The following is a 141692-nucleotide window of genomic DNA, read 5'->3' on the forward strand; positions in this document are numbered from 1 at the left end:
CCTGTGCCCCCCGCCCCCACACATAACATATCCCCTGTGCCCCCCCTAACTCACTATCCTGTGCCCCCCCGCACACCTGAACACTATCCCCCCTGTGCCCGCCCACACTAAACTATCCCTGTTGCTCCCTCCCACACTAACACTTATCGCCTGTGCCCTCCCCCACACACTAAACTATCTCCGTGTGCCCGCCCCTAACACTATCCTTGTGCCCCCCCACACTAACACTTATCCCTGGTGCCTCCCGCTCCACATCTAACACTATCCCTGTGCCCCCCCAACACAACGGACTAACACTTATCCCTGTGCCCCCCCACAACACTACACGTAATCTCCTGTGCCTCCCCCCGACACACACACCAACACTATCCCTGTGCCCCACACACACTAACACTATCCCTGTGCCCCCCCCCCACACACTAACACTATCCCTGTGCCCCTCCCACACACTAACACTATCCCTGTGCCCCCTCCCACTACACATAACAACTATCCCTGTGCCCCCCTCCACACACTAACACTATCCCTGTGCCCCCCACACACTAACACTATCCCTGTGCCCCCCCCACACACCAACACTATCCCTGTGCCCACACACTAAACTATCCTGTGCCCCCCCCCCACACACTAACACTATCCCTGTGCCCCACACACTACAACTTATCCTGTGCCCCCCCACACACTAACACTATCCCTGTGCCCCACCCACACACTAACACTACTCCTGTGCCCCCACACACTAACACTATCCCTGTGCCCCCCCCCACACACTAACACTATCCCTGTGCCCCCCGCACACACTAACACTATCCCTGTGCCCCCCACACACTAACACTATCGCTGTGCCCCCCCCACACACTAACACTATCCCTGTGCCCCCCCTCACACACTAACACTATCCCTGTGCCCCCCCACACACAGATATACACTAACACTATCCCTGTGCCCCCCCCACACTAACACTATCCCTGTGCCCCCCCCACACACTTAACACTATCCCTGTGCCTCCCCCCCACACACTAACAGCTATCCCTGTGCCCCCCCACACACTAACACTATCCCTGTGCCCCCCCACACACTAACACTATCCCTGTGCCCCCCCCACACTAACACTATCCCTGTGCCCCCTCCCACACACTAACACTATCCCTGTGCCCCCCCACACACACTAACACTATCCCTGTGCCCCCACATCCACACTAACACTATCCTGTCCCCACCCCCACACACTAACACTATCCCTGTGCCGCCACCCCACACACTAACACTATCCTGTGCCCCCCACACACTAACACTATCCCTGTGCCCCCCCCACACACTAACACTATCCTGTGCCCCCACACACTAACACTATCCCTGTGCCCCCCAACACACTAACACTATCCCTGTGCCCCACACACACTAACACTATCCCTGTGCCCCACACACACTAACACTATCCCTGTGCCCCCCCCACACACTAACACTATCCCTGTGCCCCCCACACACTAACACTATCCCTGTGCCCCACACACAGGCTGTTGGGTTGCTACGCAGAGTAACACAGTAACACAATGAGTGGGTATGGCTTAGAATGCAAATGATTGGCCGAGCCAGAGGGCCCTTACCATGTGACCTTATCCCGTGTAACTTCCCCTTTATCTGCTTTCCTCTCAGTATGAAGCGAGCGGCTTCCCTCAACTATCTCAACAAGTCCAGCGACGAGACCTTCCAGGTAACTGGAACCTGCAGCCCTGGGGCAACTGTAGCCTGGGGGGTCGTACAGGGGGGCATTTGTATTCCTGCATTGCAGCACAGAGGGACGTAGCCTGAGGGGTTAGTGGGAGTGGGTACACCTGAGTGGGCACACCTGGATCAGCCTGAGGGGTTAGTGGGAGTGGGTACACCTGAGTGGGCACACCTGGATCAGCCTGAGGGGTTAGTGGGAGTGGGTACACCTGAGTGGGAACACCTGGATCAGCCTGAGGGGTTAGTGGGAGTGGGTACACCTGAGTGGGAACACCTGGATCAGCCTGAGGGGTTAGTGGGAGTGGGTAACACCTGAGTGGGAACACCTGGATCAGCCTGAGGGGTTAGTGGGAGTGGGTACACCTGAGTGGGAACACCTGGATCAGCCTGAGGGGTTAGTGGGAGTGGGTACACCTGAGTGGGACACCTGGATCAGCCTGAGGGGTTAGTGGGAGTGGGTACACCTGGATCAGCCTGAGGGGTTAGTGGGAGTGGGTACACCTGAGTGGGCACACCTGGATCAGCCTGAGGGGTTAGTGGGAGTGGGTACACCTGAGTGGGCACACCTGGATCAGCCTGAGGGGTTAGTGGGAGTGGGTACACCTGAGTGGGAACACCTGGATCAGCCTGAGGGGTTAGTGGGAGTGGGTACACCTGAGTGGGCACACCTGGATCAGCCTGAGGGGTTAGTGGGAGTGGGTACACCTGAGTGGGCACACCTGGATCAGCCTGAGGGGTTAGTGGGAGTGGGTACACCTGAGTGGGCACACCTGGATCAGCCTGAGGGGTTAGTGGGAGTGGGTACACCTGAGTGGGCACACCTGGATCAGCCTGAGGGGTTAGTGGGAGTGGGTACACCTGAGTGGGCACACCTGGATCAGCCTGAGGGGTTACTCGCTATTTAATATCAGGTTCTGTTGCACTGGATCCAGTTTTACTGACACAGAATAACCAAATGACCCACTAGTGATGGTTCTGGTGGATCCCCTGTATCCGCCTCGGTGCTACTGGTTCTTTCCTTTTGTCCCTTCCCAGTGGATCCCGTTGATCATTTCCTTTGTTCTAGTGGATCTAGTTCTCCTTGTGCCCCATTGGCCAGTCGTTGGCGGTACCAGTAGCCCAACTCATGAGCCTTTTGCTTCTGCTCTTCAGGTTTCTCAGAACCTCCTGTCGGAGACCCGTGGGCTGAGCGCCAGCAACATAGACTTGTCGTCCCACAGCTAAACAGAACCTTCCGACCCAAACGGCCCCCGACCCAAACACTAACAGAGCCTCCGAGTTCTGCACTAAAGGAAACGCCTTCTCCTGCATTCTCTTCGCTTGAACCCCCACAGCCCAGAACTACCAGCACCGAGACCCCCCACCCGGGGCCCACTCAGAAGCTTTCATGGACACTAATGGGGGTGCACTCAGCCCAAGCACCAGTAGGAGAGCACTACTACCCCTTGCACCCTCAGCCATGGGGTTATTGTGTAACGGTACCGACCCATGTCCTGCCGGTGCCAGACCTACCCTATACCAGTCTCTCTACCGACCCACTGGCTCTAACCCACCCACCTATACTGGTACCAACCCATCTAATGGCTCCAACAGGAGAGCCCCATAACCCCACCCCCACATATACTGGTACCAACCCATCTAATGGCTCCAACAGGAGAGCCCCATAACCCCCACATATACTGGTACCACCCATCTAATGGCTCCACAGGAGAGCCCCATAACCCCACCCCCACATATACTGGTACCAACCCATCTAATGGTTCCAACAGGAGAGCCCCATAACCCCACCCCCACATATACTGGTACCAACCCATCTAATGGCTCCAACAGGAGAGCCCCATAACCCCACCCCCACATATACTGGTACCAACCCATCTAATGGCTGCCAACAGGAGAGCCCCATAACCCCACCCCCACATATACTGGTACCTAACCCATCTAAATGGCTCCAACAGGAGAGCCCCATAACCCCACCCCCACATATACTGGTACCAACCCATCTAATGGCTCCAACAGGAGAGCCCCATAACCCCACCCCCACATATACTGGTACCAACCCATCTAATGGCTCCAACAGGAGAGCCCCATAACCCCACCCCCACATATACTGGTACCAACCCATCTAATGGCTCCAACAGGAGAGCCCCATAACCCCACCCCCACATATACTGGTACCAACCCATCTAATGGCTCCAACAGGAGAGCCCCATAACCCCACCCCCACATATACTGGTACCACCCATCTAATGGCTCCAACAGGAGAGCCCCATAACCCCACCCCCACATATACTGGTACCAACCCATCTAATGGCTCCAACAGGAGAGCCCATAACCCCACCCCCACATATACTGGTACCAACCCATCTAATGGCTCCAACAGGAGAGCCCCATAACCCCACCCCCACATATACTGGTACCAACCCATCTAATGGCTCCAACAAGAGAGCCCCATAACCCCCACATATAATGGTACCAACCCATGTGATGCTCCAGTTGGAGACCCCCATAACCCCCACATATAATGGTACCAACCCATGTGATGCTCCAGTTGGAGACCCCCATAACCCCCAGCTGCCACATATAATGGTACCAGCCCATGTGATGCTCCAGTTGGAGACCCCCATAACCCCCAGCCGCCACATATAATGGTACCAGCCCATGTGATGCTCCAGTTGGAGACCCCCATAACCCCCAGCCGCCACATATAATGGTACCAGCCCATGTGATGCTCCAGTTGGAGACCCCCATACCCCAGCCGCCACATATAATGGTACCCAGCCCATGTGATGCTGCAGTTGGAGACCCCCATAAACCCCCAGCCGCCACATATAATGGTACCAGCCCATGTGATGCTCCAGTTGGAGACCCCCATAACCCCCAGCCGCCACATATAATGGTACCAGCCCAAGTGATGCTGCAGTTGGAGACCCCCATAACCCCCAGCCGCCACATATAATGGTACCAGCCCATGTGATGCTCCAGTTGGAGACCCCCATAACCCCCAGCCGCCACATGATTGCAGTACCTGCCCCATGGGAGGGTACCCCGGCACTACTGGGGGAGCACTACAGGCACCTTATTGTTTTCGGATAGTGAAAGACGCATGTGCAAGGACTTCAGCTCTTCCCCTGCACCCCAATATTTATAGGTTAATAGTAGGGTTGTTGTACCTCAATAGCACCCCCGTATTTATAGGGTGTCACAGACTCTTATGGAAAGTAGGGCCACACTGGGGCACCCCTATAGCTGACAGTACGATGATATTTAGGGGGGTCCAATGGGCATCGCTTTAATGACTGAGAAGGGTATTTTGGGGACCCCCCCAGATGCTGGTTTCCTGCCTGTTGAGATTTGTGCCTCACCCCCGACTCTTGTACCTTTTAGGAACCAATAGACACTCCGTTTGCTTCCTCTGCCCTCTTGTGCCCAGCCCCTTTCTGTGACCCCCCCCAACCCCATTCTCAGCAATCAGCATGGGGTCCCCTATCCCCCCCCCCAGCAGTGCATGATAGTAGGGTCTGACCTGTAGGACCTTTAGATTCAGTAGAAGCCGAATGCTATGCACCCCCCCCTGCCCCCCCAGGACGTGGCTTCTCTCCAACCTGCACTGCAATAATGCCCCATGTTACCGCTGTCCTGCCCCCCCAAGCCTTACACATGTGGGGCCACTCCGCCTTCTAGTAATGCCCCCTCCCGCTTTTCTCATGTCTTATTGCTGTACCCTGTTCTAATGTGGCAAATCTAGGGGGCATTTTTATACCTATCTTTGCTCTTTGTCTGTGCCCCCCCATGACATAATTCTGATTTTATCGTCTATAAGAAGCTCAGGAAAATAAAGATTCTCACAAATGTGGCGCATTGGGTTCCGTGACTGGAGCTGTGGGTTCCGCAGTCTTCTAGACAAACAAGAGCCATTACCCCATTGGCACCACTGAGTGATTGGCACGAGCCATTACCCCATTGGCACGAGCCATTACCCCATTGGCACAAGCCATTACCCCATTGGCACTACTGAGTGATTGGCACGAGCCATTACCCCATTGGCACTACTGAGTGATTGGCACGAGCCATTACCCCATTGGCACTACTGAGTGATTGGCACGAGCCATTACCCCATTGGCACTACTGAGTGATTGGCACGAGCCATTACCCCATTGGCACAAGCCATTACCCCATTGGCACTACTGAGTGATTGGCACGAGCCATTACCCCATTGGCACCACTGAGTGATTGGCACAAGCCGTTACCCCATTGGCACCACTGAGTGATTGGCACAAGCCGTTACCCCATTGGCACCACTGAGTGATTGGCACGAGCCGTTACCCCATTGGCACCACTGAGTGATTGGCACAAGCCGTTACCCCATTGGCACCACTGAGTGATTGGCACGAGCCATTACCCCATTGGCACCACTGAGTGATTGGCACCACTGAGTGATTGGCACGAGCCGTTACCCCATTGGCACCACTGAGTGATTGGCATGAGCCGTTACCCCATTGGCACCACTGAGTGATTGGCACGAGCCGTTACCCCATTGGCACCACTGAGTGATTGGCACAAGCCATTACCCCATTGGCACCACTGAGTGATTGGCACGAGCCGTTACCCCATTGGCACCACTGAGTGATTGGCATGAGCCGTTACCCCATTGGCACCACTGAGTGATTGGCACGAGCCGTTACCCCATTGGCACCACTGAGTGATTGGCACGAGCCATTACCCATTGGCACCACTGAGTGATTGGCACGAGCCGTTACCCCATTGGCACCACTGAGTGATTGGCACGAGCCGTTACCCCATTGGCACCACTGAGTGATTGGCACGAGCCGTTACCCCATTGGCACCACTGAGTGATTGGCACGAGCCGTTACCCCATTGGCACCACTGAGTGATTGGCACGAGCCGTTACCCCATTGGCACCACTGAGTGATTGTCAAATTTCCCACATGCCCCACGAATTTCAGATGAGAGAGAGTTCACCGGTTGCCTCCAGAAGTTGAGTGTGGGCCACACTGGAGTCCAGGCACCTCATCATGGTGATGGAGAACATGAGGCCTTAGTGTTGTCCTGGCTACGGCGCTGGGCTGTAATGTTCCACCACCAGGAGGCACACTACTGGTTCCATTACCCTGGGCAGGGCCAGCTCTGTCACTGGGGTATTTGTTGGTAGGGGGGGGCAGGACCATACCATATGGAAGGAATCGGGACAATTACACCTCAGGCTGTGGGCATCCTGCGCTCTACTGAACCTTGAGCTTAAGGGGCGTGATGTAGAGTTAGTGGAGGAACTTGTATTATCATGTCCCGAGGGGAAACCAGAACATTGTAGCTGTTGTGAGAGGCCTTCTCCCATTGGTCTGGGGCACACTAGGATGGAAGGCCAACCATAACTGCTAAAGGGGCTAAATGTTTGCCTCTAGTAGGTTCCCATAGATCCTTGACCAAAGTGTTTTTGGAGATGGGCAAGTGTTTCCTCAAGGTCTAGGGGGCGAGAGTGTGGAACTGGGCAGCAGGTCTGAGTATTAGAAGTGTCTGAAGAGATGCAGAGACATCTCAGACTGTCTCTCCCGTAGCTCCTGGTACTTGGGCAATTGTGCACCTCAGGCCTTCAGGCTCTCGTTGGTCTGAGGGAATAAAATCCAGTGGCCACCCCGGTGCTCCAGGGAGGACTAATTCCTCCCACATTTATACCTTTATTTTCTGGCCTCCCAGTCTCCTACACTGGTATCTGTCCCAACCCAGTGAGTCCCAACCCAGTCCCCCAGACTATATGAGTATGAGGCAGTGGAATCGGACAGTTTTTGGTAAATATCGGCAAAGGTGGAGGTGATTATGTGGGGGTTTCATCCTGCCCCCCAGTGTCTGTAGCTGTAGGGGCCCTGGTGTTTGATTACAGAGGCCAACAATTTGCTGTTCTTGCCCCCCTGATAGAATATGTGACCTACATAGTAGGGCTTTTCTCATTATGGCGGTGGATTTGTGATGCCGGCCTCGCCGCTAGCAGTGCTTCATGGGTAATTGGAGTTGGCTTGGCAAAGTGTTGCTCTTGGGACTTCAAGAGGTGTTTCTTAGCCAAATGGACCAATTCCTGTGCTGTTTTTGTGGCCCTGGCAATGAGAGACTCTCACCCCCTCATGGGGGTAACCCTGCTGTAGGTGAGCCGGGACGGAGGTTCCCAATACTCCTCATATGTGTTTGTATTCATCCTCTGCTGCCAAGTTCTACCATGGAGTAGTGGGAGCCATCTTAGAGTCAGTTGTGGGGGGAGTGGTCTGATAGGCTTGGCGGGATATCTGAGGTTGCCCGGGCCAGATCTGTCTGAGAAGTGTTTCCACCTCCATTTGTCTTCAGACTGGGAAGCCCTCGCCCAGTGAGTGGTACGGCGGCCGGGGTAGGGGGCAGTTTTCACTTTCCAGGTCCATAACTTGGTGAAATCCCCCAGTAAGTAGGTCGGGGTAGGAGGCAGGTTGCCCAGCTGCTTGGTTAGAAGGTCCATGAAGTGCCTTGTTGGCTGTGAGACAGGCCAGTGTGATGAGCCGGCCTTACTGGTCAGTGCTCCATTGTGTCAGTTTGAGCGGGGGGGGGTTTCGTAATGATGATAGAGACCCTTCTTAAGGGAAAAATGAAGGGTGCAGGGACAGCCCACCCCACCCCACCCATGGTTTCCCTAGGGAGAAAACCTCTTGCCCCACCACGTGGGCCTCCTGTAGGAGAACCATGGAAGCCATGCCTTTCAGATGAGAAGAAAGGAGGTATATATGTATATATAGTGCCCCCCACATATTGCTTCCCACTAGGGCCTGGGGGGGGGGGCTCTATAAGGGGGAACTAAGGCACTAAATGTTAGAGGGGCAACTGTCCCAGTTAATACATTGTAGAGATGCCCCTATACTGGCAAAGGCTTCTCACAGGGGTAAACACAGAAGGGAAATGGAACCTCTTTATAATGTTGCTCAGTAAGTGCACAGGCCCATTATATAAATAGTAAGAAAATGAAGCAGGAAGGGGCGGGGCCCTTAGTATTACAGGGGGCGGGGCCCTTAGTATTACAGGGGGCGGGGCCCTTAGTATTACAGGGGGCGGGGCAATTCTGAACTGTTATTTCCCTCTCTCTGTGCAACTGAGGCAGCAGCCAATGAGGGTTCTGTACTTAATGGGCCCAGTTCTAGTGATATCACTACTGATACCCGGGTCACTCAGGGGGGAACGGACTGGAACCTGGAAACAAAGGTCCGGGACCGGATGGGATTCATCCCAGGGTATTAAACTAGCTCAGCGCTGTGATTGCCAAGCCTCTTCCCTTCATTTCCCAGGATTCATTGGGGCCTGGCATGGTGCCGAGAGACTGGCGGATTGCTAATGTGGTGCCGTTATTTAAACAGGGATCCCGCTCTCAGCCTGAAAACTATAGGCCTGTTAGTCTGACTTCAGGGGTAGGAAAGCTTCTGGAAGGGGTAATAAGGGATAGGGTACTTGTATACATTGCAGTTCACAATACTATTAGTTTGTGCCACATGGGTTTATGGGTAACAGATCTTGCCAGACTAATTTAGTCGCCTTTTATGGGGAGGTGAGTAGGAACCTTGATGCTGGAATGGCAGTTGATGTCATCTACTTGGACTTTGCTAAAGCGTTTGATACAGTACCTCACAGAGGGTTAATGATCAAATTGAGGAATATTGGCCTAGAACATAATATTTGTAATTGGATAGAGAACTGGCTGAAGGATAGATGGGGGCGTTGCCCCTTTATTGAATAACCAAAGCCCCGCCCACACATTTTATTCAGATGAAGGAACAAGTAGCACATACTGAGCTGGGGGTGAGGGCCGGGGGGGGAGGGCCGGGGGGTGAGGGCCGGGGGTTAGAGCTGGGGGTGGGGCAGTTGGGGTTCAGATGACAGGGATGTACAGTTACAGTTATTGCCCCGACTTCTCTGCCCTGAACACAAAGTGCTGAATATCTCGTGCCAGGAGCTCGGGTTCCTCCAGTGCCGCAAAGTGCCCCCCGTGGGGCATATACGTGTAGGTAACGATGTTCCAGAACTTCTCCTTAGCCCACGAGCGGGGGGCGTGCATCAGCTCACAGGGGAAGGTGGCAATGCCTGTGGGAACGCGCACCCCCATCCTGTAATGGGAGGAGTCCAGTTAGTCCCAATACTGGTACCGATACCCCCCCCGCCTAGTGTGTTACTGTAAATCCAATATTCCCCCCCCCCAGTCCCACTATAAACAGAACCACAGAACCTTCCTTCTCTCTATGAGTGGGAGGGGCCGTATGGTATTTCTACATATGAGTGGGAGGGGCCGTATGGTATTTCTACATATGAGTGGGAGGGGCCGTATGGTATTTCTACATATGAGTGGGAGGTGCCATAGTATTTCTTTTTTCTGGAATCTCAGTATGTCTATCCAGACGGTTAGGAGCTGCCATGTTGCGTGACTGGATGCTAAGCCATTGCCTGTAGGCCCCGTTACCCATAGCAATTAAAGGCATCATTAAGCAGGTACTCGGACTGTTGCCCTTAGGGCCCTTACGTGTTGGCCGGAGAGCGGACAAACTCGCGGGTGAAGTTCTCCTTGTAGAACCTCATGGAGGAGGTGATGGAGCCGGAGAGCCAGTAGATCATGATGTTGGTGAGAAGATCATCCAGGGAGTATTTCCTGCAGCACAAACAGCCAATCTCAGTCCTGCGGCACCGACTGACCAGCAGGGGGCAGATTCATTTCTCTAACCATCCAATAACCTTTGGCTTTAGGGTGAGGCTATAGGCTCCGCCTACTATTATGGCCAGAAACACACCCACTGATCTCCTACCCTACCAGAAGTAATCCCATCACTAGGGCGGGGCTACAGGCTCCTCCCCTGTTTGTGCAGGTACAGTTATACATTCCCTGATCCCCCAGGGTGCTTTAGGGCGGGGCTACATTACAGACTACAGATATTGCAGAGCTGGGACTGAAATCTGACCTTTCAAGGCCACCGTCCTCAAGTTTACGGAACTCCGGGTCGGTCCAGGTGGAGAACTTCTCTAGGATGTAGGCGGCCAGGCCGGCCGGGGAGTCATTGAGGGCGGAGCCTAGAAGGGAGCAGAGAATATGGGCCCAAGTGTGAGCAGCTGGGAGAAAGGCTTGGGGCTAATGTTGGGGTAACATGTAGCCATTGAGGCCCCACTCATTTCTACTGCCCCATTAATTCTACTGACCCCCAGGGACCAGACTCTGGGAGGGGCCACAGGCAGGAGAGACGCGATTGGCTGATTCCCTGGGGCTCATTTCCTACCTACAGAGTCCGGCTTGGTGGCCCCACTCATTTCTACTGCCCCATTAGTTCTACTGACCCCCAGGGACCAGACTCTGGGAGGGGCCACAGGCAAGAGAGACACAATTGGCCCATTTCCTACCTACAGAGTCCGGCTTGGTGGCCCCACTCATTTCTACTGCCCCATTAGTTCTACTGACCCCCAGGGACCAGACTCTGGGAGGGGCCACAGGCAGGAGAGATACGATTGGCTGATCCCCTGGGGCCCATTTCCTACCTACAGAGTCCGGCTTGGTGGCCCCACTCATTTCTACTGCCCCATTAGTTCTACTGACCCCCAGGGACCAGACTCTGGGAGGGGCCACAGGCAGGAGAGACACAATTGGCCCATTTCCTACCTACAGAGTCCGGCTTGGTGGCCCCACTCATTTCTACTGCCCCATTAGTTCTACTGACCCCCAGGGACCAGACTCTGGGAGGGGCCACAGGCAGGACAGATACGATTGGCTGATCCCCTGGGGCCCATTTCCTACCTACAGAGTCCGGCTTGGTGGCCCCACTCATTTCTACTGCCCCATTAGTTCTACTGACCCCCAGGGACCAGACTCTGGGAGGGGCCACAGACAGGAGAGACACAATTGGCCCATTTCCTACCTACAGAGTCCGGCTTGGTGGCCCCACTCATTTCTACTGCCCCATTAGTTCTACTGACCCCCAGGGACCAGACTCTGGGAGGGGCCACAGGCAGGACAGATACGATTGGCTGATCCCCTGGGGCCCATTTCCTACCTACAGAGTCCGGCTTGGTGGCCCCACTCATTTCTACTGCCCCATTAGTTCTACTGACCCCCAGGGACCAGACTCTGGGAGGGGCCACAGACAGGAGAGACACCATTGGCCCATTTCCTACCTACAGAGTCCGGCTTGGTGGCCTGAATGTGCAAGTAGCCGGATTCCCTGAGCAGCGCGTAGATGTTCTTCTCAAAGTAGGGGTACAAGCGATTGGCGTCCTCCCGCGTCAGTCCCACCAACCAGGGAACGTAGCGCCCCAGGAGCAGAGACACGCCCCGGCCAATGCCCCGCTTGGGTATAAAGACTATATTCAAATGGAGACCGGACACACATCTGCAAAAGGGATATTTAGATTGAAAGCTCTCAGGCCCATCCGGCAAAGAACAACCCCATGATGACCCGCCCCCCTGGGGTAAATATTGGCTCCCATATCTCCCAGCATAAGAACATGCTGGATCCTAGTTAGTGACACCCCCTCCTAAACCCCATACAAGTTACTTACAGGGCATTTCCCCCAACGTTATAACACACTATTACCCCTTACACTCCCACCATTGTTACACAAATACCCCGGCGGCTACACGGAGTCACTGGCTGTCACTTACTCTGGTTTCATCTGCGCCAGTAACGTAGTGATGAGACTGCCCCAGTCGCCGCCCTGCAGGTAGAACTCCCGGAATCCCAGTCTCAACATCAGTTTATAGAAAATCCGAGCTGCCGCCGGGCAATCGAACCCTAAATACCATGAGAGGAAATGAGGTTCTACTTAGGGCAATGCACTGCCCTACTGCCTCCATCTTGCCCTACTGTGTCCATCTACTGCCTCCATCTACTGCCTCCATCTTGCCCTACTGCCTCCATCTTGCCCTACTGCCTCCATCTTGCCCTACTGTCTCCATCTTGTCCTACTGTCTCCATCTTGCCCTACTGTCTCCATCTTGCCCTACTGTCCCCATCTTGCCCTACTGTCTCCATCTTGCCCTACTGTCTCCATCTTGCCCTACTGTCCCCATCTTGTCCTACTGCCTCCATCTTGTCCTACTGTCTCCATCTTGCCCTACTGCCTCCATCTTGCCCTACTGCCTCCATCTTGTCCTACTGTCCCCATCTTACCCTACTGTCCCCATCTTGCCCTACTGTCTCCATCTTGTCCTACTGTCTCCATCTTGCCCTACTGTCTCCATCTTGCCCTACTGTCCCCATCTTGTCCTACTGTCTCCATCTTGCCCTACTGTCTCCATCTTGCCCTACTGTCTCCATCTTGCCCTACTGTCCCCATCTTGTCCTACTGTCTCCATCTTGCCCTACTGTCTCCATCTTGCCCTACTGTCTCCATCTTGCCCTACTGTCTCCATCTTGCCCTACTGTCTCCATCTTGCCCTACTGTCTCCATCTTGTCCTACTGTCTCCATCTTGTCCTACTGTCCCCATCTTGCCCTACTGTCCCCATCCTGCCCTACTGTCTCCATCTTGTCCTTTTGTCCCCATCTTGCCCTGCTGTCTCCATCTTGCCCTACTGTCCCCATCTTGTCCTACTGTCTCCATCTTGCCCTACTGTCTCCATCTTGTCCTACTGTCTCCATCTTGCCCTACTGCCTCCATCTTGTCCTACTGTCCCCATCTTGTCCTACTGTCCCCATCTTGTCCTACTGTCCCCATCCTGCCCTACTGTCTCCATCTTGCCCTACTGTCTCCATCTTGTCCTTTTGTACCCATCTTGCCCTGCTGTCTCCATCTTGCCCTACTGCCTCCATCTTGCCCTACCGTCCCCATCTTGTCCTACTGTCTCCATCTTGCCCTACTGTCCCCATCTACTGTCTCCATCTTGTCCTACTGTCTCCATCTTGCCCTACTGTCTCCATCTTGTCCTACTGTCTCCATCTTGCCCTACTGTCTCCATCTTGTCTTACTGTCTCCATCTTGCCCTACTGTCTCCATCTTGCCCTACTGTTTCCATCTTGCCCTACTGTCTCCATCTTGTCTTACTGTCTCCATCTTGCCCTACTGTCTCCATCTTGCCCTACTGTCTCCATCTTGCCCTACTGTCTCCATCTTGTCTTACTGTCTCCATCTTGCCCTACTGTCTCCATCTTGCCCTACTGTCTCCATCCTGCCCTACCGTTTCCATATTGCCCTACCGTCTCCATCTTGTCTTACTGTCTCCATCTTGCCCTACTGTCTCCATCTTGTCTTACTGTCTCCATCTTGCCCTACTGTCTCCATCTTGCCCTACTGTCTCCATCTTGCCCTACTGTCCCCATCTTGCCCTACTGTCCCCATCTTGCCCTACTGTCTCCATCTTGTCTTACTGTCTCCATCTTGCCCTACTGTTTCCATCTTGTCCTACTGTCTCCATCTTGTCCCACTGTCTCCATCTTGCCCTACTGTCTCCATCTACTGTCTCCATCTTGTCCTGCTGTCTCCATCTTGCCCTACTGTCTCCATTTTGCCCTACTGTCTCCATCCTGCCCTACCGTTTCCATATTGCCCTACCGTCTCCATCTTGTCTTACTGTCTCCATCTTGCCCTACCGTCTCCATCTTGTCCTACTGTCTCCATCTTGCCCTACTGTCTCCATCTTGTCCTACTGTCTCCATCTTGCCCTACTGTCTCCATCTTGCCTTACTGTCTCCATCTTGCCCTACTGTCTCAATCTTGCCCTACTGTCTCCATCTTGCCCTACTGTCTCCATCTTGTCCTACTGTCTCCAACTTGCCCTACTGTCTCCATCTTGTCCTACTGTCTCCATCTTGTCCTACTGTCTACATCTAGCCCTACTGTCTCCATCTTGTCCTACTGTCTCCATCTTGCCCTACTGTCTCCATCTTGTCCTACTGTCTCCATCTTGCCCTACTGTCTCCATCTTGTCCTACTGTCCCCATCTAGCCCTACTGTCTACATCTAGCCCTACCCAATTTGTAGTAGTCCAAGTAGTCACTATTTGGACACCCTTAAGGCAACCCTGACCGTTAGCAGCTCTTTGGTCCACCACTACCTCACCCTTCTTATGTGGTGCCTCAGAGAAGCCGTATCCGGGGATGGAAGGACAGATGATCTCGAAGACAAGGTTTGGGTTCAAGCCATGTTTAGCAGGTTCTGTCAGAAGGGGAATGATACGATAAAACTCGTAGAAGGATCCGGGCCAACCATGAACCATGAGAAGAGGCCGAGCTTTCTGTCCTGGCGCAAGGTGTGCTGGTTTCACATGTACAAAGTGCACGTCCAGCCCTAGAGATAAAAGCCAGTGGCATCATAGGGTTAAATACCTGCTATATTGCCCTGTCAGTGACATTATATAAATAACTTGCACCCATTGATAAATACGCTTCTAAAAATCCCATGGGAGTAAATAAAACACGAGTTTTAATGTACTAAGCGCTAAACTCACATTTTGAGTCTCCATGACGTAAGTGGCACTTTTATGTTCTAGGTATCCCTACTTGTATTCTAGCTACCCTAGCTAATGTTCTAGGTATCCCTACTCAGTTGGGCCATTTAGCCACCATTTCACGTTCCTACAAAGAGCTCTATGGAGATCTCGCTGGGCTGGGGCTACATCCATCTCATGGACCTCCTGTTGGGCAGCCCGGTCCCTGCTCTAGTACTGAGCACAGCAGAACTTGCCTTCAATAGTTGTTTTGTAATGAGGGTATTTATTGATGCGCTCCACCTGCTTGCGCCAGTCAAATGAATTCCTCCAGTAGGAGACAACGTGTTTGAGGTGGGTGGAGTTAAACCCATAGTGAAACTGGGAATCCTCTAGTGGTGGAAAGAAGCGAGTGCTGTCCAAGCGCCGGTACAGATCCTGAGACGATAGAAGACCAAAAAGTCACACAATACAGAGCTCCGCCATTTCTGTGCCGGATTTCTGCCCCCGAGTACCTCACATCCTCCAGTACTTCCGCCCTCTTTCCCATAGAGTTTTAGTAGGAAAACTACGGCTTCCAATCTATTTGAATGCCTAGGGAACCAGGAAATACCCATAAAACACTTGGGCCAATGAGAATACTTCCCTCCAATAAGGCAGAGGTCACACGGAACTTCCTGCTGGGTCAGTACAACTATTTCCCGGCCCCACATTCCCCCCCCGGCAGCGTCTTATACTGAAAATACAACTGACTTAGAAATCCATGAATGTGCCGATACCAAACACGCAGCTTTGTGGAGATTTCCGACTTCTAACGATCAGAAGCTCCAAGCAGCGCACCCATTATACAAGCGCCACCACCGATACCAGCACCCATTATACAAGCGCCACCACCGATACCAGCACCCATTATACAAGCGCCACCAGCTATACCAGCACCCATTATACAAGCGCCACCAGCGATACCAGCACCCATTATACAAGCGCCACCAGCTATACCAGCACCCATTATACAAGCGCCACCAGCGATATCAGCACCCATTATACAAGCGCCACCAGCGATATCAGCACCCATTATACAAGCGCCACCACCGATACCAGCACCCATTATACAAGCGCCACCAGCTATACCAGCACCCATTATACAAGCGCCACCAGCGATACCAGCACCCATTATACAAGCGCCACCGTATACCAGCACCCATTATACAAGCGCCACCAGCTATACCAGCACCCATTATACAAGCGCACCGATACCACCAGCACCCATTATACAAGCGCCACCACCGATACCAGCACCCATTATACAAGCGCCACCAGCTATACCAGCACCCATTATACAAGCGCCACCAGTGATACCAGCACCCATTATACAAGCACCACCAGTGATACCAGCACCCATTATACAAGCGCCACCACAGATACCAGCACCCATTATACAAGCGCCACCACAGATACCAGCACCCATTATACAAGCGCCACCACAGATACCAGCACCCATTATACAAGCGCCACCACAGATACCAGCACCCATTATACAAGCGCCACCACAGATACCAGCACCCATTATACAAGCGCCACCACAGATACCAGCACCCATTATACAAGCGCCACCACAGATATCAGCACCCATTATACAAGCGCCACCACAGATACCAGCACCCATTATACAAGCGCCACCACAGATACCAGCACCCATTATGCATTGCGCCACCACAGATATCAGCACCCATTAGATTCCAAGGCCAAACATTCCTCTGGGTACCTTAGGGAACCATATATTGTTGGAAAGGAAACATCCTGGGGAATCCAAAATGGCTACCTAGGGATTTCTACTCCAAACAGCAATTCTTTTCTACATTTATTAGTTTTTATAAAAACAAATTCTGAAAATTTTGAAAACTCATCCTAAATATAAATGCCAGGGGCCAACTGAACTGATGCCCATTGGCTTACCCCAGTTTATGGCAGGCAGGGGCCCCAAATGTGCTTTATTTTGTCATTTCATCTACTGCAAAATCAACACATTTACTGCATTTGATAGAGGGTAAAGCCACAAAAGTCCTATATTCTTGGAAGGAACAAATTCTCCCGAATCCAAAATGGATAAATATGTCTTTTACACTCAGATTTACTCCATTTTTAATGATTTAAATGGAAAAAATGTAGTTAAAACTAATGTATTTAGTCTGGCACAATCCCAAGGCCTCCTATAAACAATGATCCCCATATAAACCGGCTACTTACCTTATATACTAGATACTATATCTACCCTACGTACATATTCACTTACCCCACCTCATACACTCAGGCCATTCTCCAAACTTCAAGACGTATCCCTCATAGGGAAAGGTTTTACTATCACCAAACCCTAAGTTATATTAGACCACAAGGCTGACGCCCCCCCCCACCTACAGCCTCCAACTTACCCCTATTATAGGTGCCCTATCCTTCCTACACAAGGCACTAATTCATTAACCCCAATCAAGGAACTGACATTCATGCAGACTTGGGAAAGCAACCTGGCTACATGTCTCCAAGGACTCGGTGTCATGTTCTACCAAAGTACTGATCCAGGAGACCTCTCAATGGGTTCTACACCAATGGTATTTGGTCCCTACTAATATATCCAGCCGGTGCCCCTCTGCTCCTCCACTTTCTTAGAACATGCAACCAACATGGCGGTGACCCCCACACCCCCTGAGCCCCAGCTCCCCCCAGAGCCCCCACACCCCCTGTGCCCCAGCTCCCCCCAGAGCCCGACACCCCCTGTGCCCCCACACCCCCTGTGCCCCAGCTCCCCAGAGCCCGACACCCCCTGTGCCCCTCTCCCCCCAGAGCCCCCACACCCCCTGTGCCCCCCTCCTCCCAGAGCCCCCATACCCCCTGTGCCGCTTTCCCCCCAGAGCCCCCATACCCCCTGTGCCCCAGAGCCCCCACACCCCCTGTGCTGCTCTCCCCCCCAGAGCCCCCACACCCCCTGTGCCGCTCTCCCCCCCAGAGCCCCCACACCCCCTGTGCACCTGTCCCCCCAGAGCCCCCACACCCCCTGTGCTGCTCTCCCCCCCAGAGCCCCCACACCCCCTGTGCACCTGTCCCACCAGAGCCCCCACACCCCCTGTGCCCCAGAGCCCCCACACCCCCTGTGCCCCTCTCCCCCTGGGGCCCCCACACCCCCTGTGCCCCTCTCCCCCTGGGGCCCCCACACATCCCCTGTGCCCCAGAGCCCCCACACCCCATGTGTCCCCTCTCCCCCTGGGGCCCCCACACCCCCAGCTCAAGGAATTGGGGAATATACCCCATGGCTCGGGCCATTCTGGGTTATAGAATAAGTGACATATTGTCGGTGCTGCCATACTGCCCCCTCATACTCCCAGATATGGGGGACACAAGCTCAGCTCATGTTTGGGGAGCAGACAGGGGGTCACTTACCTGAATCTCAGAGTCAGAAACCTCGAAAGTGAAGTCTCTCACACTGGGGTCCTCTCTGTCCTGCGGGGCCCCTGGGGCCCACCATCCATCTCCCATTTCAAGGGTTTTGTTCCTGGACCTGAGCAGCACCCAGCAGGCCAATGCTCCTCCCAGTCCCAGAGCCGCCGGCACCAGGGCGCTCCTTGGCCAATCAGCTTGCAGGGCTGGCCTGAGGGGAACGGAGGGTTAATAAAAGCGACACTTTGGGTTTCCATAGAAACAAAATATTGATCATCGCTTTAATAATTGTAGGGACCCATAGGGTTAAGCTCCCTATGGCTTCATATCCCTACCTCTTCTCTATTGTTATTGGGTACTGAGTTACAGTTCTAACACTATCCCTAATAGGTTTAGTGCCGGCTGACCCCTCCCCCTGCAGGCTGATATAGTGCCTAGTAAGGAGGAGTGGCCTAATAGGTTTAGTGCCAGCTGACCCCTCCCCCTGAAGGCTGATATAGTGCTTAGTAAGGAGGAGTGGCCTAATAGGTTTAGTGCCGGCTGACCCCTCCCCCTGCAGACTGATATAGTGCCTAGTAAGGAGGAGTGGCCTAATAGGTTTAGTGCCGGCTGACCCCTCCCCCTGCAGGCCAATATAGTGCCTAGTAAGGAGGAGTGGCCTAATAGGTTTAGTGAGGGCTGACCCCTCCCCCTGCAGGCTGATATAGTGCCTAGTAAGGAGGAGTGGCCTAATAGGTTTAGTGAGGGCTGACCCCTCCCCCTGCAGGCTGATATAGTGCCTAGTAAGGAGGAGTGGCCTAATAGGTTTAGTGCCGGCTGACCCCTCCCCCTGCAGGCTGATATAGTGCCTAGTAAGGAGGAGTGGCCTAATAGGTTTAGTGCCGGCTGACCCCTCCCCCTGCAGGCTGATATAGTGCCTAGTAAGGAGGAGTGGCCTAATAGGTTTAGTGCCGGCTGACCCCTCCCCCTGCAGGCTGATATAGTGCCTAGTAAGGAGGAGTGGCCTAATAGGTTTAGTGAGGGCTGACCCCTCCCCCTGCAGGCTGATATAGGGCCTAGTAAGGAGGAGTGGCCTAATAGGTTTAGTGCCGGCTGACCCCTCCCCCTGCAGGCTGATATAGTGCCTAGTAAGGAGGAGTGGCCTAATAGGTTTAGTGCCGGCTGACCCCTCCCCCTGCAGGCTGATATAGTGCCTAGTAAGGAGGAGTGGCCTAATAGGTTTAGTGCCGGCTGACCCCTCCCCCTGCAGGCTGATATAGTGCCTAGTAAGGAGGAGTGGCCTAATAGGTTTAGTGAGGGCTGACCCCTCCCCCTGCAGACTGATATAGTGCCTAGTAAGGAGGAGTGGCCTAATAGGTTTAGTGCCGGCTGACCCCTCCCCCTGCAGGCTGATATAGTGCCTAGTAAGGAGGAGTGGCCTAATAGGTTTAGTGCCGGCTGACCCCTCCCCCTGCAGGCTGATATAGTGCCTAGTAAGGAGGAGTGGCCTAATAGGTTTAGTGCCGGCTGACCCCTCCCCCTGCAGGCTGATATAGTGCCTAGTAAGGAGGAGTGGCCTAATAGGTTTAGTGCCGGCTGGCCCCTCCCCCTGCAGACTGATATAGTGCCTAGTAAGGAGGAGTGGCCTAATAGGTTTAGTGCCGGCTGACCCCTCCCCCTGCAGGCTGATATAGTGCCTAGTAAGGAGGAGTGGCCTAATAGGTTTAGTGCCGGATGACCCCTCCCCCTGCAGGCTGATATAGTGCCTAGTAAGGAGGAGTGGCCTAATAGGTTTAGTGCCGGCTGACCCCTCCCCCTGCAGGCTGATATAGTGCCTAGTAAGGAGGAGTGGCCTAATAGGTTTAGTGCCGGCTGACCCCTCCCCCTGCAGACTGATATAGTGCCTAGTAAGGAGGAGTGGCCTAATAGGTTTAGTGAGGGCTGACCCCTCCCCCTGCAGGCTGATATAGTGCCTAGTAAGGAGGAGTGGCCTAATAGGTTTAGTGCCGGCTGTCCCCTCCCCCTGCAGACTGATATAGTGCCTAGTAAGGGGGAGTGGCCTAATAGGTTTAGTGCCGGCTGACCCCTCCCCCTGTAGACTGATATAGTGCCTAGTAAGGGGGAGTGGCCTAATAGGTTTAGTGCCGGCTGACCCCTCCCCCTGCAGGCTGATATAGTGCCTAGTAAGGAGGAGTGGCCTTATAGGTTTAGTGCCGGCTGACCCCTCCCCCTGTAGACTGATATAGTGCCTAGTAAGGAGGAGTGGCCTAATAGGTTTAGTGCCGGCTGACCCCTCCCCCTGCAGACTGATATAGTGCCTAGTAAGGAGGAGTGGCCTAATAGGTTTAGTGCCGGCTGACCCCTCCCCCTGCAGACTGATATAGTGCCTAGTAAGGGGGAGTGGCTTACCTTTTGGCTGCAGGCTGTGTGCCAAGCAGAGCTCCCTCTGAGCCTGGGGGCAGACTGTAGGCCCCAGAAGCCATTGTGCCCTATGGGACACTATACCCTAGTGAGAGTCGGGGACAGGGCCCCGTGAATGAGGAGTAAGTCAGCGCAGTAAGAGTAAGTAAGGGCAGCCATTAGCCCTACCCAAGGAGTGATTAGTACCGGGAGTATTTCTCCTATCCGGCAATGTTGCCCCACTGAGGGCCACAGAGTAGACGTAGGGCAGGTAAGTATAACCCCTGATCCACTCACCTGTAGGACCCACTAGAGGTTACCGACCCGACGGAGTCCCTGCTACCCAGACTACCTCCCCAGGGCACTGGTTGGTCGATGAGTTTCCTGGCCCAGAGGTGGGAGAAACTGGTGCCCCCCTTCCCTTCTCCCATTTATATCCCACCCTGTGCCTGTGAGTATAATACCCCGATACCATCGGGGACAATAAACAAGTTACTATTTCAGCAGCAACAACCTTTCTGGCCTCCATTTATATCTGTTGCACCACACAAACCTCAGCAAGTTGTAGTTCATCTACACCCTCAGCTCCTATCTACCTGCGCTACGGGGTTTGCCTAATCTCAGCCAAATAGTGTTATATAATAATAATAATGTAATAATCTCTCTCCTGCCCCCTGGTGCCCAAGGGAGGAAACACACACAGAGCTACAGAGTAGCAGCGACTAAACCCACAGACTGGGACTTCCCTCTGCTCCTGTAGCAGCGACAAGTAGCGCCGTGTGTCTGCGCCCTATGGGACCCCTTATACAGAACTGACACAGTTACTCAAAGTGTACCCCCACATTCCTGTATCTATGGGGCCCCTTATACAGAACTGACACAGTTACAGACTGTACCCCCACATTCCTGTATCTATGGGGCCCCTTATACAGAACTGACACAGTTACAGACTGTACCCCCACATTCCTGTATCTAAGGGGCCCCTTATACAGAACTGACACAGTTACTCAAAGTGTACCCCCACATTCCTGTATCTATGGGGCCCCTTATACAGAACTGACACAGTTACAGACTGTACCCCCACATTCCTGTATCTATGGGGCCCCTTATACAGAACTGACACAGTTACAGACTGTACCCCCACATTCCTGTATCTAAGGGGCCCCTTATACAGAACTGACACAGTTACTCAAAGTGTACCCCCACATTCCTGTATCTATGGGGCCCCTTATACAGAACTGACACAGTTACAGACTGTACCCCCACATTCCTGTATCTATGGGGCCCCTTATACAGAACTGACACAGTTACAGACTGTACCCCCACATTCCTGTATCTATGGGGCCCCTTATACAGAACTGACACAGTTACAGACTGTACCCCCACATTCCTGTATCTATGGGGCCCCTTATACAGAACTGACACAGTTACAGACTGTACCCCCACATTCCTGTATCTATGGGACCCCTTATACAGAACTGACACAGTTACAGACTGTACCCCACATTCCTGTATCTATGGGACCCCTTATACAGAACTGACACAGTTACAGACTGTACCCCCACATTCCTGTATCTATGGGGCCCCTTATACAGAACTGACACAGTTACAGACTGTACCCCCACATTCCTGTATCTAAGGGGCCCCTTATACAGAACTGACACAGTTACAGACTGTACCCCCACATTCCTGTATCTAAGGGGCCCCTTATACAGAACTGACACAGTTACAGACTGTACCCCCACATTCCTGTATCTAAGGGGCCCCTTATACAGAACTGACACAGTTACACAGACTGTACCCCCACATTCCTGTATCTATGGGGCCCCTTATACAGAACTGACACAGTTACAGACTGTACCCCCACATTCCTGTATCTATGGGGCCCCTTATACAGAACTGACACAGTTACAGACTGTACCCCCACATTCCTGTATCTATGGGGCCCCTTATACAGAACTGACACAGTTACAGACTGTACCCCACATTCCTGTATCTATGGGGCCCCTTATACAGAACTGACACAGTTACAGACTGTACCCCCACATTCCTGTATCTATGGGGCCCCTTATACAGAACTGACACAGTTACAGACTGTACCCCCACATTCCTGTATCTATGGGGCCCCTTATACAGAACTGACACAGTTACAGACTGTACCCCCACATTCCTGTATCTATGGGGCCCCTTATACAGAACTGACACAGTTACAGACTGTACCCCCACATTCCTGTATCTATGGGGCCCCTTATACAGAACTGACACAGTTACTCAAAGTGTACCCCCACATTCCTGTATCTATGGGGCCCCTTATACAGAACTGACACAGTTACAGACTGTACCCCCACATTCCTGTATCTATGGGGCCCCTTATACAGAACTGACACAGTTACACAGACTGTACCCCCACATTCCTGTATCTAAGGGGCCCCTTATACAGAACTGACACAGTTACACAGACTGTACCCCCACATTCCTGTATCTATGGGGCCCCTTATACAGAACTGACACAGTTACTCAAAGTGTACCCCCACATTCCTGTATCTATGGGGCCCCTTATACAGAACTGACACAGTTACACAGACTGTACCCCCACATTCCTGTATCTATGGGGCCCCTTATACAGAACTGACACAGTTACACAGACTGTACCCCCACATTCCTGTATCTATGGGGCCCCTTATACAGAACTGACACAGTTACACAGACTGTACCCCCACATTCCTGTATCTATGGGGCCCCTTATACAGAACTGACACAGTTACAGACTGTACCCCCACATTCCTGTATCTATGGGACCCCTTATACAGAACTGACACAGTTACAGACTGTACCCCCACATTCCTGTATCTATGGGGCCCCTTATACAGAACTGACACAGTTACAGACTGTACCCCCACATTCCTGTATCTATGGGGCCCCTGATACAGAACTGACACAGTTACAGACTGTACCCCCATATTCCTGTATCTATGGGGCCCCTTATACAGAACTGACACAGTTACTCAAAGTGTACCCCCACATTCCTGTATCTATGGGGCCCCTTATACAGAACTGACTCAGTTACAGACTGTACCCCCATATTCCTGTATCTATGGGGCCCCTTATACAGTACTGACACAGTTACAGACTGTACCCCCACATTCCTGTATCTATGGGGCCCCTTATACAGAACTGACACAGTTACAGACTGTACCCCCACATTCCTGTATCTATGGGGCCCCTTATACAGAACTGACACAGTTACAGACTGTACCCCCACATTCCTGTATCTATGGGGCCCCTTATACAGAACTGACACAGTTACAGACTGTACCCCCACATTCCTGTATCTATGGGGCCCCTTATACAGAACTGACACAGTTACAGACTGTACCCCCACATTCCTGTATCTAAGGGGCCCCTTATACAGAACTGACACAGTTACAGACTGTACCCCCACATTCCTGTATCTAAGGGGCCCCTTATACAGAACTGACACAGTTACAGACTGTACCCCCACATTCCTGTATCTAAGGGGCCCCTTATACAGAACTGACACAGTTACACAGACTGTACCCCCACATTCCTGTATCTATGGGGCCCCTTATACAGAACTGACACAGTTACAGACTGTACCCCACATTCCTGTATCTATGGGGCCCCTTATACAGAACTGACACAGTTACAGACTGTACCCCCACATTCCTGTATCTATGGGGCCCCTTATACAGAACTGACACAGTTACAGACTGTACCCCCACATTCCTGTATCTATGGGGCCCCCTTATACAGAACTGACACAGTTACTCAAAGTGTACCCCCCACATTCCTGTATCTATGGGGCCCCTTATACAGAACTGACACAGTTACACAGACTGTACCCCCACATTCCTGTATCTATGGGGCCCCTTATACAGAACTGACACAGTTACAGACTGTTACCCCACATTCCTGTATCTATGGGGCCCCTTATACAGAACTGACACAGTTACAGACTGTACCCCCACATTCCTGTATCTATGGGCCCCTTATACAGAACTGACACAGTTACAGACTGTACCCCCACATTCCTGTATCTATGGGGCCCCTTATACAGAACTGACACAGTTACAGACTGTACCCCCACATTCCTGTATCTATGGGGCCCCTTATACAGAACTGACACAGTTACAGACTGTACCCCCACATTCCTGTATCTATGGGGCCCCTTATACAGAACTGACACAGTTACTCAAAGTGTACCCCCACATTCCTGTATCTATGGGCCCCTTATACAGAACTGACACAGTTACAGACTGTACCCCCACATTCCTGTATCTATGGGGCCCTTATACAGAACTGACACAGTTACAAGACTGTACCACCCACATTCCTGTATCTATGGGGCCCCCTTATACAGAACTGACACAGTTACACAGACTGTACCCCCACATTCCTGTATCTAAGGGGCCCCTTATACAGAACTGACACAGGTTACACCAGACTGTACCCCCACATTCCTGTATCTATGGGGCCCCTTATAACAGAACTGACACAGTTACTCAAAGTGTACCCCCACATTCCTGTATCTATGGGGCCCCTGATACAGAACTGACACAGTTACACAGACTGTACCCCCACATTCCTGTATCTATGGGGCCCCTTATACAGAACTGACACAGTTACAGACTGTACCCCCACATTCCTGTATCTATGGGGCCCCTTATACAGAACTGACACAGTTACACAGACTGTACCCCACATTCCTGTATCTATGGGCCCCTCTATACAGAACTGACACAGTACACAGACTGTACCCCCACATTCCTGTATCTATGGGGCCCCTTATACAGAACTGACACAGTTACAGACTGTACCCCCACATTCCTGTATCTATGGGACCCCTTATACAGAACTGACACAGTTACAGACTGTACCCCCACATTCCTGTATCTATGGGGCCCTTATACAGAACTGACACAGTTTACAGACTGTACCCCCACATTCCTGTATCTATGGGCCCCTGATACAGAACTGACACAGTTACAGACTGTACCCCCATATTCTGTATCTATGGGGCCCCTTATACAGAACTGACACAGTTACTCAAAGTGTACCCCCACATTCCTGTATCTATGGGGCCCTTATACAGAACTGACACAGTTACAGACTGTACCCCCATATTCCTGTATCTATGGGCCCCTTATACAGAACTGACACAGTTACAGACTGTACCCCCACATTCCTGTATCTATGGGGCCCCTTACGAACTGACACAGTTCAGACTGTACCCCACATTCTGTATCTATGGGGCCCCTTATACAGAACTGACAGTTACAGACTGTACTCCCACATTCCTGTATCTATGGGGCCCCTTATACAGAACTGACACAGTTACAGACTGTACCCCCACATTCCTGTATCTATGGGCCCCTTATACAGAACTGACACAGTTACAGACTGTACCCCACATTCCTGTATCTATGGGGCCCCTTATAAAGAACTGACACAGTTACAGACTGTACCCCCACATTCCTGTATCTATGGGACCCCTTATACAAGAACTGACACGTTACAGACTGTACCCCCACATTCCTGTATCTATGGGGCCCCTTATACAGAATCTGACACCAGTTACAGAGACGTGTACCACCCACATTCCTGTAATCTATGGGGCCCCTTATACAGAACTGACACAGTTACAGACTGTACCCCACATCCGTGTATCTATGGGGCCCCTTATACAGAACTGACACCAGTAACAGACTGTACCCCCACAATTCCTGGTATCATATGGGGCCCCTACCTACAGAACTGGACAACAGTTACAAGACTGACCCCCACATTCCTGTATCTATGGGACCCCTTATACAGAACTGGACACCTAGTTACAGACTGTTACCCCCCACATTCCTGTATCTTGGGGCCCCGTTATACAGAACTGACACAGTACAGACTGTACCCCCACATCCTGGTATCTATGGGCCCCTTATACAGAACTGACACAGTTTACAGACTGCTACCCCCACTCCTCACTGTACCTATGGGCCCCTTATACAGAACTGGACCACAGTTACTCAAAGTGTACCCCCACATTCCTGTATCTATGGGGCCCCTTATACAGAACTGGACACAGTTACAGACTGTACCCCCACATTCCTGTATCTATGGGGCCCCTTATACAGAACTGGACACAGTTACACAGACTGTACCCCCACATTCCTGTATCTAAGGGGCCCCTTATACAGAACTGACACAGTTACTCAAAGTGTACCCCCACATTCCTGTATTTATGGGGCCCCTGATACAGAACTGACACAGTTACACAGACTGTACCCCCACATTCCTGTATCTATGGGGCCCCTGATACAGAACTGACACAGTTACAGACTGTACCCCCACATTCCTGTATCTATGGGGCCCCTTATACAGAACTGACACAGTTACACAGACTGTACCCCCACATTCCTGTATCTATGGGGCCCCTTATACAGAACTGACACAGTTACACAGACTGTACCCCACATTCCTGTATCTATGGGGCCCCTTATACAGAACTGACACAGTTACAGACTGTACCCCACATTCCTGTATCTATGGGACCCCTTATACAGAACTGACACAGTTACAGACTGTACCCCCACATTCCTGTATCTATGGGGCCCCTTATACAGAACTGACACAGTTACAGACTGTACCCCCACATTCCTGTATCTATGGGCCCCTTATACAGAACTGACACAGTTACAGACTGTACCCCCACATTCCTGTATCTATGGGGCCCCTTATACAGAACTGACACAGTACAGACTGTAACCCCCACATTCCTGTATCTATGGGGCCCCTTATACAGAACTGACACGTTACTCAAAGTGTACCCCACATTCCTGTACTATGGGGCCCCTTATACAGAACTGACACAGTTACAGACTGTAACCCCACATTCCTGTATCTATGGGGCCCCTTATACAGAACTGACACAGTTACACAGACTGTACCCCACATTCCTGTATCTATGGGGCCCCTATACAGAACTGACACAGTTACTCAGAACTGTACCCCCACATTCCTGTATCTATGGGGCCCCTTATACAGAACTGACACAGTTACTCAAAGTGTACCCCCACATTCCCTGTATCTATGGGGCCCCTGATAACAGAACTGACACAGTTACACAGACTGTACCCCCACATTCTGTATCTATGGGGCCCCTTATACAGAACTGACACAGTTTACAGACTGTACCCCCACATTCCTGTATCTATGGGGCCCCTTATACAGAACTGACACAGTTACCAGACTGTACCCCCACATTCCTGTATCTATGGGGCCCCTTATACAGGAACTGACACAGTTACACAGACTGTACCCCCACATTCCTGTATCTATGGGGCCCCTTATACAGAACTGACACAGTTACAGACTGTACCCCCACATTCCTGTATCTTATGGGACCCCTTATACAGAACTGACACAGTTACAGACTGTACCCCCACATTCCTGTATCTATGGGGCCCTTATACAGAACTGACACAGTTACAGACTGTACCCCCACATTCCTGTATCTATGGGGCCCCTGAATACAGAACTGACACAGTTAACAGACTGTACCCCATATTCCTGTATCTATGGGGCCCCTTATACAGAACTGACACAGTTACTCAGAGTTGTACCCCCACATTCCTGTATCTATGGGGCCCCTTATACAGAACTGACACAGTTACAGACTGTACCCCACATTCCTGTATCTATGGGCCCCTTATACAGAACTGACACAGTTACAGACTGTACCCCCACATTCCTGTATCTATGGGCCCCTTATACAGAACTGACACAGTTACAGGGGACTGTACCCCCACATTCCTGTATCTATGGGACCCCTTATACAGAACTGACACAGTTACAGACTGTACCCCCACATTCCTGTATCTATGGGGCCCCCTTATACAGAACTGACACAGTTACTAGATGTACCCCCACATTCCTGTATCTATGGGACCCCTTATACAGAACTGACACAGTTACAGACTGTACCCCCACATTCCTGTATCTATGGGGCCCCTTATACAGAACTGACACAGTTACAGACGTACCCCCACATTCCTGTATCTATGGGGCCCCTTATACAGAACTGACACAGTTACCAAGTGTACCCCACATTCCTGTATCTATGGGGCCCTTATACAGAACTGACACAGTTACACAGACTGTACCCCCACATTCCTGTATCTATGGGCCCTTATACAGAAACTGACACAGTTACAGACTGTACCCCCACATTCCTGTATCTATGGGGCCCCTTATACAGAACTGACACAGTTACAGACTGTACCCCCACATTCCTGTATCTATGGGGCCCTTATACAGAACTGACACAGTTACAGACTGTACCCCCACATTCCTGTATCTATGGGGCCCCTTATACAGAACTGACACAGTTACAGACTGTACCCCCACATTCCTGTATCTATGGGGCCCCTTATACAGAACTGACACAGTTACAGACTGTACCCCCACATTCCTGTATCTATGGGGCCCCTTATACAGAACTGACACAGTTACAGACTGTACCCCCACATTCCTGTATCTATGGGGCCCCTTATACAGAAACTGACACAGTTATCAGACTGTACCCCCACATTCCTTGTATCTATGGGGCCCCTTATACAGAACTGACACAGTTACAGACTGTACCCCCACATTCCTGTATCTATGGGGCCCCTTATACAGAACTGACACAGTTACACAGACTGTACCCCAGATCCTGTATCTATGGGGCCCCTTATACAGAACTGACACAGTTACAAAGTGTACCCCCACATTCCTGTATCTATGGGGCCCCTGATACAGAACTGACACAGTTACAGACTGTACCCCCACATTCCTGTAATCTATGGGGCCCCTTATACAGAACTGACACAGTTACACAGACTGTACCCCACATTCCTGTATCTATGGGCCCCTTATACAGAACTGACACAGTTACAGACTGTACCCCCACATTCCTGTATCTATGGGCCCCTTATACAGAACTGACACAGTTACAGACTGTACCCCCACATTCCTGTATCTATGGGCCCCTATATACAGAACTGACACAGTTACAGACTGTACCCCCACATTCCTGTATCTATGGGCCCTTTATACAGAACTGACACAGTTACAGACTGTACCCCCCACCACTTCCTGTATCTGATGGGGCCCCTATACAGAACTGACACAGTTACCAAAGGTACCCCCACATTCCTGTATCTATGGGACCCCTTATACAGAACTGACACAGTTACACAGACTGTACCCCCACATTCCTGTATCTATGGGGCCCCTTATACAGAACTGACACAGTTACAGACTGTACCCCCACATTCCTGTATCTATGGGACCCCTTATACAGAACTGACACAGTTACAGACTGTACCCCCACATTCCTGTATCTATGGGGCCCCTTATACAGAACTGACACAGTTACACAGACTGTACCCCCACATTCCTGTATCTATGGGGCCCCTTATACAGAACTGACACAGTTACAGACTGTACCCCCACATTCCTGTATCTATGGGGCCCCTTATACAGAACTGACACAGTTACACAGACTGTACCCCCACATTCCTGTATCTATGGGGCCCCTTATACAGAACTTGACACAGTTACTCAAAGTGTACCCCCACATTCCTGTATCTATGGACCCCTTATACAGAACTGACACAGTTACAGGACTGTACCCCCATATTCCTGTATCTATGGGACCCCTTATACAGAACTGACACAGTTACAGACTGTACCCCCACATTCCTGTATCTATGGGGCCCCTTATACAGAACTGACACAGTTGACACAGACTGTACCCCCCACATTCCTGTATCTATGGGGCCCCTTATACAGAACTGACACAGTTACAGACTGTACCCCCACATTCCTGTATCTATGGGGCCCCTTATACAGAACTGACCACAGGTTACAGACTGTACCCCCACATTCCTGTATCTATGGGGCCCCTTATACAGAACTGACCACAGTTACAGACTGTACCCCCACATTCCTGTATCTATGGGGCCCCTTATACAGAACTGACACAGTTTACAGACTGTACCCCCACATTCCTGTATCTATTGGGGCCCCTTATACAGAACTGACACAGTTACACAGACTGTACCCCCACATTCCTGTATCTATGGGGCCACCTTATACAGAACTGACACAGTTACAGACTGTACCCCCACATTCCTGTATCTATGGGACCCCTTATACAGAACTGACACAGTTACAGACTGTACCCCCACATTCCTGTATCTATGGGGCCCCTTATACAGAACTGACACAGTTACACAGACCTGTACCCCCACATTCCTGTATCTATGGGGCCCTTATACAGAACTGACACAGTTACAGACTGTACCCCCACATTCCTGTATCTATGGGGCCCCTTATACAGAACTGACACAGTTACACAGACTGTACCCCCACATTCCTGTATCTATGGGGCCCCTTATTACAGAACTGACACAGTTACAGACTGTACCCCCACATTCCTGTATCTATGGGGCCCCTAATACAGAACTGACACAGTTACTCAAAGTGTACCCCCACATTCCTGTATCTATGGGACCCCTTATACAGAACTGACACAGTTTACAGACTGTACCCCCACATTCCTGTATCTATGGGACCCCTTATACAGAACTGACACAGTTACAGACTGTACCCCCACATTCCTGTATCTATGGGGCCCCTTATACAGAACTGACACAGTTACAGACTGTACCCCCACATTCCTGTATCTATGGGGCCCCTTATCAGAACTGACACAGTTACACAGACTGTACCCCCACATTCCTGTATCTATGGGGCCCCTTATACAGAACTGACACAGTTACAGACTGTACCCCCACATTCCTGTATCTATGGGACCCCTTATACAGAACTGACACAGTTACAGACTGTACCCCCACATTCCTGTATCTATGGCCCCTTATACAGAACTGACACAGTTACACAGACTGTACCCCCACATTCCTGTATCTATGGGGCCCCTATTACAGAACTGACACAGTACAGACTGTACCCCCACATTCCTGTATCTATGGGCCCCTTATACAGAACTGACACAGTTACAGACTGTACCCCACATTCCTGTATCTATGGACCCCTTATACAGAACTGACACAGTTACAGGACTGTACCCCACATTCCTGTAATCTATGGGGCCCCTTATACAGAACTGACACAGTTACAGACTGTACCCCCACATTCCTGTATCTATGGGGCCCCTTATACAGAACTGACACAGTTACACCAGACTGTACCCCCACATTCCTGTATCTATGGGCCCCTTATACAGAACTGACACAGTTACAGACTGTACCCCCACATTCCTGTTATCTATGGGACCCCTTATACAGAACTGACACAGTTACAGACTGTACCCCCACATTCCTGTATCTATGGGCCCCTTATACAGAACTGACACAGTTACACAGGACTGTACCCCCACATTCCTGTATCGTATGGGGCCCCTTATACAGAACTGACACAGTTACAGACTGTACCCCCACATTCCTGTATCTATGGGGCCCCTTATACAGAACTGACACAGTTACAGACTGTACCCCCACATTCCTGTATCTATGGGGCCCCCCAACATTATTGTACCCCAGTTTCACCTGATGTTCCCCACATATTGGCTCCACATGTCGCTGCTCCGGTTCCTTCCCGACTCCCTGAACTTCAACCTGTCAACTGGGGGAGGCGTGTCCTTCTGGCTCCGCCCCGCCCCCTTTCTCTCCTCCCTAGCAGTGGGAGTGGACTGTCAGCGTAGCCCCGGCTTTCCCCGTCTCTCTCCCTGGGGCGTGTCTGCGTAGCTCCTCCCCCTGTCATTGTGATTCGTGCCCTTTCCCTGGGAATCTTCCTGTTTGTGCAGCGAGTGAAACACAAGAATCAGCTACAACTGGGAGATTCTACCCCCCTGCCCCTCCTGCCCCTCCTGCCCCTCCTGCCCCCCCTTCCCTTCCTGCCCCTCCTGCCCCTCCTACCCCCCCTGCCCCTCCTGCCCCCCCTGCCCATCCTGCCCCTCCTGCCCCTCCTGCCCCCCTGCCCCTCCTGCCCCTCCTGCCCCTCCTGCCCCCCTGCCCTTCCTGCCCCTCCTGCCCCCCCTGCCCCTCCTGCCCCTCCTGCCCCCCTGCCTTCCTGCCCCCCTGCCCCTCCTGCCCCCCCTGCCCCTCCTGCCCTTCCTGCCCTTCCTGCCCCTCCTGCCCCCCTGCCCTTCCTGCCCCTCCTGCCCCTCCTGCCCTCCTGCCCCCCCTGCCCTTCCTGCCCCCCCTGCCCCTCCTGCCCCCCCTGCCCCTCCTGCCCCCCTGCCCCTCCTGCCCCTCCTGCCCCCCCTGCCCTTCCTGCCCTTCCTGCCCCTCCTGCCCCCCCTGCCCTTCCTGCCCCTCCTGCCCCTCCTGCCCTTCCTGCCCCTCCTGCCCCCCCTGCCCTTCCTGCCACTCCTGCCCCTCCTGCCCCCCCTGCCCTTCCTGCCCCCCCTGCCCCTCCTGCCCCCCCTGCCCCTCCTGCCCCCCCTGCCCCCCCTGCCCCTCCTGCCCCTCCTGCCCCCCCTGCCCTTCCTGCCCTTCCTGCCCCTCCTGCCCCCCCTGCCCTTCCTGCCCCTCCTGCCCCTCCTGCCCCCCCTGCCCTTCCTGCCCCCCCTGCCCCCCTCCTGCCCCCCTGCCCCCTCCTGCCCCCCCTGCCCCTCCTGCCCCCCCTGCCCCTCCTGCCCCTCCTGCCCCCCCTGCCCTTCCTGCCCTTCCTGCCCCTCCTGCCCCCCCTGCCCTTCCTGCCCCTCCTGCCCCTCCTGCCCCCCCTGCCCTTCCTGCCCCTCCTGCCCCCCCTGCCCTTCCTGCCCCTCCTGCCCCTCCTGCCCCCCCTGCCCTTCCTGCCCTTCCTGCCCCTCCTGCCCCCCCTGCCCCTCCTGCCCCCCCTGCCCTTCCTGCCCCTCCTGCCCCTCCTGCCCCCCCTGCCCTTCCTGCCCCCCCTGCCCCTCCTGCCCCCCCTGCCCTTCCTGCCCCCCCTGCCCCTCCTGCCCCTCCTGCCCCTCCTGCCCCCCCTGCCCTTCCTGCCCCTCCTGCCCCCCCTGCCCCTCCTGCCCTTCCTGCCCCTCCTGCCTTTCCTGCCCCTCCTGCCCCTCCTGCCCTTCCTGCCCTTCCTGCCCCCCCTGCCCTTCCTGCCCCCCCTGCCCTCCTGCCCCTCCTGCCCCTCCTGCCCCCCCTGCCCTTCCTGCCCCTCCTGCCCCCCCTGCCCCTCCTGCCCTTCCTGCCCCTCCTGCCTTTCCTGCCCCTCCTGCCCCTCCTGCCCTTCCTGCCCTTCCTGCCCCCCCTGCCCTTCCTGCCCCTCCTGCCCTTCCTGCCCCTCCTGCCCCTCCTGCCCCTGGGGCAAAAACTGGCTAAACCATGTAGGATAGAAATACTGCCCCCACTTGGAGATATGGGTCTGTACCAGCCAATGATTAGGTGCCCCCGGCTATGGGTCAGTACCAGCCAATGATTAGATGCCCCGGCTATGGGTCAGTACCAGCCAATGATTAGATGCCCCGGCTATGGGTCTGTACCAGCCAATGATTAGGTGCCCTGGCTATGGGTCAGTACCAGCCAATGATTAGATGCCCCGGCTATGGGTCTGTACCAGCCAATGATTAGGTGCCCGGCTATGGGTCAGTACCAGCCAATGATTAGGTGCCCCGGCTATGGGTCTGTACCAGCCAATGATTAGGTGCCCGGCTATGGGTCGGTACCAGCCAATGATTAGATGCCCCGGCTATGGGTCTGTACCAGCCAATGATTAGGTGCCCCTGGGGCAGGTTTTGCCCTCAGTAAGGATTGGGGCACTTTCCAGTCACTGTTGCTAAGCGCCTGAGAGGGAGGATTAGGGTGCCAGGCTCCCTGCCAGCTACGTAGTGTGGCCCCTGAATTCTGATGGTGCCCCCGTGTAAACCAATAAATACATATAAACCCACGGGTGGCACTGGGGCAAACACCGGCCAATGCGACTGCCCCATTTATACTCATAGGATTTATGGGCTTAGATTTCCCCATTCATAAAATGTTTAGTTATGGGAGGCAAATGCTTTGTACACAGAGACGGCAGCTTTGTCCTGCCCTGCCCCCCTGCCCCCCCTGCCCCTTCCCTGCCCTTCCCTGCCCCCCCCTGCCCCCCCCTCCCCTGCCCTCTCCTGCCCTTCCCTGCCCCCCCCTCCCCTGCCGTCTCCTGCCCTCCCCTGCCCTTCCCTGCCCCCCCCTCCCCCTGCCCCCCCCCTCCCCTGCCTCTCCTGCCCTCTCCTGCCCTTCCCTGCCCCCCCCTCCCCTGCCCTCCCCTGCCCTCTCCTGCCCTTCCCTGCCCCCCCCTCCCCTGCCCTGCCCTTCCCTGCCCTCACAGCCGCAAAATAACCATAGCACTCTAGACTCACTCACTGGGACTGCAGGGACCTCATCTGCTAAAGTAAATTGACCTCTTCTACTGTCTCTACTCCCCCTACTGTCTCTACTCCCCCCTTGCCCTACTGTCTCTACTCCCCCTACTGTCTCTACTCCCCCCTTGCCCTACTGTCTCTACTCCCCCTACTGTCTCTACTCCCCTACTGTCTCTACTCCCCCTTGCCCTACTGTCTCTACTCCCCTACTGTCTCTACTCCCCCTACTGTCTCTACTCCCCCCTTGCCCTACTGTCTCTACTCCCCCTACTGTCTCTACTCCCCTACTGTCTCTACTCCCCCCTTGCCCTACTGTCTCTACTCCCCTACTGTCTCTACTCCCCTACTGTCTCTACTCCCCCTACTGTCTCTACTGTCTCTACTCCCCCTACTGTCTCTACTCCCCCCTTGCCCTACTGTCTCTACTCCCCTACTGTCTCTACTCCCCCTACTGTCTCTACTCCCCCTACTGTCTCTACTCCCCCTTGCCCTACTGTCTCTACTCCCCCCTTGCCCTACTGTCTCTACTCCCCCTACTGTCTCTACTCCCCCTACTGTCTCTACTCCCCCTACTGTCTCTACTCCCCCCTTGCCCTACTGTCTCTACTCCCCCTACTGTCTCTACTCCCCCTACTGTCTCTACTCCCCTACTGTCTCTACTCCCCCCTTGCCCTACTGTCTCTACTCCCCCTACTGTCTCTACTCCCCCTACTGTCTCTACTCCCCCCTTGCCCTACTGTCTCTACTCCCCCTACTGTCTCTACTCCCCCTACTGTCTCTACTCCCCCTACTGTCTCTACTCCCCCCTTGCCCTACTGTCTCTATTCCCCCTACTGTCTCTACTCCCCCTACTGTCTCTACTCCCCCCTTGCCCTACTGTCTCTACTCCCCCTACTGTCTCTACTCCCCCTACTGTCTCTACTCCCCCCTTGCCCTACTGTCTCTACTCCCCCTACTGTCTCTACTCCCCCCTTGCCCTACTGTCTCTACTCCCCCTACTGTCTCTACTCCCCCTACTGTCTCTACTCCCCCTACTGTCTCTACTCCCCTACTGTCTCTACTCCCCCTTGCCCTACTGTCTCTACTCCCCCTACTGTCTCTACTCCCCCTACTGTCTCTACTCCCCCTACTGTCTCTACTCCCCCTTGCCCTACTGTCTCTACTCCCCCTACTGTCTCTACTCCCCTACTGTCTCTACTTCCCCTACTGTCTCTACTCCCCCCCTTGCCCTACTGTCTCTCTCCCTACTTCCTCCCCTACTGTCTCTACTCCCCCCTTGCCCTACTGTCTCTACTCCCCCTACTGTCTCTACTCCCCCTACTGTCTCTACTCCCCCCTTGCCCTACTGTCTCTACTCCCCCTACTTATATGTTTAGAGAGAAAAAACCCCGCACTACAACCCACTTATAGGGTGCCCCCTACTGTCTCTACTCCCCCTACTGTCTCTACTCCCCCTACTGTCTCTACTCCCCCCTTTGCCCTACTGTCTCTACTCCCCCTACTGTCTCTACTCCCCCCTTGCCCTACTGTCTCTACTCCCCCTACTGTCTCTACTCCCCCCTTGCCCTACTGTCTCTACTCCCCCTACTGTCTCTACTCCCCCCTTGCCCTACTGTCTCTACTCCCCCTACTGTCTCTACTCCCCCTACTGTCTCTACTCCCCCTACTGTCTCTACTCCCCCTACTGTCTCTACTCCCCCTACTGTCTCTACTCCCCCCTTGCCCTACTGTCTCTACTCCCCCTACTGTCTCTACTCCCCCTACTGTCTCTACTCCCCCTACTGTCTCTACTCCCCCCTTGCCCTACTGTCTCTACTCCCCTACTGTCTCTACTCCCCCTACTGTCTCTACTCCCCCCTTGCCCTACTGTCTCTACTCCCCCTACTGTCTCTACTCCCCCTTTGCCCTACTGTCTCTACTCCCCCTACTGTCTCTACTCCCCCTTTGCCCTACTGTCTCTACTCCCCCCTTAGCCCTACTGTCTCTACTCCCCCCTTGCCCTACTGTCTCTACTCCCCCTACTGTCTCTACTCCCCCTACTGTCTCTACGCCCCCCTTGCCCTACTGTCTCTACTCCCCCCTTGCCCTACTGTCTCTACTCCCCCTACTGTCTCTACTCCCCCTACTGTCTCTACGCCCCCCTTGCCCTACTGTCTCTACTCCCCCCTTGCCCTACTGTCTCTCTCCCCTACGTCTCTACTCCCCTACTGTCTTCTACTCCCCCTACTGTCTCTCTCCCTACTTCTCTCCCCCTACTGTCTCTACGCCCCCCTTGCCCTACTGTCTCTACTCCCCCTTGCCCTACTGTCTCTACTCCCCTACTGTCTCTACTCCCCCTACTGTCTCTACGCCCCCCTTGCCCTACTGTCTCTACTCCCCCCTTGCCCTACTGTCTCTACTCCCCCTACTGTCTCTACTCCCCCCTTGCCCTACTGTCTCTACTCCCCCTACTGTCTCTACTCCCCCTACTGTCTCTACTCCCCCTACTGTCTCTACTCCCCCCTTGCCCTACTGTCTCTACTCCCCCCTTGCCCTACTGTCTCTATGTTCTGGGCACATACATGAATCTACTGCATGTTCAGTACTTGCCCCATTCTCTGCTGTACGACCCCCCTCACCCTCTGTTACTCATAGTCGTGGGGACCCCCCGGCCGGGTACTCGGGGAGCAGCCACATCCTCTGGGCATTACTGGGAGAGTCGGTACCGGGGTTCCAGGTGACAGTGGGGGAGCCAAGGATGACAGGTGAGTATTTACATTTCGGGGGGTGTGAGACGGGGGGGGGGGTTAAAGGAACTGAACTTGTAGGGATTTAAAGCCACAGGGGCCATTTAACCCTTTGGGTCCCTACAAGACAATAGAATTTAGAAGGAGACTGTCCCCTTTAATGAAGGTGCCATTTCCCACCTTGTCTCTAGGGGGCGATGTTATATGGTTGTGTCTCTGCATGTTTTGTGCCGGTTTGGGCTGAGATCCAATAACTTTCTCTCTGATTGGCCACAGAGATCCCGGGGGAGCGGCTGGAGGAATTTCTTGTATCTGATGACCTTTTCCTGGAATATTTCAACACCTTTGTGGCCCTTCCTGTGAGTGACCCCAGTGTGCCCATTGGTTGATTGGATTTACCCCCCATTCATGGCAGGGTTAGAGGGTCCTGATTCTGAATCCTCATTCCCTCCCCCTGGGATACAGCCCCTCCCCCTGAGATACAGTGCCTCCCCCTGGGATACAGCCCCTCCCCCTGAGATACAGTGCCTCCCCCTGGGATACAGCCCCTCCCACTGGGATACAGCTCCTCCCCCTGGGATACAGCCCCTCCCCCTGGGATACAGCTCCTCCCCCTGGGATACAGCCCCTTCCCCTGGGATACAGCCCCTTCCCCTGGGATACAGCCCTTCCCCCTGGGATACAGCCCCTCCCCCTGGGATACAGCTCCTCCCCCTGGGATACAGCCCCTCCCCCTGGGATACAGCTCCTCCCCCTGGGATACAGCCCCTCCCCCTGGGATACAGCCCCTTTCCCTGGGATACAGCTCCTCCCCCTGGGATACAGCCCCTCCCCCTGGGATACAGCTCCTCCCCCTGGGATACAGCCCCTCCCCCTGGGATACAGCCCCTTTCCCTGGGATACAGCCCCTTCCCCTGGGATACAGCCCTTCCCCCTGGGATACAGCCCCTCCCACTGGGATACAGCCCCTTCCCCTGGGATACAGCCCCTTCCCCTGGGATACAGCCCCTCCCCCTGGGATACAGCCCCTTTCCCTGGGATACAGCCCCTTCCCCTGGGATACAGCCCTTCCCCCTGGGATACAGCACCTCCCACTGGGATACAGCTCCTCCCCCTGGGATACAGGCCCTCCCCCTGAGATACAGCCCCTTCCCCTGGGATACATCCCTTCCCCCTGGGATACAGCCCCTCCCCTGGGATACATCCCTTCCCCCTGGGATACAGCCCCTCCCCCTGAGATACAACCCCTTCCCCTGGGATACAGCCCCTCCCCCTGGGATACATCCCTTCCCCCTGGGATACAGCCCCTCCCCCTGGGATACAGCCCTTCCCCCTGGGATACATCCCTTCCCCCTGGGATACATCCCTTCCCCCTGGGATACAGCCCCTCCCCCTGGGATACAGCCCCTCCCACTGGGATACAGCCCCTCCCACTGGGATACAGCCCCTCCCCCTGGGATACATCCCTTCCCCCTGGGATACAGCCCCTCCCCCTGGGATACAGCCCCTCCCCCTGGGATACATCCCTTCCCCCTGGGATACAGCCCCTCCCCCTGAGATACAGCCCCTTCCCCTGGGATACAGCCCTTCCCCCTGGGATACAGCCCCTCCCCCTGGGATACATCCCTTCCCCCTGGGATACAGCCCCTCCCCCTGAGATACAGCCCCTTCCCCTGGGATACAGCCCTTCCCCCTGGGATACAGCCCCTCCCCCTGGGATACATCCCTTCCCCCTGGGATACAGCCCCTCCCACTGGGATACAGCCCCTTCCCCTGGGATACAGCCCCTTCCCCTGGGATACAGCCCCTCCCCCTGGGATACAGCCCCTTTCCCTGGGATACAGCCCCTTCCCCTGGGATACAGCCCTTCCCCCTGGGATACAGCACCTCCCACTGGGATACAGCTCCTCCCCCTGGGATACAGGCCCTCCCCCTGAGATACAGCCCCTTCCCCTGGGATACAGCCCCTCCCCCTGGGATACATCCCTTCCCCCTGGGATACAGCCCCTCCCCCTGGGATACATCCCTTCCCCCTGGGATACAGCCCCTCCCCCTGAGATACAACCCCTTCCCCTGGATACAGCCCCTCCCCCTGGGATACATCCCTTCCCCCTGGGATACAGCCCCTCCCCCTGGGATACAGCCCTTCCCCCTGGGATACATCCCTTCCCCCTGGGATACATCCCTTCCCCCTGGGATACAGCCCCTCCCCCTGGGATACAGCCCCTCCCACTGGGATACAGCCCCTCCCACTGGGATACAGCCCCTCCCCCTGGGATACATCCCTTCCCCCTGGGATACAGCCCCTCCCCCTGGGATACAGCCCCTCCCCCTGGGATACATCCCTTCCCCCTGGGATACAGCCCCTCCCCCTGAGATACAGCCCCTTCCCCTGGGATACAGCCCTTCCCCCTGGGATACAGCCCCTCCCCCTGGGATACATCCCTTCCCCCTGGGATACAGCCCTTCCCCCTGGGATACAGCCCCTCCCCCTGGGATACATCCCTTCCCCCTGGGATACAGCCCCTCCCCCTGGGATACATCCCTTCCCCCTGGGATACAGCCCTTCCCCCTGGGATACAGCCCCTCCCCCTGGGATACATCCCTTCCCCCTGGGATACAGCCCCTCCCCCTGGGATACATCCCTTCCCCCTGGGATACATCCCTTCCCCCTGGGATACATCCCTTCCCCCTGGGATACAGCCCCTCCCCCTGGGATACATCCCTTCCCCCTGGGATACAGCCCCTCCCCCTGGGATACATCCCTTCCCCCTGGGATACAGCCCCTCCCCCTGGGATACATCCCTTCCTCCTGGGATACAGCCCCTCCCCCTGGGATACAGCCCTTCCCCCTGGGATACAGCCCCTCCCCCTGGGATACAGCCCCTCCCCCTGGGATACAGCCCTTCCTCCTGGGATACAGCCCCTTCCCCTGGGAAACAGCCCCTTCCCTCTGGGATACAGCCCCTCCCCCTGAGATACAGCCCCTCCCACTGGGATACAGCTCCTCCCCCTGGGATACAGCCCTTCCCCCTGGGATACAGCCCCTCCCCCTGAGATACAGCCCCTTCCCCTGGGATACAGCCCCTCCCCCTGGGATACATCCCTTCCCCCTGGGATACAGCCCCTCCCCCTGGGATACATCCCTTCCCCCTGGGATACAGCCCCTCCCCCTGGGATACATCCCTTCCTCCTGGGATACAGCCCCTCCCCCTGGGATACAGCCCTTCCCCCTGGGATACAGCCCCTCCCCCTGGGATACAGCCCCTCCCCCTGGGATACAGCCCTTCCTCCTGGGATACAGCCCCTTCCCCTGGGAAACAGCCCCTTCCCTCTGGGATACAGCCCCTCCCCCTGAGATACAGCCCCTCCCACTGGGATACAGCTCCTCCCCCTGGGATACAGCCCTTCCCCCTGGGATACAGCCCTTCCCCCTGGGATACAGCCCCTTCCCCTGGGATACAGCCCTTCCCCCTGGGATACAGCCCCTCCCCCTGGGATACAGCCCCTCCCCCTGAGATACATCCCTTCCCCCTGGGATACAGCCCCTCCCCCTGGGATACAGCCCTTCCCCCTGGGATACATCCCTTCCCCCTGGGATACAGCCCTATTCCCTGAGACACATGGGTTTAATTGGCTGACATTGCCCCCTGTCCAGATTTGGCCAGTGTTGGCCACCTGTAGCCACAGTACTAGCTAGGAGCCATTGCGGTGCCAGGCCTGGGATACTGTATGGCAGGAAGGGCCTGGTATCTAGGGGTGATTATCTGTAGGCAAATAATGACAGAGAACTAGGGAACAGTCTGGCTCTGGGGATGGGAACGGGCAATTGCGACTCATGACTTTTGTTTGTCAGTTAAGGAACTAGTGAATTGTATCAAACTGATAGATCTCTGTGTATAGAGATTAAATGGATCAACACAGGGACACTGAGATAAAACACATGGCAACTGGTCACAAATAGCAGCCGGGCCCTTACACACCCTCCTGCGGGGCCACACCGGCCGGTAATTCTGCAGCTCTAATTCCTATTCACACAGAGGCAACAGAATAAAACTGGAACAGTAATGGGAGGGGATCTAGGAATAATAGTAGATAACAGATTGGGTATAACTCACTGATACAGGGGTACAAGTATAATTCTGTGTATAAATCAGTAATGGGAGGGGATCTAGGGATAATAGTAGATTACAGATTGGGTATAACTCACTGATACAGGGGTACAAGTATAATTCTGTGTATAAATCAGTAATGGGAGGGATCTAGGAATAATAGTAGATAACAGATTGGGTATAACTCACTGATACAGGGGTACAGGTATAATTCTGTGTATAAATCAGTAATGGGAGGGGATCTAGGAATAATAGATTACAGATTGGGTATAACCCACTGATACAGGGGTACAAGTATAATTCTGTGTATAAATCAGTAATGGGAGGGATCTAGGAATAATAGTAGATAACAGATTGGGTATAACTCACTGATACAGGGGTACAGGTATAATTCTGTGTATAAATCAGTAATGGGAAGGGATCTAGGAATAATAGTAGATAACAGATTGGGTATAACACACTGATACAGGGGTACAAGTATAATTCTGTGTATAAATCAGTAATGGGAGGGATCTAGGAATAATAGTAGATAACAGATTGGGTATAACTCACTGATACAGGGGTACAGGTATAATTCTGTGTATAAATCAGCAATGGGAGGGGATCTAGGAATAGTAGTAGATAACAGATTGGGTATAACACACTGATACAGGGGTACAAGTATAATTCTGTGTATAAATCAGTAATGGGAATGGATCTAGGAATAACAGTAGATAACAGATTGGGTATAACCCACTGATACAGGAGTACAGAACAACAGTAACAGTAGATAACAGAGCTGCTAGAGTTGGCTATATCCTACAGATTCCCTGACAGACATTGCCTGGTTCCTCGGGCCCCTGTGAGAGACCCCATAGCTGGAGGGTAGTACAGCAATACTGCACACATTACAGTGTCACAGCTTAGTCACCCTACAAGGCATAGATACCCTACAAGGCATAGATACCCTACAAGGCATAGATACCCTACAAGGCATAGATACCCTACAAGGCTTAGTTACCCTACAAGGCATAGATACCCTACAAGGCATAGATACCCTACAAGGCTTAGTCACCCTACAAGGCATAGATACCCTACAAGGCTTAGTTACCCTACAAGGCATAGATACCCTACAAGGCTTAGTTACCCTAAAAGCCTGACCATGATTATTGCAATAGAGAGGGTGAGTGAGAGATCACATTACATTCTGAGACTGTAACCAGGGCTGTGAGAGCAATGGAAACCCCGGGAGGTGTAACAGTAGAATGCTGGGGGGTGGGGGTTGGTTTCTGCAATACATTTAGTCTTTGAACTGAAAATTGGGGTTTTCTTATATTTAATAATATTAATATTAATAATGATGGGGTTACCAACTGGCCGGTTCTGCTTTACTCACTGATGTCCTAGAGCGCTTACTTGCCACCTGTTTGGTCCTTGTGCCCCCGCCTTCTGCCCAATGACCTATGTTCTGATCTGTGTTCTATTCCTTTCGGATGATTCCCATCAAATTAATCTATCCTTTTCCTACATGTTCTTGGTAAAGTTGTTTTGTTTCTTTCCCAGATGTTCCTGGTAATTTTTTTTTATATATTTCCAAGATGTTCTAAGTGCGGTTGCTTTTTCCTTTTCCCAAATATTCCCAGTGAGATTGTTCTCTGACATTCCAGATATTCTGAATAAGATTTTGTGTTTCAGATGTTCCCAAATGATGTTATCCGATTAGTTTCCCAGATATTCCCAGTGAAATTTTACAATGAGTTCCCAAGATATTCCCAGTGACATTATCCAGACATTTTTCCAGATGCTCCCCAAGATATTATACTATGACTTTGCCAGATGTTTCCATCAAGATTATCCAATGACTTTCCCAGATGTCCCCAGTGAGATATCCCATTGGTTTTAATAGATGATCCAAGCAAGATTATCTTATTACTTTCCCAGATATTCCCAGTAAGATTATCCAATAACTTTCCCAGATGTTCCCAGTAAGATTATCCAATAACTTTCCCAGATGTTCCCAGTAAGATTATCCTATGACTTTCCCAGATGTTCCCAGTAAGATTATCCTATGACTTTCCCAGATGTTCCCAGTAAGATTATCCAATAACTTTCCCAGATGTTCCCAGTAAGATTATCCTATGACTTTCCCAGATGTTCCCAGTAAGATTATCCAATAACTTTCCCAGATGTTCCCAGTAAGATTATCCAATGACTTTCCCAGATGTTCCCAGTAAGATTATCCTATGACTTTCCCAGATGTTCCCAGTAAGATTATCCTATGACTTTCCCAGATGTTCCCAGTAAGATTATCCAATGACTTTCCCAGATGTTCCCAGCAAGATTATCCAATGACTTTCCCAGATGTTCCCAATTAAATTATCCAATGACTTTCCCAGATGTTCCCAATTAAATTATCCTATGACTTTCCCAGATTTTCCCAGTAAGATTTTCCTATGACTTTCCCAGTAAGATTTTCCTATGACTTTCCCAGATGTTCCCAGTAAGATTATCCAATGACTTTCCCAGATATCCCCAGTAAGATATCCTATGACTTTCCCAGATGTTCCAAGTAAGATTATCCTTTGACTTTCCCAGATGTTCCCAGTAAGATTATTCTATGACTTTCCCAGATGTTCCCAGTAAGATTATCCAATGACTTTCCCAGATGTTCCCAATAAGATTATCTAATGACTTTCCCAGATGTTCCCATTAAGATTATCCAATGACTTTCCCAGATGTTCCCAGTAAGATTATCCAATAACTTTACCAGATGTTCCCAGTAAGATTATCCAATGACTTTCCCAGATGTTCCCAGTAAGATTATCCAATGACTTCCCCAGATGTTCCCAGTAAGATTATCCAATGACTTTCCCAGATGTTCCCAGTAAGATTATTCAATGACTTTCCCTGATGTTCCCAGTAAGATTATCCAATTACTTTCCCAGATGTTCCCAGTAAGATTATCCAATAACTTTCCCAGATGTTCCCAGTAAGATTATCCTATGACTTTCCCAGATGTTCCCAGTAAGATTATCCTATGACTTTCCCAGATATTCCCAGTAAGATTATCCTATGACTTTCCCAGATGTTACCAGTAAGATTATCCAATGACTTTCCCAGATGTTCCCAGTAAGATTATCCTATGACTTTCCCAGATGTTCCCAGTAAGATTATCCAATGACTTTCCCAGATGTTCCCAGTAAGATTATCCTATGACTTTCCCTGTCAGGGGCAACCACAGGTGGGTGGCTGGCAGGTAGGAGCCTATGTGCAGATAACCCAGAACTCCCTTAATTGGCCAGACAGCCAAGTGAGATGAATGAAAAGGTTTAATGAAAACAAAACAGAATGGAAATAAAAGTAATGTACAAGCCTGTGATAATACAGAGTCCGGTAACAGGTGAATCCAAAGGCAGGCAGGGGTCAGTCCGGGCAGGGGTCAGTCCGGGCAGGGGTCAGTCCAGGCAGTGTTCTAGCAAGTCCAATAATCAGGCACGGGTCGGTTCATGCAGAGTTCTATCAGATCCGTTAGTTAGGCAGGGGTCAGTCCGGGCAGGGGTCAGTCCGGGCAGGGGTCAGTCCGGGCAGGGGTCAGTCCGGGCAGAGTTCAAGCAAATCCAGAAAGTCGGGCAGAAGTCAATATCACAAAACCAAACAGGAACCAGGCAGGGAACATAGGAATCAGGTATCAGAAGTGGCAAGACCAGGCTCAGCGGGAACGATGATCGAGCACTGGGTGTAGCCCGGAGAGGGTTTATATAGTCTGGTGATTACCAAAGCAACCACACATGTGATGACCAATATAGACAGAGAAACTGGTGGAAAGGCAGAGGGGACATTAGAGCAACCGATCCCATGTAGCTCAAAGAGCCCCCTGTGGCTCAGTAAGCATGTGCACCCGGAGTTCCGCACAAAGTCCAGGGTTCGTATCCCTATAGTTCCTGATGTTCCCAGTAAGTTTATCCTATGATTTTCCCAGATGTTCCCAGTAAGATTATCCAATGATTTTCCCAGATGTTCCCAGTAAGTTTATCCTATGATTTTCCCAGATGTTCCCAGTAAGTTTATCCAATGACTTTCCCAGATGTTCCCAGTAAGTTTATCCTATGATTTTCCCAGATGTTCCCAGTAAGATTATCCAATTACTTTCCCAGATGTTCCCAGTAAGATTATCCTATGACTTTCCTAGATGTTCCCAGTAAGAATATCCTAGGACTTTCCCAGATGTTCCCAGTAAGATTATCCTATGACTTTACTAGATGTTCCCTGTAAGTTTATCCAATGACTTTCTCAGATGTTCCCAGTAAGATTATCCTATGACTTTCCCAGATATTCACTGTAAGATTATCCTATGACTTTACTAGATGTTCCCTGTAAGTTTATCCAATGATTTTCCCAGATGTTCCCAGTAAGTTTATCCTATGACTTTCCCAGATGTTCCCAGTAAGATTATCCTATGACTTTCCCAGATGTTCCCAGTAAGATTATCCAATGACTTTCCCAGATGTTCCCAGTAAGTTTATCCTATGATTTTCCCAGATGTTCCCAGTAAGATTATCCTATGACTTTCCCAGATGTTCCCAGTAAGTTTATCCTATGACTTTCCCAGATGTTCCCAGTAAGTTTATCCTATGACTTTCCCAGATGTTCCCAGTAAGTTTATCCTATGACTTTCCCAGATGTTCCCAGTAAGATTATCCAATGACTTTCCCAGATGTTCCCAGTAAGTTTATCCTATGATTTTCCCAGATGTTCCCAGTAAGATTATCCTATGACTTTCCCAGATGTTCCCAGTAAGTTTATCCTATGACTTTCCCAGATGTTCCCAGTAAGATTATCCAATGACTTTCCCAGATGTTCCCAGTAAGTTTATCCTATGATTTTCCCAGATGTTCCCAGTAAGATTATCCTATGACTTTCCCAGATGTTCCCAGTAAGATTATCTAATGACTTTCCCAGATGTTCCCAGTAAGATTATCCTATGACTTTCCTAGATGTTCCCAGTAAGATTATCTAATGACTTTCCCAGATGTTCCCAGTAAGATTATCCTATGACTTTCCTAGATGTTCCCAGTAAGATTATCTAATGACTTTCCCAGATGTTCCCAGTAAGATTATCCTATGACTTTCCCAGATATTCACTGTAAGATTATCCTATGACTTTCCCAGATGTTCCCAGTAAGTTTATCCTATGACTTTCCCAGATGTTCCCAGTAAGATTATCCTATGACTTTTCTAGATGTTCCCAGTAAGATTATCTAATGACTTTCCCAGATGTTCCCAGTAAGATTATCCTATGACTTTCCCAGATATTCACTGTAAGATTATCCTATGACTTTCCCAGATGTTCCCAGTAAGTTTATCCTATGACTTTCCCAGATGTTCCCAGTAAGATTATCTAATGACTTTCCCAGATGTTCCCAGTAAGTTTATCCTATGATTTTCCCAGATGTTCCCAGTAAGATTATCCTATGACTTTCCCAGATGTTCCCAGTAAGTTTATCCTATGACTTTCCCAGATGTTCCCAGTAAGATTATCCAATGACTTTCCCAGATGTTCCCAGTAAGTTTATCCTATGATTTTCCCAGATGTTCCCAGTAAGATTATCCTATGACTTTCCCAGATGTTCCCAGTAAGTTTATCCTATGACTTTCCCAGATGTTCCCAGTAAGATTATCCAATGACTTTCCCAGATGTTCCCAGTAAGTTTATCCTATGACTTTCCCAGATGTTCCCAGTAAGATTATCCTATGACTTTCCCAGATGTTCCCAGTAAGATTATCCAATGACTTTCCCAGATGTTCCCAGTAAGATTATCCTATGACTTTCCCAGATGTTTCTTTTTGTCTCAGGATTTCCCAGTAAGATTGTTCCATGATGTTCCCAAGCATTTGCAGTTATATTATCCTATGTTTTTCCCAGGCTTTCCCAGTAAGGGTCTATTATGACCGTCTGACTGGGAATGTTCAGGAGTTGGATGGATTCCTGCCTAGGAGACCTCCAAGTTATGGAGCCAATGAGCAGCAAAGGGAGGGGTGTCTGTCGTGGCTACGGGAGGAGAGGTTGCCGCTATTCAGGAAGTGAGTTGCATTATTTCCTGTGCATCATTAATCATATTCCCCTTCTTTGCATGCTGAGTCTCCTTAACAAATGGGGCCCCTTTTCCCCTGCCCCAACTGGATACTCACCTGGTACTGAGAAATGTACAGGATTAATGGGGCATGAAATGGATCTCATGAATTTACCCCTCTTACCCCTAAATCAGAGCTATGCACCCACTTTGCCCCTGGGTCATGTAGAGTTGGCAAATCAGCGCTATGATTGGTTGTTGGTTAGTGTCATAAAAACCCCAACCCAGTAGAAGCATCTGATTGGCTATAAACTAAAAGGAAACAGCACATAGTCCAGATTAGCCCCTTCCACAAGGCTGATAGGAGCAACAGAACTATATGCCTGGGGTAATATTACACATCTTGAGCCCCTGCTTGGGCATCTCTGCCCAGAACTAAGGGTATTTAACTTACTGAAACCAATGTGCCAACCAGTGATCTATATCCCTCTCTCTCTGTCTCTCTCTCTCTCTCTGTCTCCCTCTCTCTCTTTCTCTCACTCTCTCTCCTCGCAGGTCCCCCCTTTACCTGGAATTCAAATTTGCCCGATCCCTGCTCCGGCCCCTGGAAGATCCTCACCCTCTTGGCCGCTTTGGCATCTGTGGGTACAGCCGGCAGTCTAATGGCACAGCCTTGTCCTCTCTTCCCAACAATCCACCCACTGCTGGGCATCAATTAAGTCATCCCAGTCCAACCACTGATGGGAACCAAGCTGTTACCCCAATTGCCCCAGCCAGGCTGATACCCAGGACTTTGAGTGGCTCACAAAGTGCCCCGGCAGGCTCAGGTAACCCAGAATCACTTCTTATGGGCTCACACACTGGCACAATCACTTAGGGGCTAAAGGGCAATAGACTGGCATGGAGGGGGCAGAATGAAATTGAATATTTCCCCCTGTGATTATGTTGCTTTAATCTGGATTTTGTACTCATGAGAAGGATTTTGTCATTATGAAATAAATTCTGTGATTATGAGACCCACGAAGAACGTTTCCACCTAATAATGTCATTTTTTTTGTCTATTAAAGGAGAAGGAAAGGCAGATTCACCACATTAGTGCCACCTAGAACCCTATATTTATTCTGCAGAAAGCTTTTCCTGCCTGAGTAACAGCACTAGAAGCTCCCTCTGTTTGTTTAAGATAGATGCTGCCATTTTAGCTCAGTAGCTTCCTGCTGCAGCTCTGGCTGCTGGTAGCTCAGGTTCTGATGGAAGGGGGTGAGAGGAGAGATGGGAGGGGGGAGATGGAAGGGGGAGAGATGGGAGGGGGAGAGAGGAGAGATGGGAGGGGGAGAGATGGAAGGGGGAGAGAGGAGAGATGGGAGGGGGAGAGAGGAGAGATGGGAGGGGGAGAGATGGGAGGGGGAGAGATGGAAGGGGGAGAGATGGGAGGGGGGGAGAGGAGAGATGGGAGGGGGAGAGAGGAGAGATGGGAGGGGGAGAGAGGAGAGATGGGAGGGGGAGAGATGGGAGCGGGGGAGAGGAGAGATGGGAGGGGGGGAGAGGAGAGATGGGAGGGGGAGAGAGGAGAGATGGGAGGGAGAGAGAGGAGAGATGGGATGGGAGAGGAAGAGAGCTGTGCAGTCTCGTGCCCTGAAGGATATTTCGGAGAGCAGGAAGTCTGACACAGAAGAACATGTGACACAAAAGAAGACAAGAAATCCTGTGTTTCTTTTGATAGAGGAGTGCAGCTGTGAGTGCTTATGACTGTATTCACACAGACTTTTCTGATAAAGCTACTGAGTTTGTACCTTTCCTTCTCCTTTAATGACATTTATTGTGTAAATGACAAATCCATTGAGTGCACAAGTAGCACAGCGTGGCATAAGGTCTGTAGATGTTGCACCCAGAGGGGAAATACTGGGGGGGGGGGGGGGGGGGCGGTTGAAAATGATTTTTGTGCTGCAGAATATATTTGTGATAATAATGTTTATTATATATAAAAAGTAAATGATTTCAGGGGCAAATGTGCAGCTTGTGCCCCACGTGCCTTGATGGTAACCTTGTGGTGTGATTCTGTGCAGGGTATATATTGGGGGGTTACCCCGTACCCCTGCTGGGGCAGTATGGAGATGTGGTTCTGAACCTCTACAAACACGGTGCCTGTGAGGGCCACAAGCAGACACAAAGCAGGTACCTGCAGGGTAAGTTGTGTTAGTGCTCAGGCCCGGGGCCACCCTGCCCCCTCACACTGTTAAGGTTTAATGTACCCTAGCAACCAGGCAATTGTGTGAATGAGAGACTGGAAGCTGAATAGAGATGGAGATGAATAAAGAATAAAATTGGGTCAGTGACCCCCCATTGAAAAGATGGAAAAGGCAGAAGAGGAAGAAAATTATTCAAAAACTGTAAAAAAAATAAAGACTAATTGAAATGGTCCATTCTATAACTTACTGCCCCTTTAATATAATCAGCATACAGCTGTCTCTGCTGTCTCTACTGTCTCTGCTGTCCCTGCTGTACCTACTGTCTCTACTGTCCTATTCCCATGCTGGGTGCTATTCTCACATATGCCACTAGGTGGTGCAGTGATGTATATTCAGCAGCTGATTTCTTGAATAATTATGGTCCATAGGGAGCTGAGACCTACCCCAGCCTTTAGGTAAGCTGCTGTTGGGGGTGTTAGACCTATTACCCGTCACTGTATTTGGGGTGTCAGACGTATTACCCATCACTGTATTTGGGGTGTCAGACCTATTACCTGTCACTGTATTTGGGGTGTCAGACCTATTACCTGTCACTGTATTTGGGGTGTCAGACCTTTTACCTGTCACTGTATTTGGGGTGTCAGACCTATTACCTGTCACTGTATTTGGGGTGTCAGACCTATTACCTGTCACTGTATTTGGGGTGTCAGACCTATTACCTGTCACTGTATTTGGGGTGTCAGACCCATTACCTGTCACTGTATTTGGGGTGTCAGACCTATTACCTGTCACTGTATTTGGGGTGTCAGACCTATTACCTGTCACTGTATTTGGGGTGTCAGACCTATTACCTTTCACTGTATTTGGGGTGTCAGACCCATTACCTGTCACTGTATTTGGGGTGTCAGACCTATTACCTGTCACTGTATTTGGGGTGTCAGACCCATTACCTGTCACTGTATTTGGGGTGTCAGGCCTATTACCTGTCACTGTATTTATATTAGGGTGTGGGGTATTACTCAGTGACGGTGCCCCTTTATGATAAACAAGGACTTTCCTCTCTCTGCTTTCCTGCCCCAAAGGTTCATCCAGAACAAGTACCAAGTCAGACAAAACTTTACCCCACCCCCCCTCTAAGGTTCTGGTCACTTTAATGCAGCGCAGGTGATGGTCCCTAGCCACGTGCCCGGCCCTGTGAGTGAATGTGGCCAGTGATGTATGGCCTTGGGCTCCGTGCCAACCCAGTGTGGCCCTTACAAATTACTGACTAGTTTTTCTGTGCCCTTAGAATGCAGAGTTGATGCAGGGGCCCCAGCGCCCCACTGTACAGACGATTCAGAGATGGGAAGGTAGGTGTGGCCTGTGTTACTGTGTAACATCGTGATCCAGCCCCTCCTCCCACTCCCAGTAGCAATGTGACTTTGTATGTAAATGTCCCCTTAATCTGGGGCAAATAATCAAATACTTCATTCAGCTTCACCCCCCCATTCCTCCCATCCCCCCACTCTTCCCACTCCACCTCATTCCTCTCACCCCCCCTCCCCCCCACTCTTCCCACCCCCCATCTCTCTCACCCCTCCTCCCCCCCACTCTTCCCACCCCCCATTCCTCTCACCCCCCCTCCCCCCCACTCTTCTCATCCCCCCATTCCTCCCACCCCCCCTCTTCCCATTCCCCCCATTCCTCTCACCCCCCCACTCTTCCCATTCCTCTCACCCCCTCCACTCTTCCCATTCCTCTCACCTCCCACTCCCCCTCCCCCCCTCTCTTCCCATCCCCCCCACTCTTCCCATTACCCCTGGTATGGACTGCAGGGGAAAGTATTCCTATCTAAGGGTTGGACAGTTACCCAGTTTGGGGGTATTTTGCAGGTCCGAGGGGCAATATCAGTGTGAGTGGGACATTATGGATGAGCCGTACAGCCCCAATGAGAGCGAGGAAACGTTTCTGCAGCAGCACAACCTCTCCAGCAACTCCCTGCAGCACCTTAAAGAGCAAGCTCTTGGGACAGTGAGTCTGGGGGCCCCGGCACCTGTATAGTAGGGGGGCCTCAAACACTATTACTGTATAAGGGTAAAGCTCTGGGGGCAGTGAGTCCGGGGGCCCCGGCACCTGTATAGTAGGGGGGCCTCAAACACTATTACTGTATAAGGGTAAAGCTCTGGGGGCAGTGAGTCCGGGGGCCCAGGCACCTGTATAGTAGGGGGGCCTCAAACACTATTACTGTATAAGGGTAAAGCTCTGGGGGCAGTGAGTCCGGGGGCCCCGGCACCTGTATAGTAGGGGGGCCCCAAACACTATTACTGTATAAGGGTAAAGCTCTGGGGCATTGAGTCCCATTCACCAGATTCCTGCCCCACTTTGTGCCCCAGAGGGAAGGAATGGGAAGATTCATGGAATTTCTGGCGGATACTCTGGGAATCCACCTCTTGCGCTTCTGGTTGGACTGTGAGGAGTTCAGGGAATGTTCAGCAGAGACTGAAGCCTCTTCCAACCCCGAGAGAGCCTGGCTCCTGTGTGCCCACCTGTACAGGTAAGGGGTATATGTGCCAGGCACCCATACATAGCATTCTGTGGGCATAAGGTGGGTCTAGAGGGCCCACTGAGGCAGGAACAGCCCATATGGCACCATACAAAGCCTATTCAATCCTTTCCCCCCAGTGGGACAGTCCTACCTCCTATTCCCATGCTGGGTGCTATTCTCACATCTGCCACTGGGTGGCGCATTGATGTATATTCAGCAGCTTGTTTCCTGGATAACTATGGTCCATAGGGAGCTAAGACCTACCCCAGCCTTTAGGAAAGCTGCTGTTGGGGGTTTCAGACCTATTACCTGTCACTGTATTTGGGGTGTCAGACCTATTACCCGTCACTGTATTTGGGGTGACAGACCAATTACCTGTTACTGTATTTGGGGTGTCAGACCTATTACCTGTCACTGTATTTGGGGTGTCAGACGTATTACCCGTCACTGTATTTGGGGTGTCAGACCTATTACCTGTCACTGTATTTGGGGTGTCAGACCTATTACCTGTCACTGTATTTGGGGTGTCAGACCTATTACCCGTCACTGTATTTGGGGTGACAGACCAATTACCTGTTACTGTATTTGGGGTGTCAGACCTATTACCTGTCACTGTATTTGGGGTGTCAGACCTATTACCTTTCACTGTATTTGGGGTGCCAGACAGATTACCCGTCACTGTATTTGGGGTGTCAGACCTATTATCCATCACTGTATTTGGGGTGTCAGACCTATTACCTGTCACTGTATTTGGGGTGTCAGACGTATTACCCGTCACTGTATTTGGGGTGTCAGACGTATTACCCCTCACTGTATTTGGGGTGTCAGGCCTATTACCTGTCACTGTATTTGGGGTGTCAGGCCTATTATCCATCACTGTATTTGGGGTGTCAGACATATTACCCGTCACTGTATTTGGGGTGTCAGACCTATTATCTGTCACTGTATTTCGGGTGACAGACCAAGTACCTGTTACTGTATTTGGGGTGTCATACCTATTACCTGTCACTATATTTGGGGTGTCAGACCTATTACCTCTCACTGTATTTGGGGTGTCAAACGTATTACCCGTCACTGTATTTGGGGTGTCAGACCTATTACCTGTCACTATATTTGGAGTGACAGACCAATTACCTGTTACTGTATTTGGGGTGTCAGACCTATTACCTGTCACTGTATTTGGGGTGTCAGACCTATTATCTGTCACTGTATTTCGGGTGACAGACCAAGTACCTGTTACTGTATTTGGGGTGTCATACCTATTACCTGCCACTATATTTGGGGTGTCAGACCTATTACCTCTCACTGTATTTGGGGTGTCAGACGTATTACCCATCACTGTATTTGGGGTGTCAGGACCTATTACCCGTTACTGTATTTGGGGTGTTAAACCTATTACCCGTCACTGTATTTGGGGTGACAGACAAATTACCTGTTACTGTATTTGGGGTGTCAGACCTATTACCTGTCACTGTATTTGGGGTGTCAGACCTATTACCTCTCACTGTATTTGGGGTGTCAGACGTATTACCCATCACTGTATTTGGGGTGTCAGGACCTATTACCTGTCACTGTATTTGGGGTGTCAGACCTATTACCTCTCACTGTATTTGGGGTGTCAGACATATTACCCGTCACTGTATTTGGGGTGTCAGACCTATTACCTGTCACTGTATTTGGGGTGTCAGACCTATTACCTGTCACTGTATTTGGGGTGTCAGACCTATTACCTCTCACTGTATTTGGGGTGTCAGACATATTACCCGTCACTGTATTTGGGGTGTCAGACCTATTACCCGTCACTGTATTTGGGGTGTTAGACCTATTACCCGTCACTGTTTTTGGGGTGTCAAACTTATTACCTGTCACTGTATTTGGGGTGTCAGACCTATTACCTGTCACTGTATTTGGGGTGTCAGACCTATTACCTGTCACTGTATTTGGGGTGTCAGACCTATTACCCGTCACTGTATTTGGGGTGTCAGACCTATTACCCGTCACTGTATTTGGGGTGTCAGACCTATTACCTGTCACTGTATTTGGGTTGTCAGACCTATTACCTGTCACTTTATTTGGGGTGTCAGACCTATTACCCGTCACTGTATTTGGGGTGTCAGACCTATTACCTGTCACTGTATTTGGGTTGTCAGACCTATTACCTGTCACTTTATTTGGGGTGTCAGACCTATTACCCGTCACTGTATTTGGGTTGTCAGACCTATTACCTGTCACTGTATTTGGGGTGTCAGACCTATTACCTGTCACTGTATTTGGGATGTCAGACCTATTACCTGTCACTGTATTTGGGGTGTCAGACCTATTACCCATAACTGTATTTGGGGTGTCAGACCTATTACCTGTCACTGTATTTGGGGTGTCAAACCTATTACCTGTCACTGTATTTGGGGTGTCAAACCTATTACCTGTCACTGTATTTGGGGTGTCAGACCTATTACCTGTCACTGTATTTGGGGTGTCAGACCTATTACCTGTCACTGTATTTGGGGTGTCAGACCTATTACCTGTCACTGTATTTGGGGTGTCAGACCTATTACCTGTCACTGTATTTGGGGTGTCAGACCTATTACCTGTCACTGTATTTGGGGTGTCAGACCTATTACCTGTCACTGTATTTGGGGTGTCAGACCTATTACCTGTCACTGTATTTGGGGTGTCAGACCTATTACCTGTCACTGTATTTGGGGTGTCAGACCTATTACCTGTCACTGTATTTGGGGTGTCAGACCTATTACCAGTCACTGTATTTGGGGTGTCAGACCTATTACCTGTCACTGTATTTGGGGTGTCAGACCTATTACCTGTCACTGTATTTGGGGTACCAGTACCTTCTGCCTCTTACTGGGTAGTGTATTTAGGGTGTGGGGTATTACCCCTTAATTCTGTGACTCTCTCTCTGCTTTCCTGCCCCAAAGGTTCATCCAGAACAAGTACCAGCCCTACCTGAGTGCTGAGAGCCAGGTAACGTGACTATTTAATCAGCAGGAAGTGATGTCACCAGCAGGAGGTGAGGCAAGAGGAAGTGATGTCATTATTCACACCTTCCGTACCCATGCAGAAGAAACAGCCCATAATAATGTTATTCTCCAATCCCTCCCCCTTTCCAACCAACCAATCACATTGGCTCTAAGTCTCCAGTTTATTGGTCCATTGCTACATAAATCTACAGAACAATCCATCACCAGAATCTGGGGCAGTAAGTTACTGTATTGCCCTTATTGCTCTCCCTGCCTCCTCCCTATTGGTGCTTGTGCTTCCCCCTCCCCCTTGTGATTAACCAATCCTGTTGAACACACCAGGGGGCATTAGTAATCTGTTAACCCTTTGTTATAGGAGCAGATCCGGCTGTCTCAGCAGAACTGGGGCCCAACATTCCCAGCGCTCAGGAGAGCCCAGTATGATGCACTGAGGCGCCTGCGCTCCTATTGGCTCCCACGGTTCCTGATCCACCAGCAGATGGGCCTGCACAGAGGGTACTGGGCTCCTTACTAGCCAATCTGCTGCCATAACACAGGAGGGGGGCAAAGGGGCAAATTCAATGAGTGGGTGATTAAGGGGGTGATGCATGAGTCCTGGGGGGGGGACTGGGGTAACTGTGTGGGGCTGCAGGGAGTGCTGGAAGGGGGACTGGGGTAACTGTGTGGGGCTGCAGGGAGAGCTGGAAGGGGGACTGGGGTAACTGTGTGGGGCTGCAGGGAGTGCTGGAGGGGGGACTGGGGTAACTGTGTGGGGCTGCAGGGGGTGCTGGAGGGGTGACTGGGGTAACTGTGTGGGGCTGCAGGGAGTGCTGGAGGGGGGACTGGGGTAACTGTGTGGGGCTGCAGGGAGTGCTGGAAGGGGGACTGGGGTAACTGTGTGGGGCTGCAGGGAGAGCTGGAAGGGGGACTGGGGTAACTGTGTGGGGCTGCAGGGGGTGCTGGAGGGGTGACTGGGGTAACTGTGTGGGGCTGCAGGGAGTGCTGGAGGGGTGACTGGGGTAACTGTGTGGGGCTGCAGGGAGAGCTGGAAGGGGGACTGGGGTAACTGTGTGGGGCTGCAGGGAGTGCTGGAGGGGTGACTGGGGTAACTGTGTGGGGCTGCAGGGAGTGCTGGAGGGGTGACTGGGGTAACTGTGTGGGGCTGCAGGGAGTGCTGGGGGGTGACTGGGGTAACTGTGTGGGGCTGCAGGGAGTGCTGGAGGGGTGACTGGGGTAACTGTGTGGGGCTGCAGGGAGTGCTGGAGGGGTGACTGGGGTAACTGTGTGGGGCTGCAGGGAGTGCTGGAGGGGTGACTGGGGTAACTGTGTGGGGCTGCAGGGAGTGCTGGAGGGGTGACTGGGGTAACTGTGTGGGGCTGCAGGGAGTGCTGGAGGGAGGACTGGGGTAACTGTGTGGGGCTGCAGGGAGTGCTGGAGGGGTGACTGGGGTAACTGTGTGGGGCTGCAGGGAGTGCTGGAGGGGTGACTGGGGTAACTGTGTGGGGCTGCAGGGGGTGCTGGAGGGGTGACTGGGGTAACTGTGTGGGGCTGCAGGGAGTGCTGGGGGGTGACTGGGGTAACTGTGTGGGGCTGCAGGGAGTGCTGGGGGGTGACTGGGGTAACTGTGTGGGGCTGCAGGGAGTGCTGGAGGGGTGACTGGGGTAACTGTGTGGGGCTGCAGGGGGTGCTGGAGGGGTGACTGGGGTAACTGTGTAAGGGGGTGACTGGGGCCCCTGTAACAAAGTGTCTGTTTAATTCCCAGATTGGATGATATTTCCCCCCCCCCAGAGACAGGGGAAGCAGAAATCCCACTGGGGCCCCCCAAGCGCCGCCCCGGAACAAGAGGAACGGATGGCGGAAATGTAAGTTCCCTCCCCTGAGGGGCTGCGAGGGTTAATTTCCCTTACTGGGGAAGATTGACTTGTGGGCCCAGTGGTACAATGGGGGGAATAATCCATGATTAACCCTATCCCTCCCCCCTCCTAGAATACAAGCGCCTGGGCGGGTCTCCCTAGTGGCTCCTCCCACACTCCTCTTGCCCAGAGGATGATACAGGCCCTGCTGGGGGACCGCCAGGCTGGGGGCCCATTCCTGCACTTCCTGAACAGGTGAGTGGCCCTGATTGGGTGGGAAAGTTGGGGTCTGGGCCCCTTTCTCTCCTGCCAACCCCTGGATGCCAGCCAGGGCCCAGTCGCTATAGCAACAAGCATGGTCTGAATTCCTGCCCAAGGAAGGGAGAGACCCCTAAACCCACTGACTCTCTCTGTCTGTGCCAGGTGGGCATAGAATTCCTGCCCAAGGAAGGGAGAGACCCCTAAACCCACTGACTCTCTCTGTCTGTGCCAGGTGGGCATAGAATTCCTGCCCAAGGAAGGGAGAGACCCCTAAACCCACTGACTCTCTCTGTCTGTGCCAGGTGGGCATAGAATTCCTGCCCAAGGAAGGGAGAGACCCCTAAACCCACTGACTCTCTCTGTCTGTGCCAGGTGGGCATAGAATTCCTGCCCAAGGAAGGGAGAGACCCCTAAACCCACTGACTCTCTCTGTCTGTGCCAGGTGGGCATAGAATTCCTGCCCAAGGAAGGGAGAGACCCCTAAACCCACTGACTCTCTCTGTCTGTGCCAGGTGGGGCATAGAATTCCTGCCCAAGGAAGGGAGAGACCCCTAAACCCACTGAATCTCTCTGTCTGTGCCAGGTGGGCATAGAATTCCTGCCCAAGGAAGGGAGAGACCCCTAAACCCACTGACTCTCTCTGTCTGTGCCAGGTGGGCATAGAATTCCTGCCCAAGGAAGGGAGAGACCCCTAAACCCACTGACTCTCTCTGTCTGTGCCAGGTGGGCATAGAATTCCTGCCCAAGGAAGGGAGAGACCCCTAAACCCACTGACTCTCTCTGTCTGTGCCAGGTGGGCATAGAATTCCTGCCCAAGGAAGGGACAGACCCCTAAACCCACTGACTCTCTCTGTCTGTGCCAGGTGGGCATAGAATTCCTGCCCAAGGAAGGGAGAGACCCCTAAACCCACTGACTCTCTCTGTCTGTGCCAGGTGGGCATAGAATTCCTGCCCAAGGAAGGGACAGACCCCTAAACCCACTGACTCTCTCTGTCTGTGCCAGGTGGGCATAGAATTCCTGCCCAAGGAAGGGAGAGACCCCCCACTTACTCTCCCTGTCTGTGCCAGGTTCAGTTCCCCAGAGGGCACCCAGACATTCCTACTGTGCCAGGCGTTGGCTGAACAGGGCATCTGGGAGGCAGAAGATGAGAACTCACCCTGGTACATCCAAATGCCCAAGTACAGGAAGCCCAAACAGCGAGAAGGTAAGTGCCCAACAGAACTTGGGTTCTACAAGCCCAGTAAGTTCCCAGAATTCCACTGTCCCCATGGCACTTGTCGGGCACCAACACTCGCTGTGTGCCAGGCTCGGAATGGTTTGGGGATGGTTGGAGCCCCCATGGGGGGGTCTCACTTTACGGCTGTGCTGTGATTATTCCCCATTCAGATTCCTCCCCAATGGGCTCTCTCCCAATAGGCTCACAGGAAGCTCATGTGCTGAACTAAAACCCTCTGAGAGAATCTTCTCCAGACCACTAACTGTGGGAAAGCCTCGGCATAGAAAGCCGGATTTACCCATTTTGGATTCGCCTGAATGTGACCTTTCCAGACATAAATGGTTCCCGGGGCCAAAAATATTTATATAAAATGCAGTCATTGAGGAACCTGCACACAGTGTCGGACTGGTGTATTGGGGGATCATGGGAAAAACTGAACCAAGGGCCCACCCCCTGCAATACTTCTCCACCCCCACTGTCCCTGATACTGTGCAGCCATTGGTTCCCCTACATTATGTACAACCCCCCTGCCTGAGCCTGTCCCTGATACTGTGCAGCCATTGGTTCCCCTACATTAGGTACAAACCCCCCCTGCCTGAGCCTGTCCCTGATACTGTGCAGCCATTGGTTCCCCTACATTATGTACAACCCCCCTGCCTGAGCCTGTCCCTGATACTGTGCAGCCATTGGTTCCCCTACATTAGGTACAAACCCCCCCTGCCTGAGCCTGTCCCTGATACTGTGCAGCCATTGGTTCCCCTACATTAGGTACAAACCCCCCCCTGCCTGAGCCTGTCCCTGATACTGTGCAGCCATTGGTTCCCCTACATTAGGTACAGACCCAGCCCTGCCTGAGCCTGTCCCTGATACTGTGCAGCCATTGGTTCCCCTACATTAGGTACAACCCCCCCCCCTGCCTGAGCCTGTCCCTGATACTGTGCAGCCATTGGTTCCCCTACATTAGGTACAACCCCGCCCCTGCCTGAGCCTGTCCCTGATACTGTGCAGCCATTGGTTCCCCTACATTAGGTACAACCCCCCCCGGCCTGAGCCTGTCCCTGATACTGTGCAGCCATTGGTTCCCCTACATTAGGTACAAACCCCCCCTGCCTGAGCCTGTCCCTGATACTGTGCAGCCATTGGTTCCCTTACATTAGGTACAAACCCCCCCTGCCTGAGCCTGTCCCTGATACTGTGCAGCCATTGGTTCCCCTACATTAGATACAACCCCGCCCCCCTGCCTGAGCCTGTCCCTGATACTGTGCAGCCATTGGTTCCCCTACATTAGGTACAACCCCGCCCCCCTGCCTGAGCCTGTCCCTGATACTGTGATTTAACCCTAGGAACACTGGAATATGTCTCTGAGTTTTGGGAGCACCCCTCAGGTGACATGCAGCCATTGGCCTGGGGGTCTGTAGGTCGGATGGCACTGGGGGATCTGTGTGAGGCATCGCTGTGTTTCCTGGAGTACGACATCGCTCAGTTCTTAGAGTAAGTAAGAAAGATCCGTCTAAGTGTAAGCAGCAGTCCTGCCCTGCTTTATGGCTGAGATTCTAGCTATCTGTATAACAGAGCATTCTGTCACAGTGGCACAGATCCTATCCCCCCATTGTAAGCAGCAGCCCTGCCCTGCTTTATGGCTGAGATTCTAGCTATCTGTATAACAGAGCATTCTGTCACAGTGGCACAGATCCTATCTGATCCCCCCCATTGTAAGCAGCAGTCCTGCCCTGCTTTATGGCTGAGATTCTAGCTATCTGTATAACAGAGCATTCTGTCACAGTGGCACAGATCCTATCTGATCCCCCCATTGTAAGCAGCAGTCCTGCCCTGCTTTATGGCTGAGATTCTAGCTATCTGTATAACAGAGCATTCTGTCACAGTGGCACAGATCCTATCTGATCCCCCCATTGTAAGCAGCAGTCCTGCCCTGCTTTATGGCTGAGATTCTAGCTATCTGTATAACAGAGCATTCTGTCACAGTGGCACAGATCCTATCTGATCCCCCCCCCATTGTAAGCAGCAGTCCTGCCCTGCTTTATGGCTGAGATTCTAGCTATCTGTATAACAGAGCATTCTGTCACAGTGGCACAGATCCTATCTGATCCCCCCCCCATTGTAAGCAGCAGTCCTGCCCTGCTTTATGCTGAGATTCTAGCTATCTGTATAACAGAGCATTCTGTCACAGTGGCACAGATCCTATCTGATCCCCCCATTGTAAGCAGCAGTCCTGCCCTGCTTTATGGCTGAGATTCTAGCTATCTGTATAACAGAGCATTCTGTCACAGTGGCACAGATCCTATCTGATCCCCCCCCATTGTAAGCAGCAGTCCTGCCCTGCTTTATGGCTGAGATTCTAGCTATCTGTATGTAGGGTTCTCTAGAAATTGGGTCCCCTAGGTTGGTTGCCCCCAGGATAGACCCCAGGGAGGGTAACACTTTAGTAGTGGGACACCTTGGGTGGTTGGCACTATAAGGGTTAACAGGGAGTTAGTTTCCCTGCAGTTCAATAGTTAGGCCACAGGGTGCACACAGTATATAAGGCTGTACAGCCATGTGTCTGCAGGTCTTTCAGCCTGGGACCCCTCTTGGATAAGAGGTATACCACAGGTTAGCATTAGACAGTTAGAGAGTTGTTATAGACCACTCTAGGAGTGGGAGACAGGTTATCTAGTTGGGCAGTGTGGCCCCGACAGGAGGTGTAATGGATTAAGATCCACCAGCACTCATAGCTGGAGTCAGGGTATAAAGTGCTAAGTGTAGGAGATTAGCCTAATCCAGGGGTATCTAAGTGGAAGTACCGGGGTGAGGTCTGCTGAGGGGGTGTCCGCTTGGCGTGTAGTACCGGGAAGTGCCCTAGAGAGGGGCTTCTGGCGAGAAGTACCGGAGGGAACCCCTAAAGGGAATCATCTGGCGTGTAGTACTGCTAATATCTCTCGTGGAGAGAGGGTCTCTTAAGGAAGAGGGAGTATACCCTGACTGTCTCATTGCTCCTGTGTGTAACCTGTCTGTCTGATACATCTGTACAATAAATAAGTTCCACTGGTTAAACATCCATCCAGTGTCCTGTCTCTGCATATCTGGAGGATCCACCTGCCTGGTAAGCAACTACCCCAGGGAGGGGGCAAGGTGCCAGGGGTGCTGGGAGTCCTCACACTGCAGTACAGTATCAAGGTCCCAGGAGGGGAGTTATAGTTCATTCTATCCCTATCCTGGGTGGAGGCACGCCAAAGTACAAAGGAATAGCTGTTCCCCATAATAAGCGGGGCTCAGGATCTCTGAAAGCGCCAAGTATAGTGACATATCAGCAGGTAGTGCCACATCTAATCATAAAGTGGGCTACATGTATAACAGAGCATTCTGTCACAGTGGCACAGATCCTATCTGATCCCCCCATTGTAAGCAGCAGTCCTGCCCTGCTTTATGGCTGAGATTCTAGCTATCTGTATAACAGAGCATTCTGTCACAGTGGCACAGATCCTATCTGATCCCCCCCCCATTGTAAGCAGCAGTCCTGCCCTGCTTTATGGCTGAGATTCTAGCTATCTGTATAACAGAGCATTCTGTCACAGTGGCACAGATCCTATCTGATCCCCCCCATTGTAAGCAGCAGTCCTGCCCTGCTTTATGGCTGAGATTCTAGCTATCTGTATAACAGAGCATTCTGTCACAGTGGCACAGATCCTATCTGATCCCCCATTGTAAGCAGCAGTCCTGCCCTGCTTTATGGCTGAGATTCTAGCTATCTGTATAACAGAGCATTCTGTCACAGTGGCACAGATCCTATCTGATCCCCCCCCCCATTGTAAGCAGCAGTCCTGCCCTGCTTTATGGCTGAGATTCTAGCTATCTGTATAACAGAGCATTCTGTCACAGTGGCACAGATCCTATCCCCCCATTGTAAGCAGCAGTCCTGCCCTGCTTTATGGCTGAGATTCTAGCTATCTGTATAACAGAGCATTCTGTCACAGTGGCACAGATCCTATCTGATCCCCCCATTGTAAGCAGCAGTCCTGCCCTGCTTTATGGCTGAGATTCTAGCTATCTGTATAACAGAGCATTCTGTCACAGTGGCACAGATCCTATCTGATCCCCCCATTGTAAGCAGCAGTCCTACCCTGCTTTATGGCTGAGATTCTAGCTATCTGTATAACAGAGCATTCTGTCACAGTGGCACAGATCCTATCCCCCCCATTGTAAGCAGCAGTCCTGCCCTGCTTTATGGCTGAGATTCTAGCTATCTGTATAACAGAGCATTCTGTCACAGTGGCACAGATCCTATCTGATCCCCCCATTGTAAGCAGCAGTCCTGCCCTGCTTTATGGCTGAGATTCTAGCTATCTGTATAACAGAGCATTCTGTCACAGTGGCACAGATCCTATCTGATCCCCCCCATTGTAAGCAGCAGTCCTGCCCTGCTTTATGGCTGAGATTCTAGCTATCTGTATAACAGAGCATTCTGTCACAGTGGCACAGATCCTATCTGATCCCCCCATTGTAAGCAGCAGTCCTGCCCTGCTTTATGGCTGAGATTCTAGCTATCTGTATAACAGAGCATTCTGTCACAGTGGCACAGATCCTATCTGATCCCCCCCCCCCATTGTAAGCAGCAGTCCTGCCCTGCTTTATGGCTGAGATTCTAGCTATCTGTATAACAGAGCATTCTGTCACAGTGGCACAGATCCTATCTGATCCCCCCATTGTAAGCAGCAGTCCTGCCCTGCTTTATGGCTGAGATTCTAGCTATCTGTATAACAGAGCATTCTGTCACAGTGGCACAGATCCTATCCCCCCATTGTAAGCAGCAGTCCTGCCCTGCTTTATGGCTGAGATTCTAGCTATCTGTATAACAGAGCATTCTGTCACAGTGGCACAGATCCTATCTGATCCCCCCATTGTAAGCAGCAGTCCTGCCCTGCTTTATGGCTGAGATTCTAGCTATCTGTATAACAGAGCATTCTGTCACAGTGGCACAGATCCTATCTGATCCCCCCATTGTAAGCAGCAGTCCTACCCTGCTTTATGGCTGAGATTCTAGCTATCTGTATAACAGAGCATTCTGTCACAGTGGCACAGATCCTATCCCCCCCCATTGTAAGCAGCAGTCCTGCCCTGCTTTATGGCTGAGATTCTAGCTATCTGTATAACAGAGCATTCTGTCACAGTGGCACAGATCCTATCTGATCCCCCCATTGTAAGCAGCAGTCCTGCCCTGCTTTATGGCTGAGATTCTAGCTATCTGTATAACAGAGCATTCTGTCACAGTGGCACAGATCCTATCTGATCCCCCCCATTGTAAGCAGCAGTCCTGCCCTGCTTTATGGCTGAGATTCTAGCTATCTGTATAACAGAGCATTCTGTCACAGTGGCACAGATCCTATCTGATCCCCCCATTGTAAGCAGCAGTCCTGCCCTGCTTTATGGCTGAGATTCTAGCTATCTGTATAACAGCATTCTGTCACAGTGGCACAGATCCTATCTGATCCCCCCCATTGTAAGCAGCAGTCCTGCCCTGCTTTATGGCTGAGATTCTAGCTATCTGTATAACAGAGCATTCTGTCACAGTGGCACAGATCCCCCCCCCCCCATTAGGGCCCCTGATGCTCCTGGGTGGGGCCCCTGTTTGGCGCTGGCTCTGAGTGCAGTGAATAAGGAAAGTCCGGAGGGAACAAGTAGTGTAATTAGTCTCTGCTCCTGTCACTTGTGCTAATGAGCTGATCTCGTTACCGAGGAGCCTGTGGGTAACGACGCTGATGTAACACAGAGAGGCCAGGGGACATCTGAGCCGTCAGCGGAGAAGGAGGCAGTTACCCAACCCCGGCTCTCAGTTGTGCCCTGTAACCAACCTGCTCTCGTCAGTATGGGGTCGGCACGAGCAATGGCACACAGGGGCACAGGGGCAGCTACTGGGCACAGAGATGGCACAGAGCCCCTGGCACTTTCTAGGCTCAGAGTCTCAAGCATAAGGATTGGCACATACACGGGCGCCGGGTACAGAATAATCCTTAATGAGCGGAGGAAATTACTACCCCAGGGGTAAGAACCAAATGCCCATTCATGTCCATCTCTGGAAATAGGAACAGGGAATTGTACTGGTGCATTCTGGGAATACGGCCCTGGGGATAATGGAATGAAACTGCCCCCCCCCCCAATTGTGGGGATTAGAGAATATTCCTGCACAGTGGGGTAACTATAGGGGGAGCAGACCCCACAGAAGCAGGTGGGGGGGACTCGGGGTACAGGGGGCCAGACTGTGCCCCCCCCCCCCGGATTCAGGTGAATAGCAAATCTGCTCACACTGTGGATTCTGGATTCTCTGCCTTGTGGGTAATGGCAGTCTAGAGCTGCTGCAGGGATCGGCCCCAGTATTGGGGCAGTCAGTACAGAACCCAATGGCACTTTTATTTAGGGTGCTCAGTGCTGCACAGCTTTCCCTCTGTGACCCTGCTGTCTCCCCATGTGCATCTGTCTAATGAGACCCCACGTCATCTCTGTGACCCTGCTGTCTCCCCATGTGCATCTGTCTAATGAGACCCCACGTCATCTCTGTGACCCTGCTGTCTCCCCATGTGCATCTGTCTAATGAGACCCCACGTCATCTCTGTGACCCCGCTGTCTCCCCATGTGCATCTGTCTAATGAGACCCCACGTCATCTCTGTGACCCTGCTGTCTCCCCATGTGCATCTGTCTAATGAGACCCCACGTCATCTCTGTGACCCTGCTGTCTCCCCATGTGCATCTGTCTAATGAGACCCCACGTCATCTCTGTGACCCTGCTGTCTCCCCATGTGCATCTGTCTAATGAGACCCCACGTCATCTCTGTGACCCTGCTGTCTCCCCATGTGCATCTGTCTAATGAGACCCCACGTCATCTCTGTGACCCTGCTGTCTCCCCATGTGCATCTGTCTAATGAGACCCCACGTCATCTCTGTGACCCTGCTGTCTCCCCATGTGCATCTGTCTAATGAGACCCCACGTCATCTCTGTGACCCTGCTGTCTCCCCATGTGCATCTGTCTAATGAGACCCCACGTCATCTCTGTGACCCTGCTGTCTCCCCATGTGCATCTGTCTAATGAGACCCCACGTCATCTCTGTGACCCTGCTGTCTCCCCATGTGCATCTGTCTAATGAGACCCCACGTCATCTCTGTGACCCTGCTGTCTCCCCATGTGCATCTGTCTAATGAGACCCCACGTCATCTCTGTGACCCTGCTGTCTCCCCATGTGCATCTGTCTAATGAGACCCCACGTCATCTCTGTGACCCTGCTGTCTCCCCATGTGCATCTGTCTAATGAGACCCCACGTCATCTCTGTGACCCTGCTGTCTCCCCATGTGCATCTGTCTAATGAGACCCCACGTCATTTCTGTTCCAGGCACTGTGTTCCTCCCCCAAACCAGGAGTCTGAGCCAAAGAAGAGCCCCGAGCTGAGCCCCCGGGGCAATAGGCACAAGAGGTAAGTTTATACTAAACATGGGATAAGGGGGGAGGCTTCTGTTGCCCCACAGCCCTAGAGAGTTCCAGTCAGTCTGTAATATCTGCCCGGGGGTAGGGAACGTGTGGCTAAAGTATTGATGGGAGGGATAATCCATTTTGCCCTTGAAGAGGGCAGTAAGGCAGTTGGCAGTGTGAGTGCCTAGGCCATTCCTTGTACCTGATCCAGAATAATATTGTGCAGCTCTTTGGGGGGAAGCAAATTATAGAGGTGCCTGGGGCAAAACACACTTTGTAGGACTGGCTCTTCAGCTGTTGTTACTCCAGGACAACAACTCACAGGCCACAGTTGGACAACTCGTATAAAGTTTTGCTTTGGCCTTTTTGTTGGCCATCTTGCCCTACTGTCCCCTTCTCGCCCTACTGTCTCCTTCTCGCCCTACTGTCTCCTTCTCGCCCTACTGTCTCCTTCTCGCCCTACTGTCCTCATCTTGCCCTACTGTCCCCATCTCGCCCTACTGTCCCCTTCTCGCCCTACTGTCCCCTTCTCGCCCTACTGTCCCCTTCTCGCCCTACTGTCCCCTTCTCGCCCTACTGTCCCCTTCTCGCCCTACTGTCTCCTTCTCGCCCTACTGTCTCCTTCTCGCCCTACTGTCCTCATCTCGCCCTACTGTCCCCATCTCGCCCTACTGTCCCCTTCTCGCCCTACTGTCCCCTTCTCGCCCTACTGTCCCCTTCTCGCCCTACTGTCCCCATCTCGCCCTACTGTCCCCATCTCGCCCTACTGTCTCCATCTCGCCCTACTGTCCCCATCTCGCCCTACTGTCCCCATCTCGCCCTACTGTCTCCATCTTGCCTTAATGTCTCTATATTGCCCCACTGTCTCCCTCTTGCCCTACTGTCTCCCTCTCGCCCTACTGTCTCCCTCTCGCCCTACTGTCTCCCTCTCGCCCTACTGTCTCCCTCTCGCCCTACTGTCTCCCTCTCGCCCTACTGTCTCCATCTTGCCCTACTTTCTCCCTCTCGCCCTACTGTCCCCATCTTGCCCTACTGTCTCCATCTTGCCCTACTGTCTTCATCTTGCCCTACTGTCCCCATCTTGCCTTAATGTCTCTATATTGCCCTACTGTCTCCACCTCACACCCACCTTCTGTTTGGCCTCCTAACATAATCCCACCCCCAGCAGTGCAGGCAGCAGCTTTGTGAACCATCAGCCATCAAAGCTTCTAAACTAACTCAGTTTAACCTTCTGCTCTTATTGGGTCTTTTCTTTTTGGTTCCAGGACTAAAAAAGGCAAAGCTCCCAGAACTGTTCACTTCAGAGAAGGAAGGTTCAAGCATCAAAGGAAAATAGACTTCACAGAACAAGGTCAAGGTGAGACAGTTTGGGGAGACCCCAAAGATGAAGCCCCAGACCCTCTGGAGATGTTGGAGAACAGAGTTGTATACAAGCTGTATAGGAAAGTTGTAGAAGACACCGAGGAGCCAGGAACGCTGAAGGCCCTTGAGACCCTGCAGGCTCTGAAAGGAACCACCGGAGGAAGGAAGATGGTGAGGCTGGTGGAGCAAGTACTGGAGTTGGAAAGCAGTCAAAGGCCCCTCTTGAAAGGTCTTAGGAAGCGACTGGTCTCAGATCTCCTGAAGGGCAGGGTAAGTAGCCTCAGTCACGAGGGCATTATAGACTTTCTCCATTCATGCCTCTCAGAATCTTTTGGACAGTTTTGGGAAGAGATGATTGGAAGACTGAAGGAGTGTGGAGTAGATCCTTCTGGAAATGAGAACTGGGCACGACTGGAGCCTATTCTACAGGTCATTGCCAACAAAATGATCTTGTCACGTCTGCACAGTACCAAGAACCTCCCACAACATTCTGCTCAGGCTCCGCCAACTAGTGAGGACAAGACGACCTTTAGACACGCCCTTTATCTGGCAGCACAGGGATGGCCCACCCCCGAGGTGCTTCATTTCCTCAGTTACCTCCAGACCCACTCAGCCCAGGAGGGACTCCCTCTTCTTGAGAATAATCTATTATGTTACCTGGAGGTGCAGAAGTACAAAAATGCCCATCATGCCACGCCAGACCAAGGCCTGCTGAGGACAAAGGTCAGGGTAATCAGGGAGAGATTCTTGCTACCCCACCCCAACCCCCTGCTGGAGGTAGGTACATAGCAGATATGTGATTATATGCTATTCTGGTTCACTCCGTGTCCTCCAAGGGTGGCAGTGGGTCCAGCTGCCCATCTCAACATCCCTTCCTCAGGCCTTCACAGATAGCTCTCAGATTTGTTAGGGTTAACCCTTCCCACCAACATGGCTGCCGAACCTCCTGCACCAATCAGTTTGACTTTACATGCATTATTCTCTATTATTCAGGTATAGCGACAACTAAAGGCATATTTATGTGTAAGCCAGTATCACTGGTGATGTTGCCCATAGCAACCAATCAGCAATGTGATTTCAACAATCACCTACAAGTTAGAAAACAAAAGCAAAACATCGCCAGTAATGTTGGCTTACACACTATAATAAACCTGCCCCCTAGTGTGCATATACAGTGGCTTGCAAAAGTATTCAGCCCCCTTGAACTTTCCCACATTTTGTCACATTACAGCCACAAACATGAATCAATTTTATTGGAATTCCACGGGAAAGCCCAATACAAAGTGGGGTACACGGGAAAGCCCAATACAAAGTGGGGTACACGGGAAAGACCAATACAAAGTGGGGTACACGTGAAAGCCCAATACAAAGTGGGGTACACGGGAAAGACCAATACAAAGTGGGGTACACGTGAGAGACCAATACAAAGTGGGGTACACGGGAAAGACCAATACAAAGTGGGGTACACGGGAAAGCCCAATACAAAGTGGGGTACACGGGAGAGACCAATACAAAGTGGGGTACACGTGAGAAGTAGAAGGAAAATCATACATGATTCCAAACATTTGTTACAAATAAATAAGTGCAAAGTGGGGTGTGCGTAATTATTCAGCCCCCTTGGGTCTGAGTGCAGTCAGTTGCCCATAGACATTGCCTGATGAGTGCTAATGACTAAATAGAGTGCCCCTGTGTGTAATCTAATGTCAGTACAAATACAGCTGCTCTGTGACGGCCTCAGAGGTTGCTAAGGGAATATTGGGAGCAACAACACCATGAAGCCCAAAGAACACACCAGACAGGTCAGGGATAAAGTTATTGAGAAATATAAAGCAGGCTTAGGCTACAAACAGATTCCCAAAGCCTTGAACCTCCCACGGAGCCCTGTTCCACCGATCATTCAGAAATGGCAGGAGTATGGCACAACTGTAACCCTACCCAGGCACGGCCCCCCCCTAAACTCACAGGCCCAACAAGCGCTGATCAGAAATGCAGCCAAGGGGCCCATGGTGACTCTGGGGGGGCTGCAGGGATCTACAGCTCAGGGGGGGGAATCTGTCCATAGGCAACTATTAGTCGGGCACTGCACAAAGTTGGCCTTTATGGGAGAGGGGCAAGAAGAAAGCCATTGTTAACAGAAAACCATAAGAAGTCCCGTTTGCAGTTTGCCACAAGCCATGTGGGGGGGGGGGGGGGGGGCAGCAAACATGTGGGAGAAGGGGCTCTGGTCAGATGAGACCAAAATGGAACTTTTTGGCCAAAATGCAAAACTCTATGTGTGGCGGAAACTAACCCTGCCCATCACTCTGACCCCACCATCCCCACTGTCACATATGGGGGGGCAGCATCATGCTCTGGGGGGGCTTCAGCAGGGAAAGGGAAGCTGCTCAGAGTTGATGGGAAGATGGATGGAGCCAAATACAGGGCAATCTTGGAAGAAAACCTCTTGGAGTCTGCAAAAGGCTTGAGACTGGGGCGGAGGTTCCCCTTCCAGCAGGGCAACGACCCTAAACATAAAGCCAGGGCAACAATGGGTTAAACCCAAACATATCCATGTGTTAGACTGGCCCAATCACAGCCCAGATCTAAATCCAATGGAGAATCTGTGGCAAGATCTGAAAACTGCTGTTCCCAAAGGCTGACCATCTAATCTGACTGAGCTGGAGCTGTTTTGCAAAGAAGAATGGGCAAGGATTTCAGTCTGTAGATGGGCAAAGCGGGTAGAGACATACCCTAAAGCCTGGCAGCTGGAATTGCAGCAAAAGGGGGTTCTACAGAGTATTGGGGGCTGAATAATTACGCACACCCCACTTTGCACTTATTTATTTGTAAAAAATGTTTGGAATCATGTATGATTTTCCTTCCACTTCTCCCGTGTACCCCACTTTGTATTGGGCTTTCCCGTGTACCCCACTTTGTATTGGTCTTTCCCGTGGAATTCCAATAAAATTGATTCATGTTTGTGGCTGTAATGTGACAAAATGTGGGAAAGTTCAAGGGGGCCCAATACATTTGCAAGCCACTGTATAGTACAACACGGGCCTGGGGGTGCCAACCCAGGGTACCTTGCAACAGGGGGAACACTCACTACTTGAGGGCTGAGGTAACATTCTTCTTTTTAACTTGTCCCACCTCAAACACATCCCATCTCCCCTTCAGTATTGTCCCACCCAGAACATGTTCCCCTCCCCTTTGGTATTGTCCCACCCAGAACATGTTCCCCTCCCCTTTGGTATTGTCCCACCTAGAACATGTTCTCCTTCCCTTGAGTATTGTCCCACCTAGAACATGTTCTCCTCCCCTTTGGTATTGTCCCACCCAGAACATGTTCCCCTCCCCTTTGGTATTGTCCCACCTAGAACATGTTCTCCTTCCCTTTAGTATTGTCCCACCTAGAACATGTTCCCCTCCCCTTTGGTATTGTCCCACCTAGACCATGTTCCCCTCCGCTTTGGTATTGTCCCACCTAGAACATGTTCTCCTTCCCTTTAGTATTGTCCCACCTAGAACATGTTCCCCTCCTCTTTGGTATTGTCCCACCTCAAGCACCTCCACAAGTTGTTCTTACTCTGTGTGTGGCCATTAATTGCCCTTTATTAACCAAACCTGGGGCCCTTACACAGTGAGAGCCGATGTAAAACCCTGAAAATGTTTCCCGTTGCCCACCAGCTGGACCCACACCTGCTCCAGGCCTACCTGCAGGAATCTGAGGCTGCTCTACGCTTGGACCTACCTTCTCTCTCCATATTTGATGGCCTCCAGGATTCCTTGTGTGGCCCCCTCCTGCCATTCTGGGCCGGATTCCGCAAGGTGTGGCTTCTCCGCTCCTCAGGCAGCGCCAACAGGAAGCCCGGTAAGCCTATCAGCACAGGGAACTCCCACACCATAGCAGCAAATCAGCAGTTAGGTTAACTGGCCTATTGAGGGTCTAATAAATGAGAATGAGCATCTGATTGGTTGCTACTGGCATTTTATTACTCTCACTCTTCCCCCCCTTCCTGTGCGGAGACCTCCATTGAAGCCACGTTGCTGAGTCACGTGAGCGCCATTTGGCAATACTGTGACCTTGTCCCCCTCACGTGTGGCCCTTTCCCTCCCCCAGAGCTTAGGGCCCAGCAGATCCTGCGGAAGCGCCTGGCACAGTTCCAGTCTGGAGAATCCCCCCCAGGAACGTTCCATCTGCCTCCGGTTCCGCACTCATCCTCTATGGTCTCCTTCTCCTTCAGCATCAGCCGAGGGGTCACCGTAAAGGTAAAATGACCTCACAACTAACCCCTGATGACATCATAAGTGTATGAATTCAAGATGGCACCTTTGTTGGCAAACCACCCAAGATAAATGGGCAGGGTCTTGCCTTCTGCTCAAAGGGATCAAATATTTGCCCCCCACCCTTAATAACCTTTTATATACCCTTTAATAGTGCAGTGTTAGGGGCACAAAATCACAGGGGGCAAACACGTTGCTATGGAAACAGTGGGGCAACTGAAATTCTTGTCTTGTCCATAGGAGAACCAGGATCTGCAATCAGTACCTGCAAGTCCAGCCGCGGGTAGAGCGTCGCTAGATGCCCCAGTACCCCCTCTCTCCCCATCATCCCCAGGGGCATCGCAGCCTCAAACCCCCCTACAGAGCAAATCCTTACTAAACTCCCAATTACCCCCTCTATCCAGATCATCCCCAGGGGCTGTTACCGCTGGACAAGCTTTGTCCCCCCAGTGCTGAGCCTGGGAATGGAAGAGCCAATAAACAGTTGCATCAAATCCCTGTGTAGTCGGGGGCCACGGGGGCCGATTCTTTCTTCTCATCAACTGGCAATTTTGAACATCAAGTGTTTAGATTATGAATCCCCAGTGTAGTTTTGCCCTTTGGGGGGGGCAATTTCCAAGGATTTTAGCAGAAAGTTCTCACTGGATAGGCCACCTAGTGGCGAGAAATATATAAACATATACATCAAGTTATTATCCGAGTTATAAATGTCTAAATAAATATTATTATAAAAACAATGTTATCAGTGCTTTGTGGGAAAGTCACGCTCCAGCCCAAGTGGGGGGGGGGGGGGCAGGGGCACAACACAGATGGCTGAAGGAGTAGGGGGTGCAGTGAATCCAATGTGGAACTTGGGGTTCCTTCCCAATATTCACCTCCAGCCTGAACCAATGTGCAGACCCTAATGTGATTGGATGGTAGAGCTGTGAGAAAGGGAGGTGCCCCATTTGTACCCACAGACGGGGAAGGGCAAATAAGGGACTGGGGTAACAGGGCAGGGTCAGTGTCTGTCTAATACTGTATAACACACAGAGCTGGGCATTATACCGGGGGTTGTTCCACCACTGCCAAATGCACCAACTGTTGCCGCCCCCCTTTCCTTCCCCCACACGGGTACAATCCCGGGCACAGCCTTCCCGCCCCCCTTTCCTCCCCCCCCCCCACACGGGTACAATCCCGGGCACAGCCTTCCCGCCCCCCTTTCCTCCCCCCCCCCCCCCCCCCCCCACACGGGTACAATCCCGGGCACAGCCCCCCTTTCCTTCCCCCACACGGGTACAATCCCGGGCACAGCCTTCCCGCCCCCCTTTCCTTCCCCCTCACGGGTACAATCCCGGGCACAGCCTTCCTGCCCCCCTTTCCTTCCCCCACACGGGTACAATCCCGGGCACAGCCTTCCTGCCCCCCTTTCCTTCCCCCACACGGGTACAATCCCGGGCACAGCCTTCCCGCCCCCCTTTCCTTCCCCCACACGGGTACAATCCCGGGCACAGCCTTCCCGCCCCCCTTTCCTTCCTTCCTCCCCCCCCCCCCACACGGGTACAATCCCGGGCACAGCCTTCCCGCCCCCCTTTCCTTCCCCCACACGGGTACAATCCCGGGCACAGCCTTCCCGCCCCCCTTTCCTTCCTTCCTCCCCCCCCCCACACGGGTACAATCCCGGGGCACAGCCTTCCTGCCCCCCTTTCCTTCCCCCACACGGGTACAATCCCGGGCACAGCCTTCCCGCCCCCCTTTCCTTCCTTCCCCCCCCCACACGGGTACAATCCCGGGCACAGCCTTCCCGCCCCCTTTTCCTTCCCCCACACGGGTACAATCCCGGGCACAGCCTTCCCGCCCCCCTTTCCTTCCCCCACACGGGTACAATCCCGGGCACAGCCTTCCCGCCCCCCTTTCCTTTCCCCCCCCCCCCCCCCCCCCACCCCCCACACGGGTACAATCCCGGGCACAGCCTTCCCGCCCCCTTTCCTTCCCCACACGGGTACAATCCCGGGCACAGCCTTCCCGCCCCCCCCTTTCCTTCCTTCCTTCCCCCCCCCCCCCACACGGGTACAATCCCGGGCACAGCCTTCCCGCCCCCTTTCCTGGGTACTTTCCTGCACCAGTTTCTCAGTAAAAGAAGCGTCAGCTCTTGGGGTCTGTGCCAGGATAGTGCTGATCAGTCTGCTGTTGGGTGACCTGCAGCATTGTGAGTAGTTCCTGGCCTGAGCATCATGGGAAACAGGAAGTCTGTCAGGCATAGGCCAGTAGCTCAGGCAGCAGTGTCACTCAGGTTAGGCCCCGCCCACGAGGAGCGCCATCTCTCCGATCGTTTGGCAAATCCTCACAGCCTCCCCAGCGGCCTCAGCGGCTCATTTTCTGGGCAAAGTTCTGGGCAGTTTGTAGAACTCTCTCCAGACTATCAGTGGTCCCGGTACCCTTGGCCACAACGTCCGAGCCCCCTGCGTTACCTCCCATTGCAGAACATACAGCAGTGGCCCATTCAGCTGCAGAGAGTTCTGACCCGGATCCCTGGGGGAGACACCAAGAGACTGACTGTCAGTTCAAACTACGGAGAAATTCTGTTACAGAATCCCAACCCCACCGGGTCCGTGTGTGTTGTGCCCTCCCCTAAGCAAGAAAATCACATGACAGGAAGGAAGCAAACAGGCCCAGGAGTAACAGGAAGTGCCCTCCCCTGAGCAAGTGAATCACCTGACAGGAAGGGGGCAAACAGGCTAAGGGGTAGGAGGTGCCTCCCCAGGGCAAGTAGAAACAAGTGCCCATAATGATCTGGAAGTGAAATCATTTGCACCAACAAATTCTATGAAACGACCCAAGTGACAAACCTATGGGAATGTGGCAATAAGCCAAACTGGCGGCTGGCAGCGCCCGCGGGAACATTACCTTTGGTACTTGGCAGGCACAGAAAACTTTCCCAGAATCCTGTTTGCTGAGAAGCATGACGGCCGCCCCTGGGGCCCCATCGCTCACCTGGTTCACCACCTTCACCAGCATCTGAGGGAAACACACATGGCGGCTGTTACACTGGGGGCAGGATCAACTAAGCTGTGCTAAGGGGACATTTAGCCGCCAACTCCCTGCAACTCCCCCGTCTGCCTGCAACCTCCCCCCGTCTGCCTGCAACCTCCCCCCGTCTGCCTGCAACCTCCCCCCCGTCTGCCTGCCAACTCCCTGCCGCTCCCCCGTCTGCCTGCCGCCCCCCCGTCTGCCTGCCGCTCCCCCCCGTCTGCCTGCAACCTCACCCCCGTCTGCCTGCAACCTCCCCCCCGTCTGCCTGCCAACTCCTTGCCGCTCCCCCCGTCTGCCTGCCGCCCCCCCGTCTGCCTGCCGCTCCCCCCGTCTGCCTGCCGCTCCCCCCCCCCCGTCTGCCTGCCGCTCCCCCCCCCGTCTGCCTGCCGCTCCCCCCCCCGTCTGCCTGCCGCTCCCCCCCGTCTGCCTGCCGCTCCCCCCCCGTCTGCTTGCCGCTCCCCCCCCCGTCTGCCTGCCGCTCCCCCCCGTCTGCCTGCCGCTCCCCCCCCCCCTCTGCCTGCCACTCCCCCGTCTGTCTGCCACTCCCGCCACTCCCCGTCTGCTTGCCGCTCCCCCCCCGTCTGCCTGCCACTCCCGCCACTCCCCCGTCTGCCTGCCGCTCCCCCCCCCCCGTCTGCCTGCCGCTCCCCCCCCTGTCTGCCTGCCGCCCCCCCCCCGTCTGCCTGCCACTCCCGCCACTCCCCCGTCTGCCTGCCGCCCCCCCCGTCTGCCTGCCGCTCCCCCCCGTCTGCCTGCGCTCCCCCCCCCCGTCTGCCTGCCGCTCCCCCCCCCCGCTCCCCCCCCGTCTGCCTGCCGCTCCCCCCCGTCTGCCTGCCACTCCCGCCACTCCCCCGTCTGCCTGCCACTCCCCCCCCGTCTGCCTGCCGCTCCCCCCCCCGTCTGCCTGCCGCTCCCCCCCCCCGTCTGCCTTGCCGCTCCCCCCCCCCGTCTGCCTGCCACTCCCCGTCTGCCTGCCACTCCCGCCACTCCCCCGTCTGCCTGCCGCTCCCCCCCCCGTCTGCCTGCCGCTCCCCCCCCCGTCTGCCTGCCGCTCCCCCCCCCCCGTCTGCCTGCCGCTCCCCCCCCCCGTCTGCCTGCCGCTCCCCCCCCCCCGTCTGCCTGCCACTCCCCCCCCGTCTGCCTGCCACTCCCGCCACTCCCCGTCTGCCTGCCGCTCCCCCCCCCGTCTGCCTGCCACTCCGCCACTCCCCCGTCTGCCTGCCTGCCACTCCCCCGTCTGCCTGCCACTCCCGCCACTCCCCCGTCTGCCTGCCGCTCCCCCCCCCCCCGTCTGCCTGCCGCTCCCCCCCCCCGTCTGCCTGCCGCTCCCCCCCCGTCTGCCTGCCGCTCCCCCCCCCCCGTCTGCCTGCCACTCCTCCCCCCGTCTGCCTGCCGCTCCCCCCCCGTCTGCCTGCCGCTCCCCCCCCGTCTGCCTGCCGCTCCCCCCCCGTCTGCCTGCCGCTCCCCCCCCCGTCTGCCGGCCGCTCCCCCCCCGTCTGCCTGCCGCTCCCCCCCCGTCTGCCTGCCGCTCCCCCCCCCGTCTGCCTGCCACTCCCCCGCTCAGTCCTACGGTCACTACCAGCACCGCACTTTCACCGGCTTCCCTGCCACTTCCCTATCATACCCTGCAGGGGGCAAACAATATGGCGCCCATAGGTATCAATACAAACGCACAGGGGTACTTACTGATAGAGACTCCGCCGAGACCTCCTCTATAATGAGAGAGCACTGAGAGTGCTTCTTCAGGAGCCCCTGGGCCCTCACTGCAGCCTGGAGAGACAGGTGGGTTACTTCCATGTATAATTGCCCCTTTGCCTTCTTCCTACCCCTATTACAGGGCATCGGGGCAGGTTGGGTAACCACCCCCCTGGGGGCAATGTGGGCACCGCTGTTAGAGACTGCTGTGACCAATCAGTCGCCCCCTGGAGAAGCAAACAAAGCCCCTCCCTCTCACCTGCTGAAGCTCCAGTTTGCGGATGTTGGTGTTAGCGGCTCTCTGAAGCGCCTTCAGCCTGGCCTGCAATTCCTTCCTCTGCCACTGGGGCATGGTGGCGCTGTCCACACTCTGACAATAGAGTTTAATTGTAATTAAAAATCTGAGCTGTCAATCATATATTGCCTGCCCCACCTCTATGTCTTTGGCATAGAGGCGGGGCAGGCATTATATGATTGACAGCTCATATTTTAAAATCCATTTATAACAGGTAGGGGGGATTTAATTAAAAAAAGAATTTGGCTTTCATGTTTAATTTCTAAAGGACTTGTATTATACAGCTCCTTATGTGTGGGTGGGGGGGGGGGGCAGTTCCCCTTTAAAGAAATCTCACTCGGTGCACAGAGCTGCTTGTATGTTCCTAGGGAGGGGCCAGCGCAGAGGGGAGGAGCCAGCATGGAGGGTGCAGCAGGGAGGAGCCAGCACAGAGAGGAGGAGCAAGCATGGAAGGTGCAGCAGGGAGGGACCAGCACAGAGGGGAGGGGTCAGTGGAGAGGAGCCAGCACAGAAGGGAGGGGTCAGCACAGAGGGTGCAGCAGGGAGGGGCCAGCACAGAGGGGAGGGGTCTGCAATACCCTATACAGATGTGGATTGAGTTGAAGGGTCACTTACATCTGTGAGGATTCCCACCTCCTTGGAGAGACGGAAACCTTCATTGAGAGACAGAGGTTTGGGCTTCATGCGCTCAGTAACGGACTCTACGGCCCCCGCCAGCTCTTGCCCCGCCTCCCGCGCCTGCAAGTGGTGCAGAACCATTAGTGGCGCCCATCTCATAGAATATGGGTACAGAGGAGGCCACCGGAATTAAAGGGGAGGGCGAGTTCCTGCTACACCAACCTGTTTGGCTTCCTCCCCGGTGACGGCAATGAGCCGAGTGATGCCCTTGGCCAGTGGCCGCTCGCTGACAATCACCACATCCTGAATGGCCCCAGTGGTAAGCAGGTGCCTGCGTGTATAGGAAAGGGTTAAAGGGGCAGTCACTTACAGCCCAGTTAGAATGCGAGATGAATGGAGATTACGAGGGAGAGAATCACTATGGCAGCACCGGCGCCGAGATCACTATTGGCCACTTACGTTCCGCAGCAAAGCTCCACCGAGGTCTGTAGCGCAGCCTGAGAGCCCGGCCTCATCGCCTCCTGTATGGGGAGGGCCACGGACACCACGCGCACAGGGTTGGGGTACGGCTGGGGGGGGGGGACAGAGCAGGTAAGTACAGGCCAATGGGGCTCACCCAGCCCCCCGCACCCACACAGGGGGGAAACACCCACCTCATCCACCGTCCTGAGCCCCCGGACACATTTGGCCTCAGCGAGAGGGACAAGGGCCGTGTGTATCTCCCCATCCTGTGAGATCACATCCTGCAGCGTCTGCTCCACTTCCTGCAGCTGCTCCATGCGCACCGGGGCCTGTATAGAGAAAGTAAAGGGCGAGTACAGGGCCGAGTACAGGGCGAGTAAAGAGCGAGTACAGGGCCGAGTACAGGGCGAGTACAGGGCGAGTACAGGGCGAGTACAGGGCGAGTACAGGGCGAGTACAGGGCGAGTACAGGGCGAGTACAGGGCCGAGTACAGGGCGAGTACAGGGCCGAGTACAGGGCCGAGTACAGGGCGAGTAAAGAGCGAGTACAGGGCCGAGTACAGGGCCGAGTACAGGGCGAGTACAGGGCCGAGTACAGGGCGAGTACAGGGCGAGTACAGGGCGAGTAGCAGGGCGAGTACAGGGCGAGTACAGGGGCGAGTAACAGAGCGAGTATAGAGAGAGTAAAGGGCAAGGTACAGGGCGAGTACAGGGCGAGTACAGGGCGAGTAAGGGCGAGTACAGGGCGAGGTACAGGGCGAGTACATGGGGAGGGCGAGTACAGGGCGAGTACAGGGCGAGGATAGGGCGAGTACAGGGCGAGTACAGGGCGAGTACAGGGCGAGTACAGGGCGAGTACAGGGCGAGTACAGGGCGAGTACAGGGCGAGTACAGGGCGAGTACAGGGCGAGTACAGGGCGAGTACAGGGCGAGTACAGGGCGAGTACAGGGCGAGTACAGGGCGAGTACAGGGCGAGTAAAGAGCACAGCACGTGGAACTGGGGTCCAAATAATAAAAACAGTTGGGCCCCCGGGGGATATAAAGCCCACAGTCTAACTGCAGATGGGGATGGAACTGGTTAATGGATCTTATTAACAGACAAGACCAATGAGTCCCACTGGCAGACATGACTAATGGATCCCATTAACAGACAAGACCAATGGGTGCCACTGGCAGACATGACTAATGGATCCCATTAACAGACAAGACCAATGGGTCCCACTGGCAGACATGACTAATGGATCCCATTAACAGACAAGACCAATGGATCTCTCTGCCAGGCATGACTAATGGATCCCATTAACAGACAAGACCAATGAGTCCCACTGGCAGACATGACTAATGGATCCCATTAAAAGACAAGACCAATGGGTGCCACTGGCAGACATGACTAATGGATCCCATTAACAGACAAGACCAATGGGTCCCACTGGCAGACATGACTAATGGATCCCATTAACAGACAAGACCAATGAGTCCCACTGGCAGACATGACTAATGGATCCCATTAACAGACAAGACCAATGGGTGCCACTGGCAGACATGACTAATGGATCCCATTAACAGACAAGACCAATGGGTGCCACTGGCAGACATGACTAATGGATCCCATTAACAGACAAGACCAATGGGTCCCACTGGCAGACATGACTAATGGATCCTATTAACAGACAAGACCAATGGGAGCCACTGGCAGACATGACTAATGGATCCCATTAACAGACAAGACCAATGGGTGCCACTGGCAGACATGACTAATGGATCCCATTAACAGACATTGCCACTGCAGACATGACTAATGGATCCCATTAACAGACAAGACCAATGGGTCCCACTGGCAGACATGACTAATGGATCCCATTAACAGACAAGACCAATGGGAGCCACTGGCAGACATGACTAATGGATCCCATTAACAGACAAGACCAATGGGTCCCACTGGCAGACATGACTAATGGATCCCATTAACAGACAAGACCAATGGGTGCCACTGGCAGACATGACTAATGGATCCCATTAAAAGACAAGACCAATGAGTCCCACTGGCAGACATGACTAATGGATCCCATTAAAAGACAAGACCAATGGGTGCCACTGGCAGACATGACTAATGGATCCCATTAACAGACAAGACCAATGGGTCCCACTGGCAGACATGACTAATGGATCCCATTAACAGACAAGACCAATGGATCTCTCTGCCAGACATGACTAATGGATCCCATTAACAGACAAGACCAATGGGAGCCACTGGCAGACATGACTAATGGATCCCATTAAAAGACAAGACCAATGGGAGCCACTGGCAGACATGACTAATGGATCCCATTAACAGACAAGACCAATGGATCTCTCTGCCAGACATGACCAATGGATCCCATAACCAATGAGAGTAATATAAATGTACTGACGGTGACGCTGGCATCAAAGCGCAGCCGCTCCGCCGTTACGTGGGACCCGCGTTGCTCCGTATTCTCCCCAAGGACTCGGCGCAGAGCGAAGTTTAACAAGTGGGTGGCGCTGTGTTTCTGCATGCAGGCCAGCCGGTGCGCCTGAAAGGGAAGGGTTAATTAGTGCATATAGCCCCTCCCATACTGATTATATAAGCCCCCCCCACAAACCTCATCCAGGTACAGGGCGACCCGGTCCCCCACGCGCAGAACCTCCGCCGTCGTCACCTCGTGGATCACATACCCCCCGGCCACTTGTACCGACTCCACTGGGAACAGCGCCTCCTGCAGGGGAAACAGCAGAACCAGCACTACTGGGGGTGCCACTAGCAATAACACCCCCCACCCCCCCAGGGCTCAGCGAGGCACCATTGTATCCTGCGCACACCTACCTGCTGCTCCTCCCGCACAAAGTACCCCTGGTCACAGCTCTGCCCCCCCTGCTCCGCATAGAAACAGGTCCGGTCCAGTACGACCCCGCAGCGCTGACCCGCGGCAATCTCACAATGCAGAGAGTGGTCCTTGTACAACGTGAGGACTGTGGCCCTACAGGGCCCAAACACTATGGGGCAATGGGACAGGACAATAAACACCCAATCCTGTGGCACTTACTGTAAGTACTGACCCATTCCCAGCATCTCCCAACCCAAACACTATGGGGCAATGGGACAGGACAATAACCAATCCTGTGGCACTTACTGTAAGTACTGACCCATTCCCGGCATCTCCCAACCCAAACACTATGGGGCAATGGGACAGGACAATAACCAATCCTGTGGCACTTACTGTAAGTACTGACCCATTCCCGGCATCTCCCAACACAAACACTATGGGGGCAATGGGACAGGACAATAACCAATCCTGTGGCACTTACTGTAAGTACTGACCCATTCCCCGCATCTCCCAACCCAAACACTACGGGGCAATGGGACAGGACAATAACCAATCCTGTGGCACTTACTGTAAGTACTGACCCATTCCCGGCATCTCCCAACCCAAACACTATGGGGCAATGGGACAGGACATAACACCCAATCCTGTGGCACTTACTGTAAGTACTGACCCATTCCCAGCATCTCCCAACCCAAACACTATGGGGCAATGGGACAGGACAATAACCAATCCTGTGGCACTTACTGTAAGTACTGACCCATTCCCGGCATCTCCCAACCCAAACACTATGGGCAAATGGGACAGGACAATAACCAATCCTGTGGCACTTACTGTAAGTACTGACCCATTCCCGGCATCTCCCAACCCAAACACTATGGGGCAATGGGACAGGACAATAACCAATCCTGTGGCACTTACTGTAAGTACTGACCCATTCCCGCATCTCCCAACCCAAACACTATGGGGCAATGGGACAGGACAATAACCAATCCTGTGGCACTTACTGTAAGTACTGACCCATTCCCAGCATCTCCCAACCCAAACACTATGGGGCAATGGGACAGGACAATAACCAATCCTGTGGCACTTACTGTAAGTACTGACCCATTCCCAGCATCTCCCAACCCAAACACTATGGGGCAATGGGACAGGACAATAACCAATCCTGTGGCACTTACTGTAAGTACTGACCCATTCCCAGCATCTCCCAACCCAAACACTATGGGGCAATGGGACAGGACAATAACCAATCCTGTGGCACTTACTGTAAGTACTGACCCATTCCCGCATCTCCCAACCCAAACACTATGGGGCAATGGGACAGGACAATAAACACCCAATCCTGTGGCACTTACTGTAAGTACTGACCCATTCCCAGCATCTCCCAACCCAAACACTATGGGGCAATGGGACAGGACAATAACAAATCTGTGGCACTTACTGTAAGTACTGACCCATTCCCAGCATCTCCCAACCCAAACACTACGGGGCAATGGGACAGGACAATAACCATCCTGTGGCACTTACTGTAAGTACTGACCCATTCCCGGCATCTCCCAACCCAAACACTATGGGGCAATGGGACAGGACAATAACCAATCCTGTGGCACTTACTGTAAGTACTGACCCATTCCCGGCATCTCCCAACCCAAACACTATGGGGCAATGGGACAGGACAATAACCAATCCTGTGGCACTTACTGTAAGTACTGACCCATTCCCAGCATCTCCCAACCCAAACACTATGGGGCAATGGGACAGGACAATAACCAATCCTGTGGCACTTACTGTAAGTACTGACCCATTCCCAGCATCTCCCAACCCAAACACTATGGGGCAATGGGACAGGACAATAAACACCCAATCCTGTGGCACTTACTGTAAGTACTGACCCATTCCCGGCATCTCCCAACCCAAACACTATGGGGCAATGGGACAGGACAATAAACACCCAATCCTGTGGCACTTACTGTAAGTACTGACCCATTCCCAGCATCTCCCAACCCAAACACTATGGGGCAATGGGACAGGACAATAACCAATCCTGTGGCACTTACTGTAAGTACTGACCCATTCCCGGCATCTCCCAACCCAAACACTATGGGGCAATGGGACAGGACAATAACCAATCCTGTGGCACTTACTGTAAGTACTGACCCATTCCCGGCATCTCCCACCCAAACACTATGGGGCAATGGGAACAGGAACAATAACCAATCCTGTGGCACTTACTGTAAGTACTGACCCATTCCCGGCATCTCCCAACCCAAACACTATGGGGCAATGGGACAGGACAATAACCAATCCTGTGGCACTTACTGTAAGTACTGACCCATTCCCGGCATCTCCCAACCCAAACACTATGGGGCAATGGGACAGGACAATAAACACCCAATCCTGTGGCACTTACTGTAAGTACTGACCCATTCCCGGCATCTCCCAACCCAAACACTATGGGGCAATGGGACAGGACAATAACCAATCCTGTGGCACTTACTGTAAGTACTGACCCATTCCCGGCATCTCCCAACCCAAACACTATGGGGCAATGGGACAGGACAATAACCAATCCTGTGGCACTTACTGTAAGTACTGACCCATTCCCGGCATCTCCCAACCCAAACACTATGGGGCAATGGGACAGGACAATAACCCAATCCTGTGGCACTTAACTGTAAGTACTTGACCCATTCCCAGCATCTCCCAACCCAAACACTATGGGGCAATGGGACAGGACAATAAACACCCAATCCTGTGGCACTTACTGTAAGTACTGACCCATTCCCGGCATCTCCCAACCCAAACACTATGGGGCAATGGGACAGGACAATAAACCAATCCTGTGGCACTTACTGTAAGTACTTGACCCATTCCCAGCATCTCCCAACCCAAACACTATGGGGGCAATGGGACAGGACAATAACCAATCCTGTGGCACTTACTGTAAGTACTGACCCATTCCCAGCATCTCCCAACCCAAACACTATGGGGCAATGGGACAGGACAATAAACAACCAATCCTGTGGCACTTACTGTAAGTACTGACCCATTCCCAGCATCTCCCAACCCAAACACTATGGGGCAATGGGACAGGACAATAACCAATCCTGTGGCACTTACTGTAAGTACTGACCCATTCCCAGCATCTCCCAACCCAAACACTATGGGGCAATGGGACAGGACAATAAACAACCATCCTGTGGCACTTACTGTAAGTACTGACCCATTCCCGGCATCTCCCAACCCAAACACTATGGGGCAATGGGACAGGACAATAACCAATCCTGTAGCACTTACTGTAAGTACTGACCCATTCCCAGCATCTCCCAACCCAAACACTATGGGGCAATGGGACAGGACAATAAACACCCAATCCTGTGGCACTTACTGTAAGTACTGACCCATTCCCAGCATCTCCCAACCCAAACACTATGGGGCAATGGGACAGGACAATAAACAACCAATCCAAGGGCCCCTGACCCATCCCTATATTATCTATACACTGCCCCTTGCACATACTCTGTGGCCCCGAGGGGCCCGACTCTGATTTACTCACCGTATTTCCCATCAGCCCCCAGAGTGTAGTCGTATTTGGGGGAGTCGTTGGTGCAGGGGACCCCCCGACGCTGCAGCTCTGCCAGGGAATGAACATCAAGCTCCAGCCCTGTTTGTGCTTCATCCGCCTGCTGGTTCTTCATCTTCCTCTGATTGGGCAAGAAATTCCATTAGTGTAACCCTGCGCCCCCCCCGGCCTACTATCCCTCGGCCAATCAGCACCTGTCTAAGGAACCTACATTACACCACTAGGTGCACTTGGCTAATAATCCCAGAGAAAACTTACTTGCAATATGGCACTGCTGCAAAATCTCCTGACAGCAATGAGACAATCCCCCTCCCTCACTGTAATTCCCCCTATTACTTTTATAGATATTGGATTTGAAAGTGCCCATTTATGCCCCCGGGGGGGGGTGTCGGGACGTGTAGCCGCCCTTTGGGACCCAATGTGGGGGGTGTGTCCTGTGGCTCCTCCCCTGTGCGTAAGGATGATGCTTATGGTAGGGGGCGGGGCTGAGGGGCCCACTTCCCCCGCCCCCGTTGCTGTGTGCGCAGTGCAGTGAGATCTGTATTTTGGGCTGAATTTCAATACACGGACCCCATGAGGGTTAGGGGCCCCCCATTCCCCCAGTTACCTCGGCTTCTTCTGCCGCCAAATGGTCCAGTGCAGCCTTATCCAATGAGATCCCTCTCTCCTCCAGCATAAGCCCAATGAGATCGAGGGGAAAGCCCAGATTCCTGTGCAGAGACCAAGCCACGCCCACTAGGGGAAAAAGCACCGCCCATTACCTTTCAATCCCACAATTCCTTTACGCCCCAAAAACCAGACATTGTGCCCTGAAGCTGCCGGGCACTTCGTGAATTAGGGTCGGCCTGTCAATCAAATGCCTTTAGGGAGGGGCAAAGCAAAGGCAGCAACCTATAGGAATGAGCAGAGAGGAGGGCAGTAGGAGGGCCATGAATGTGCCAGGAGACAATGGGTTAACTGGAGGTTGGGCTGTAGGTCACAAGTGCAGTCTGCATCAGAACCGATCCATTATCAGCCCTGAAGTATCAGCTTCTATAGCAGATGTGACCTCACTTCCTACTTGATTTGCCCCACCTCCTAAGCTTAGCTCCTCCCCAGCAGCCCACTGAGCATGGGCAGTGCCACTGACACACACAAGATGGACTTAACAAGATCCAAGATGGGGGCAACAATGAAGGTAATTTTTTTGTTAGAGGGGGGCGGCACCTCTGGGCTGGTACCATCAGTACATTTCTAGCCCAGAGTATTTTTAAGGCTTTACTTCTCCTTTAATAAAATTCTAGTAGTAATAACTTCTATGTTTAATTCCTAGGCTACCGCCATTACTCTCTGACTCCCAGCAGCCCTCTGTTTGCCCCTCATGGGGGGAGAATTTCCCTCTCTCTCCCATGATTCCCAGCTGAGCCCACTTGCCCCACCCTACTTGGGAGTCTCATTGAGACGGACACTCGCCTGGGAAGGTCTGAGGCTCCTCCTCTTGCTGAAGCGTTCGCTCTATGATGCGGCGCCCCCGCTGGAGGGAGGCCAGAAATGCCTCTTCATTCTCATTAAGGATGTTCATTATCTGCAAGAGAGAAAGGAAGGGGTTACTGTGAGGGTCCTGCACCTTAGGGGTGGGACATGCCCCCCAATACCCCCCCCCATACCTGGGATTTCTCTCGCTCCAGCTCCGGGAACGCCTCCCCCTGCCAGGGAAACACAGAGTTACTGGGAACCCAGGGAAAGATACAGTGTAACCACAATGGGCCGACCTGCCCCTCCCAGACACACCCTTACCAGAACATCAACCACCGAGGGCACCAGCGAGGAGAGGAAGTGGGGAGGGGCCCGCAGAATCTCCGAGGAGAACCGAACCGCTCTGCGCAGGATCCGGCGCAACACGAGTCTGCGGAACCAGAACAAACAGTCACTTTCTCTGCCCCCCGAGTGTCTCGCTACAGACTTAGGGTTCCTTGTGGGGGTCTGGCAGGATATAACGATGGGGCTTCCCCTATAGCCCCGCCCACAGGCAGCCCCCCAGTCATGTGACTCACTCTGTGCCAGACATGCCCGGGTACACGCCATCGGCAATGCACACACACAGGGTCCGGATGTGATCGGCCACGACGCGATACGCCATATCCGTGTGTCCCGCGTCTTCCTTTCCCAGCAGCCCCCGGTATCGGGGGGCCCCAGACCCCTGGGAAACAAACCAAAACACAATGTTGGTACAAAGGAGAATCGGTATCCGTCATGCCCCCCCGTATGCCAATTCCAGCTCTGTCAGGGTGGCACAAAGGTGGCTAAGCGGCCAATACCATGCCACCGTGAGATTACCCATGGGGGCGGGACCTGGAACCTGCATACTACATACACATAAACATGGCCGCCAACCTTCATAATGGCCTCCAGGATGGGAGAGAACAGGTCGGTGTCGTAGTTGGAGCGTTTCCCCTGCAGGACGCTAACGAGGCGCTCCAGTCCCATTCCCGTGTCCACGTGCCGCTGGGGGAGGAGCCTCAGACTCCCGTCTGTCTCCCTGGGCAGGACACACAATACACAGGTAATGAACCCCGAGTGTACATGGCACCCAAATGCCCCCCTATGTGCCCCAGACTCCCGTCTGTCTCCCTGGGCAGGACACACAATACACAGGTAATGAACCCCGAGTGTACATGGCACCCAAATGCCCCCCTATGTGCCCCAGACTCCCGTCTGTCTCCCTGGGCAGGGCACACAATACACAGGTAATGAACCCCGAGTGTACATGGCACCCAAATGCCCCCTATGTGCCCCAGACTCCCGTCTGTCTCCCTGGGCAGGACACACAATACACAGGTAATGAACCCCGAGTGTACATGGCACCCAAATGCCCCCCTATGTGCCCCAGACTCCCGTCTGTCTCCCTGGGCAGGGCACACAATACACAGGTAATGAACCCCGAGTGTACATGGCACCCAAATGCCCCCCTATGTGCCCCAGACTCCCGTCTGTCTCCCTGGGCAGGACACACAATACACAGGTAATGAACCCCGAGTGTACATGGCACCCAAATGCCCCCCTATGTGCCCCAGACTCCCGTATCTGACCCATCACACATAGCGACTGTACTTGCCCTTTATTCACAGCCCCCGGTGTAACCATTTTCCAGCTCACAGCCGGCAGATGATGTAGGGGGGTCCCTTCCTTTATTTGCCCCCCCCCCCCCCCCCCCGCTGCACCCACCTGTTATACTGCATGAATACCAAGTTCCAGATTTCGACCACATCGGGGCAGTCCCGGTTGACCAATGAGGCTGCGTCCCGCCCTCCCAGGTGGTCATAGTGAATCTCGGTGCAGGGGCCACAGGGGCCGGTCTCCCCCATCTCCCAGAAGTTCTCTCTCAGGCCGAATGGCAGGATACGAGCTGGGGGGACGCTGGGGACAGAGAGGTTCAGATCAAACCCCCTCTATGGCCGAGCAGACTAATGTTTATTACCCCTCTGCCCCCGTACTTACCCCAAACTCAACCAGATCTCCTGGGTCTCTCGGTCTGGGCTCAAACCCAGTGCGGGGTCTCCCCCAAAATACGTGACGTAGAGTCGATGTGCGGGAATCCCGTAACCCCGAGTCAGGAGCTCCCAGGCCATGGAACAAGCTTCTTCCTGCTCAGAACCGTGACGGGTCAGAACCTTCCTACAAGCTGCTTCTAATGATAAGTGCAATCCCATGATCCCCTGGGGGCCCAGCCCACTGCCCTCAGAACCCCTCATTATTTAGAGCTAAGGGGGGGGGAACCAACTGTTGGGCTTAGGGCCTGAAACACACAAGTCTAAGGCTGACCCAGTGGATCCCACTATGAAGCACCTACAGCCGGTACCTTAAAGTAATCCCCGAAGGACCAGTTCCCGAGCATCTCGAAGAAGGTGTGATGGTAAACGTCTCGGCCCACGTCCTCCAGGTCGTTGTGCTTCCCCCCCGCGCGCACACACTTCTGGCTGTTGGCCACCCTGCGGTACTGGGCCATGTCGCTGCGGGGGTCCACTGTGCCCAGGAACATTGGCTTGAACTGGAGGGGAGATCCGGATTAATGACTCTCAGCCCCCCAAAACCTATTTATGTCATTCACTTGCCCTATAAAGGGTAAATACATACTGACCCCCTACCTGCTGTCACTGCCTAGAGCTGCGCAGTCTGTTATTCTCAAAACCCCCACACCCTTCCCAGCTAAGTGCCCCCCCATTTAGTGTATATCTCACATTTATATTACCCCTACCCAAGTGCATAACCTTGATTTTATCAACATTGATCCTCATTGGCAAGTTTGCTGCCCACTAGTCCCGCCCCTTCCTGCTTCATTCCCTGCTCTCATCAACCAACTGACCCCCCTCTGATACTAAGGGTCCCGCCCCTTCCTGCTTCATTCCCTGCTCTCATCAACCAACTGACCCCCCCCATCTGATACTAAGGGCCCGCCCCTTCCTGCTTCATTCCCTGCTCTCATCTACCAACTGACCCCCCCATCTGATACTAAGGGCCCGCCCCTTCCTGCTTCATTCCCTGCTCTCATCAACCAACTGACCCCCCCCATCTGATACAAAGGGTCCCGCCCCTTCCTGCTTCATTCCCTGCTCTCATCTACCAACTGACCCCCCCATCTGATACTAAGGGCCCGCCCCTTCCTGCTTCATTCCCTGCTCTCATCAACCAACTGACCCCCCCATCTGATACTAAGGGTCCCGCCCCTTCCTGCTTCATTCCCTGCTGTCATTAACCAACTGACCCCCCCATCTGATACTAAGGGCCCGCCCCTTCATTCCCTGCTCTCATCAACCAACTGACCCCCCCATCTGATACTAAGGGCCCCGCCCCTTCATTCCCTGCTCTCATTAACCAACTGACCCCCCCATCTGATACTAAGGGCCCGCCCCTTCCTGCTTCATTCCCTGCTGTCATCAACCAACTGACCCCCCCCCATCTGATACTAAGGGTCCCTCCCCTTCCTGCTTCATTCCCTGCTGTCATCAACCAACTGACCCCCCCCCCATCTGATACTAAGGGCCCGCCCCTTCCTGCTTCATTCCCTGCTGTCATCAACCAACTGACCCCCCCCATCTGATACTAAGGGCCCACCCCTTCCTGCTTCATTCCCTGCTCTCATCAACCAACTGACCCCCCTCTGATACTAAGGGCCCGCCCCTTCCTGCTTCATTCCCTGCTCTCATCAACCAACTGACCCCCCCATCTGATACTAAGGGTCCCGCCCCTTCCTGCTTCATTCCCTGCTGTCATCAACCAACTGACCCCCCCATCTGATACTAAGGGCCCGCCCCTTCCTGCTTCAATTCCAATTGGATACACCAATTATAGTTTTCTTTAGTCCTACTGAAATGTCTACCCAATGGCACGGCTTTTGTTTTTTGCTTTTGTTGGTTCTTCATTCACTTCACATTACAGCTAAATGCCATATACATAACAAACTCCTCCTTATCGGCAAGCATGGGTGGCAGGCAGGCAGCAGCTGGGTGAAGGGAGGGGCTTGTTTATGCAGAGGTCACTTTCTCTGTTGGGGCAGGTGGGGAGGGAACATTGCTCTGTAATCAGTAAAAGGGGGTTATTCTATGGAGGGAACAGGTGGAGTCATTATAACACAAATGGGGTGAGTGAGGTGACTTTGGGGTTCAACTAAAGGGGCAAGGGCCCCGCCCCCCAGCACTGCGCTTGCGCGGTAGGAGCACATGAGCGCTCACCTGGTTCATCCCGGCATTGACGAAGAGCAGGCTGGGATCCCCCCGGGGCCGCACCGAGGAGGACGGGACGTGCCGGTGCCCATGTTTCTCCTGGAAATAGCGGAGGAAGGCGCGGCGAATGGCGGCCGAGTTTGGGGCAGAGGAAGAGCAGAGACCGCGGCGTCTGAGGGCAGAGACACTGACTGCCCGGCCCCCAAACAGCTTCAAGGGCGCCGCCATCTTACGGCTGGCAAACTCCTCTGCCCGCCAATTCCCCACGCTGACGCACCTAGCGTGACGCCTGATGGGCGGGGCCAATGTGGAGCGCTTGCGTCTGATTGGCTGTACTACGGGCAGACATTAGGGGGGGCGGGGAGAAGCCCAAGGATCCCTCCCCTGTCAGTCATTGGTCCCTTATTGATCATTCACTCCCCCAGCCGGTACCGACCCATTCACTCAGCTGCCCATAGTGTTCCCCCCAGCCGGTACCGACCCATTCACTCAGCTGCCCATAGTGTTCCCCCCAGCCGGTACCGACCCATTCACTCAGCTGCCCGTAGTGTTCCCCCCCCCCCAGCCGGTACCGACCCATTCACTCAACTGCCCATAGTGTTCCCCCTCCCCCAGCCGGTACCGACCCATTCACTCAGCTGCCCATAGTGTTCCCCCAGCCGGTACCGACCCATTCACTCAGCTGCCCATAGTGTTCCCCCCTCCCCCAGCCGGTACCGACCCATTCACTCAGCTGCCCGTAGTGTTCCCCCCAGCCGGTACCGACCCATTCACTCAGCTGCCCGTAGTGTTCCCCCCAGCCGGTACCGACCCATTCACTCAGCTGCCCATAGTGTTCCCCCCAGCCGGTACCCGACCCATTCACTCAGCTGCCCTAGTGTTCCCCCCCCCAGCCGGTACCGACCCATTCACTCAGCTGCCCGTAGTTTCCCCCCAGCCGGTACCGACCCATTCACTCAGCTGCCCATAGTGTTCCCCCCAGCCGGTACCGACCCATTCACTCAGCTGCCCATAGTGTTCCCCCCAGCCGGTACCGACCCATTCACTCAGCTGCCCGTAGTGTCCCCCAGCCGGTACCGACCCATTCACTCAGCTGCCCATAGTGTTCCCCCTCCCCCAGCCGGTACCGACCCATTCACTCAGCTGCCCATAGTGTTCCCCCAGCCGGTACCGACCCATTCACTCAGCTGCCCATAGTGTTCCCCCAGCCGGTACCGACCATTCACTCAGCTGCCCATAGTGTTCCCCCCAGCCGGTACCGACCCATTCACTCAGCTGCCCATAGTGTTCCCCCCAGCCGGTACCGACCCATTCACTCAGCTGCCCATAGTGTTCCCCCCCCCCAGCCGGTACCGACCCATTCACTCAGCTGCCCATAGTGTTCCCCCTCCCCCAGCCGGTACCGACCCATTCACTCAGCTGCCCATAGTGTTCCCCCTCCCCCAGCCGGTACCGACCCATTCACTCAGCTGCCCATAGTGTTCCCCCTCCCCCAGCCGGTACCGACCCATTCACTCAGCTGCCCGTAGTGTTCCCCCTCCCCCCCAGCCGGTACCGACCCATTCACTCAGCTGCCCGTAGTGTTCCCCTCCCCCAGCCGGTACCGACCCATTCACTCAGTGCCCATAGTGTTCCCCTCCCCAGCCGGTACCGACCCATTCACTCAGCTGCCCTAGTGTTCCCCGCCACCCCCCAGCGGTACCGACCCATTCACTCAGCTGCCCATAGTGTTCCCCTCCCCAGCCGGTACGACCATTCACTCAGCTGCCCATAGTGTTCCCGCCCCCCAGCAGCGGTACCGACCCATTCACTCAAGCTGCCCATAGTGTTTCCCCCCAGCCTGCGTACCGACCCATTCACTCAGCTGCCCATAGTGTTCCCCCCAGCCAGCGTACCGACCCATTCACTCAGCTGCCCATAGTGTTCCCCCTCCCCCCAGCCGGTACGAACCATCACTCAGCTGCCCTAGTGTCCCCCTCCCCCAGCCGGTACCGACCCATTCACTCAGCTGCCCATAGTGTTCCCCCCAGCCGGTACCGACCCATTCACTCAGCTGCCCATAGTGTTCCCCCTCCCCCAGCCGGTACCGACCCATTCACTCAGCTGCCCTAGTGTGTCCCCCCCGCCCGGACCGACCCATTCACTCAGCTGCCCATATGTGTTCCCCCCTCCCCCAGCCCGCGGTACACGACCCATTCACTCAGCTGCCCATAGTGTTCCTCCCCCAGCCGGTACCGACCCATTCACTCAGCTGCCCATAGTGTTCCCCCCAGCCGGTACCGACCCATTCACTCAGCTGCCCATAGTGTTCCCCCCAGCCCAGGTACCGACCCATTCACTCAGCTGCCCATAGTGTTCCCCAGTCCGCCAGCGGTACCGACCCATTCACTCAGCTGCCCATAGTGTTCCCCCCTCCCCCCAGCCGCGCTGGTACCGACCCATTCACTCAGCTGCCCATAGTGTTCCCCAGCCGGTACCGACCCATTCACTCAGCTGCCCATAGTGTTCCCCCAGCCGGTACCGACCATTCACTCAGCTGCCCGTAGTGTTCCCCCCAGCCGGTACCGACCCATTCACTCAGCTGCCCATAGTGTTACCGACCCATTCCTCAGCTGCCCATAGTGTTCCCCCTCCCCCAGTCCCCTGGCCGGTACCGACCCATTCACTCAGCTGCCCATAGTGTTTCCCCCTCCCCCAGCCAGGTACCGACCCATTCACTCAGCTGCCCATAGTGTTCCCCCCTCCCCCAGCCGGTACCGACCCATTCACTCAGCTGCCCGTAGTGTTCCCCCCTCCCCCAGTCTCCTGGCCGGTACCGACCCATTCACTCAGCTGCCCATAGTGTTCCCCCTCCCCCAGTCCCCTGGCCAGAGCAGTTGAGTGATTGGATCGGTACCGGTGCTGCTGCCCAGTCTCAGGGTTGAAAAGACAAAGGGGCAATTATGAATAATATCCGGTGCTGGTTTCCCTTTGGGCTAAACATTAACCCTATCTGTACCAATGGCCCCTTTATTGGAGCTCCCTATAGATCCTCTCAGGTCCCTGTCTGGGTTTCACATGAGGGGTGGGCGTGTCCTAACGGTCCCTGCCAGAAGCACAGTAGGAGGGGCACAGCCAATCACACCCAATGAAGCCGCTATGGGGCTTTTTTATTTCAACCAAAACTTGCCCCCAAGTCAGGAATTCAAAAATAACTGCCTGGTTTGGGGGCACTGAGAGCAACATCCAAGGGGTTGGGGGGCAGTATGGCCAGGGAGGGGGGGGGCCAGGGTGGGGGGGTCCCAGTATGGCCAGGGTGGGGGGGTCCCAGTATGGCCAGGGTGGGGGGGGTCCCAGTATGGTCAGGGAGGGGGGGTCCCAGTATGGCCAGGGAGGGGGGGTCCCAGTATGGCCAGGGAGGGGGGTCCCAGTATGGCCAGGGAGGGGGGTCCCAGTATGGCCAGGGAGGGGGGTCCCAGTATGCCAGGGAGGGGGGGTCCCAGTATGCCAGGGAGGGGGGTCCCAGTATGGTCAGGGAGGGGGGTCCCAGTATGGCCAGGGAGGGGGGGCCCCAGTATGCCAGGGAGGGGGGGTCCCAGTATGCCAGGGAGGGGGGGGCCCAGTATGGCCAGGGAGGGGGGGTCCCAGTATGCCAGGGAGGGGGGCCCAATAAGGACTGGTGGGGCTGCTGGTGCTACACGCTTGTTAGTGCAGGAGGTGCCACTGGGCCGGGGGGCAAGGGGGGGGCACGGGGTACAAACTGCACAAGGCACTGGGGCATCAGTTTCCCCCGTAGGGAGGTTTATTTGGTGATTTTTTAACTCATTACCAGACATTGTGCCAATCTACCCCCTGGCACCATGGGGCCCCCCAGTGAGGAGGGTCACTGAATGCCACGTTTCCCCCCACAGGGTCATATTCGGGCTCTTTGCCCTGGTTCCTATGGGGCAGTTACATCCCCGCAGTCTCTGATTGGTCGGTCTGTGCAGTGATGCCCAGAGAGGGGTCGGTGGGTGTTTCTGCCCCAGAGATGGTCGTGTGCCCATTGGTGCCGCTCTCTGGGCTCCGGTACCTGCAGAACAGAACACCATTCACTGTCACTTATATTGGACCTCTCCTCCCAGAATGCTCCTGGGGCCAAAGGGAACCTGCTTGGGGCACGGGGGGCAAGATAAGTGCTATAAATACCCTTATAGCCCCATAGGGGGACTTACCCTCTTTTATTCACTCACTGCTTTCATCTCTGTAAGTAGCTGATCTATTGCCCCTCGCAGGGGTAAGTTCCTCATATCTGCCTTCACTGCCATAGGGGCAAATCTCTGGGGTCTCTGACTGGGCAGTAATATCACTACAATATGCCAGGCAGTGCCCCTCTCTGCTAGTGCCCCATGTACCTGCCCCAGCACCTACCTGCCCTGCTCTGCTAGTGCCCCATGTACCTACCCCAGCACCTACCTGCCCCTCTCTGCTAGTGCCCCATGTACCTGCCCCAGCACCTACCTGCCCCTCTCTGCTAGTGCCCCATGTACCTGCCCCAGCACCTACCTGCCCCGCTCTGCTAGTGCCCCATGTACCTACCCCAGCACCTACCTGCCCCTCTCTGCTAGTGCCCCATGTACCTACCCCAGCACCTACCTACCCCTCTCTGCTAGTGCCCCATGTACCTGCCCCAGCACCTACCTGCCCTGCTCTGCTAGTGCCCCATGTACCTACCCCAGCACCTACCTGCCCCTCTCTGCTAGTGCCCCATGTACCTGCCCCAGCACCTACCTGCCCCGCTCTGCTAGTGCCCCATGTACCTACCCCAGCACCTACCTGCCCCTCTCTGCTAGTGCCCCATGTACCTACCCCAGCACCTACCTGCCCCTCTCTGCTAGTGCCCCATGTACCTGCCCCTCTCTGCTAGTGCCCCATGTACCTGCCCCACTCTGCTAGTGCCCCATGTACCTGCCCCAGCGCCTACCTGCCCCACTCTGCTAGTGCCCCATGTACCTGCCCCAGCGCCTACCTGCCCCTCTCTGCTAGTGCCCCATGTACCTACCCCAGCGCCTACCTGCCCCTCTCTGCTAGTGCCCCATGTACCTGCCCCATCACCTACCTGCCCCTCTCTGCTAGTGCCCCATGTACCTGCCCTAGCGCCTACCTGCCCCTCTCTGCTAGTGCCCCATGTACCTACCCCAGCACCTACCTGCCCCTCTCTGCTAGTGCCCCATGTACCTGCCCCAGCACCTACCTGCCCCTCTCTGCTAGTGCCCCATGTACCTGCCCCAGCACCTACCTGCCCCACTCTGCTAGTGCCCCATGTACCTGCCCCAGCGCCTACCTGCCCCTCTCTGCTAGTGCCCCATGTACCTGCCCCAACGCCTACCTGCCCCGCTCTGCTAGTGCCCCATGTACCTGCCCCAGCACCTACCTGCCCCTCTCTGCTAGTGCCCCATGTACCTGCCCCAGCACCTACCTGCCCCTCTCTGCTAGTGCCCCATGTACCTACCCCAGCACCTACCTGCCCCTCTCTGCTAGTGCCCCATGTACCTACCCCAGCACCTACCTGCCCCTCTCTGCTAGTGCCCCATGTACCTGCCCCAGCACCTACCTGCCCCACTCTGCTAGTGCCCCATGTACCTGCCCCAGCACCTACCTGCCCCGCTCTGCTAGTGCCCCATGTACCTGCCCCAGCGCCTACCTGCCCCGCTCTGCTAGTGCCCCATGTACCTGCCCCAGCGCCTACCTGCCCCGCTCTGCTAGTGCCCCATGTACCTGCCCCAGCGCCTACCTGCCCCGCTCTGCTAGTGCCCCATGTACCTGCCCCAGCGCCTACCTGCCCCACTCTGCTAGTGCCCCATGTACCTGCCCCAGCGCCTACCTGCCCCACTCTGCTAGTGCCCCATGTACCTGCCCCAGCGCCTACCTGCCCCGCTCTGCTAGTGCCCCATGTACCTGCCCCAGCGCCTACCTGCCCCACTCTGCTAGTGCCCCATGTACCTGCCCCAGCACCTACCTGCCCCGCTCTGCTAGTGCCCCATGTACCTACCCCAGCACCTACCTGCCCCTCTCTGCTAGTGCCCCATGTACCTGCCCCAGCACCTACCTGCCCCACTCTGCTAGTGCCCCATGTACCTGCCCCAGCGCCTACCTGCCCCACTCTGCTAGTGCCCCATGTACCTGCCCCCCAGCGCCTACCTGCCCCGCTCTGCTAGTGCCCCATGTACCTGCCCCAGCACCTACCTGCCCCGCTCTGCTAGTGCCCCATGTACCTGCCCCAGCGCCTACCTGCCCCACTCTGCTAGTGCCCCATGTACCTGCCCCAGCGCCTACCTGCCCCACTCTGCTAGTGCCCCATGTACCTGCCCCAGCGCCTACCTGCCCCGCTCTGCTAGTGCCCCATGTACCTGCCCCAGCACCTACCTGCCCCGCTCTGCTAGTGCCCCATGTACCTGCCCCAGCACCTACCTGCCCCGCTCTGCTAGTGCCCCATGTACCTGCCCCAGCACCTACCTGCCCCTCTCTGCTAGTGCCCCATGTACCTGCCCCAGCGCCTACCTGCCCCGCTCTGCTAGTGCCCCATGTACCTGCCCCAGCGCCTACCTGCCCCGCTCTGCTAGTGCCCCATGTACCTGCCCCAGCACCTACCTGCCCCACTCTGCTAGTGCCCCATGTACCTGCCCCAGCGCCTACCTGCCCCTCTCTGCTAGTGCCCCATGTACCTGCCCCGCTCTGCTAGTGCCCCATGTACCTGCCCCAGCACCTACCTGCCCCTCTCTGCTAGTGCCCCATGTACCTGCCCCAGCACCTACCTGCCCCACTCTGCTAGTGCCCCATGTACCTGCCCCAGCGCCTACCTGCCCCACTCTGCTAGTGCCCCATGTACCTGCCCCAGCGCCTACCTGCCCCGCTCTGCTAGTGCCCCATGTACCTGCCCCAGCACCTACCTGCCCTGCTCTGCTAGTGCCCCATGTACCTGCCCAGCACCTACCTGCCCCGCTCTGCTAGTGCCCCATGTACCTGCCCCAGCACCTACCTGCCCCGCTCTGCTAGTGCCCCATGTACCTGCCCCAGCACCTACCTGCCCCGCTCTGCTAGTGGCCCCATGTACCTGCCCCAGCACCTACCTGCCCCTCTCTGCTAGTGCCCCATGTACCTGCCCCAGCGCCTACCTGCCCCGCTCTGCTAGTGCCCCATGTACCTGCCCCAACGCCTACCTGCCCCGCTCTGCTAGTGCCCCATGTACCTGCCCCAGCACCTACCTGCCCCACTCTGCTAGTGCCCCATGTACCTGCCCCGCTCTGCTAGTGCCCCATGTACCTGCCCCAGCGCCTACCTGCCCCTCTCTGCTAGTGCCCCATGTACCTGCCCCAGCGCCTACCTGCCCCTCTCTGCTAGTGCCCCATGTACCTGCCCCAGCGCCTACCTGCCCCTCTCTGCTAGTGCCCCATGTACCTGCCCCAGCGCCTACCTGCCCCGCTCTGCTAGTGCCCCATGTACCTACCCCAGCACCTACCTGCCCCTCTCTGCTAGTGCCCCATGTACCTGCCCCAGCGCCTACCTGCCCCGCTCTGCTAGTGCCCCATGTACCTACCCCAGCACCTACCTGCCCCACTCTGCTAGTGCCCCATGTACCTGCCCCAGCGCCTACCTGCCCCTCTCTGCTAGTGCCCCATGTACCTGCCCCAGCGCCTACCTGCCCCGCTCTGCTAGTGCCCCATGTACCTACCCCAGCACCTACCTGCCCCGCTCTGCTAGTGCCCCATGTACCTGCCCCAGCGCCTACCTGCCCCACTCTGCTAGTGCCCCATGTACCTGCCCCGCTCAATGTCCTGGATGGTTTGGGGCAGTTGGCCGTGGGAGGTCTCACTGAGGAAGAAAGCGCAGACCCCGGAAGTGATGGAGACGCCGCTGAATATGAGTGGGGGCAGGAACAACCAATCATCTTCCAGCAGGGCGACGAGAGGAGCCACAGAACTGCCCAAGCGGGTCAGGAAGGAGCAGAACCCGAGCCCGGTCTGTCTGGGGAAAAAAGCATCTAGAGTGACCCCGGTGCTGATCCAGTTACTGTGGCAACCAGTGGTACCGAACCATCTGCAGCCCGGGGGCATTTCCCAGAATCCCCTGCCAACTGGTTGGCACCTTATCTGCCCCCCTCCCCACAGCCCCCCCAGCTTCCTGGCACATTGCACCTCCCATTGGCTTGTGCCCCAGGTCCTGCCGGGGTGCCCCATACCTCAGTACAGTGGGGTACAGTTCCGCCGTGTACAGGAACGCCGTGGTGAAGGCGCCTTCTGAGAAGCACTTTCCCAAGATGGCCACCGCCGTACCCATGTGATCCACACCTGGGGGGAGGAGCCAGGGATCAGAATTATTTACCCCCAGGTCTATTTACTGACTGATATGAGCGGCTCCTACATGAACTTTCCAGCAGGGGAATGACTGGTTATTATAGAGTCACATCGGCTGTTTGTATTGGGATCTATTTACTGACTGATATGAGCGGCTCCTACATGAACTTTCCAGCAGGGGAATGACTGGTTATTATAGAGTCACATCAGCTGTTTGTATTGGGATCTATTTACTGACTGATATGAGCGACTCCTACATGAACTTTCCAGCAGGGGAATGACTGGTTATTATAGAGTCACATCAGCTGTTTGTATTGGGATCTATTTACTGAATGATATGAGCGGCTCCTACATGAACTTTCCAGCAGGGGAATGACTGGTTATTATAGAGTCACATCAGCTGTTTGTATTGGGATCTATTTACTGACTGATATGAGCGGCTCCTACATGAACTTTCCAGCAGGGGAATGACTGGTTATTATAGAGTCACATCAGCTGTTTGTATTGGGATCTATTTACTGAATGATATGAGCGGCTCCTACATGAACTTTCCAGCAGGGGAATGACTGGTTATTATAGAGTCACATCAGCTGTTTGTATTGGGATCTATTTACTGACTGATATGAGCGGCTCCTACATGAACTTTCCAGCAGGGGAATGACTGGTTATTATAGAGTCACATCGGCTGTTTGTATTGGGATCTATTTACTGACTGATATGAGCGGCTCCTACATGAACTTTCCAGCAGGGGAATGACTGGTTATTATAGAGTCACATCAGCTGTTTGTATTGGGATCTATTTACTGACTGATATGAGCGGCTCCTACATGAACTTTCCAGCAGGGGAATGACTGGTTATTATAGAGTCACATCAGCTGTTTGTATTGGGATCTATTTACTGACTGATATGAGCGGCTCCTACATGAACTTTCCAGCAGGGGAATGACTGGTTATTATAGAGTCACATCAGCTGTTTGTATTGGGATCTATTTACTGACTGATATGAGCGGCTCCTACATGAACTTTCCAGCAGGGGAATGACTGGTTATTATAGAGTCACATCAGCTGTTTGTATTGGGATTTATTTACTGACTGATATGAGCGGCTCCTACATGAACTTTCCAGCAGGGGAATGACTGGTTATTATAGAGTCACATCAGCTGTTTGTATTGGGATCTATTTACTGACTGATATGAGCGGCTCCTACATGAACTTTCCAGCAGGGGAATGACTGGTTATTATAGAGTCACATCAGCTGTTTGTATTGGGATCTATTTACTGACTGATATGAGCGGCTCCTACATGAACTTTCCAGCAGGGGAATGACTGGTTATTATAGAGTCACATCAGCTGTTTGTATTGGGATCTATTTACTGACTGATATGAGCGGCTCCTACATGAACTTTCCAGCAGGGGAATGACTGGTTATTATATAGTCACATCAGCTGTTTGTATTGGGATCTATTTACTGACTGATATGAGCGGCTCCTACATGAACTTTCCAGCAGGGGAATGACTGGTTATTATAGAGTCACATCAGCTGTTTGTATTGGGATCTATTTACTGAATGATATGAGCGGCTCCTACATGAACTTTCCAGCAGGGGAATGACTGGTTATTATAGAGTCACATCGGCTGTTTGTATTGGGATCTATTTACTGACTGATATGAGCGGCTCCTACATGAACTTTCCAGCAGGGGAATGACTGGTTATTATAGAGTCACATCGGCTGTTTGTATTGGGATCTATTTACTGACTGATATGAGCGGCTCCTACATGAACTTTCCAGCAGGGGAAATGACTGCTTATTATGGAGTCACATCAGCTGTTTGTATTGGGATCTATTTACTGACTGATATGAGCGGCTCCTACATGAACTTTCCAGCAGGGGAATGACTGGTTATTATAGAGTCACACAGCTGTTTGTATTGGGATCTATTTACTGACTGATATGAGCGGCTCCTACATGAACTTTCCAGCAGGGGAAATGACTGCTTATTATGGAGTCACATCAGCTGTTTGTATTAGGATCTATTTACTGACTGATATCAGCGGCTCCTACATGAACTTTCCAGCAGGGGAATGACTGGTTATTATAGAGTCACATCAGCTGTTTGTATTGGGATCTATTTACTGACTGATATGAGCGGCTCCTACATGAACTTTCCAGCAGGGGAATGACTGGTTATTATAGAGTCACATCGGCTGTTTGTATTGGGATCTATTTACTGACTGATATGAGCGGCTCCTACATGAACTTTCCAGCAGGGGAATGACTGGTTATTATAGAGTCACATCAGCTGTTTGTATTTGGATCTATTTACTGACTGATATGAGCGGCTCCTACATGAACTTTCCAGCAGGGGAATGACTGGTTATTATAGAGTCACATCAGCTGTTTGTATTTGGATCTATTTACTGACTGATATGAGCGGCTCCTACATGAACTTTCCAGCAGGGGAATGACTGGTTATTATAGAGTCACATCAGCTGTTTGTATTGGGATCTATTTACTGACTGATATGAGCGGCTCCTACATGAACTTTCCAGCAGGGGAATGACTGGTTATTATAGAGTCACATCAGCTGTTTGTATTTGGATCTATTTACTGACTGATATGAGCGGCTCCTACATGAACTTTCCAGCAGGGGAATGACTGGTTATTATAGAGTCACATCAGCTGTTTGTATTGGGATCTATTTACTGAATGATATGAGCGGCTCCTACATGAACTTTCCAGCAGGGGAATGACTGGTTATTATAGAGTCACATCAGCTGTTTGTATTGGGATCTATTTACTGACTGATATGAGCGGCTCCTACATGAACTTTCCAGCAGGGGAATGACTGGTTATTATAGAGTCACATCAGCTGTTTGTATTGGGATCTATTTACTGACTGATATGAGCGGCTCCTACATGAACTTTCCAGCAGGGGAATGACTGGTTATTATAGAGTCACATCAGCTGTTTGTATTGGGATCTACTTACTGACTGATATGAGCGGCTCCTACATGAACTTTCCAGCAGGGGAATGACTGGTTATTATAGAGTCACATCAGCTGTTTGTATTGGGATCTATTTACTGACTGATATGAGCGGCTCCTACATGAACTTTCCAGCAGGGGAATGACTGGTTATTATAGAGTCACAGCAGCTGTTTGTATTGGGATCTATTTACTGACTGATATGAGCGGCTCCTACATGAACTTTCCAGCAGGGGAATGACTGGTTATTATAGAGTCACATCAGCTGTTTGTATTGGGATCTATTTACTGACTGATATGAGCGGCTCCTACATGAACTTTCCAGCAGGGGAATGAGTGGTTTGATAGAGGGGGAGCCCTAAGTGCCAAGGAAGGATAAGAACAATCAGTTCAGCCACCAGAGGAAACTTTATTGCCCCTTATTGACCGGTGGGGTAGGTAATCAGGGTGGGGGGCTACTCCCATAAGAGTTGGTTCGTTGCTGCCAGTTCTGCTAGTCTATAATATACCTGAGTTTCTGGTGGGTATGAGGCTGCCGATGGCTATAAAAGCCCCAGTGAGCAGCAGTGACCCCCCCCCTGGCACATTTTGCGTCCAATCCGGTCCAGTAGAAGGTAAACCCCAACCTTTGCAGGAATTTCAACAGCCCCAAAAATGAAATGGGTGAGGAAGGGGTTAAGATTGAAGCCAGTGACCTTGAAGCTGATCCCATAGTAACCGAAGGCCACGCCGAACCTGTGGGAGATGCCATAGGGGCTCATATTAGGGGGGGCAGGAGCCATATCCCTGAATTCCCTTTGTACCTTCAGGCCCAGTGCCCTGTAGTTCTGCTGAGCCCAAATAACTACAGAGGTCTGACTATGGCAGAACCAGGGCCCGGGAAGCATTGCCTTATGGGCTCTATCCCCGGCCTCGCTCTGTCTCTTGCCCTATGGGCTCTATCCCCGGCCTCGCTCTGTCTCTTGCCCTATGGGCTCTATCCCCGGCCTCGCTCTGTCTCTTGCCCTATGGGCTCTATCCCCGGCCTCGCTCTGTCTCTTGCCCTATGGGCTCTATCCCCGGCCTCGCTCTGTCTCTTGCCCTATGGGCTCTATCCCCGGCCTCGCTCTGTCTCTTGCCCTATGGGCTCTATCCCCGGCCTCGCTCTGTCTCTTGCCCTATGGGCTCTATCCCCGGCCTCGCTCTGTCTCTTGCCCTATGGGCTCTATCCCCGGCCTCGCTCTGTCTCTTGCCCTATGGGCTCTATCCCCGGCCTCGCTCTGTCTCTTGCCCTATGGGCTCTATCCCCGGCCTCGCTCTGTCTCTTGCCCTATGGGCTCTATGCCGGCCTCGCTCTGTCTCTTGCCCTATGGGCTCATCCCCGGCCTCGCTCTGTCCTCTTGCCCTATGGGCTCTATCCCCGGCCTCGCTCGTCGTTGCCCTATGGCTTATGCGGCGCCTTGCGGCTCTATGCTCTCTGCCTTATGGGCTCTCTATCCCGGCCTTGCGCCTCGCTCTGTCTCTTGCCCTATGGGCTCTATCCCCGGCCTCGCTCTGTCTCTTGCCCTATGGGCTCTATCCCCCGGCCTCGCTCTGTCTCTTGCCCTATGGGCTCTATCCCCGGCCTCGCTCTGTCTCTTGCCCTATGGGCTCTATCCCGGCCTCGCTCTGTCTCTTGCCCTATGGGCTCTATCCCCGGCCTCGCTCTGTCTCTTGCCCTATGGGCTCTATCCCCGGCCTCGCTCTGTCTCTTGCCCTATGGGCTCTATGCCCGGCCTCGCTCTGTCTCTTGCCCTATGGGCTCTATCCCGGCCTCGCTCTGTCTCTTGCCCTATGGCTCTATCCCCGGCCTCGCTCTGTCTCTTGCCCTATGGGCTCTATCCCCGGCCTCGCTCTGTCTCTTGCCCTATGGGCTCTATCCCCGGCCTCGCTCTGTCTCTTGCCCTATGGGCTCTATCCCGGCCTCGCTCTGTCTCTTGCCCTATGGGCTCTATCCCGGCCTCGCTCTGTCTCTTGCCCTATGGGCTCTATCCCGGCCTCGCTCTGTCTCTTGCCCTATGGGCTCTATCCCCGGCCTCGCTCTGTCTCTTGCCCTATGGGCTCTATGCCCGGCCTCGCTCTGTCTCTTGCCTATGGGCTCTATCCCCGGCCTCGCTCTGTCTCTTGCCCTATGGGCTCTATCCCCGGCCTCGCTCTGTCTCTTGCCCTATGGCTCTATCCCCGGCCTCGCTCTGTCTCTTGCCCTTATGGGCTCTATCCCCGGCCTCGCTCTGTCTCTTGCCCTATGGGCTCTATCCCCCGGCCCTCGCTCTGTCTCTTGCCCTATGGGCTCTATCCCCGGCCTCGCTCTGTCTCTTGCCCTATGGGCTCTATCCCCGGCCTCGCTCTGTCTCTTGCCCTATGGGGCTCTATCCCCGGCCTCGCTCTGTCTCCTTGCCCTATGGGGCTCTATCCCCGGCCCTCGCTCTGTCTCTTGCCCTATGGGCTCTATCCCCGGCCTCGCTCTGTCTCTTGCCCTATGGGCTCTATCCCCGGCCTCGCTCTGTCTCTTGCCCTATGGGCTCTATCCCCGGCCTCACTCTGTCTCTTGCCCTATGGCTCTATCCCGGCCTCGCTCTGACTCTGTCTAATCCCTATATGGGCTCTATCCCGCCTCGCTCTGTCTCTTGCCCACTGTATCGTGGCAGTTCCCACAGTTTTGGACCCTACAATGTGTTTCCTATGATCTGTAACACCCTGTGCTATTGGCTGATACATACCACATTATTCCAAGGCATATGCTATTCCTCTTTACTGCCGAGTCCTCACCAGATCCAAGAAATTGTACTTCTTGCCTTCCAGCGACACCATTTTGTGCAATTTCTGCAGATGGAGGGTCAGGTGGTACCAACTGCCAACTGGGCCAACCTGCCAGCTTGTGGCACAGGAACGTCCCACTGCCCGTTGGCCATGCAGGATAAATATGAACTCATTACACTGGCAATAATCTATTGTACATCTCCCTCCTCCCAACAAAACCCCTCTGCTGCCCCCCAGTGCCTGGGCTAATGGCCCCCCAGTGCCTGGGCTTATGGCTTTACCCTCTGGAGACACCTTCCCCGCTGAATCCCGCTCTCTCCCGTTCATCCTCCGCACACCTGGAAAGGTATCTGTGAGCTGCGCGGGAGTCCTGTTGTGTGAGGAGCCATCGAGCCGACTCTGGACCCACCTGTGGGCAGGACGGACCCCACATCCATTGCCAGTACTGGTGTGAACCCCAACATTTGGCCAGAACCTCTTGGCTTATATCAAGGTTATACGTTATTGGGGGAACAGTCACCAGGGGCTCCCAGGACAGACACTCACCCCAAAATCTCCCCCCTAAGGTTAGGGTTATTAGGGGGTTAGGTTTAGGGATAGGGTTAGGGATAGGGTTAGGGTTAGGGTTAGGGTTAGGGTTGGATAGGGATAGGGATAGGGATAGGGTTAGGGTTAGGGTTAGGTTGGGTTAGGGTTAGGGTTAGGGATAGGGTTAGGGTTAGGGTTAGGGTTAGGGTTAGGGTTAGGGATAGGGATAGGGTTAGGGATAGGGTTAGGGATAGGGTTAGGGTTAGGGGTTAGGGTTAGGGTTAGGGTTAGGGTTAGGGTTAGGGATAGGGTTAGGGATGGGGTTAGGGATAGGGTTGTTAGGGATAGGGTTAGGGATAGGGTTAGGGATAGGGATAGGGATAGGGTTGGATAGGGTTAGGGATAGGGTTAGGGATAGGGATAGGGATAGGGATGGGTTAGGGTTAGGGTTAGGGTTAGGGATAGGGAAGGGTTAGGGATTAGGGTTAGGGATAGGGTTAGGGTTATTAGGGATAGGGATAGGGTTAGGGATAGGGATAGGGATAGGGATAGGGTTAGGGATAGGGTTAGGGTTAGGGTTAGGGATAGGGTTAGGGTTAGGGATAGGGTTAGGGATAGGGATAGGGTTAGGGTTAGGGATAGGGATAGGGATAGGGTTAGGGTTAGGGATAGGGTTAGGGATAGGGATAGGGATAGGGTTAGGGATAGGGTTAGGGTTAGGGATAGGGATAGGGATAGGGTCTATCAGATAGTTAGGATAGGGTTAGGGGATAGGGTGTAGGGAAGGTTAGGATTAGCGGATATTAGGTTTAGCGATAGCGGATAGGGATAGGCTTAGGATAGGGTTAGGGTTAGGATAGGCGATAGCGGTTATGATGGTGATAGGGTTAGTCGATAAGGCGTTAGGATAGGGGTTAGTTAGCGGAGTTATTATGGGATATGAGATAGGGTTAGGTAAGCGGGATAGGTTAGGGATAGCGTTAGTGGTTTTGGGATAGGGTTAGGGTAGTTAGGGATAGGGTGGGTGATAGGGATTAGGGTTAGGGATAGGCGTTAGGTAGGGATAGGGTTAGGATAGGGATAGGGATTTAGCGGTTAGGACGTAGGGTAGGGTTAGATTAGGTTAGGATTAGGGTTAGGGTTAGGGATGGGATAGGGATGGGATAGGTTAGGCGATATGGTTAAGGGATAGGTTAGGGATTAGGGTTTAGGCATAGGGTTAGGGTTAGGGTTAGGGTTAGCGGTTAGAATAGGAGATAGCGGTTAGGCGGTATTAGTAGGGTTTTAGGGTTAGGGTTAGATTAGGAGGATAAGAGGATAGGGATAGGGATTAGGGTTAGGGTTAGGATCGTTTAGGTGTTAGGTTAGGATAGGGTTAGAGATAGTTAGGGTAGGGATAGGCGTTAGAGTTAGGGATAGGATTAGGTATGAGGGTTAGGTTAGGGTTAGGTAGGGTCAGGGATAGGGGTTATTCTAGGCGGATGGGGTTAGGGTTAGGGCAGTAGGCGTTCAGGGATAGGGATAGGGATAGGGATAGGGTTAGGGTTAGGGATTAGGTGTAGCGGATAGGGTAGGGTTAGGGGCTATAAGGGATCAGGTTAGGGTAGGATAGGGTTAGATAGGGATAGGGTACGGATAGGGTTAGGATTAGGTTATTAGGGTTAGTGTTTAGGGATAGGGTTAGGTAGGGTTATTAGGAATAGGGTTTAGGGTTAGGAGTTAGCGCGATAGGGTTAGAAGGGTATTAGGGTTTAGGGATAGGGTTAGGGATAGGGTTAAGGGATGGTAGGGATGGGGGTAGGGATATAGTTAGGGATGGGTAGGGTAGGGGTTAGGATAGGGATAGGGATAGGGTAGGTTAGGTAGGTTAGGGATAGGGTTAGGGTTAGGGAGTAAGAGGGTTTAGGGTATAGGAATAGGGTTAGGGATAGGGTAAGGGATAGGGTATACGAGTTACGGGATTAGGGTTAAGGTTAGCGATAGGGATAGGAGTTAGGATGGGGTTAGGGATTAGGGAGTTAGGGTTAGGGATAGGCGTTTAGGATGTTGGGTTAGGTTAGGGATAGGATAGGATAGGGTCGAGGGTTAGTGGAATAGCGTTTAGGGATAGGGATTAGGGTTATTAAGGTAAAGGGGTTAGGATAGGGTTAGGGATAGGGTTAGGGATGGGTTAGGTTAGGTTAGGGATTATGGGTTTAGGATGGGAGTTGAGGATAGGGTTACAGGACTAGGGTATAGCTTAGGATAGGATGTTTTAGAGGATTAAGGGTTAGGGTGTCAGGGTTCAGGGATAGGTTAGGCATAGGGTTAGGGATTAGGAGTTGGATTAGGGTTAAGGGTAGGGATAGGTTCAGGGTTACGAATAGGGTTCAGCAGGATAGTTTAGGATAGGGTAGGGAGGGTTAGGATTGGGTTAGGGAAGGGTTAGGGATAGGATAAGGAGTAGGGTAGGGTTAGGTGTAGGGTTAGGATAGGGTTAGGGAAGGGTTAGGGTAGTTAGGATGGGGTGTAGATAGGGTTAGGGATCAGGGTTAGGGATGAGTTAGGGATAGGTTAGGATAGGGTTAAAGGATTAGGGTTAGGGTAGATAGGGTAGACAGGGATAGGTTTAGGGATAGGGTTAGGGTTTTGCGGTAGGGATATGGTTTAGGGTTAGGGATAGGTTTAGGCGATAGGTTATAGGATTAGGGATAGGGTTAGGTTTAGGATAGGGTTAGGGATAGGGTTAGCGGTAGGGGTTAGGGTTAGGGATGGGGTAGGCGTTAGGGAAGGGTTAAGGATGGGTTAGAGGTTAGGAGGGGGTTAGGTTAGGGATAGGGTTAGGGATGAGGTAGGATAGGATAGGTTGTAGGGTAGGGATAGTGGTCAGGGTTAGGGATAGGGTTTAGGGGATAGGGTTAGGTTAGGGTTAGGAGATAGGTTAGGTTAGGGACTAGGGTTAGGGTTTAGGCAGATTAGGGTTAGGGTTATTAGGAATAGGGTAGGCGACTAGGAGTTAGGGATAGGGTTACGGATTAGGGATTAGGGTTAGAGGATAGGGTTAGCGGCTTAGGGTTTGGATAGGATCATTAAGGGTCCTAACCAGCGGTCATTAGGGCATCATAACTAGGTAGGGTTAGGGTTAGGGATAGGCGTTTTGGTTAGGATAGGTTGGGATAGGTTAGGATAGGGTTACAGCGTTAGGGATAGGTTTAGGTAGGGATAGGGTTAAGGGTTAGTTAGGGATAGCGGTTAGGGTTAGGTTATGGAGGTTAGGGTTAGGGTGGGTTAGGTTAGGGATAGGTTAGGGATAGGGTTTAGGGTTAGGGATAGGGTTACGAGATAGGTTAGGGATAGGGTTATAGGGTTAGTGTATTACGGTTAGGTTATTAGGGTTAGGGGTTATTAGAGTTAGGTATTAGGGTTTAGGTTAGGTAATAGGCGTAGGGTTATTTAGGGTTAGGGTTATTCAGGTTAGTGTATTAGGTTAGGTGTTAGGGATTAGGGGTTAGGTTATTAGGGTTAGTGTATTAGGGTTAGGGTTATTAGGGTTAGGGTTAGTGTATTAGGGTTATTAGGGTTAGCGGTTGTTAGGGTTAGTGTATTAGGTTAGGGTTATTAGCGGTTAGGGTAAGAGTTAGGGGATAGCGGTGTAGGTTCGGCGATACTCCACACACTGCAGGGATTGGCTACAATCTAACATATCCAGCCATAGAATGAGATCTTACCACCAGGTGCGATACTGAGCAAGACCAAGGGCCAAAGTGGTAGCCAAAAGGACCCATTGCCAGTCCCTTATGCAGGTAGGCCAGCAGGGCTAGTATCATGTAGCCCACAGTCCATGACAGACTAGTGATTGTACTACAGAACGTGCGTGTTCCAATCATGTCCACTCCAAGGCTGACGAGAAAATTCAAGGATAAAACCCAAAACAGCTCCACCACCCACCCCGTTTACAGTAACAGAGACCTCGTGTAATGTATAGGTTAGAACCAAGGGGCTGAGAAACTGGCAAGGGGCTACTGTGGGCTGAGACATGGAAGATACCAAAAAAAGCCATTGTGGGGGTGTATGAGGGGGCACACATGGAGGCATTAAAGATAAGAGGTAGAGTGGATTCATGTGGACTTGGAGAGACCTACGATGATGATTGATGATGGAATACTCAGGGACACGCTGAGAGATATCAGAAAGGGTTTTGGAGGTTTGGAGCGCACTAGGGGCAGGACTGAAGGAGGTTCCGGGCTTGGCTCGGGGGTAGGCATGGAAATGTTGGGGAGAGGTACAGGACTGAAAGGCTTCCAGAGGCATAGGATGGAGGCCGGGAGAGGTTCAGAGAGGTAGAAGAGCTTGAATGGCTAAAGTGACTGGTACCGAGAGTGATGGATGATATAGGGACACCTGGGAGATATCAGAAGAGTGGCTTGTCAGGTTTTGGGGGCACTAGGGCAGACTTGAAGGAGGTTCCGGCTTGGCTCTGGGGGTAGGAATGGGAAATGTTGGGAGATACAGGACTGAGGCTGCCAGAGGCAATCTGAGATGGAGCCAGACAGGTTCAGGGAGGTAGAAGAGCTTGATGGCAAAGTGACTCGGTCCGAGAGTGATGGAGACGAGGGTCATTACCCATGAGGGCCGACCCCAACAGATGGACCTGCTGAGGCAGCAGAACATGAGGAAAGACACGGAGAGAAGGACGACAGAGCCCAAACACAGACTGATAAGGATGGACACGAGTAAGGATCTTCCTGCGCCCAAACCTTGCCCAACACAAACACACAGAGAGGATCTTATTGGCTGTGAGCGAGGGAATCTGTCTGAGGTTCAACCAAGCAAAAAAAATGTGAAATTTGGCCTTTAGGCACAGACTGCGGGCAGAATTAGGGGGGCAATGAAAATCATTAGGAACCATTCAATTGGACTACAGAGTCAGAACCGCTTCTAAACAACAGAAATACATGGGATCTGTTATTGTGAATAGTATGTGTGAGGCTGACATGAAATTGGGCAATTACTGTGAGTTTGGGTCAGACGGGTTAGGGGGTTTGTGGAGGTTTCGTCGGGTGTGTTAGGGTTGTGGTTTGGGTGGAGGGGGTAAGGGTATTGTGGGTTTGGTACGCGGAGGCGAGTTTAGGGGTTTTGTGGTATTGGGTCGGAGGGGGTTAGGGTTGGGTGAGTTTGGGTCAGAAGGTTAGGGCGTTTTGTGGGTTTGGGTCGCGTGTTGCAGTTAGGGTTGGGTTTCGGGTCGGAGGGGCAGGTTAGGGTTGTGTTTGGGTTCGGAGGGGGGGTAGGCGTTTGTGGTTTGGTTCGGAGGGTTAGGGGTTTGTGGGTTTGGGTCGGACGGGTTAGGGGTTTGTGGGTTGGTCGGAGGGGTTAGGTTTGTGGTTTGGGTGGAGGGGTTAGGGGTTGTGGGTTTGGGTTCGGTGAGGGTTAGAGGTTTGTGGTTTGGGTCGGAGGGGTTAGGGATTCGTGGGTTTGCGGTCGGAGGGTGTAGGGTTTTGTGGGTTGGGTGGGATGGGGGTTAGGGGTTTGTGGGTTGGTCGGGTTGAGGGTTAGTGCGTTTTGTGGGTTTGGGATCGGAAGGGTCGTTAGGGTTGTGGGTTTGGGTCGGACGGGGTTTAGGGTTTTGTGGGTTTTGGGTTGGTGTGAGGTAAAGGGTTTGTGGGGTGTTTCGGGTCGGGGTGTGGCGTTAGGGGTTTGTTGTTTGGGTCAGAGGGGGTTAGTGGTTTGTGCGCGTTTGACTCCGGGTCGAGCAGGGTTAAGGGGTTTGTGGGTTTTGGGTCCGAGGGGTTAGTCTTGTGGGTTTGGGTCGGAGGGATTAGGGGGTTTGTGGGTTTGTCGGAGGGGTTAGGGTGCTTGTGGGTTTGGGTCGGAGGGGTTAGGGCTTGTGGGGTTTGGGCGGTGAAGGTTAGGGTTTTGGGTTTGGTCGGGTGGGTTAGGGTTTTGTGGTTTTGGTCGGGTTAGGGGCTTGGGTTTGGGTCGAGGGTTAGGGGCTTGCTTTGTGGGTTTGGTCCGCAGAGTTGTGGGTTAGGGAAGGTTTGTGGGTTTGGCGTCGGGTGAGGTTTAGGGTTTTGTGGGTTTGGTCGGGTGTTGGGTTAGGGTTTCTGTGGTTTGGGTCAGGTGAAGGTTAGGGGTTTGGTGGGCTATTGGGTCGGGTTTGGGTTAGGGGTTTGTGGGTTAGTGGGTCGGGTGTGGGTTTAGGGGTTTTGTGAGTTTGGGGGGTTGGTTAGGGTTTGTGGGTTTGGGGTCAGGAGTTACGGGGTTTGGGTTGGTTCGGTGCGGGGTTGTTATTTCCCTAGCAACTGGCACTTTACATTTTCCCTTAGCAACGTGGCATGTTGCTACAACCCCTTTGCCCAAACAGGCCAATCTCGGTGGCCAGTTTTGATACCCCTCCGGGTGGTCGGGCACTTACCTGTCAGACAGGTAACCCACATATAACTGGAGCCCTACAGTCGTCCAGAAGAAGAAAGTGGCAGCCGCACTGGGGTTTAACCCCTTTCTCTCGCACACCATGGTCCCACTAGAAGGGGGCAGAAATGAGAGATGTTGCCCACCTTCCACTGGCCCCGCCCCTACCTGTAAGGAGGTGGAGCCTGCATGGGCCCACCTTGCAGCCTCCTTATGCTTTACTCTCTGTAATAGTCGGACAGGCGGGGGGGGGGGCAGTAAGTCGGACAGTGGGGGGGCAGTAGTCGGACAGTGGGGTGCCAGTAGTCGGAAACAGTGGGGGGCAGTAGTAGGACAGTGGGGGTGCCAGTAGTGGACAGTGGGGGCAGTAGTAGGACAGTGGGGGGCGTAGTAGGACAGTGGGGGAGAAGTAGGACTGTGGGGGCAAAGTAGTCGGACAGCGGGGCTAGTAGTGGACAGCGGGGGGAGTAGAGTCGGACAGCGGGGGCAAGTAGTCGGACAGTGGGGGGCGTAGTTGGGAAGCGGGGGCAAAGTAGTCGGACAGTGGGGGGCAGCTAGTAGGACAGTGGGGGGAGTACTCGGGACAGTGGGGGCAGTAGTCGGGACAGTGGGGCAGTAGATCGGACCCAGTTGGGAGGCAGTAGGTAGGACCAGGTGGGGCAAGTAGTCGGACAGTGGGGGGGCAGTAGAGGACAGTGGGGGGCAGTAGTCGGACAGTGGGGGGCAGTAGTAGGGACATGGGGGCAGTAGGAGGAACAGTGGGGGCAAGTAGTAGGGACAGTGGGGGCAGTAGTCAGGGACAGTGGGGGGCAGTTGTAGACTGTGGGGGGGGGCAGTAGTCGGGACAGTGAGGGGCAGTAGTAGGACAGTGGGGGCGGTAGTAGGACAGTGGGGGGCAGTAGGTCGACGTGGTGGGGCAGTAGTGGGACCGTGGGGGGGCAAGTAGTAGGCAGTGGGGGGAGTAGCTTAGGGACAGTGGCAGTAGTAGGACAGTGGGGGTGCAGAGTGGGACAGCGGACAGGAGGGGGCAGTAGTAGTAGGACAGCGGGGGGGCAGTAGCGGGACAGCGGTGGGGCAGTAGTCGGACAGCGGGGGGCAAGTAGTCGGACAGCGGGGGGGGCCAGTTAAAGGCGAAACACGGGGGGGAAGTATCGGACAGCGGGAACAGAGTAGGACAGCGGGCGGGGCAGTAAGTAGGGACAGCGGGGGGAATAGTCGGACAGCGGGGGGCAGTAGATAGGACAGCGGGGGACGGCAGTAGTTAGGACCGGCGAGCGGGGGGGCAGTAAGTTAGGACAGCTGGGGGGCAGTAGTAGGACAGCGGGGGCACAGTAGTGGACAGCGGGGGGGAATATCGGACAGCGGGGGGGAAGTAGAGTCGACCAGCGGGGCAGTAGTCGGACAGCGGGGGGGCAGTAGTAGTAGGACAGCGGGGGGGGGAACGTAGTGGGACAGCGGGGGGGAAGTAGTCGAGACAGCGGTCTGGGGGCATAGTAGGACAGCGGTCGGGGCAGTAGGGTGAGGGAACAAGCGGGGGGAAGTAGTCGGACAAGCGGGGGCGAGTAGTCGGACAGTGGGGCGCAAGTAGTCGGACAGTGGGGGGCAGTAGTAGGACAAGTGGTGGGGGCAGTAATGCGGACAGTGAGGGGGCTGAAGTAGGTCGCCACATTGGGGGGGCAGTAGTCGGACAGGTGCACGACTGGGGGGCAGTAGTTAGGACAGCGGGACGGGAAGTAGTCGGACAGCGCAGGGCGCAGTAGTTCGGCAGTGGGGAGGCAAGTAAGTCGGAACAGTGGGGGCGTAGATCGGACAGTTGGGGGGGCAGTAGTAGGACAGTAGGGGGCAGTAGTCGGACAGGGGGGAATAGTCGCACAGTGGCGGGGGCAGTAGTAGGCGACAGCGGGGGGAAGTAGTCGGACAGCGGCGGGGGCAGTAGTCGGCCAGTGGGGCAGTAGTCGGGACAGATGGCGGGGGGCAGTAGTAGGACAGTGGGGGGGCAGTAGCGGAAGTGGGGGTGAAGTAGTCGCACAGTGGGGGGGCAGTGTCGGGACAGTGGGGCAGTAGTCGGAACAGTGGGGGGGCAAGTAGTTGGACAGTGGGCGGGCAGTAGTAGGACGCGGGCGGGTCGGCTAGTCGGACAGCGGGGGCAGTAGTCGGACAGCGGTAGGGGGCAGTAGTCGCGACAAGCGGGGGGGCAAGTAGAAGGAAGCGGGGGGAAGTAGTCGGACAAGCGGGGGGGCAGTAGTAGGACAGCGGGGGGGCAAGTAGTAGGACAGCGGGGGGGAAGTATCGGACAGTCGTGGGGGCAGTAGTAGGACACGGGGCAGTAGGAAGGAAGGGAGGATAGTTCAAGTCGCAACAGTGGGGGGGCGATAGTAGGACGCGAGGGGCAGTAGTTAGGAACAGCGGGGGGGAAGTAGTGAGTCGGACAGTGGGAAGTAGGCGGACATGGGGGCAGTTAGTCGGACTAGTGGGGGGGCAGTAGTAGGACAGTGGGGGGGCAGTAGTCGGCAGTGGGGGGTGAAGTAGTCGCACAGTGGGGGGCAGTAGTCGGACAGTGGGGGGCAGTAGTAGGACAGCGGGGGGGAAGTAGTCGGACAGCGGGGGGCAGTAGTCGGACAGTGGGGCAGTAGTCGGACAGTGGGGGGCAGTAGTCGCGACAAGTGGCGGCGGCCCGGGGGGCAGTAGTAGGACAGTGGGGGCAGTAGTCGGACGATGGGGTGAAGTAGTCGCCACAGTGGGGGCAGTAGTTAGACAGCGGGGGGAAGTAGGCGGACAGCCGGTATGGGGCAGTAGGCTCGGACAGTGGGGGGCAGTAGTCGGACAGTGGGGGGCAAGTAGTAGGGACAGTGGGGGGGCAGTAGCGGACAGTGGGGTGGAGTCAAGTAGCGCACAGTGGGGGAGGCAGTAGTCGACAGTGGGGGGGCAGTAGTCGGACAGTGGAGGGGGGCAGTAGTCGGACAGTGGGGGGGCAGTAGTCGGACAGGGGAGAGGGCAGCTAGTAGGACAGCGGGGAAAGTAGATAGGACCAGTGGCGGGGCAGTAGTTAGGACAGCGGGGGGTCGGACAAGGGGGCAGGTAGTAGGAACAGCGGGGGGCAGTAGTCGGACAGCGGGGGGCAGTATAGGGACAGCGAATAGGGTGGCACGGTAGTAGGACAGCGGGGGGGAAGTAGTTTTGGCGACAGCGGGGGGAAGTAGTCGGACAGTGGGGGGCAAGTAGTAGGACGCGGAAGTAGTAGACGAGCGGGGGAGTAGTCGGACAGTGGGGGCAGTAGTAGGACAAGCGGGGGAAGTAGTAGGACAGTCGGGGGGAAGTAGTCGGACAGGGGGGGCAGTAGTAGACAGCGGGAGGGAAGTAGTAGGAACAGCGGGGGCGTGGTAGTCGGACAGCGGGGGGCAGTAGTAGTGTAGGACAGTGGGGGCAGTAGTAGGACAGTGGGGGTAGTAGGACAGTGGGGGAGGCAGCTAGGGGTCAGCGGGGGGGGCAAGTAGTCGGACAGGTGGGGGGCAGTAGTCTTAGGACAGCGGGGGGAAGTAGCTAGGGACAGCGAGCGGGGAAGAGTCGGACAGCGGTCGGCAGTAGTAGGACAGTGGGGCAGTAGTAGGAAGTGGGGGCGAAGTAGTAGGGACAGTGGGGGGCAGTGTAGGGCGGGGTGCAGTAGTAGGACAGCGGGGGGCAGTAGTAGGCAAGCAGGGCAGATAGTAGGACAGGGGGGGGAAGTAGTAGGGGACAGCGGGGGGAAAGTAGTCGGACAGCGGCGGGGAGTAGTAGTAGGACAGACAGGGGGACAGTAGGGTAGGACTGCGGTGGGGGAAGAGTAGGACAGCGGGGGGGAAGTTCAGCCGGACAGCAGGGGGGACTAGTAGAGGGACAGCGCGGGGGATAAGTAGGGAAACAGCGGGAGAAGTAGATAGGACGGTGGGGGGGCAGTAGTTAGGAACAGCGGGGGACAAGTTAGTAAGGACAGCGGGGGGAAGTAGTGTCGGACACCGGGGGAAGAGTAGACCAGTGGGGCCAGTTAGTGTTAGGACAGCGGGGGGAAGTAGTCTGAGACAGCGGGCAGTATAGGACAGCGGGGGACAGTAGATAGACAGTCCGGGGGCGGCAGTAGTAGCGGGCAGCGGGGGGGAAGTAGTCGGACAGCGGAGGGGGCAGTAGTAGGGGACAGCTGGGGCGGATCAGTTAGTAGGACAGCGGGGGGCAGTAGTACGGTCACGGGGGGAAGTGTCGGACAGCGGTACATGGGCAGTAGCTAGGACCAGCGGAGGGCGGCGCAGTAGAGACAGCGGGGGGAAGTAGTCGGACAGTGGGGGGCGGGCAGTAGTGGACAGCAAGGGGAAAGTAGGTCGGACAGTGGGGGGCAGTAGTAGGACAGCGGGGGGGAAGAGTCGGACAGCGGGGGGGAAGTAGCGGACAGTGGGGGGGGGCAAGTAGTCGGACAGTGGGGGGGCAGTAGTAGACAGTGGAGGGGGCAGTAGGGGACCAGCGGGGGAAGTAGTCGGACAGCGGGGGGCAGTAGTAGGACAGTGGGGGAAGGAGTCGGCAGCGGGGGGCAGTATAGGACAGCGGGGGGGAAGTTAGTCGGACAGCGGGGGAAGTGTCGGACAGTGGGGGGCAGTCGGACAGTGGGAGGGCAGTAGCGGACAGTAGCAGTAGTAGGACAGTGGGCAGGAGTTTGGACAGTGGGCAGGTAGTAGACAAGTGGGGGGGAAGTAGTCGGACAGTGGGGGGTGCAGTAGTAGCGACAGTGGGGGGGAAGTAGTCGGACAGTGGGGGGCAGTAGTCGGACAGTGGGGGGGGCCAGTAGTCGGACCGGGGGGCAGTAGTCGAGTAGTGGGGGGGCATAGTAAGTCGCACAGTAGTCCACAGTGTCCTACCTGTGTGACGGTGGTGGAGGAGAAGACTGATTGGTCGTACTCCCAGCCTTCCTCACAAGGTTCTGTAGACTATTGGGGGTCCACTGAGCTGTTGGGGAGCAGGTGGAGTTGGGGGTGGGAGTATCTCCGACAGGAGCTGAGGGATCCATCTGGTTCCTGTGGGATGTAGAGGAGCAGGGATTTCCATTGGCTCCAGTTCCCCAGTTTGCCCGCGCTGGGGTGGCACAGTGGTGGGAGGGCGCCGCCGAGATGAAGATGTGCAGTAGGAGTGAAGAGGAAGGATGACTCTTGGGAGGCAGGTAATCAGCAAAATTGATATCTGGAACTTTCCGAATCCCCCCACCTCTGCCAGGACCCCTCAAACTCATGGTGCGGGGAAGCCCAAGGGGGTCAGTAGTAACGATGCCAGAGCAACTGGCATGGGTGTTGGCACGGGAATCCCTCAGAGTGTTGGTGCCCCTTGAGCATACACCCTCCTCTTATTCCCCGGTAATGGCCGTGATTCCTACTGGCCCAGAGGCGTCATGGGACAGGTCCTGATTGGATCAGACAGCGGCTCATTGTTCTGACTGTGGGAGATCCATCAGCACCGCCGACAAATAGGGTTATACCTCCACGCAGCTGCCAGCAGTGAGGGTTGGCAAAGGAGTCAGGGGCCCGGCTGGCACGGGATGTCCACAGGTGCCAAGTCAGCTGCCAGCCGAGGGTTGGGGCAAGGAGTTCAGGGGCCCAGCCTGGCACGGGATGTCCCACTAGGTGCCAAGTCAGCTGCCAGCCAGAGGGTTGGGCAAGGAGTCAGGGGCCCAGCCTGGCACGGGATGTCCCACTAGGTGCCAAGTCAGCTGCCAGCCAGAGGGTGGGCAAGGAGTCAGGGGCCGGCCTGGCACGGAATGTCCCACTAGGTGCCAAGTCAGCTGCCCACAGTGAGGGTTGGGCAAGGAGTCAGGGGCCAGCCTGGCACGGAATGTCCCACTAGGTGCCAAGTCAGCTGCCCACAGTGAGGTTGGGCAAGGAGTCAGGGGCCCAGCCTGGCTGGGATGTCCCACTAGGTGCCAAGTCAGCTGCCCACAGTGAGGGTTGGGCAAGGAGTCAGGGGCCCGGCCTGGCATGGGAATGTCCCCACTAGGTGCCAAGTCAGCTGCCAGTAAGAGGTTGGCAAGGAGTCAGGGGCCCGGCCTGGCATGGGTGTCCCACTAGGTGCCAAGTCGCTGCCAGTAAGAGGGTTGGGCAAGGAGTCAGGGGCCCGGCCTGGCACGGAATGTCCCACTAGGTGCCAAGTCAGCTGCCAGCCAGAGGGTTGGGCAAGGAGTCAGGGGCCCGGCTGGCACGGGATGTCCCACTAGGTGCAAGTCAGCTGCCCACAGTGAGGTTGGGCAAGGAGTCAGGGGCCGGCCTGGCACGGGATGTCCCACTAGGTGCCAGTCAGCTGCCACAGTGAGGGTTGGGCAAGGGAGTCAGGGGCCCGGCCTGGCACGGAATGTCCCACTAGGTGCCAAGTCAGCTGCCACAGTGAGGGTTGGCAAGGAGTCAGGGGCCCGGCCTGGCACGGGATGTCCCACTAGGTGCCAAGTCAGCTGCCAGCAGTGAGGGTTGGGCAAGGAGTCAGGGGCCCGGCCTGGCACGGAATGTCCCACTAGGTGCCAAGTCAGTGCCAGCAGGGAGGGTTGGGCAAGGAGTCAGGGGCCGGCCTGGCACGGGATGTCCACTAGGTGCCAAGTCAGCTGCCAGTAGAGGGGTTGGGCAAGGAGTCAGGGGCCCGGCCTGGCATGGGATGTCCCACTAGGTGCCAAGTCAGCTGCCAGCAGTGAGGGTTGGGCAAGGAGTCAGGGGCCCAGCCTGGCACGGGATGTCCCACTAGGTGCCAAGTCAGCTGCCCCCAGTGAGGGTTGGGGCAAGAGTCAGGGGCCCAGCCTGGCACGGAATGTCCACTAGGTGCCAAGTCAGCTGCCCACAGTGAGGGTTGGGCAAGGAGTCAGGGGCCCGGCCTGGCACGGGATGTCCCACTAGGTGCCAAGTCAGCTGCCCACAGGGAGGTTGGGCAAGGAGTCAGGGGCCAGCCTGGCACGGAATGTCCCACTAGGTGCCAAGTCAGCTGCCCCCAGTAGGGTTGGGCAAGGAGTCAGGGGCCAGCCTGGCACGGAATGTCCACTAGGTGCCAAGTCAGCTGCCCACAGTGAGGGTTGGGCAAGGAGTCAGGGGGCCGGCCTGGCACGGATGTCCCACTAGGTGCCAAGTCAGCTGCCAGCAGGAGGGTTGGACAAGGAGTCAGGGGCCGGCCTGGCACGGAATGGCACAGAATGTACCACTAGATGTCAAGTCAGCTGCCAGCAGGGAGGGTTGGGCAAGGAGTCAGGAGCCCGGCCTGGCACGGAATGTACCACTAGTGCCAAGTCAGCTGCCAGCAGGGAGGGTTGGACAAGGAGTCAGGGGCCCGGCCTGGCATGGGATGTCCCACTAGGTGCCAAGTCAGCTGCCACAGTGAGGGTTGGGCAAGGAGTCAGGGCCCGGCCTGGCATGGGATTCCCACTAGGTGCCAAGTCAGCTGCCAGCAGTGAGGGTTGGGCAAGGAGTCAGGGGCCCGGCCTGGCACGGAATGTCCCACTAGGTGCCAAGTCAGCTGCCCCCAGTGAGGGTTGGGCAAGGAGTCAGGGGTCAGGGGTCCGGCCTGGCACGGGATGTCCCACTAGGTGCCAAGTCAGCTGCCCACAGTGAGGGTTGGGCAAGGAGTCAGGGGCCCAGCCTGGCACGAGATGTCCCACTAGGTGCCAAGTCAGCTGCCCCCAGTGAGGTTGGGCAAGGAGTCAGGGCCCAGCCTGGCACGGGATGTCCCACTGCCCCCTGATGCCATCTGCCTGGGCTGAATGACTATTCCCTTATTACCCTTGCAAAGCCAAATACAACCAAGTGCCCCTTGCGATGTTGCTCTTACGGTGCCCATACAATAAGGGATGTACCCAGTGCACCCCCCCCCATATAAATGGTTAGACCTTGGAAATTAACCCCATTTCTACTGATGCCCCTCGTGCCAGTATGGGACTCTCCTGCCCATCTATATTGTGCCCCGGTGCCAGTGATATGGGGGCAATCAGCCAACCAACAAGTCAAGCCAACCATCCTGGGCAGATTGGCCTCGTGCCACTGGGCCAGCGGTTCAGGTCAGACACTGCCCAGGTTTGGCCGGAGTTCCTATCCAGCAGCTGATGGACCTTTGCACCTGGGGAATTCTGTTTGCAACAAAGTCTACGGATCAGGCAACAAAGACTGAGGTTCTAGAGCTGTTTTCTGCTGGTTCTGCCCATTGAGGTCCAAAGGCTCCAAGCTACCACCCTATTGGTCCAACAGCCGTCTGTAGAGCCAGCGCCACCCCTCCAGCGACGGCCATCACCCTAATCTCTAACTAAAAGGGGGTTCCTGCTTGTTGGGGGACACGGGCAAAGGATGGGCAAAATGCGGGCGGTTAAACCTTCCAGGTAGGAACTGCCCCTAATGCCCGGCACGGTGCCGCCCCGGGGCATTGCTTTACCCCATTTTGGAGACGGTTCCGATAGGGACTGCACATTTGCTAGAACCCCAGCAACAGGTTCTGGGACCACTCTCATACTGAAAGAGTTAATTCCCCCAGAGCTCAATACTGAGTGTAAAGAAATGCCCCACAGCCCACGTAACCTTAAGGGTTAATAGAATTAAGTCTAAAACAACTGGCTTTTCTGAGTTTTTCCTTGAAAACGTTTCACCCTCATCCGAGCGGCTTCTTCAGTTCAAATGACTGGTAGGGAATTCCCCGGTATTTAAACTCTTGATGGTAGTACAGTCACAGACATCCAATCACAATGGTTCCATTGAACTTGTTCAGTTAGGTGTTAGCTGAAACTGACAGGTGTAAGAAGGTATGATCCAATCACAATGGTACCAAGATTCTCATTGATGAAGGGGTTAATCTTCAAAGTACATGACTGGAAGTGTGAACTGTTGTGAAACTGCCGGGGTAAGGATGTCACCGCGCATTGTATGTTGGTGACAAGCGGTGCAGGCCCCCTCCTCTGTTCAGGGATGGTTTCTCCAGGTTGGCATAAATGGCCTCTTTCCAACCATCTGTCCTCTCGGTCCAAAATATGCTCGTTACTGTCCTCAAAGGAGTGACCTTTTTCTTTGAGGTTGTCAGGTACCTGGTCGTTCGCCTAAGGTAGGCGCGCGCCCGATCGCCAGCGCACGTTCCGACGGCCGCGCGCGCTCCGTCGCTCGCGCACGTATTGACGCCGGCGTACGTCGTGACGCCCGCGCGCGCATTAACGCCGGCGCGCGTCTTGACGCTGGCGCGCGTCATGACGCCGGCGCGCGTCATGACGCTGGCGTGTGTCTTGACGCCGGCGCAGGCGCATTTCGCTCAAAAGGACGCCAAAGGCCTACCAGCATTGCGAAGTGATCGTTTCCTTGTGAAAGACGCCAAGCTTGTTTCCTGTGATTCCCTATTTGATTCTCTGACCCGGCCTGACTCTCGATCTTGAAAACTTGCTGCCTGTACCGACTTCCCGCCTGTCCGACCTCGCTTTTTGCCTGCCGATTTTGCTCTGACGTTCCGGTTCGGCACTCCTGCCACTCCTCCACTTGGTTCAAGTCCTGTTCCATCCTCAGTGGCTGTGATCCTTAGTGGGAGTGTAGGAGAGGTCCTTCCTCTACGAGTTCTTCCAGTGACGCGCCCGGCTTGTCCTGACAGTATCACTTCGCCAGTATGGAAGAATCTGAGGAAATTTCTGCTATGCAGCTCCTTAACCAGCAGATGGCGACCCTCACTCGAGCGGTGCAAGAACTACAGGCAGGTTTCCAAGAAGTTCAAGCCCAGCTACAACCCCTGCCCAGGGATCCTACTGATGCTCCTGTTGCACCCCCACCTGTTGCGGCCCAGCCGCCAATTGCCAAGCTTAAGCTCTCTCTGCCGGAGCGTTTTCTGGGGGATCGCAAAAAGTTCCGGGCTTTTATGAATAGCTGCAAGCTGGAATTCACACTTAACCCCAAGTTTATACGACTGAGCAGTCCAAGGTGGGGTTCGCTATCTCACTCCTGTCCGGGGAGCCACAGACTTGGGCTCATCGTCTTCTGGAACAACAAAGTCCGTTGTTTAGTGACTCTGCTGCTTTTTCCAGGCGATGGCGGTATTATACGATGACCCCCAAAGAGAAGCCTCAGCTGAAGCCGCACTCAGATCTTTGTCCCAGGGGTAAACGGCCAGTTGAGGAATATGTTACTGACTTCCGTAGCCACGCTGCAGATACCCGATGGAATCAAGCTGCACTGAAGCATCAATTCAGAATAGGGTTGTCTGAAGGTCTAAAGGACGAGTTAGCCCGAGTGGGGATTCCCGAAGACTTCGATTCCCTCATCGATGTCGTCGTCCAGTTAGACCGACGTTTGAGGGAGAGGAGACTGGAAAAAGTCCGGGACATTTCAACCCAGTTGGCTGCTCCCTAAAGCTCCTCTATTCCCTAAACCCATTTTGGCTCCATCCACCTCGGCCTCGTCATCGGCTGGGGCTGCTAAACCCATGCAAATTGGGCTCATCCGTTCCCCTCTGACTCCCGAAGAGAGGCTACGCAGACGTCGCCTGAACTTGTGCCTTTACTGTGGTGCCTCTGGTCATCTGCTCCGCACATGCCCGGTGCGACCCACAAGTAAGAGATCTATACCGGGTCTTCTTAGTGCGGAAGCTGTTGATGGACTGTCTCTTATGTCAGTTATTACTATTTTGCAGTGGTCAAGAAAGACGCTCCAGACCCCTGCGTTGATTGACTCCGGGGCGTGCGGTTGCTTTATCGATCGAGACTTCGCCCGTTTTCATGACATTCCTTTAAGACCCAGATCCTGCCCACTGACGGTGAAGTTGGCTGACGGATCTAATATTTCTTCTGGTCCAGTCCTGTTTGAGACTATTCCTTTGTTAATAAAAATTCAACAGCATACCGAAACCCTATCGTTTAAACGTGGTTTCTTCCCCTCTGTATCCTATCATTTTGGGTTTTCCATGGTTTAAAGACTCATAACCCTCTCATCAATTGGGACTCGAATCAAATAACATTCCCCTCTGAGCATTGTCCTTGTTCTGAGTTGGCTCCTGGGAGATTGCTGGTTGTGACCCCTGATCCTCGACTCAAACTGGTTCCAGAACCTTACCACGAATTCTTAGATGTCTTTGATGAGAAAGGAGCGGATGTACTTCCTCCACATCAGATAAATGATTGCCCGGTGGATCTTCTTCCCGGAGCAGCGATCCCATTTGGACGGATCTACCCTCTATCCGAACCTGAACTTAAAGTTCTCAAGACCTACATTGAGGAAAACCTTAGGAAAGGATTTATCCGTCCATCTACCTCCCCTGCTGGGGCAGGTATTTTCTTCGTTGAGAAAAAAGACCATTCCTTACGCCCCTGCATAGACTACCGAGATTTGAACAAGGTAACCATTAAGAACCGATATCCGCTACCCCTCATCTCGGAACTGTTTATAAGATTACGTTCAGCACATGTATTCACAAAACTAGATCTTCGGGGGGCATACAATTTGGTCCGCATTCGACAAGGAGATGAGTGGAAAACAGCCTTTCGCACCCGATATGGGCACTATGAATACCTAGTGATGCCCTTCGGGCTATGCAACGCCCCAGCAACGTTTCAACACTTTGCAAATGATATTTTCAGAGACTTTTTGGATTTTTATTTATCTCGATGATATCTTAATATTTTCATCTTCCTTGGAGGAACACCGACACCACGTCAGACAAGTCTTCTCTCGGTTACGAGCATATAAACTTTTCGCCAAACTGGAGAAGTGTGAGTTCGAAAAATCTTCTATAGAGTTCCTAGGTTTTATCATTTCTTCAGACGGAATATCTATGGACTCTCGCAAGGTCTCTGCGGTATTAGACTGGCCCGTTCCCAACAGTCGTAAGGCTGTACAAAGATTTGTGGGCTTCGCCAACTTTTACCGAAAGTTCATCAAGAATTTCTCTAAGATAATCGCCCCTATCACTGCTCTTACCAGCTCGGTAAAAAGATTCTGCTGGACTTCTGAGGCTCAGCGGGCTTTTTTGGATCTCAAGAATTGTTTTACCTCCGCTCCCATTCTCAAACATCCAGATCCTACACGGCCGTTTGTTCTAGAGGTGGATGCCTCAGAGTATGCCATCGGAGCTGTGCTATCGCAAAGAAACGATGTACAGAGCCTACTTCATCCTATCGCATTTTTCTCTAAAAAGTTATCTTCCTCTGAGCAAAATTACGATGTGGGAGACAGAGAGCTACTTGCGATTAAATCTGCATTCCAAGAATGGCGACACCTGTTGGAGGGGGCGTCTCACCCTATTTTAGTTTTTTCTGATCACAAGAACTTGGAATATTTACGCTCAGCAAAAAGACTCCGACCTCGTCAGGCCAGATGGGCACTCTTCTTTTCCAGATTCAACTTCCACGTTACTTTTAGACCGGGTTCCAAGAATGGCAAAGCGGATGCGTTGTCCCGTCTGTTTTCTGCACCCGAGAATAATTCTGCCGCCAGCACTGTCCTTCATGCCTCCAATTTTCTCCTTCTCCAAGCCGATCTGCTTGACAAGATCCAGAACGCCTCCAAGTCTGTGGACAATTTACCTACACATATGGATCGTCGTGGTAATTACCTCATGTCTAATAATAAAATTTTTGTCCCTGAAGACCTGCGCCTCGAGGTACTCAGATTTGTCCATGATCATCCTGTTTCCGGCCACCTGGGGGTTCGCAAGACACTAGAACTTGCTAATAGGAATTTTTTTTGGCCCGGCATGTCAAGGGATTGCATGAAATATGTTACTTCCTGTCAAACATGTGCCAGATTTAAGGATACACACTCCCGACCAATGGGGTTACTTCAACCTCTCCCGGTTCCTGAGAAACCCTGGGAGAGAATTTCCATGGACTTTATTGTGGATCTGCCCAAGTCGGGGGGTTTTAACACAATCATGGTAGTGGTTGACGGGTTTACCAAGATGGCTCACTTTATACCCTTGGTGGGGTTACCATCTGCAGCCACAACGGCAGAAGTATTTATTAAAGAGGTCTTTCGGCTTCACGGCTTACCCAAGGAGATAGTGTCTGATCGAGGGTCGCAGTTTACGTCTCGCTTCTGGAGGGCGTTATGTCAGGGACTCCATATTGAGCTCGCCCTGTCCTCTGCTTTTCATCCTCAGACGAATGGGCAAACAGAACGTACTAATCAGACGTTGGAGCAATATATTAGATGTTTTTCCTCTTATTCTCAGGAAGATTGGTCGGCGCTCTTACCCTTAGCGGAGTTTTCTTACAATAATGCGGTACATAGCTCCTCCAAACAGACTCCTTTTTTCTCTAACTATGGATTTCATATTACCACTCTGCCAGGCCTAGCAGAGGTTACGGTTCCTGCAGCTCAGGATAGACTTTCGTTCTTAAGGCATAATTTCGAGTTGCTCCAGCAGACTTTACGGGAGGCTCAAAGGAATTACAAAGGATATGCCGATAAGAGACGGAGGAAGAGTCCTGAATTCAAGCCGGGGGATCTCGTTTGGTTATCCACTCGCAACCTCAGGTTATCGTGTCCCTCCAAGAAGTTGGGCCAAAGGTTTATGGGTCCCTTCCCAATCTTGGAGCAAATTAACTCTGTTACCTTTAAATTGAAGCTGCCTGCTAACCTTCGAATCCATCCTGTGTTCCACGTCTCTCTTCTAAAGAAAGTGGTGGAGAATCCGTTTCCGGGTCGTATTGGGGCACCTCCAGAGCCAGTGACAGTACAGGGTGTTGAAGAATTCGAAGTCCAAGCTATTCTCGATTCCAGGTATCGAAGAGGTCGCTTGCAGTATTTGGTCCAGTGGAAGGGCTATACGCCTGAGGACAATTCCTGGGAATCTTCAACCAATGTTCATGCTCCTCAACTGATTCGGGCCTTCCATAAAAAATTTCCAGGGAAACCTGCGTCTGGGCGCATCCGGAGGCCGCGCCTTGGGAGGGGGCAATGTCAGGTACCTGGTCGTTCGCCTAAGGTAGGCGCGCGCCCGATCGCCAGCGCACGTTCCGACGGCCGCGCGCGCTCCGTCGCTCGCGCAAGTATTGACGCCGGCGTACGTCGTGACGCCCGCGCGCGCATTAACGCCGGCGCGCGTCTTGACGCTGGCGCGCGTCATGACGCCGGCGCGCGTCATGACGCCGGCATGCGTCTTGACGCCGGCGCAGGCGCATTGCGCTCAAAAGGACGCCAAAGGCCTACCAGCATTGCGAAGTGATCGTTTCCTTGTGAAAGACGCCAAGCTTGTTTCCTGTGATTGCCTATTTGATTCTCTGACCCGGCCTGACTCTCGATCTTGAAAACTTCCCGCCTGTCCGACCTCGCTTTTGCCTGCCGATTTTGCTCTGACGTTCCGGTTCGGCACTCCTGCCACTCCTCCACTTGGTTCAAGTCCTGTTCCATCCTCAGTGGCTGTGATCCTTAGTGGGAGGTGTAGGAGAGGTCCTTCCTCTACGAGTTCTTCCAGTGACGCGCCCGGCTTGTCCTGACAGAGGTGTAGAGAGACCGCTGAGTCTTGTCAGCCTTCAGAAAGCCCAGAAACAACTGCTAAATGAACGGGTGAGACAGACCAACTTCTCAACTGAGGTCCTGGTTCATAAATTTGATAATGCAAAACAGAGACTGACAGCAAAACTACCGGTGCTGACGTTGCAAAAGAGTGGTTGCATTCACAGAGCGGGCGCAACTGGCACAACGTGCCAAGGGCAAGGAGAGGCAAATAAACAAATTCACCAGTTTATTATCCCAACAACACCCAGCCAACAGACAAATCAACTGGGAGGAAGGAAGAGGAAAACAAGACATGTCGGAATCAAGGATCTGTAGGTAAATAATTTATCAGACAGGGAACTCACAGAACCAGAGAAGATGTCTTAGCCAAGGGACTGAACTTTGCAGTGGCCCCACGGTATGTCCCAGTGGCCCACGGTATGTCCCAGTGGTAGACTTCATCACAGCCACAGAATCATCCATCCACAACAATAAGATCCCAGTGGATGAGGCTGAAAACATCCGGTTAAAAGTATCAGCTGCCCTAGCTAATGCTAAAGCTCTTGCACTTGCCAAGGACTCAAGTGTCACCATCCTGCCAGCGGATAAAGGAAGGTACAGTGGTACTGAGTACATCAGACTACCATGCCAAAGTGTCCACACTGCTCAACGATTCAGACACATATGAGCAACTCAAGAGAGATCCAACAAGCAACTACAAGAAGAAGGTTATAGACTGCTTGCAGCACCTTGAGAAGGAAAAGGTCATCAGTCCAGCTTTGTACCGTCGCCTTTACCCAGGCGAAGCCACTCCATGCCTATATGGACTCCCAAAAATACACAAAGAAGGAGCCCCTTTGAGGCCAATTGTCAGCAGCATTAACTGTGTGACTTATAACATTGCTAAATACGTGGCCAACATCTTAGCCCCCTTAGTTGGAAACACAGTACACCACATTCAGAACTCCATGGACTTTGTCAAAAAAGTGAAGGAGTTAAAGCTGGAGATCGATGATACAATGGTGTCCTATGACGTAACATCTCTGTTCACATGCATACCCACTGCCGGGGCAATTGATACAGTGAGGAAACGGCTGCAACAAGACACCACCCTCAGCAGCAGAACAAAGCTGACCCCAGAACAAGTTTGTTCCTTACTGGACCTGAGTCTCAGTACCACTTACTTCAAGCACAAGGAAGTTTTCTATAGACAAAAACATGGCTGTGCCATGGGTTCGCCTGTGTCTCCAATTGTAGCGAACCTTTACATGGAAGAAGTGGAAAAGAAAGCCCTGGACACGTTCAAGGGAACAACACCAAGTCATTGGTTCAGATATGTGGATGACACCTGGGTCAAAATTAAAGAACGCGAGGTTCCAGCCTTCACCAAACACATAAACTCGGTGGACAAAAACATCACGTTCACAAGGGAAGATGTGAGAGACAGCAAACTGGCTTTTTTGGACTGTGCTATAGTTATCAAAGAGGGGGGGGACCTGGATATTGAAGTATACAGGAAACCCACCCACACAGACCAGTACTTGCTGTTTGATTCCCACCACCCTTTGGAACATAAACTGGGTGTAATTAGGACTCTACATCATCGGGCTGAAACTGTGGCATCCAATGCAGAGGCCAAGGAGAAAGAATATAAACATCTATAAGGAGCTCTGAAAACTTGTGGGTCCCCAGACTGGGCCTTCATCAGAACCAAATCCAAGACCAACAGAAAGACCAGACCTACAAACAGAAGGGAGGAACACAGCAGGCGAAACAACATAGTCATTCCATATGTTGCTGGAACATCGGAAAAACTTAGGAGAATTTTCAACAAACATCTCATTCCTGTGTTTTTCAAACCCAGCAACACCCTGAGACAGAAGCTGGTGCACCCTAAAGACCCAACACCCAAGCACATGGGGAGTAATGTGGTCTATGCTGTCCAGTGTAGTGAAGAGTGCTCAGACTTATACATTGGGGAGACAAAACAACCTCTCTGTAAGAGAATGGCCCAACATAGGCGGGCAAACTCCTCAGGACAAGACTCAGCGGTCTTCTCTACACCTCAAAGAAAAAGGTCACTCCTTTGAGGACAGTAACGAGCATATTTTGGACCGAGAGGACAGATGGTTGGAAAGAGGCCATTTATGCCAACCTGGAAAAACCATCCCTGAACAGAGGAGGGGGCCTGCGACACCGCTTGTCACCAACATACAATGGCGCGGGACATCCTTACCCCGGCAGTTTCACAACAGTTCACACTTCCAGTCATGTACTTTGAAGGATTAACCCCTTCATCAATGAGAATCTTGGTACCATTGTGATTGGATCCTACCTTCTTACACCTGTCAGTTTCAGCCAACACCTAACTGAACAAGTTCAATGGAGCCATTGTGATTGGCTGTCTGTGACTGTACTACCATCAAGGGTTAAATACCGGGGAATTCCCTACCAGTCATTGGAACTGAAGAAGCCACTCGGATGAGTGGTGAAACGTTTTCAAGAAAAACTCAGAAAAGTCCAGTTGTTTTAGACTTAATTCTACTAGATACTGTATATCATGGCCTGGAATGAATGAATCTTCATAGACATACTTAAGGTTAATGACTGGCCATTGCCCCTTTGTGTGCCCCCTGGCTGCCCCCCCCCCCCCCGCCAGCACCTTCCCCTGTGGAACCTGTGTGTCCGGATCTGGTACCAGCACCTCCCAGGGCCTGTAAAAAAGCCCAGAACCAGAGACGGACGGACAAACCGGACTGGTTCTAATAACAGAACAGAATATCCCTGCGAATGGCAGGAGGGTAATGGTGCTGTCTCTTTAGCCCAATCGTCTCTCTCGTTAGAAAGGAGGGAGGAGCCAGTGTTGGCCAACTGTAGGACAAAGTGGCACAGACCGGGCACAAAGTAAGCTGAAAGGGTTAATCTTTTCCCTCACTTTGAGTTGCATATGGATCAGTTATACAGGGGTAACAGAACACAAACTGGGGCAGTTCTGAAAACGAGGAGTTAATAAGACATTGCATCATGGGATGATCTCCTCCCGACTGCCTATAGAAGCGTAAGCTATTGGGAAATCGACAAGGGGCCCTGCCAACCGTCCTAGAAGGCCACCCTGCACAGAACAGCATATTGGGCACATAAATACCAAACACAAACCAAACCAAACCTGCCCAACACACAAATAACCCAAAACCAAATAAACAACACACAACACAAAACCCAAAAACCCAAAAAACCACAAAATCCCAAAAACCCAAAAACAACAAAAACTCCAAAAAACAACCCACCACACCAACAAACACTAACAACCAATCCACAACTCAAACCACAGAACAAATCCCACCCCACAAAACCAAACAAACCTCAACACAAAACAGTAAATACCAGACCAGAAAACCCCGAAGAACCACCCAAAACCCAACAACAAAAATCCACAAATCAAACAACCCAAAAACGACCTAAGCACACCACACACCCAAAACAAAGCCAAAAAAGTGAAAAAAGAAATAAAACAAGAAAAAAACCAAACCAAACAAAAAAACAAACCTAGAAAAAAAAAAACAAGACGAGCCGACTCCTCTGAAGAGTTCATTTATTGATGTCGCGGCATCCAGGTTTGGGACCTGGTACAGACATATAGTGGCAGAGAGATACGATCATATGAGCACCCAAAGGAACCCACAAAACCAAGAAGAAGAACAACACAATGCCTAAAGGGCGCCCCCTCAAACGTAGGCCAACACCCACCGGACCCCACCCAGCGAAAAAAAAAAAAAAGCTAAGCGGACCGCAAACATAAAAAAAAGGACACACAAGCAACCAACACGGCCCAGCCCCGGACAACCCCGCGCACACTGGCCAACCTAGGCAAACCAGGGCGGACTCGCGAAAAATAGCCGCACCCCCGGCACCAGGAAAATGGCGGGGCGCCAACTAGAGCACCAAGAGCCCGGAAGCAGAACAAGCGCTACTCTGGCACCACCCACGGACCCAACCACCCCCGACGCAAGAGACAGCCGCACTGGCAAACCTAAGGCACCGGAAAGCGGCCCGTCCACTGGACACCAAAGGGAGGGAAACCCCCGAGGCCCCACCCACCAAGCACAGCAAAGAATAAAAGCAACAACGGAAGCGGCAACTATACGCGGAACCAAGGAACCACCGGTGCGTCCGCAAAGCACCCACTTCACACAAATTGACAACAAGGAACCCAATACCGGAAAAAAAGCAAGAAGGCCAAACGCAACTCCCGCACCCCACCAAGGCCCAGGCGAAAGCGATAACATCTACGGCACCCAAGCCGGAAACAGCGGGGCGCACTGGCAACACAAGGCCCGGACGGGTCACTTGAGCACCACCCAAAGCGAACAATAACACAAGGCGCAGGCAAGCCCGCCGCACGGCACCCAAGGCCGGCCGGGACTTCATCTCGGCCACAGGCGGGCAGGGAACGCACTGGCACACAAAGCCCACGCAGCGGGTTTACATTGAGCCACCAAGCGCCGGCAGGAAGCGCACTGGCAACCAATGCGGAAGCGGGCAATACATTTAGGCCACCAAAAGGGCCGGGGGCGCACTGGCCCAAGGTGGCATTGATAATAACGGGACTGGAGTTCCACTGTGGAAGGTGACCCCCACCCCCCCCGCGAGAAATTTTCATGGAGAAACTCATGCAGCGAATCCAGCAAAAAAGAAGGCGATTGCCCTAGGCCAAACATTCTAGTGGCGCGGAGCTAATAAAATCCAATTGGATCCTCTCCTGAGACTTCCGACATGATGCCAGTATATTATGTTGCCCGGGGCCTGCAACCCTCGATTAAGGGAGACCACCAATAGAGTGTAGGTGGCAGTTCCATTAATCGGGGTCCGACTTGACAAACACAATTAATTCTGCTTGACAGGAACGTATATAGCAGGACCGGTACCGCAATGGGTTCTGCTCCCAAACACATATGACTATGAATAACCCGTTTATTCAGGCAAATGTTAATTGGTCCCAATGTGGCGTATGGAGAAGCGGTTAGAAACCCAGTGCGCGAGACGCTTAGAGAAAGATGAGATGAATCGGCATCTTGCCACCTAGGGCTGGCTCCGCCCAAATGCCGGGTACACTAATATACAGAAATAGTCATCCCGGCCATTATAGGGCGATTTCGTGCCTCCAATTCTAGTAGATCCAAAAACTCGGGTCCACTTGGAGGGAATGTTGGGGAAGAGCAATTTATGTAGCTTTGCCGAGCTCATCGGGCCCTTTCATGCCCTGGAAACCAGCAGAGGTTTCTCTCCACGATTCAAAGCAGAAATTGCCCCAGGTGGCGGCAGTTGGCTCACTCGGTGGTCGGGAGGGATTTTATGCCACATGGCTGCCAGGCTCATTTAAAGCTCAGATTTGAAAACTACCCCTTTGTCGGGCCAGACAGAGCGCCTTCACGCGTCGGCCCAGGGCGCAAGTAGATCGGCACCTTACATGGGTCAAGATGCCCAATTGTTTTTCTCAGTAGGAAACTGCTCGATGATAGCAGAGACAGGCTGTAACTGGCCTAAATGGAGCCATATGGACAGAGCCACTAAGGTCCCACTCCAGCAGGGCATGACTTACGCTTCGTCTTGGTAACTCGGACCATCTGCCCCCAAGTGGCTTGCACTCATCCATGGAAGAGAGGCACCGAACCCAGGCCGATTTGAAGGTGGGAACCCTAGCGAGCTACCAAGCCTTGGCCCCTTTAGGTGCAGACACAATGTCTTTGGCTCCCTCTCCAGACAAGGCGTCGGGTTCAGCATCGGGAGCCAGGGCCTCTTTACCCCTTCGGTTCTCTAGTGATATTTACCCATGTCAATCCAACTATCGGTTTCTCTGAAAGCAAAAAGGTAACTTACCGCAACCCCTACAGGTTCTCGACAAGAGTATTTACCTAGCAACCGCCTTCAGTTTCTCCATGAGAGTACTCTTATCACATTAGACAACCCCTTTCAGTTTCTATAACTGAGAAAAAAAACCACAAAAAAAAGTATTCCTTAATAATACAAAACCCCTGCCAATCCCTTCGTTCTCTGGGTAACTTCCCTGCATAAAACCCCTTCAGTTTCTTATGCAGGATATACATGCATCCCTTCCGGTATTCTCTGGGTGTTTACCCTACGCAACCCCTTCAGATTCTATGCAAAAGTTATTACCTGGCAACCCTTACAGTTTCTCTGGTATATTACAACTGACAACCCCTTCAGTTCTCTGCCCCGGTACTCACCTGCAACCAGCTTCAGATTATCTCTGGGTATCTTTACCTGCCATCCCTTCGGTTTGCTCTCGCTACAAACAAACCAACAAAAGGTACTTAACACTGCAACCCCTTCAAGTATTCTCATGAGAAACCCAACAAGAAGGTATATTAACCTGCCAAATCCTTCTTTACTCTGCAAGGTACTTTACTACAACCCCACTTCGGTTTCTATGACGGTAGTAATTTACCTGAACCCCTTCGGTTATTCTCTGACAGCAGTGAACACTTTACCTGCAACCCCTAAAATCGGGCTCATTCTCTGAAACGTATTACCTGGCAACCCCTGTCGAGTTTTCCTCTCGAAAAGGTACTTAACCCTGCCAACAAAAAGAGAGATGACTGGATAATGAGCGGCTTCCTACATGAACCTTTCCAAGCAGGGGAAATGAACTGGTTATTATAGAGTCACATCAGCTGTTTTGTATTTGGATCTATTTACTGACTGATATGAGCGGCTCCTACATGAACTTTCCAGCAGGGAATGATGGGTTTATTATAGAGTCCACATCAGCTGTTTGTATTGGGATCTATTTACTGACTTGATATGAGCGGCTTCCTACATGAACTTTTCCAAGCAGGGGAATGACTGGTTTAATTATATGAGTCATCATCTAGCTGTTTCGTATTTGGATCTATTTATCTGACTGATATGAAGCGGCTCCTACATGAACTTTTCCAGCAGGGGAATGACTGGTTATTATAGAGTCACATCAGCTGTTTGTATTGGGATCTATTTACTGAATGATATAGCGGCTCCTACATGAACTTTCCAGCAGGGAAATGACTGGTATATTATAGATCACATCAGCAGTTGATTGGGAATCTTATTACTGACTGATATGAGCGGCTCCTACATGAACTCCAGCAGGGGAATGACTGGTTATTATAGAGTCAACATCAGCTGTTTGTATTAGGGGATCTATTTTACTGACTGTATGAAGCGCTCCTAAATGAACTTTCCAGCAGCGGGAATGAACTGGTTTATTATAGAGTCACATCAGCTGTTTTTGTAATTGGATCTATTTACTGACTGATATGAGCGGCTCCTACATGAACTTTCCATAGCAGGGGAATGACTTCGGTTATTTATAGAGTCACATCAGCTGTTTTTGTATTGGGATCTATTTACTGACTGATATGAGCGGCTCCTAACATGAACTTTCTCAGCAGGGGAAATGACGTGGTTTCGATGAGTCGAGGCAGCTTGTTGTTCATTAGGAGATATTACGACTATCAGTTCAGCGGCTACCTCAAGAAACTTTCCAGTCAGTGCGTTAATGACGGTGTATTAAGAGTCAATCAGGTGGTTGTTTGGGTCTACTCATACATGATAGTTGAGTCGGCTCGCACATGATCTGGCTTCCTATAAGGATATGACTGAGTTTCTGTGGATATGAGGGAATGCCCTAAGATGCGCAAAAGGCATGAATCAGTCAGACCCACGACGGACAACATTTATTGCGTCCCCAAATTGCGGTGGGTACAGGAGCTCTCCAGAGTTGGCGTCTGCAGTTTGAGTTAAATACTGAGTGGGGTAAAAGCTCCGGCAAAGCCATTTGCAGCAGTACCCCTGGATTTGCTAATCGGGCAGTAGAGCCCCACGCAGAATTACAGCCCAATGAAAATGGGTGAGGAAGGGGTTAAGATTGAAGCCAGTGACCTTGAAGCTGATCCCATAGTAACCGAAGGCCACGCCGAACCTGTGGGAGATGCCATAGGGGCTCATATTAGGGGGGGTCAGGAGCCATATCCCTGAATTCCCTTTGTACCTTCAGGCCCAGTGCCCTGTAGTTCTGCTGAGCCCAAATAACTACTAAGAGGTCTGACTATGGCAGAACCAGGGCCCGGGAAGCATTGCCTTATGGGCTCTATCCCCGGCCTCGCTCTGTCTCTTGCCCTATGGGCTCTATCCCCGGCCTCGCTCTGTCTCTTGCCCTATGGGCTCTATCCCCGGCCTCGCTCTGTCTCTTGCCCTATGGGCTCTATCCCCGGCCTCGCTCTGTCTCTTGCCCTATGGGCTCTATCCCGCCTCGCTCTGTCTCTTGCCCTATGGGCTCTATCCCCCGCTCGCTCTGTCTCTTGCCCTATGGGCTCTATCCCGCCTCGCTCTGTCTCTTGCCCTATGGGCTCTATCCCCGGCCTCGCTCTGTCTCTTGCCCTATGGGCTCTATCCCCGGCTCGCTCTGTCTCTTGCCCTATGGGCTCTATCCCCGGCCTCGCTCTGTCTCTTGCCCTATGGGCTCTATCCCCGGCCTCGCTCTGTCTCTTGCCCTATGGGCTCTATGCCCGGCCTCGCTCTGTCTCTTGCCCTATGGGCTCTATCCCCGGCCTCGCTCTGTCCTCTTGCCCTATGGGCTCTATCCCCGGCCTCGCTCTGTCTCTTGCCCTATGGGCTCTATGCCCCGGCCTCGCTCTGTCTCTTGCCCTATGGGCTCTATGCCCGGCCTCGCTCTGTCTCTTGCCCTATGGGCTCTATCCCCGGCCTCTCGCTCTGTCTCTTGCCCTATGGGCTCTATCCCCGGCCTCGCTCTGTCTCTTGCCCTATGGGCTCTATCCCCGGCCTCGCTCTGTCTCTTGCCTTATGGGCTCTATCCCGTCCGGGCCTCGCTCTGTCTCTTGCCCTATGGGCTCTATCCCCGGCCTCGCTCTATCTCTTGCCCTATGGGCTCTATCCCCGGCCTCGCTCTGTCTCTTGCCCTATGGGCTCTATGCCGGCCTCGCTCTGTCTCTTGCCCTATGGGCTTCTATGCCCGGCCTCGCTCTGTCTCTTGCCCTATGGGCTCTATCCCCGGCCTCGCTCTGTCTCTTGCCCTATGGGCTCTATCCCCGGCCTCGCTCTGTCTCTTGCCCTATGGGCTCTATCCCGGCCTCGCTCTGTCTCTGCCCTATGGGCTCTATCCCGGCCTCGCTCTGTCTCTTGCCTTATGGGCTCTATCCCCGGGCCTCGCTCTGTCTCTTGCCCTATGGGCTCTATCCGCCGGCCTCGCTCTATCTCTTGCCCTATGGGCTCTATCCCCGGCCTCGCTCTGTCTCTTGCCCTATGGGCTCTATGCCGGCCTCGCTCTGTCTCTTGCCCTATGGGCTCTATGCCCGGCCTCGCTCTGTCTCTTGCCCTATGGGCTCTATCGCCCCGGCCTCGCTCTGTCTCTTGCCCTATGGGCTCTATCCCCGGCCTCGCTCTGTCTCTTGCCCTATGGGCTCTATCCCCGCCTCGCTCTGTCTCTTGCCTTATGGGCTCTATCCCCGGCCATCGCTCTGTCTCTTGCCCTATGGGCTTATCCCGCCTCGCTCTATCTCTTGCCCTATGGGCTCTATCCCCGGCCTCGCTCTGTCTCTTGCCCTATGGGCTCTATCCCCGGCCTCGCTCTGTCTCTTGCCCTATGGCTCTATCCCCGGCCTCGCTCTGTCCTCTTGCCCTATGGGCTCTCCGGCTTCGCTCTGTCTCTTGCCCTATGGGCTCTATCCCGGCCTCGCTCTGTCTCTTGCCCTATGGGCTCTATCCCCGGCCTCACTCTGTCTCTTGCCCTATGGGCTCTATCCCCGGCCTCGCTCTGTCTCTTGCCCTATGGGCTCTATCCCCGGCCTCACTCTGTCTCTTGCCCTATGGGCTCTATCCCCGGCCTCGCTCTGTCTCTTGCCCACTGTATCGTGGCAGTTCCCACAGTTTGACCCCTACAATGTGTTTCCTATGATCTGTAACACCCTGTGCTATTGGCTGATACATACCACATGATTCCAAGGCATATGCTATTCCTCCTTAGCTGCCGAGTCCTCACCAGATCCAAGAAATTGTACTTCTTGCCTTCCAGCGACACCATTTTGTGCAATTCCTGCAATGGGAGGGTCAGGTGGGTACCAACTGCCAACTGGGCCAACCTGCCAGCTTGTGGCACAGGAACGTCCCCACTGCCCGTTGGCCATGCAGGATAAATATGAACTCATTACACTGGCAATAATCTATTGTACATCTCCCTCCTCCCAACAAATACCCCTCTGCTGCCCCCCAGTGCCTGGGCTAATGGGCCCCCCAGTGCCTGGGCTTATGGGCTTTACCTCTGGAGACACCTTCCCGCTGAATCCCGCTCTCCCGTTCATCTCCGCACACCTGGAAAGGTATCTGTGAGCTGCGCGGGAGTCCTGTTGTGTGAGGAGCCATCGAGCCGACTCTGGGACCCACCTGTGGGCAGGACGGACCCCACATCCATTGCCAGTACTGGTGTGACCCCAACATTTGGCCAGAACCTCTTGGCTTATATCAAGGTTATACGTTATTGGGGGAACAGTCACCAGGGGCTCCCAGGACAGACACTCACCCCAAATCTCCCCCTAAGGTTAGGGTTATTAGGGTTAGGTTTAGGGATAGGGTTAGGGATAGGGTTAGGGTTAGGGTTAGGGTTAGGGTTAGGGATAGGGATAGGGATAGGGATAGGGTTAGGGTTAGGGTTAGGGTTAGGGTTAGGGTTAGGGTTAGGGATAGGGTTAGGGTTAGGGTTAGGGTTAGGGTTAGGGTTAGGGATAGGGATAGGGTTAGGGATAGGGTTAGGGATAGGGTTAGGGTTAGGGTTAGGGTTAGGGTTAGGGTTAGGGTTAGGGTTAGGGTTAGGGTTAGGGATAGGGATAGGGATAGGGTTAGGGTTAGGGATAGGGTTAGGGTTAGGGTTAGGGATAGGGATAGGGATAGGGTTAGGGATAGGGATAGGGATAGGGTTAGGGATAGGGATAGGGATAGGGATAGGGATAGGGTTAGGGTTAGGGTTAGGGATAGGGTTAGGGATAGGGTTAGGGTTAGGGTTAGGGATAGGGTTAGGGTTATTAGGGATAGGGATAGGGTTAGGGATAGGGATAGGGGATAGGGATAGGGTTAGGGATAGGGTTAGGGTTAGGGTTAGGGATAGGGTTAGGGTTAGGGATAGGGTTAGGGATAGGGATAGGGTTAGGGTTAGGGATAGGGATTAGGATAGGGTTAGGGTTAGGGATAGGGTTAGGGATAGGGATAGGGATAGGGTTAGGGATAGGGTTAGGGTTAGGGTTAGGGATAGGGATAGGGATAGGGTTAGGGTTAGGGTTAGGGTTAGGGATAGGGTTAGGGTTAGGGTTAGGGATAGGGTTAGGGATAGGGTTAGGAATAGGGTTAGGGATGGGGTTAGGGATAGGGTTAGGGATGGGGTTAGGGTTAGGGTTAGGGATAGGGATAGGGATAGGGATAGGGATAGGGTTAGGGTTAGGGTTAGGGATAGGGTTAGGGATAGGGTTAGGGTTAGGGATAGGGTTAGGGTTATTAGGATAGGGTTAGGGATAGGGTTAGGGATAGGGTTACGGATAGGGATAGGGTTAAGGTTAGGGATAGGGATAGGGATAGGGTTACGGATAGGGATAGGGTTGGGGTTAGGGATAGGGTTAGGGTTAGGGATAGGGTTAGGGATGGGGTTAGGGTTAGGGTTAGGGATAGGGATAGGGATAGGGTTAGGGTTAGGGATAGGGTTAGGGTTAGGGTTAGGGATAGGGTTAGGGATAGGGATAGGGTTAGGGATAGGGTTAGGGTTATAAGGAATAGGGTTAGGGATAGGGTTAGGGATAGGGTTAGGGTTAGGGATGGGGTTAGGGTTAGGGATAGGGATAGGGTTAGGGATAGGGTTAGGGATAGGGTTAGGGATAGGGTTAGGGATGGGGTTAGGGTTAGGGATAGGGTTAGGGATAGGGTTAGGGTTATTAGGAATAGGGTTAGGGATAGGGTTAGGGTTAGGGTTAGGGTTAGGGTTAGGGATAGGGTTAGGGATAGGGTTAGGGTTATTAGGATAGGGTTAGGGATAGGGTTAGGGTTAGGGATAGGGTTAGGGATAGGGTTAGGGTTATTAGGAATAGGGTTAGGGTTAGGGATAGGGTTAGGGTTAGGGATAGGGTTAGGGATAGGGTTAGGGTTATTAGGAATAGGGTTAGGGATAGGGTTAGGGTTAGGGTTAGGGTTAGGGATGGGGTTAGGGTTAGGGATAGGGATAGGGTTAGGGATAGGGTTAGGGATAGGGTTAGGGATAGGGTTAGGGATGGGGTTAGGGATAGGGTTAGGGATAGGGTTAAGGATAGGGTTAGGGTTAGGGATAGGGTTAGGGTTAGGGTTAGGGATAGGGTTAGGGTTAGGGTTAGGATTAGGGATAGGGTTAGGGTTATTAGGGATAGGGATAGGGTTAGGGATAGGGTTAGGGATATGGTTAGGAATAGGGATAGGGATGGGGTTAGGGTTAGGGATAGGGTTAGGGATAGGGATAGGGATAGGGATAGGGATAGGGTTAGGGTTAGGGTTAGGGATAGGGTTAGGGTTAGGGATAGGATAGGGTTAGGGTTAGGGTTAGGGATAGGGATAGGGTTAGGGATAGGGTTAGGGATAGGGATAGGGTACGGATAGGGGTTAGGGATAGGGTTATTAGGGTTAGTGTATTAGGGATAGGGTTAGGGTTAGGGTTATTAGGAATAGGGTTAGGGTTAGGGTTAGGGATAGGGTTAGGGATAGGGTTAGGGATAGGGTTAGGGATGGGGTTAGGGATAGGGTTAGGGATGGGTTAGGGTTAGGGTTAGGGATAGGGATAGGGTTAGGGTTAGGGATAGGGTTAGGGATAGGGTTAGGGTTAGGGATAGGGTTTAGGGTTATTAGGAATAGGGTTAGGGATAGGGTTAGGGATAGGGTTACGATAGGGATAGGGTTAAGGTTAGGGATAGGGATAGGGATAGGGTTAGGAATAGGGTTACGGATAGGGATAGGGTTAAGGTTAGGGATAGGGTTAGGGATGGGGTTAGGGATAGGGTTAGGGATAGGGTTTAGGGATGGGGTTAAGGGTTAGGGTTAGGGATAGGGATAGGGATAGGGATAGGTTAGGGTTAGGGATAGGGTTAGGGATAGGGTTAGGGGTAGGGATAGGGTTAGGGATAGGGTTAGGGTTATTAGGAATAGGGTTAGGGATAGGGTTAGGGATAGGGTTAGGGATGGGGTTAGGGTTAGGGATAGGGATAGGGTTAGGGATAGGGTTAGGGATATAGGGTTAGGGATAGGGTTAGGGATGGGGTTAGGGATAGGGTTAGGGATAGGGTTAGGGATAGGGTTAGGGATAGGGTTAGGGTTAGGGATAGGGTTAGGGATAGGGTTAGGGTTAGGGATAGGGTTAGGGATGGGGTTAGGGTTAGGGTTAGGGATAGGGATAGGGATAGGGTTAGGGATAGGGTTAGGGATAGGGTTAGGGTTATTAGGAATAGGGTTAGGGTTAGGGATAGGGTTAGGGATGGGGTTAGGGTTAGGGATAGGGTTAGGGATAGGGTTAGGGATGGGTTAGGGATAGGGTTAGGGATAAGGTTAAGGATAGGGTTAGGGATAGGGATATGGGTTAGGGATAGGGTTAGGGTTAGGGATAGGGTTAGGGTTAGGGTTAGGGTTAGGGATAGGGATAGGGATAGGGTTAGGGATAGGGATAGGGATAGGGTTAGGGATAGGGTTAGGTTAGGGATAGGGATAGGGATAGGGTTATCAGGGATAGGGTTAGGGATAGGGTTAGGGATAGGGTTAGGGATAGGGTTAGGATTAGGGATAGGGTTAGGGATAGGGATAGGGATAGGGTTAGGGATAGGGTTAGGGTTAGGGATAGGGATAGGGTTAGGGATAGGGATAGGGTTAGGGATAGGGTAGGGATAGGGTTAGGGTTAGGGATAGGGTTATTAGGGATAGGGATAGGGTTAGGGATAGGGATAGGTTTAGGGATAGGGTTAGGGTTAGGGATAGGGTTAGGGTTATTAGGGATAGGGTTGGGGATAGGGATAGGGTTAGGGATAGGGTTAGGATTAGGGATAGGGTTAGGGATAGGGATAGGGATGGGTTAGGGATAGGGTTAGGGTTAGGGATAGGGTTAGGGATAGGGTTAGGGTTAGGATAGGGATAGGGATAGGATAGGGTTAGGATAGGGTTAGGGATAGGGTTAGGGATAGGGTTAGGGATAGGTTAGGGTTAGGGTTAGGGTTAGGGTTAGGGATAGGGATAGGGTTAGGATAGGGTTAGGGTTAGGGTTAGGATTAGGGATAGGGATAGGGATAGGGGATAGGGTTAGGGTAAGGGTTAGGGATAGGGTTAGGGTTAGGGATAGGGTTAGAGATAGGGTTAGGGTTAGGGATAGGGTTAGAGTTAGGGATAGGGATAGGGTTAGGGTTAGGGGGTTAGGGTTAGGGATAGGGTTAGGGATAGGGATAGGGATGGGTTAGGGTTAGGGATAGGGTTAGGGATAGGGATAGGGATAGGGATAGGGTTAGGGTTAGGGATAGGGTTAGGGATAGGGTTAGGGTTAGGGATAGGGATAGGGTTAGGGTTAGGGATAGGGTTAGGGATAGGGATAGGGTTACGGATAGGGTTAGGGATAGGGTTATTAGGGTTAGTGTATTAGGGATAGGGTTAGGGTTAGGGTTATTAGGAATAGGGTTAGGGTTAGGGTTAGGGATAGGGTTAGGGATAGGGTTAGGGATAGGGTTAGGGATAGGGTTAGGGATAGGGTTAGGGAGGGGGGTTAGGGATAGGGTTAGGGATGGGTTAGGGTTAGGGTTAGGGATAGGGATAGGGATAGGGTTAGGTTAGGGATAGGTTAGGGATAGGGTTAGGGTAGGGATAGGGTTAGGGTTATTAGGGAATAGGGTTAGGGAATAGGTAAGGGATAGGGTTACGGATAGGGATAGGGTTAAGTTAGGGATAGGGATAGGGTTAGGGGATGGGGTTAGGGATAGGGTTAGGGTTAGGGATAGGGTTAGGGATGGGTTTAGGGTTAGGGATAGGGATAGGGATAGGGTTAGGGTTAGGGTAGGTTAGGATAGGGTTAGGGTTAAGTTTAGGAAGATAGGGTTAGGGATAGGGTTAGGGATGGGTTGGTAAGGGATGGGGTTAGGGTTAGGGTTAGGGATAGGGTTAGGGATAGGGTTAGGGATAGGGTTAAGGTAGGGTTAGGGTTAGGGTAGGGTTAGGGATAGGGTTAGGGTTAGGGTTTAGGGATAGGGTTAGGGTATAAGGGTTAGGGATAGGGTTTAGGGATAAGGGTTAGGGTTAGGGATAGGGTTTAGGGTTGGGATAGGGTTAGGGAATAGGTTAGGGATAGGGTTAGGGATGGGGTAGGGATGGGGTTAGGGATAGGGTTAGGGATAAGGGGTTAAGGGTATAGGGTGTTAGGGTGTTAGGGATAGGGTTAGGGATAGGGTTAGGGATAAGGGTTAGGGATAGGGTTAGGGTGGGGTTTAGGGATAGGGTTAGGGATAGGGTTAAAGGGATGGGTTAGGGATAGGAGTAGGGTATAAGGGATAGGGTTAGGGTAGGTTTAGATAGGGTTTAGGTACGGGTTATAGGGTTAGGGATAGGGTTAGGGTAGGGATAGGGTTAGGGTTAGGGATAGGTTAGGGTAGGTAGGGTTAGGGATGGTTGTAGGTAAG

At 53.5% G+C, this 141692-nt stretch overlaps 4 protein-coding genes, 1 long non-coding RNA gene and 1 pseudogene across 6 annotated transcripts in view; 3 read left to right on the forward strand and 3 right to left on the reverse strand.

Annotated features, from left to right (window-relative positions):
- The window catches only part of klc4 (uncharacterized LOC100216226), a gene marked incomplete at its 3' end in the record, with an annotated part of 130933 nt that extends 126801 nt beyond the window's left edge, over positions 1-4132 (forward strand). Inside the window, 3 exon segments of the mRNA NM_001142194.1 lie at positions 1657-1714; positions 2881-3382; positions 3437-4132. Coding sequence (NP_001135666.1) covers positions 1657-1714; positions 2881-2952 — 130 coding nt within the window.
- Positions 4133-9445: 5313 nt separating this feature from the next.
- Positions 9446-32709, reverse strand: LOC105946059 (epoxide hydrolase 1). Its single transcript, XM_031902658.1, has 9 exons — positions 32580-32709; positions 18580-18787; positions 15405-15585; positions 14781-15008; positions 12386-12515; positions 11899-12113; positions 10698-10806; positions 10265-10390; positions 9446-9854 (listed from the first exon to the last, which is right to left on the reverse strand). The coding sequence occupies exons 1-9, from the start codon at positions 32606-32608 to the stop codon at positions 9647-9649; spliced, it is 1434 nt and encodes a 477-aa protein (XP_031758518.1). The 5' UTR covers positions 32609-32709; the 3' UTR covers positions 9446-9646.
- Positions 32710-35337: 2628 nt separating this feature from the next.
- On the forward strand, positions 35338-38445 carry LOC116410797. The gene is made up of 3 exons (XR_004222636.1): positions 35338-35388; positions 37994-38103; positions 38362-38445. It is a non-coding gene; the product is annotated as an uncharacterized LOC116410797 (long non-coding RNA).
- Positions 38446-46352: 7907 nt separating this feature from the next.
- LOC101733151 lies at positions 46353-73082 on the forward strand. Its single transcript, XM_031902174.1, has 18 exons — positions 46353-46409; positions 48100-48257; positions 48803-49074; positions 50311-50430; positions 51722-51782; positions 52305-52443; positions 52806-52966; positions 55891-55936; positions 56309-56448; positions 57695-57794; positions 57919-58040; positions 59115-59251; positions 60607-60754; positions 66644-66724; positions 67986-68859; positions 71749-71932; positions 72182-72330; positions 72586-73082. The coding sequence occupies exons 1-18, from the start codon at positions 46353-46355 to the stop codon at positions 72799-72801; spliced, it is 3165 nt and encodes a 1054-aa protein (XP_031758034.1). The 3' UTR covers positions 72802-73082.
- Positions 73083-74350: 1268 nt separating this feature from the next.
- Positions 74351-91091, reverse strand: aars2 (alanyl-tRNA synthetase 2, mitochondrial). 2 transcript variants are annotated; one of them, XM_031902340.1, is made up of 22 exons: positions 90563-91091; positions 88693-88881; positions 88332-88477; positions 88059-88250; positions 87228-87372; positions 86888-87033; positions 86631-86739; positions 86501-86539; positions 86307-86418; positions 85462-85589; positions 84828-84975; positions 81271-81440; positions 81050-81163; positions 80840-80980; positions 78619-78756; positions 78425-78534; positions 78188-78296; positions 77963-78085; positions 77312-77422; positions 77044-77127; positions 75232-75342; positions 74351-74856 (listed from the first exon to the last, which is right to left on the reverse strand). In XM_031902340.1, exons 1-22 carry the CDS (start codon positions 90779-90781, stop codon positions 74689-74691), a joined length of 2952 nt encoding a protein of 983 aa, XP_031758200.1. In that variant the 5' UTR covers positions 90782-91091; the 3' UTR covers positions 74351-74688. The 2 variants fall into 2 exon arrangements, with proteins under 2 accessions (XP_031758200.1, XP_031758201.1); XM_031902341.1 differs by lacking the exon at positions 77963-78085.
- Positions 91092-94483: 3392 nt separating this feature from the next.
- On the reverse strand, positions 94484-120023 carry LOC116410861 (annotated as a pseudogene).
- Positions 120024-141692: the final 21669 nt, after the last annotated feature.

The sequence above is a fragment of the Xenopus tropicalis genome, chromosome 5, assembly GCF_000004195.4.
Source record: "Xenopus tropicalis strain Nigerian chromosome 5, UCB_Xtro_10.0, whole genome shotgun sequence".
In the NCBI taxonomy this organism is placed as follows: Eukaryota; Metazoa; Chordata; class Amphibia; order Anura; family Pipidae; genus Xenopus; species Xenopus tropicalis.

What these genes read in the sequence shown, in the direction of transcription:
- LOC105946059 (XM_031902658.1), bottom strand. Translation starts at nt 32,608, where the DNA reads ATGTGGAGCCAATATGTGGGGAACATCAG. An exon ending in TTTCTGACTCTGAGATTCAG is followed by an intron (nt 15,586 to 18,579) that starts GTAAGTGACCCC and finishes CTATCGTCTCAG; the next exon opens with GATCTGTACCGGCGCTTGGA. An exon ending in TGAGGCACCACATAAGAAGG is followed by an intron (nt 12,516 to 14,780) that starts GTGAGGTAGTGG and finishes CATGGTATTTAG; the next exon opens with GGTTCGATTGCCCGGCGGCA.
- LOC101733151 (XM_031902174.1), top strand. Translation starts at nt 46,353, where the DNA reads ATGACTTTCCTAGATGTTCCCAGTAAGAATATCCTAGGACTTTCCCAG. An exon ending in TTCCTGCACTTCCTGAACAG is followed by an intron (nt 58,041 to 59,114) that starts GTGAGTGGCCCT and finishes TGTCTGTGCCAG; the next exon opens with GTTCAGTTCCCCAGAGGGCA. An exon ending in GAAGCCCAAACAGCGAGAAG is followed by an intron (nt 59,252 to 60,606) that starts GTAAGTGCCCAA and finishes ATTTAACCCTAG; the next exon opens with GAACACTGGAATATGTCTCT.
- aars2 (XM_031902340.1), bottom strand. Translation starts at nt 90,781, where the DNA reads ATGGCGGCGCCCTTGAAGCTGTTTGGGGGCCGGGCAGTCAGTGTCTCT. An exon ending in CCTCGGTGGTTGATGTTCTG is followed by an intron (nt 86,540 to 86,630) that starts GTAAGGGTGTGT and finishes TTTCCCTGGCAG; the next exon opens with GGGGAGGCGTTCCCGGAGCT. An exon ending in TTGTGCGGGAGGAGCAGCAG is followed by an intron (nt 81,164 to 81,270) that starts GTAGGTGTGCGC and finishes TTTCCCCTGCAG; the next exon opens with GAGGCGCTGTTCCCAGTGGA.